At 42.0% G+C, this 143,048-nt stretch overlaps 2 protein-coding genes across 4 annotated transcripts; one reads left to right on the forward strand and one right to left on the reverse strand.

Annotated features, from left to right (window-relative positions):
* The first annotated feature begins 386 nt into the window (after positions 1–386).
* SPATA16 (spermatogenesis associated 16) lies at positions 387–100,270 on the forward strand. The gene is given in 14 exon segments (XM_054205274.1): positions 387–577; positions 663–756; positions 758–821; positions 824–903; positions 17,991–18,659; positions 33,162–33,307; positions 45,126–45,215; positions 56,495–56,579; positions 69,702–69,849; positions 73,013–73,159; positions 73,393–73,505; positions 80,668–80,832; positions 85,317–85,400; positions 99,177–100,270. Coding segments are annotated over 14 exon segments (2,199 nt in total). The 3' UTR covers positions 99,300–100,270.
* A 9,673-nt stretch (positions 100,271–109,943) lies between these two features.
* ECT2 (epithelial cell transforming 2) lies at positions 109,944–141,103 on the reverse strand. 3 transcript variants are annotated; one of them, XM_054207251.1, is made up of 25 exons: positions 141,030–141,103; positions 138,926–139,083; positions 137,792–137,871; positions 137,598–137,690; positions 136,479–136,661; positions 135,839–135,928; positions 134,690–134,797; positions 133,425–133,498; positions 133,170–133,300; positions 132,074–132,189; positions 131,792–131,854; positions 131,162–131,384; positions 129,392–129,528; positions 128,598–128,717; positions 126,849–126,917; positions 125,826–125,936; positions 124,599–124,695; positions 123,808–123,889; positions 122,789–122,867; positions 122,485–122,604; positions 120,991–121,129; positions 119,274–119,428; positions 115,805–115,912; positions 114,907–115,053; positions 109,944–111,527 (listed from the first exon to the last, which is right to left on the reverse strand). In XM_054207251.1, the coding sequence occupies exons 2-25, from the start codon at positions 139,053–139,055 to the stop codon at positions 111,438–111,440; spliced, it is 2,745 nt and encodes a 914-aa protein (XP_054063226.1). In that variant the 5' UTR covers positions 139,056–139,083; positions 141,030–141,103; the 3' UTR covers positions 109,944–111,437. The 3 variants fall into 3 exon arrangements, with proteins under 3 accessions (XP_054063226.1, XP_054063227.1, XP_054063228.1); XM_054207252.1 differs by having other exon boundaries at positions 140,987–141,081; XM_054207253.1 differs by lacking the exon at positions 137,598–137,690.
* Between the last annotated feature and the right edge of the window lie 1,945 nt (positions 141,104–143,048).

Consider the following 143,048-nt stretch of genomic DNA (forward strand, 5'->3'; position numbering starts at 1 on the left):
TCACACAACTATACGAACTAATCGCATCCATAAAAAGCATTCGGTTCAAACATTGCTGTATAGGGAATGCTTAGCCTTAAAAATTATGCTGTTTGGACTAGCAACTTTGAATACATCTTATGAGCAATCCATCTGCACTAATACTTTTTTTTTTCTTTTTTTAACTTAAATCAGGGGACTTGAGCAGCCTGACAGTGTCTATAATAAGCCTGCTGATTACTTCACCTTCTGTAATTCTTACTTCTTTTTTTGTTTTAAATTTCTGTTATATGAAGATGCACATTGTTAAAATGTTTTAAAAAATTGATCAGATCCTGATTGCCAAGTAGGAAGCTGAGTAGTAACCTCAACCAAGTTTATAATGAACTTCAAATTTATTGCCCCGAATGGAGCCATCACTCATCATAACTAAATGCAAGTTGGGTGGGATGGACTTCCTACTTAGCCTGGGAGGACTCATTTACAACACAGGTTTGCCACCTTTGTTTTTAGCCACTGAGTCATGGCCAAGCCTGGCGTCTCACGATGCAGGTGGAGGAATGGTGGCAGGCAGCGTGGTGGCTGGGGATGACAGTTGGTGGGCACATGGGGGCGTGGGGGGCAGTGGGTGGTGGCAATATGTGGAGTGCCAGGGATGTAGGGGACACCAGGTGATGGTGCAGGGGGCACAAGGTGAGGGAGACACAGACATTGGGTGGTAAGGGTGTGGGGAACACCAGGGATATGGGGGGACATGGAGTGGTGAAGATGCAGGGTTTGCTGGGGACAGCAGGCAGTTAGGATGTGGGGAGGTGTGGGACACCAGGTGGTGGGGTCTCCAAGGACACCTGGAATGTTGTCTTTCAAACCTCGAAACATTCCGCCTGGCACCGCAGCTGCCAACAGCAGACGGAAGCCTAGCCGGTAAGTGAGAAAGCTGCCAGTCTCTATGTTATGCTCAGAAGGGGTCTAGGTGGAGCCTGGGTTATCACATCCGGAAGGTTTCCCTTTGAGGAATAACAGGGTATTAATATCTTGCTTTTCCTGAGCTGGCTGTAGCTTTGGTGCTCGCAGTGGGGATAGTCCTGTGAGGGAACGGAGGGCTCCTGGCCATCACAGAGGAAACCCACATCTCCTCCTCTATTACCTTCGTGTTTAATGGGGTGGGGACTGATGAGGGAGGAGCTTTTCATTTTTTTCACCTCACCCAAATTTATGGTCTAGCCTCAGCACTTTCCAGAGACCACAATGGGTTTCTTCCAATCACCTCCCACCTACCCGAAATGCCTTGTTTCTTTCTGTCACCTAAAATCAACCTCTTTACATCTCAGCCATCTCCATTCGGGGAGCTCATGTGGAAATATGGAGCTTTTTAGGCACTTGTCTCAACCGCTCTCCAGTCGCTCTCCATCCAGAGGTTTTTTTCCTCTCCCATTAGTCATTTAAATTTAAAAAACAAAACATCCTTGAAGATTTAGGTGGAGAAGGGTCTTCTCCTTTTTTATTTCACTTTTGTTTCCATTTTGCACCTTTCCTCAAGTCCCATTTCATTCTAACTACAGCATTAATTTTTTTTTTTTTTTTTGAGACAAACAGTTTAATTATTGTTTACGTGGATGTCCCTGGATCCTATCTCCAAATTACTGCCTCATGAACAACCCCCTAAACAGACACTAGGAAAATTCACACGAGGGAGAGACACTGTGAATACTCCAACCACGGGGAAATCTTTGCTCAGTGCTTGCATGCTGTTAGACACCAGAGAGCCCAGCCACAAAGACCCAGGAAACTCAGTTTCATTAGTTCTGCTCATCACCCAACCATGTTTCACACTCCTATTGTCTTCCCTTATTTCTCTATTCCCTCCTGAGATCTTCCTTGCTTCTCCCCTCTTACTGAATTCCCGGGCTTTTCTGTTTTATTTCATTCCCCCTTTTGCTGCTTTAGCCCTGCTGCGCTTTTCCCTACATTTGTTTTGTTCTGCTCTGCACTTTTGAGCCAGCAGATTAGAAAGTGTGGACAGGATGCAATGATTCTCTCCTCTTGGTTTCACCTCAACTGCATAGCTAAAGTAGGAAAATTTAGAGGCCGTTTCTAAGCTGCACCTGGGGAAGCCAATGTGCAGAGGAAGCAATAGGGCTGAAGCTACTGGAAAAAAAAAAAAAAAAGCCTGGCTTGAAAGTAAATTTATTCATGTATCTGCAAAACAACATTTTTTAGCAATATGGCACATTTGTTCTGCTTTGAGATTTTGTATCTTAGTTACTTGCTTAATTGTGCTGATTTTGTTTTGTGTTTCTTATTTGCTTGTCTCCCTCTGTTCATGGGATTCTTTAGTCCTTGGCACCTAAGGATAGCTTGGCACTGGGACGGGACTGATGCCTCTGAGGTTTATGCCATTTTCTACTCTGTTCTCAAATGCTTGTTGAACCTTTGCAGCGTTCCAAGTTGTGACGATAACTCTGATGTGCCTTCCTCCAGCAGCTCTGTTTCGTGGCCTGCAGTTACAGGGGTTTTTTATTTGGGTTAGAAGCAGAGACTCCATATTTTACTGCATTTTTTAAATGCATTTGCAGAATTTCTTTAGAAAGTAAGGTTAACAAGTTGCTCTGATTTAAATGTGTTCAGCAATTTAGTCTCTTGACAAATTAATAAGGACCTTACTTAAAACCCTTTTCTAAACCTATTTTAGAACATTTTTTTTTTTATCATGTACATCAGTGGAGCTCAGGTCCTGATAAGAATGAATATACCTCCTCCAGTGGTCCAAGGTGGGAAGAAACTCAATGGCCAGAGGCGCAAGTGGCAGAAGTCAGGCTGTGGGGATATAGATTTCCCATTATATACAGGTACGACACCTTCCAGCAGGTTCCGTTTCTTCCGTTTTCAAAACCTTGGGCAAAAAGCATTGACAAGGAGGTGAGGACGAGCTAAACTGGAATGACTAAGCTGGGACATGCTGTTAAAGCACTTGGGACCGACTGCATTAGGGACAGCCATGCAGTCCCCTGGTGTGCTCGTACTCGTGTGCTCCAGCAAGCTCCGGGGCTTGGGCTGAGCCAGGCCTTCATTTCCCCAATGGGGATGTTCCTCCACAGCCCCTGAGGCGAGTACAAGGGTGCTGAGCTGGCTCAGTACCATTTTTAAATGGGACTTCGGGAAGGCAACCGCCGGAACCCTAAAAGCGAGAAGCTGATCCGTCATGGGTCTCCTATACGCCTCTGAGTGGGATTCATTTCTCTGTGCCTCATTTCTGTACCCCATTTTGCCCCAAAGAATACTTCTTTCCTCCACTTGTTCTGTTGAAAAACATCTTTTACAATGAGTATGTAGAAGTATAATAGGAACCTGATCTCAGATGGCACCATTTAATTTTATTGCAATAATAGTAATAAATGTACGAAGCACAAACAATGTGCTCAATGTAGAAATAGATTTAATCCATTTAACTGGATTTTGAATTGGTTCTCCATGAATGGAAACCCGTTCTTGTTCAGATCGGAAGTGGCATCTCAGATGGTACTTTGGAAGATGATAGAATACCTGTCATCCTCATACTAGGATAAAGTAGAGAAGGAACATTAGATTTCCACTCCAGGCCTGTGAAAAGAATTCTTTTTTTTCAGATACTTGGATTTTATTTCATTATGTTCCCTTTTCTTCATTTAATTTAATAATACGTTCCAAATCTATTTATCCAAATGCATCTGTTTTATACTTGGGGAAATACAATCTGAAAAGAAAATGTTACTTTTTTCCAGTAAAGTTGAAAGAATGGAAGGCAACTAATTTTAACATATTGCCACTTAATGTCATCTTGTTTGCTGATAAAATACATGGTAAAGCGTTTTCACTAATCACTTCTTGAAACGAAACAGAGCTTTCCTGGCTAATAATGGAGATACATTTATTTATTTATAGGACGTTCATCATTCTAATTCCTTTGTGTTTCACAAATATTAGCAAGTTGATCCATGCGGCACTGAAAAGAAGTGAAGTCTTATTAGCTCCATAAGGCACAGAAATCACATGATTGCCCACACTTACCAGAAGGATGTATGTAAAGTATAATTAGAATGTAAAAAAAAAAAAAAAAAAAGTTGCTCTTAGTACAGTACGTAACCAATAAAAACATCCCTCTGCCATTCAGTATTGTTAACCTTAAACACTAAATATCCTCAGGCAGGCAAGCAGGAACATCTATCTAGATAAAAATGGTGTGGGGTTTTTTTTAACAAATACATTCTTTGATTTCTTTCCTTTTATTTCCTGAGCCTTTACATGATACTTGAGTTATATTTCCAAGCTTTTTCCTCCAGCCAGGAGAGCTAGAGAAATTATTTAAAAAAAACCATTGAGATTGTCATCTAATTGCATACTTTCTTGAAGCCGAGTTGTAAGCAGCCTGCTGAATAAGAGGAGGTGTGCTGTATTTCAGGGTGGCCATACTGCTCATTCTGCACTTACCCTGTTTTCAGGAATTATAATACCCAACGCATTACGTTAGAATCAATACAGTAAGTATTTTACTATATACATTCCCTTTATAGTGCCTAATCCTTAAATGGTCATTAGGTATATCTGCGCGAATTAGTGGTATCACCAGGCTATCCATACGTAAGCTTGAAAAACTATTTAGGAAATATAGATGAAATACCGTGGTAATAGTATCCAAATGTGACCATGGACAAACTTTTCTGGGCAATCTCCGGACACATGTAAAAGGGAGTCCTTTAAAGTGTTTTGCATTGGTTTATCTTTGCTCTGACAAAGTCATCAGGGCTTTTACCAGCTGATTGAGATGGCGAGTAAGGCCAACAATGAGAAAACTCCGCGTAGCATTGCTGTTTTGAAAGAATATGCAGACAATTCAATGTAAAATGTTGTGCTGCATTCCACGTTTCTTCATTATAAAAGGAAGCCCCAGCTCTGTAGCTGCTTCTTTGCATGTCTAATGTTATGCGACTCTGCGAGACTACTCACTCCTATAAAATTAAGATGCTGCATGTGTGTGTTTGCAGGACCGTGACCGCGAGGAATACTTGCTCAATGTAATAACTACCAGTTGAAAAACAAAATAAAAATCAACTCTAATTGTGCCCATTTAAATTCAAACATTGAAAAATAGCTTAAATATGGTATTTCGGAATGTAAATTTTATAGAAAGTCGGAAGATTTTAGGATTCTGTTAGCTCTTTAGTCCCTCTGTTAACGAGGCTATTACATAGCATCACTCAGATTGATGTTGAAAATAATGCAGCTGCAAGAGCAGCTGCAGCAAGAATTCACAGAAGCCGGGATGCAAAGCAGGCCCTGCTCAAAGTCCTTGCCTTTAGCTTTCTGGTGTGTTTTTCCCGCCCCCCCCTTAGTTATTTATTAGCTTAATTCCAGCATCCTCTGAAGTGATGCCTTGCTGGGAATAGCTGAGAGTTAAAGCTTTAATGGCTTTACTTAGCCTCACAAATGAAAAACGTGGAATTTACTGTCTTCTGCAAACCGGAGTCACTCTGACAGCAGCAAGTGCTGGTTTGTGGGTTTAGGTTTTTTTTAAAATGAACAGTCCAGGGTTGGTCAGCATTAGACAGTAACAGTCAAGAAGAAAATACAGCACCAAACAGGAGGAAAGATACTTCACAGTTAGATTTACAGGTGTGCGAGAGCATCTTTGTGCTACTGGAATTTAAAAAGACATTTTATGCCCCTGGGCAGGAGCTGATGAACTCGTGGGCTGCCACCTCAAAATGTTTCGTCTGTTGCAGGAACGTTTGGAGGAAGGTGCAATTCCAATACCCACCTTTATGCTTCCCTTTTCGTGACACGCAGAGGGTGACAGGAATGAATTGCAGCAGCAAAGTGCTGGGCTCTGGCTAAACCCAGGTTTTGGTCATCCCAAAGGGATTTGCCACCATCCTCACCCCGGTTCCTAACCCTCAAGCCCGTAGAGGGTAACTGACACTTTGATTCTTGTTAGTTCTTTCATGAACACGTTGATGTTAGGTAAAAATAATTTTAAATAATGTTGAAACAAGCTTGACGCGTAACTTAAAACCAACGTGAATATGTCACATCCCTCAGTCTTTCATAGCCACCTTGTAAGACCTTCAGAAAAACAGTTCCCCAGATTTAGAGTAACAGATGTTACAAAGGAGCAAAGCACCATCATTCACCCCCCAGATCCAAATGTACGATAGCCTGTCAATTCAACAGATTCGGTTACTGGCCAAAAGTGACCTGTACTCAGGGCACAAAAGCAATTGCAAACCCCTGCTCATCTTTAAATCTAAATTTCAGAGCTACGAGAACACCTTGAAAGATCTCTACTAATGGCAAAGTTCGTAACATGAGGTTTGCATCCCAGGTGTAGCCATACCAAACACTTCAACTTTCTCCAGGCAAAATCAACTGGACAAAAGGAACCGATATAGTTCTCTTTCAACTGATGTAACATGTGCGGTCGCCTTATTACGAGTTAATATTCAGGTTGCGATATCTTGCGTCCATTGGAGCTTTGCAGAATTTTCTCAGGAAGGTCATAAAATAAAACATTAGAGTAGTATAACTTAAAGGTTACAAAAGCATGGGCTACAGAATCAGCATTAGTCTGTGACAGCACTGGCTGCAGTCCCGGTGTAGTTTATAGGAAATAAAGGCAGGAACCAACCACACATTTAATAAAATGAACAAAACCGTGTTAGAATCAACTGCCAGATCAGATTTTTTTTGTTGTTTTTTTCAGTGGCTCACAACCGCCACTGGATTTCCCTTGGCTGTCACTGCTCTTACAAATTTGTGTTGCTGCATAAAAGCACATCAAAGACCAGGTTGGCTCGCACATCCTGAATGGGAAATTCGTACCTATAGAACTTGTGCCACGTACCTTTCTATTCATCGAGGGAAGGAAGAAAAATTTCCCTACCGTTCTCGTAGTACTTCAAGGTCAAAATTCATATTGACAAAAATAATGCAACAGAGATAATAAACATTCACGGAGATTAAAATAAATGCACAAAAGGCAATCTCTTCACTGAAAAAGGAAGACACCGAGGTAAAAGAAAAAATTAAAATGAGAAGCCATACTAAGAAACTCAAAGCTGTCACAGAACTGCCTTGAATGTTAATCTGAGCTATTTCAGCCGGTCCTTTTCCCCAACCTTTTCTTTCCTGCTAACTTTTATGTTACAGCTCCATTACCTGTACAAAGTTGCTGAATTGAAGCTCTGCCCATCAGGAGCTCTCATCTGTGCATGCTTTAGCTCTCAGTTGCTACTGCATTTGCTTCAGCTGCCACTATTAAATCCTTGCACGTCAAATTACAAAGCAATTAAGGGTGAAATGCATAGCTGTAATACATGGGTTAAAAAAAACCTTCCAGAAACCCTAACTCGAAATTTTCTAGGTTTGTAATGATGACTTTGGAAAGTATTAAAATATCTTTTTAATTAATATAATTCTCAAACTACTCACATGTCCATCACCTGGTGTCACATAAGTTTTTTATCTTTCCGCCTTTCTCTTTTCCCTTCCTCCCAGGCTTTTCTTTTTCTTTTTTTTTTTTTTTTTTTTGACTAGGAATATTTAAAATTCATTATTTCACACTGTGAGAAATGGAATGAGCATAACTTGAGCATTTGCTAAAGCAGCTAGTGAAGTAAGGAGGTGGAGAGATAAACTGTCTAAATGCTTTATCATGTATTCTGACCCCTGAATTTTGCCTCATCCTGTCTAGCATTACTGCAGAAATACTGTATCAAAGATGAAATCCCTTGGAGGTATACCATTAGTGTAAGGCAGCTGCAGTGGCATGAAGGAGTCTAGCGGATGGGTCAATGATATCTGCCACCATTGTGCTCTGAATCGGGAGCCGAGGGGACCAACGCGCAGCTATGGCTAACTCATTTAATATCTCTGCTTAACATCGCTGCGTTCCAGTGGGACTCATAATATTTAATTACATATCTAATGGGAAATTCAGCCTCACCCTGTGAGTTATTGTGCTTCCTCAATTTCTCTAACATTGTAGAAGCACAGCACTTCACAGGACTGGTCCTGCCATGAAAATTAATTAGTTTATGCCTGAACAGGGCTTTCAACATACAGATCATTCTGTATGACAAAGTAGTATTAGATAACAAACCAAGTTATTCAATTGAATTATGGAGCCATAAGAAAATTATTGTCTCTTATTTTTAATCAAGCAGACTCCAAGCCAGATTAGTGCCTGATAATGATGCTTTGGCTGTTTCAACAGGTATTACTGCCACCAGAGAAGTTTCTCCCTCTTTTTGCTCCTGTGCACCCTACAGTTTTCACTACCAATAATCCACTCAATAAAGCCAGCTCTAGGTTCCAGGTTAGCCCTTACCTTCAGTGAACAGTAATCGTTAAGACAGCTTGTTGAAGGTAAATAAAAAGCCTTGTTGGTTTGGAAACAAACCTCTCCACCTTGTTTGGTTTGGGGTTTTTTGGTAAGCATCCTGTATAACTATCACTCCCTGCAGGGATACTTGAATCTAGAAACCGCTCTGAAAGTTTGAGACAATTAAGCACCAGGACTTCTGCGTTTCTTTTCATGGCATCAGGCAAATCTCAGGTTATAGATGTGCATATGATTTCATATGCATGAATGCTTCAGTGCCCTCCCACCAGTTACCGACTCTTTATTAGCCTCCATAACCCAAGCAGAGGAATTTCAATACCGCCTTTAAGGGTGACTTGAGCAGAAGCTTCAAGGCAAATTGTACTGCTGGGGTTATAGAAATTCAGTAGCTAAATTGGCAAAAGAGAACTTAGAGGTTTTTTCTGAGGTATATTGTTTGCATTGTCTTCTTTACAAAGATGAATTTCTGATCATAGGAACGCATTTGTAGCCAAAAGGTTCATCAGCTTCCATCTATCCAGACTTGCTAAAATCTTTGGGACAGATCAGTGTTGATTTATACCAGTGGAAGATCTGGATTAGGTCTTTAAGATTTCCCATTTCTCATTTAGGCTGTGGTCTCCATGCACCCCTGCTGCAAGAGCATCCTTATTACGAGAAGAGCCGGAGGGACTTGCCAGCACCCGCTGATGGGTCCTTGTTCCCTCACCCTGCATTGTGTACTGGTTTTACACCTTTTCTTTCATTTATTGCTCTTACCTTGGAAATCAGATACAACCATCATAAAGAACAGCAGTACCAAAGAAATAAAAGCCACAACAACAAAAGACGAGAAAAAGGAATTCCAGTTAATGACATCTATCTAGGGAGATTCCTCCTACGAGGAAGCAGAGCAATATGGAAGGACATTCAGAAGGAATCCAGGCCCTCAAACCACTAAAATTCACTTTGCATCTTGAGATTATGACCTTTTTAAACCTTTTCTTAGTTTCTCCCTACTTGGTGACTTCCTTTTCTTCTTTTTCCCATTCTCATGCCTTCCTTTTCTCCCTGTTGCTCCTTTCGGTTGACTTTGATTTGGGGAGCTTTCTTGTGTTAGTACTAGAGCAAAGAATTAGGCACACAAAGATACTAGATTATTTACTAAATGTCCAATAAAACTGATGACCTGTGAAGTTCCAGCACTGATTTGCCAAGTTTCTGTACACCCCAGCTGCATTCTACTTACATAGTTAGTGCCAGCGAAAGGCAGGATCGCTACCAAAGTTGTTCAAGTGGGGTGGTCCTCGTAAGGAGCCTGGGTGCTGCAGCTAACGTTTTACCGTATAAAACATCACAAGAGGTAGTGGTGGAGTTTTGCATTTGGTGAACAGAAACACCAACAGCTAAGATGTAGATATCATCCAATATATTTCTTTTCAATGAACGTGAGCTAATGAGCAGAACTGAGGTGACAATAAAGGGACACCCATCCTGGGATGCTGACCAGGAGCTAGGGTTGGGTTTGATCACAGTAACCTGTCTGTCTGGTATAGCTACAGCAAGAAAGGGATCTGTATCCACAGCTCTCTTGCTGTGTGTTTTGATCTCAGTGCCAGGGCGAGGTGTCAGGCACCTTCTTTGCTGCGGATCTGATGGCTGATATGTTTTGTGTACCGCACAATAGCTAATGGAAGTCGTTATAGGTCTGCAAACGTCTCCTTTAGGTTTGGGCTTTCCTAGGGCCTGGTCCCATAGGAATGTGATTATTTTGTAAAGTGAAAGAGAGCTCTCTTTGTACTCTGAGCTCTCATTGAATTCCTGCCTCATCCTGGAAGCCCGGCTGCCCAGAGCAGTTTGGAGATGCAGACCTCTTAATAGCACGTTGGCAGATCTAATCAAGCCCACAGCACAGTCTGCGGCAGCCCTCCTAAACCAAACTTTGCCCCTCTGCACTCATCCTTTAGAAGTACTCAGCTCCCATCATTTCAAAGCAATCTTTTCAGAAAATCAATAGTTCTTCATCTCCTCCAGAGTGAGAGCAAGTAGGACACTTGGACGTTTGCTTTGTAATCTCTTCAAAAATTGCTTTCTTGTCTTCCCAACAGAATTAGGAAATATTGCAGTACAATAAAAATAAATAAATAAATAAATAAATAAAATCTCAAGCTTTTTCAGCACAACGTCTCAGTTGTAGGACCAATCTTTGCATTCCTTTTCATTTAGGGATTACCCTAAGCTCACTGGTCTGTTATACCTTAGGCACACACATACATCCTTGTTCCTCGCACAGAAGAATTGCTTGTTCTCACAAGTCCACTTTTCGGGAGCCTACTGTAGAAACCTTTGCCATTTCAAAATTTCTGTTTTCTCTCCCTCTTTCCTCTCGGTGGCCCTTTAGCTATGAAAATGAACTGCTCTGCTCCCGCAGTGCTGAGCTGCTGAATCCAATCAAGGAAGGCTGGCCAGGCTTCACATCCCCGTCAGACACAGCGTTGACCTTTTTTTCCTAATTGACAATGCAGGGCTTTGTGCTAATAGGATGACATCATTACGCAGAGCTGAAATGCTTTCCCTGCTGTCTCTTTTGTCTCTCAGTATTTTTCTCCCACACTTTTAGAGGAAGCATTTCACTAGGAGGGAGTGCAAGGAAGACAGTTACACCCTGCCTAAAAAAAACATACATAGAAAACATCCTCAGTTTCTCTCTCTTCATTTTTCCTTAGTCGCACTAGTTACCAACCACGTATCCCGAGCCCTTGCCATGTAGTGAATCTTCCTTTTCCTTCTTCCAGGTTCTAATCACCGATGCTTCCTTTCTGTATTTGCTTTGCCTCGCTGTCCTGAGATATGCTGCTGGGGGCAATTCTGGTTCCTTCTTGGTTTTGATTTATAATTGTATTTTTTAGCCTACTGTCCTTTTACAGCTCTAATTTTATTGAAATAACTTGTCAATAGGATCCTTGTGCGTCTCTACAGCAATAAACAGTTAATTGAGGCCCCTAATTTTGTGTTAAATTGTTGGCAGTTAACTTTTGCTGCGATACGCAATAATATAAAGTTTTAAAACAGTACTTTAAAGAATACATGGAGGGGGAGAAGCCCCAAAGAAACGGAAAATATTAAGAGCTTTGTTTTAGCTGCCTTGTGAGATTGGCTCGCCCAATTCAGTGACTACTATAATCCTTTAAGACGCTGCCTCAAAGCTTAAAAAAATTGCCTTAATGCTGGTTATAGCTTGGCAGCCATGTGCCAAAGCACGTAGTCTCGGCTAAACCAGCAAACCAAAGAAATACATATGATGGGCTTTCGCTGGAGAAGACAGACAGAGCAGAAATTCTCCCGTTCTGCCTATGGCCCTCTCTTTCTCTCCTCTCCCGTGGCTGCCATACTGGGTACTCCTGGCTCACGGTGTGTATTTCCAGCCTGCTTCAGTGCCTAATCGAACGGATTAGCTCAGATTCCAGGTACTCCTGTGAATCTGTTTGCCCTAAACCGGTTTGATTTGCACAGAAATGCACTAGGAGCTGCAGCAGTAGAAGAGAAGGGTAGTATTGACCAGCCGGGAGAAGCAGCCTCTTAAATCACTCAAGCTCGCTCTACAGGCCCGTGGCTGTCTATAGCCTTACCGCAAGAAAGGCCGGCATGAAAGATAGGACAGACAAAACATAGAGTGAAGAAGGGAAAAGATTCAGGAAAGGGAGGAAGCAGATCCCATTACTATCCAAGACTATCCAAAGCTGCTGGGAATAGGGATTTATCTCTTTTCCTTTTTTTCCCCAATCAATGCCCAACTATTTCACAGAAGGCGCTTGGATTCCTGGACACGTGACAGTGATCTTCACGCCACCCTTTCCTTTCCGCATTTAAGGACTGCTCCAGAAGGCAACGACAACCACATTATTAACGTGCCTTGTGAAAAACTTCTCTTGGTTATTTTAATTGTACTTCCTATTTCTTTTCGCACATTATCCTTAAAGGCACGTTACGGATTTTAACCAGGATTTGTTTCTTACATTCTGTTTCTGTCATATTTACCTTCAACTTTAGTTAAGTTCCATAAGCTATTGTGAGTAACAGAAGGAATTGGATTTGTGGTACTTTGAACAACGGTAAGCCTAAGCTTACTTCTTTGCATAAGAGTGTCTAGTGAACTAGCTATCTGATAGCTGTGAACCGTAATTATAATACAGCTTAATATTTCTCTTATGTCTATAGCCCAAGGAGATTAGTGCTTTGTTGTACTCAGCACCACATAAACAATTAATATGTGAGTTTCAGCTTCAAAGAGCAATTAGGATAATATGGTTAAAACCCTGCAAACTACTATGAAAAAACCCACGATTACCCTTGCCAAATTTCAGCCCAGAGCCCAATTTATTATTATTATTATTTTTTATAAACAGGTGAAATACGATGAGTGAAAACAGTATTTAGAGTGGAAGTGCTGACAAAACCTTTACTGCAGCAATGTGGACAATGCAGCTGTAATAATGGCAAGTGTGCCCTTATCACAGCAAGAAAAATGTAAGGAGTTCTGATTTTGCACTGAATGAGCCATTACTTATGTCTATCACAAAGAAATAAGAGTACTGAACAAAAAAAGATACATTAAGGTGTTTTTTTTTTTTCTTTCCCCCCAAAAGGAAACTAAAAATAAAAAAGATCAGATGTGACTCAGGCTTTCAAACAATAAAAATAGCAAGATAAAAGAACTAGGTTGCTTCATTGCCTAAAGAAATGGCTAGAATCTTAAAAAGTCTGAATCCTGATTGTGAGAGACTCACTTTATGGGCTGCTAAGAAGGTGCTGACCTTCGTCATCAATAGATTGTCTGAGCCTTTGTGGTATTCAGCAGTAAAGGAAGTGCTTAAAAAGTCATCCCGCTGAAAGATGGACTGGAAAAATCTCCAGTTCAGATCTCAGCATAGCTGTCGTCGGTGCACATGCTCATTCAGAAAGTCCGTCTGTAAATCTAATACAGATAAATCTTGCTTCATTTTTAAGTGATAAAACTGGAGCATCTTCACCTTAGAGATGGATCAGGATATCTGGAATTCAATATAAGTGAAATTATTATAGAGGAGGGCAGCTAATGACCTGTCTGTTGTGGGGCTTTGGATGTGTTTTTTATAGTACTATATTTCTCTGTCTGTACTAGAGGACATTGAAGGAGTGGGATAACACTTGTACAAGTACCAGTGGTATAATTTTCTTAGACTTGCTCCATAGTTTTGGATGCAGTTTCGCCTGTTCCAACATTTGCACTGAAATGAACTGTAACAGATGACTGCCCTGTGATTTCAAATGGCCTTCTGGGAGAAAAAGACTATTATAGATGAAAGAGTTCGGTTCCTATAACTTTCTGGAAAAGTCCCATCACTGCCTGAGTAGTATACCAATACGGCCGTTGTCATTATATGTATCTTCTAGCAGGGTGAATTAGCCGTGGTGGGGTACCAGGCTAACACAACGATGCGGCTGCTGGTACCCAAGTGAGCTCACTGAAAGACAGATGGGGTATCTTTGCACAAAATGCGTGCGTGTTGCAGATACAGTCATGCTCTGGCTGAAAAATGTTGTGATGTTATCCTCGAGAAACCGTGCAGCGTTGAACATTCACAGCAGAGAGCACAAAATACAGATGGACCACTAATGACTAGAGCTTCTGGGACAGCAGATGAGGTACAGCCAGAGCATCCTGAACGAGGCAGCTTGTACCTTATGCTGCAGAGGAAGTGGAAATAAAACAAAACAGCGACAACAGAAATCTCTGCCAGTTCTGATGGGGGTGGGGAGGGACAGAATTATTTCTCTCTCCAAATCTGATGCCTAATTTGTCTCTGAGTTTTAGCAAGGCGTTCGTGGGGCACATACGTTATCAGAGCATGGGTCCACTTGGACCGCCGTCGCATGGTCAGTGTAAGGGACCTGGCTCAGAGTAAGAAAAATGATCACCAAGTCCCCTTTCTGCTTCCTAGCTGCCGTACTGTCCCCCTAGACCTCCAAACCGTGAAAGCCTACGATCCAGCAGGCCAGCCCTGAGGAACCGCTCCTCGGTTTTGCTTCTTTCTCCACAGCCTCTGCCATAAAAGGCAGCTGTGATCCTCAGAAACGGCGACTTGTGCTGTCTGCTGACAGATTTTGACCGAAATTGGGAGACAGACCTTTCCCTGAAGCGCAGCCCCACAGAATTCATGTCTCAAAGAGCGTGTAATGATGATGTGATGGTTCAGTTTCAAGGCAGCTTAATCCCCTCTGAGAACTACTAGAAGAAATTTCTCTCTCCTGTCCCTCCACTTAAATCGGTGTTGAATGTAGCCCAGTGGTTCTGCCTTGCTATATGCAGATGCGGGGGGATAGCACTGCAGTCTTTGGTGTTTAGAAAGGTTTTACTTCACAACCGTAAGGGCAGAAGCTTTCTTGGTTGAAATCAAAGTTTAGATTCTGAAGAAAAAAGGGCTCATCAAAGAACTGGCAAGGAATTTAACAACTAGGTGCCAGCTGAAGTGCCAGTGGGATTTATCAGCAGGTTCTTCTCTAATCTGATGTGAGATAATAGGGGAAGGTGTTGAAAGCAGAATCAAACTAGATACAGAACAAAAGCGTAAGTAATAGGGTTCATAAGATCATGCACATAAGGAAGGTTACGTTATCCAGTAGGCAGGCCACTCTCCCCAAGAAGGATTACCTTGGGAAATCAACAGACAAAAACTGGAAGATTTTAAAAGATAAATGATCTTATGTTTCTTTGCATTTATATTTTTTTCATGTAACCCTCTCCATGTGGAAAGATGTGGTTTCCTTACCAACAGATCCAACAAAATACTTCGCTGTAGTGGCTGGCAGTGCCACGGGCAGAGGTCTCTTGGCAAAGCTTAACCCTCAAATATGCAGAAAGCTGAACTTGCTTATGACTAATCAGGAAGATCATTCCTGAGAGCTCACAAATTTAGAGTAGTTTCCTTCTGACTATAGCGCTAAATTGTCTATCTATATTCCCCTGCATAGTGATTCATTAGAAGCATTTTACAGTAAACGCTTCCAAAATAAAAAACAGTCATTTTAACCAAAGTCTCAGGAAAACACTTAACTGACAAAGATAGTGATTTTCTAAAAGCTCTTCCCTAGAAGTGTTTTTTTATTGAGGCAGTGATTAAAGTGAGCCTGCCTGAGTTATAACGTGCTTCCATTGCACAACCCAAAGTCATGTTAATCAGCTTGAATACCTAAAAATACAATAGGAGCAGTATAAATCCACTTGATACAGCAAAGATCATTTCAGGTGCTGGTCCACCAGAAAAATGTCTGTAAGTGATTAAAGAATTATTGGTCCGTATTTCACAGTTTATGCTCTGCTTTCTTTTTATTCCATGGCAAATTATTTTATATTTCTTAAGACAGTCTCATAGCAAACAGTTTGGTCCAGCCAATTTCCCATTCAGGCTGATATCAACCCCCCATCAGATACAGGGCTTTGCCTTTGTGAGTTTTCTGGTGAGGAGAAGAGTCCATCGATTTTCATTGAGGGCTCCTCGGTATTATATGGCTGCTCAGAGGAAGATTCCTGCAAACTTGTATCTGATGTAGGCACTTAAATCTTGTTTTCTGGAGTTCTACAGGACCTTCAGTGAACAGACCACCCACAAGGCTGTGAGACCCCTGTGTTCCCCCCCTCCAGAATCTCAGATAGCCGTTAACTGCGGAACCATGTGGAGGTCCATCACAGGTCCCACATGTGACCATTATGTTGGCATGACACGGCACCGGGATGATCAGGCTCATCCCCTCAGCTGGGGCTGGCTGGAGCATCTCTGCTCTGCTGCAGAGCGAAGATAAATCGTAATTTCCTAAATTACCTAGTGCTGAAGCCAGCACTGAAAAACGCGGCTTCCAATCTTTAGACTATGCTATGGTTTGTTTTAAAAAGGGATTGAATGTCTTATAAACAGGTAAAATTGCTGCCAGATGCAAGTACATTAGCCTTTTCCAGCTGCTTTACTGCTGCCATTCAAAATAGCTTGCTATAAATATGATTCCTCTGAGCTCTATTCTGACAAGTGCGGAGCACTATCTGGGAAGGGCCAGTGGTTTTCCATCCTCATTGAACTCAGTAGGAGTTGTGATTGCTCAGCACATTGCTGAAAAAAGTCTGCTGAAATTACTTTAAATCACACAATTATCCCCTCACCTCTCGCTCCTTCTCCTGCAGTCATGGAAGGAGGAATAAGTTTCTCCACAGGCAGTTCTGCTACAGTAAAGTTTTCAGCGAGGAGGTTGCGAGCAAATGTCAAAAATCAACAGGTTCCCTGCGTCAGGGCTGGTGACAGCCCTGGCTGCAATCTGGCTTAGCCAGGGGAGGCGGGGGGGAACCTGACAAAGATCTGAAAACCTATTTACATTAACATTCCATATCAGCTTCTCATATGGCCTAAAATGCCGTCACCTCTTCCCTTGATCCCTTTCTATGAACTCCTGCCCGTTGCCTGATGCCCATTGCGCTAAACAGTAAACGTTCATGGTACCACAGCACCCAGGACGCATTCCAGCAGCTTTTACCAGCGCAGCAGTGCGCACCGTAGAGCCCTCACTAAAACTCAACAAGCTGCTTATTGTTTGAAATCCGTTTCTGGCCAAACAGAAATGCATTTATTATGTATCTTTCCTCTGTACAATCTGTACCTGTAAGTTGCGTACGTTATACTGGCACTAAACGTGTGGAGGTCTGTTAAACAATAGCGCGAGGTTTAAGGCTGAGTGTTTATGCTTAACAAGCCATTCTGAAAGACAGTCATCATTACAGCTATTTACAATTAAACTTTTCATAATTGACGGAAAACCTGAGAAGAAAATTACCTGTGCCTTCCACCTTTTCACTGTGAAGTCAGCAGGGGCAGATGAAAAAAAAATAATCAACATTTCCATTGAATCTGAGCACAATTATCGGTTGACAATGCAGCTCAAGTCACCGTTGCTGTTGTACAGGAACTGGTATTGAGAGGAGGCTTATGAACTTGATTCTGCGCCTTCTTGTACCAGTTTGGATCCACTAGCGGCTCCCTGAACTGAGAATTAGGCTGTTAACTACCAGGGGAGGGTTAACTCATGTCATTGACAGATGGTTCAATAGACAATGGCTTTGAGACCCAAATCTGTATCTGAATTTTGCTCAAATGCAGCTGGAGCTAGGACCCCACTTGGAGCTTGTGCCCCTCGGGGAAACATCCACTCGGCCTGATTTTTGAACACCCCTCTCTGACCTCACTCACTGTACTTACCACCTCTCAAAAATCAGGCCACGGTGATTTTTTTGCACCCCGTAACAGCACACAATGCGAGTCAATCAGTCACAGGGCTTGGGTTGTTTTTCTTTTGATTAAGAGCCAGATTTTTCCCTTCTTGGTGCAGATATAACAAACTGGCATTACTTCACATGAACAAACATCCGTTACCAAGAGCTATCAAAAATATTTAAGGTGCCTTAAACTTTTACACAGGCAAGTAATCACAGCCAGTCTGATATTCTGTGTACTGACTATTGAAGAGCTTTCTCTCATAATGGTGCCTATAACACGCCTGGTGGAGAAAGCTTGCACGTGCTTTTTTTGGCTTTGCAACATTTGAGTATTCTTAACTTTTCTACATTTTCTCCTAGGACTCTTTCTTTGCTCAAGTCGTGGCACCAGAGAGCAACGTGAAATTCCAAAAAGATCTCACGAGCATGGATGGCAAGAATGGAACCTCTCGGCAAATGCATAATAGGAAAAAGACAAAGGTAGCAGCAAGCAAGTTGAATGGTATTCCAGAAGCCAGGCAAGAGGTCAAAAAACACCTTGGGGATGGAGCAGCAAAAAATAAAATGAAGAGAATAAAAATGGCAGAGAACAAGGAGGAAAAAAAGGGAAAACAAAGTAATGACGTAAACAGAAAAAGCCGTAAGCGGAAATCAGAAAACAATGAAAAACTAGTTGTGGAAAAAGAAGAAACAACGTTAGAGACTGACAATCAGCTAATAGAGACTGACAATCAGCTAATCCCGACACCTCCGGCGCATATTCCTCTGAAAAGCCTAATGGACATAGAAACGGAGTTGGTCTACACGGATGAGGAGGACATTCCCTTCGAGTTTGCTGGGCCTGTGCTGTCCACAAGCAAACATTCAGCGCTCCGTCGGTCTAAAAAAGCAGCTGCCCTGAGAGCAGCCGATGGCAGCGCTTTGCCCTGGGTTGACAAAGAGCTTCAGAGGACGCTGTGGGAAGCCAGCACGTGCTACAGGCAGAAGAACTACGAGGCGGCAGCGGAGCAGTTCTCAGCAGCACTGGAGGTAGGGGGGTTAAAGAAGTACGATCACCGTAGCAAAGTAAATGAAAGGCTGTCATTGTACCGACTGGGTGTAATAATATCTAAGTGAGCAAAGAGCACAAGCCTGGGATGCGTATGGTTTAATAAAAATCCTCAGAGGCCATTTCACGTGAAATCTGAAAATTAAGAGCTATAAATAATTCCTAGAAGGAGGGAGGCACTGGACTGAAGCAGAAAAATCTCAGGTGATCTTGTATTTTTCTCCAGGTCTTCAACAGTATTTACATATGGAAGAAATTTAAGTTCCATAGAGTGAAAAAAAAAAAAAATGCTCCTCTTTTTAATCGCAGCTCTATCAGGGACAAATAACATCTCAATAATCCGTGGAGTTCCCACCCTACCCCAGCTGTCCATGCACTACTGGGTGAAATGTTTAATCCTTTCTTTAAACAGCAGGTCCATTTAGTCTCTTTTTTTTCCCCCCTACGGCAGTTCCATCATGCGCTCTGTTTCCCTTTTGGACTCTGAAGCCAGAAGATGGCCACCAGATTTGTGTAGAAATCCCTTTTTTTTTTTTTTTTTTTTTTTACATGAGAAAGGAAAGGTCCAGTAGTGACCAACCCCCTCTGGACACTTTCTCTTCAGCAGCTGAGACCTGGGGTTTTTTTGTGGAAAGAAAGACTTTTTGCCTGCCTGAGATACTAAAGAAATAATATGACCTTGGCTATGATCTTTGAAACTAATCTGTGATTTTCATGACTCTCTGCCTTTAAGTGCTCAAAATTGAGCTGTCTTCAACGGATATGCTCTTCAGTAATATTTCTGTGTTTTCAAACCCAGAGCCCTTTCCAGTTTCAGACTGAGCCCCCCACAAAGGAGGTATCTAAAGACCTTTGACGTTTTTGAAAACCTTGGCCAGCCTCGAGTTTTATCAGTATAATGTGAGAAGAAAAGAGTAAAAGAGGGAGTTCCTAACACTCTGGCAAGGTTGCAATTAATTCCACGGGGGCAGGGAAGAGAAAGGAGGTGTAGGAAACCCCAGCAGGTAGGTCACGGTTACGTCCACCAGCCTCTCGGTTCCTGGAAGCCAGAGCTAGCAGCATTTACAGTAAAACTGATTGTTCAAAGTTGTATCATTATTCCCAGATTTCTCTAGTGCTGCTAATCTCGGTTAATTATATTGGAAATCCCTTGTATTATGACCATGTAATTCATAATGTGCCAGTAGAAGTCATGGTTCATAATAATCACATAATGGGCAAGGACTTAGACGTAATCAGATTTTAGTTACCCTGTCGTGTTTCCATAATGCTGCTGTAAAACCGACATAATCACAAAAAAGCACCAGTTATTTAAATATTTTTATCAGATTGATGTACAGTATCTTTCTCTCTCTCTCTCTCTTTTTTAAAGAACGTAAGATAACAAAAATTGGATTACAATTGCTGGGAACAGACTATGATAAACTGTTTGCTTGTGTGCAGAATGAAATTTAATAATGGCATCAGCATCTCAATTTTTAGTAATGTTAAACCTGTCAAATAGTAGCACTCCACGGCCAAAGGCTGCTTTCAAAGAGGTAGCATTAGGGCTACGGTAACAGATAAAACAGTATCTCCAAGAGCATAGCTGTCTTATAAACCTTAAAAGATGCCCTGTATCCTCACAATTAACCCGCCTGCTAACATTTACAGTGCAGATGAGGCCTTGACTTCTTCCGTGATACATGATGCAAAAAAAAAAAAAACTCTTCATAGCCGTAAGGATTTTAAAGGCCAGTGTCTGCTTCTCAAATAAAATAAAATAAAACAAATAAAAAGTGATGCACTTGTCACTTCACAGGAATATGGTTGGTGATCAGAATAGAGGACTTCAAGCTGGACTCTCTGGACTCTCCCTAATGTCTTGTCTCCACTCTGACCCCAATCACTTCAGCTGGGCACTTGACATCCTGAAAAAGGGAGAAGGGTCCAACTACACTTGTTTCGGTGCGCTGCTGCCAAACTTCATTCAAAAGCATTTGTAAAACCTCAGAGGTTTGCAGTTGACAAGCAAATATCCTCTTCCTATATTTTTTTTCCTATGATACTGAAGGCATTTTATTTTAAAACAATAAATATTATAGCAACGAGCGAGTACAATTAGAAAGTGCCATCCTTTTTAGGCTTATTTTTTTCCCTACTTTTAGAGACGAACTGTGATGGGGACAAAAACATTTGTCACTTGAGAAGAAAGGAGTACTTATTTCCTCCTAAGAGGCAAGGGAAAGGCTAGCTCGTAGACATCCTAGTGAAAGAATAAGTAGAGATTAAAGAATTCTTTCCTGGAATTGTGGACAGACTGATTGGGAAATCACGGAGTTGTAGGGCTGGGGCTTCTCGGCACTCTCTCGATCCAGCTCTCCTCGAAAGCAAAAACCAGAATATCCTTGACAGACACTTCTGCACTCTGCTTCTAAAAATCTCCAGCGAGACAGACTTCTCATCTATATCAGCAAGCTGATAGAAAGTTTTTCCCAATCTTCCATGGTGCAAAATAGCCCATAATGTTTTTTGGATCCTTACTTGACATGAAGAGCAGTTACCCACCTTATTCTCTCTGTACTTGCAACCTCTTGGCATATCTCTCTTCAATTTTCTCTGAATTAAATAAATTCAATCATCGTCGTATTTCCTCTCAGGTCATGTTTTCTGAACCTCTGTATCATTTTTGTTGCTTTTCTCTGCATCGTCTCCAATTTGTCTATTTGTTCAGATATAGGCAAACTGGAGACGATGCAGGGAAAACCAGAGAACCCAAGCTGCTGAGATCGGAACTGTGGTTGTTCCCCCCGTTGCTTTTTGAAGAAATAAAGACTCCTCTGCATGGGTGAAGAGATGTGCGATTTGCAAGAAGCTCAAAGGTCAGAAAATTCAAAGTTATGGTGTCTGGTGCAAAATGTTTACAGACATTTTTCAGACTGAAGGAAATTAAGCCTTTAGTCTGACATTACAACATTTTGAGTTAGAGACCGTGATCCAGAAAACCCTGTGCATAGAGTTAGTTTTCAATAGTATCACTAAAGTTACTGCTACCTGACACATTGCAAATACCAAACATTTCCTGGCTCCTCTCTAAGCCAAAATGTCTTTTCTAGACCCATCTATATATTCACGTGGTATTATCATTCTTTAGACCATGTTGTTTTTCAGATACGCAAATAATAGGCAGTTCTGAATGTCTAGCACTGGATTTGAGATTTCAAAAAAGGAAGTTATTAGTCAGAAAGGAAAACTGAAATGCTTGTTTAATTTAAAGACTTTTATATGTTGGATGGCATGCTGCTGATTACCGCAGACATCGGGAAGGCAGTGTTATCACGAGAAGAATCGGTGGCTTCTCACTATTTCTGCACTATTTAGCTACCATTAAATTAATCAGGAGGGACTTAATGTTAGTCAGCTGCATTATAGTTGGCCTGGGAGAGAAAAAAAATAATGCTCCCTTGGAGAACTCTCACCATTAGAGCTTAAGAATTAAGTACTTTCCGTTGCTAGAGAGGAAAACAGCTGAAGAAATTGGGGCAATAGTCTTCACTCTTCTACATTCTAGCTCAAAAATACGCTATATTATATATACTACATTGAGAAACACTGTAAATTTCCCTAAATTTTTGGCATCCATCTGCTAGAACGTAACAAAATAAGACTTGAACATCTGGGCTGGGATATGGAGGGTATGAGAAATCATCCTTTAGCTTAAAACCTCAGTGGAAACCATATAAGTATATCTACAAAATCTCTAGCCAATTATTAACAGCTTAGCTACAAAATAACATTAAACCTTTATGAGGATCAAAAGACCTTGTCTCAAACTAATCTCCTAATATCAGAGAGCGTAAAAGACTTCAGAAACATCATCCTGTTTAAAACCTGCACAAATTTAAATTTCAGACCCTGTTGTTCTGAAAATAATCCTCCCCTATGATTAAAAAATAAATGAGAAAGGTTCATGACTGCTGTGCACAGAAAGAAGTCCATGGTATCTCGGCACACAGCTTTCGGTGTAGAATATCTCAGAGACCCGAAATGCATCCCGCGTGTGAGGTGAAGGCCTCAAACAGCGTGTGATTAATTCACCAGAGTGCTGTTGTGGTGCCTTCCACAAGCTGGAATATCTCCATTTTCCACAGATGGCTATTGTGGGCACCGTTCCTATGGCAGGGAGACAAACATTAGTGCCATCTTTTTTGCGCACCTTCAGTTTTTAGATTAACCTTTCCTGCGGCTCATTGCCTTGTGATTCACGGCTTGCAGAGAAGGCTTTGTCGAGACCACGCTCCCTCTTCCAGGCAACGACATCCGCAAAAACCTAATATTTTGAAAGCGGCTGTGGCATTAGCGCCTCGTGGACAAAACTGCATATCAATACAGAGTTGGGCAACATGGTTCAACCAAGCCTTCCATCAGCTTCATAACATGAGAAGCAAAAAATGAGTATTTCCTATATAAATACCTACGTGAAAAGAGGTTCATCTTAAGTAGTCTATCCACTGGTAGAGCACGGTAGAAAAGCACGGGCAACTTTCTGAGAGGCATTGCTGCAAGGGCAGCCCTGGGAACACGGCAGGAGAAGGGTATTTGGATGCCCTCCTTTATTGTGACCGTTGGATCAGTGCTAGCTGCTGCAGAAAGACTAGGGCACGGCCATGTTTCTGCCCACCCTTCCTCTCCCAACACTGTCTCTTTTTGCAAGCGTCTTGAGGTCCAAGAAGCCATCGCTGTATATCCCCTTGCTTTATGGAACACGGAGACTGTAATTCCTGGTCGTCCAGGGGAATGCAAGGGGTAGAGAGCGGGACTTTATTATCGAGTTTTCCCTGTCCCCTCTCACCAAGAAGAGCTGTGCAAGGACTGCATACAGTTTAACACCATGAAAGTCCTCAAGGGAGAGCATGTGAAATGCTAAATATTTATTTTTAGCAGCAAATTTCTGGAGCTAAAACATTAGACTCATAAATTACCTAACCTTATCATCAGCGCCGGTCTTCTAGAAACTTCCTGGGAGTACAGTAGGTCTTGGACAGAGAACATCAAAGAGGGCAGTCACTGATCCCCCAAAGCCTGAGCGAGCCCGAGATGCTGACTTTACTCTCTAGAAATATTCTTTTCACCTCTAACAACAAAGTAGTTTCCTAAATACGGCCTACTCATTTAACTTGCCTAAAAAAGAAAAAAAAAAAAAAGGAGAGAAAAAAAAAGCCCTGATAATCAGCAGTTTTTCTCTCCCTGTAGTCCCATCACTATATTTTTAGGCTGCAAAGTCAAGAAATTGATTTTTTTCTTTTTCTACTGATACTTATTGTCTTTTATGGCTGCAGAAGATTTTAGACCAGGAATGTGAAGCTTACAGATGGCTCAAATTTGGCTTGTGGGATAGGATGGGAATCTGTTATAATGATCCATTTGGACATGCTCCCATTTTTTGATCACTGAATTTGAATCTGTTAATCTTCTAGACATTTCCAGCATGCCCATCACCATGAAATAAAGCTGAGGAACTGCACGGCTACTTGTCTGTAAGGATTCATGCCCCTGTTCTTCTTGCCTGGACTGCTGTTACATGCCTGGCTTATCAAATACTTTTTTCCTCAAAGGAATAGTACATATATAGACCATAAAACAATATATTTCCTCACTCATGTATGTGTACGAGAGCAAAATCCCTGTTCCAGAAAGGACAGGCCATATTTTCCAATCATTTTGGTGCCAAAGCAGATCAGTCAATTTCTAATTAACTCTAATTGGCTCCTCACATGCTATTAAATTATTTACCTGGAGGTGACAGGTGCTCAGAAGCACCAAATATTTTCTCCATACTTTGTAAATGTTAAGCAGTATATTTGATTAAAAATAATTATCGCCCACCACTTGTCACTTACAATCAAAAGCCTCGTTGACCTAAACACATGCAAACCACATGTTTTACAATCACTGATAAACGGAGATAAGGTCCATGGAGTAGATTCCTCAGTAGGTAACGCAGGAAAAAAATAAAAAGAGGAAAAAAGAAAAAAGACTTGGGACAAGACTTGGGACAGCCTTGGAGGAGGCACTAGACCATCTTGAAAGACATGGGCTCAGCCTTCTGCTCAACAGTCAACATCAGGCATGGCTCAGGGCAGGATTCATAAAGGGTTTCTATGAAAGCTGGGCATCCCAAAAATCTTTAGGTGCCGGAGCCCCCCAGCTCCCCGCACGTATCGTAGGCATTGTGATACCCAACAACAGACAAACCCAAGTGTATGATGCTACCTCACCTCTCTTGATGCAAAGCAGCGCCTTAGAGCCCATTTCGAAGCAGAGTTTCTTTTATGTTCAGGGCCCTAAGAAATTGGAGGTATTTATCCTCCCAGGTGCCATCTGCTCCTGGAAGGTATCGCACAGGAACAGGGAGGGCAGAGCAATTCATGCTTAATTTGTGGCTCTGGGTGCTTCCTGGCTAGAGCCAAGGCAGCGCAAAAAACACAGTGGACAAGCAGCTTAATTTATAGCAAGAATATTAGGCAAGTCAGGAGAAGGTTCAAACGCCAAAAGCAGCTAATGCAGGCAAGCGGCAGCCACAGAAGGTGTGCTGTTAAAGTATTTTCTGTCTGAAACGTCTTTAAATCATACTGCTGCATACCTACCTAGGCTCTGCAGAGGAGAGGCAGAGATGCAGCCTGAAGTGGGCACCGAATTGGAAAGCGTTCATGGACTGATTTGAGAGTAACTTTATCCGTGAGGACAGTTTAGAGAAAATGTGTTATTAAAGTACTTTATTTCCATTTAGAGATTCACACAGGCATACACAGACAGTAGGTGGTGACAGCTGCTACCAGAACCATTTGTTATCTTACTCCTGTTCAGCTTTTGACAGTGTAAAATGAATATAAATGCTGAAAAGCTTTACAGAGGTGAACCAAACAATAAAAAGTAGGGGGGAATGAATTCTGGTTAGGTTACTTTAGGGAAGAGCTCTATTTCTGTTTATTCCTGAGGCATGGATGTGTGCTGTGTTTCTAATGCTGACAATACTGCTGAGAGGGTTCTTGGTGGAGTTTACCAAATCCACACCATCCTGAGGTGGGGAGAGAGGGGAGAGCCGGCCTCACGGCTAACTTTAACGTCAAATCCAGAAGTGGCATGAAAATAAGGCTTCAGCAAAGTATTGCTTTTCCCTAATAATCCTGTCCATCAAAACAGAGCGAACCTTTCACATAGCGCTTAATAAAAGCGCTAGTGAGATATCTCTGTGTTTGGACTTAGCAGTAGCAAATCTCTTGGCATCAAAGGGAATAAATTAGTTGGCCTGAAATTATATTGCTTTTTCCAAGCAATCATGACAGTTCTCAAAATCTTGCTACAATATAGTAACATCACACCAGCTGACAGTTGCCTCCAAAAAAAAAACATTCATTTTTGGCCAGCTCCTCCTGTGAACACTCTCAACAGACTGATGCTCCTGCTTCAAAGTCCAATGGGCATGTTGAACTACAGTCCTGTCAAGAGGAGGTACTGGTAACAGCTTTGACTTTTGTCTGGTTGTTTGGTTTTCACGTGGAATATTTACACCGTCCTCGGTTTGGCTTGATCTTGGGTGGACTCAGAGTGGAGGACTGACAAATTTCGTGTTACAAAAGGCTATCTATAAAGGAGATTTCAGTATGCGGTACAGAATATAAAGTTCCTCAGAACCTATTGTAGTATATTGATTCCACAATATATGTTTCATTACAGAGCTTTTGGGTTGTTGTATTTTTTTTTGGTTTGCTTCTGTGACTACTCCTCTCGCCCTGGCAGTACTGATAACGGGAACACTCCATAAAATAGGGATTGGTAATGAGAGGCATAGATTTATAGCACAGCACACAGATTAAGCTGAAGTTAAATGGATGATATTTTCCTAAAACCTTTGTTCCTGATTTAATGCTGCTAAAGCAAATTTACTGTATGAGAAAGATCCCTAAGTTTGTGCTGGATGGAGGTAAAGCCTTTGTCTGAAGCTGGGCCAATAAACAGGAATGACTGAGGCTTAGGAGTGCTGCAGGGAACATCGTTATCTTCTGTGGGAGGGAAAGATTCACGTCAAGTTTATTTTTACAAAGCAGCATCCACCTAGAAGTGAGCACAAACTAAAAAGCTATATCCTCCAAATCTGGTGGGCACTTGGAATCGGAGTTTTGCAGAGAGCTCTTGTCTCCAAAAAGGGCCAAACCAGTGACAGATATGCAAAACCAGTCAGCCTTTGGGGAGCATAAAATTTAGGTTTGGACTTCTCTAACGTTCTGCCCCACCTGGTCACCAGGTCCCTTCCACGTACCTCTGTGTTCCTGCAAAAAGGCTGGTTGCTTGTAGCCAAAGGAGGAATTTAAGCCTAGACATAGACAGAGCTTAAGACAAACCCAAGGGAACTATGGGGAGAGCAGACTGAGTCCCACCCCACCAGACCCCATGGCGAGGGCAAGCAGCCCGGGAAATCCAACTGGTGAAGTCAATGTTCACCAGATCCCTGATTTTCTGGCAAATAGCGGTTTTCTGAATAGGAACAGGGATCGTTTCTCATAACTTGGCATACCCGAGGTGTATTTGGCGCTCAGCCAGCACTGTGTAACCAATAATATCCCCCAGACAGCAAATATGTGCTGCGCACACGTTACTGTTACAGAATCCAGTGCTAACTCTGCATACAGCAGCTAATATGCCAAAAATACCATCCGTACATATTATTTGAATTACCCATTGCAGAGCACCTTGCAGGAAGCCTAGTAAATTTTGTTCTTCTTACCTGACGCCTGCGTTCATATTTAGTAGTGAATTATATATTTTCGATATGTTTTCTAGCAAGTTATTTACACAAATCTCATTAACAATAAAGACAAGGGGTTTATATACAATTCCTGCTCTGCTGACTGAAATTGCATACTAAGATGTCAGTATGACTTTGAACAGAAGCTGGAAAGTTATGCTGCATGAAATAATATCATTGAGAGAAAACCCTTTCCCTTTTATTCTCCATCCTGACTTTTTTTTTCCCCTCTCCACTGAGACAAAACCGCCATTAACTTGTTCTTTGTGATGCTGGTTTCCTGCAGTATTTTTGATAGCGCCTAATAATTGTAAAGGCTGGATTACAGTGCAATATGCAAAGAGCGGTTTGTTTTCAGCCCTGTGTGAGGCTCACTATCAGGTTTTGAAAGTTATTTTCAGAAGTAGCCTTCCTTAGCAGACATTTTCTGGGATGCAGTTAGCGTTCAACTTGCCAGGTGCCTGATGTGCGATGCAGTGACGCTACCAGGCTGATGACTTGGATGGCTCTGAAGTGAAGGCATCTGGTTAGGACTGTTGGCTAGTCAGAAGAAAAGGCACTAATTAAGTATTTCTTGCCTTTTCGGGTTTGTCCCTCTGATTAGCCACTCTAAAAATCACTCCGGGGAAAACCGCAAATTTATCTTTAAAACGGAAAGGCATGATTAAACATTCCTCTGCTAAGGGGAAAAAAAAAAAAAAAAAAAAGCAAAGCAAAGCAATCGGCTCCAGCAAGGCAAGGAGGTTATTGCTGTATTCAAACCAACTCTTAACCCTTCAGTCGGGCAGAAGAAAGCACGGGTGATCTCATGGAATTTGGCAAAGAAACTCATTGCCACACACCGTTTGACCAAGTTTCCTTGTTTTCCCAAGCTAAATTTGCTATCAGATATATATCTGTATCCACACACCTAGATGGATATCTATTGGGCACCACCTTCTTTACGGCAAACTGTATTCCTGAATTTAACATAAACCAAACCCATAGTAGTGATTAGTAAAACTGTGACCATTGCCAGTTTCTTACACCTGAATCTTTCACCTTGCTTTCAGTGAAAACAGTTCCAACATGCCAAAGTACGGATCACCACAGCTCTAATTTTATTCTTCCAAATTACGCACACGCTAACTAGGAAGCTGCCTTAACGATCAGAATTTCCATTGGTCTTTACCAAAGCCATGAGGGGTTTGGGGGGGATCTTTTCTTCTCTTCCTTATTAGCTAATGCCCGGGAGGTCTTTACTCATAAAATTTCCGTGCTTGCTACTGCCAAAATTAAAGCCTTAATACCACAACAAGATCTACGCCAAGTTCACAGTGTCACAGACTTGTTCTGTGACCTCTGCCGAAGTATTTTATCACAAGCCTTTATGCGACTGTGGTTTCAGCCGTGTATTTATAGGGTCCTACATGTTCCAAGAGAAACCTCCTTTATCAGTGAAAGCATAACATAACTAGCATCAGTTCACCACTAACACAAAAATTGCAGGTAATGCTTTCATTTCTTACCTTTCATTTATATACTTAGTAACTCTGCGGCCGGGATAACTCAGCAGTCTTCTAAAGGAGGCACGTACACAAACCTGCACGATGGCCTCCAGTTGTAACAAGGGCGCCTACGAAAGTCTAAATATCCTTTGGCAGGATTTTTTTTTAACATTGTCTCTGGAAAAATATTCCTATCTACTAACAGGGGTACTCTCAGGTAGACTATGTTTGAAAGTAAAAAATACTGTTCGATTTGCTTGTAAAGGACATAAAATGGTACATTGTGGGTTTTTTAACCCCAGATTGGCTGCAAAGCTTCAAATGTTTAAGTTGTTTGCTTCAATTTCATAGCCCTTGTAACCTTTAAGGCATTGGCAAGATTTCTGCAGACCAAAAGCTCACCAAAGCCTTAGGTAAGATGTTACCGCAAATTTGCCAGTTTGGAATGAAAATATAATTGTATAACATAGCTCTGGGAAAAGAAACTCTCAATGGTACAAAAATGTAACTGCCTTTCCAAGCCCACATCTATATTTGAATGGTGGCAAGACCTTAAGGTATTCAGAAGAGTGAGCTGGAGCTGCTTTTACCTTTTACTTAAAGCACTCCAAAACACACCAACAGCCCTTTTGATCTTCAAAGGTAGCGTCATTGGGCTGCAGACTACGGCAAGATAAAGCAAACTCGGTTCTGCTGGGCGAAACATGAAAATTGCAAACAAATCTCCTCCCTGCTCATTATGTCTGTGCATGACACAGACTTTCTTCTTCCCTTGCTCTCAGTCCAGCAGGGTTTCCCAAAGTTACGACAATCTGTAGCTACAGAGGCTCCTTTGGATCCCTAGGAAGTTTTCCTTTTTCTTTTCCCCTTTGAAACTCAGATGTGAGTCTTTCTACGACTCCTCCACGTCCCCATCTGTGCTGCAAAATCCCAGCTCTCTGCCTCCTTCCTGCCTGACTCCTCCCCTGGGAACTTCCCCCATTGAGCTCTCTCGGGTGCTTTCTGGCACTCTACTTGCCTCACCCCCACCAAAAACGCTCAGTCAGACTCCATATTCAGCGGCAAACAGGACAACAGTGGCAAGGAAACAGTCCTTCTCCAGCTGCGTGGCTAAGTCCTTTTATCAGAGTCATAGAATTGTCTAGGTTGGAAGGGACCTTTCAGATCATTGAGCCCAGCCATCAACCCAACAATGACAAAAACCACCACTAAACCATGTCCCTCAGCACCACGTCTGCCCATCTTAAATACCTCCAGGGATGATGATTCCACCACTTCCCTGAGCAGCCTGTTCCAATGCTTGGTAACCCTCTTGGTGCAAAAACTTTTCCTAATCTCTAATCTAATCCTCCCCTGGCACAACTTGAGGCCATTTCCTCTTGTCCTATTACCTGTTACTTGGGAGAAAAGACTGACCTCCACCTTTTTACAACCTCCTTTCAAAGGAAATTCCAGCAAAATACAGTAAAGGGTGAAGAACCACACAAAAAATGGTATCATCTCCATCAGAGCTTGAAAAACAGTGATGTGCTTGGCAGGCTGCACTGAGAGGGTTCACCCAACACAAACCTTCCCAGTGGTGTCCATAATGGTACCAAAAGAGTCCCCCATACCAGTGAGTGCATTTAATTGTGCATCTCACTAATACCAGACACTAGGGGTATTTTGTATATTCATAACCTTTCTGCTTAGTACAGAAGCAGCCATTTCTGTAAAATTCATTTGGCTCTTCCTTTTGGTGCATGTTGTTGTTGTTTGTATGGAACAAGTGTGGAGTGGTCTATCTCAAGACGCATTGATCCGCTGCAGAAATGCTACACAAAAATCAGGAGAGAGTTTGGGACATAAAAAGTATGCAACCTAGATGGTCAAACACGCAGGCAAAACCCTTTAAAATATTAGTCTGATTTTGGGAGATTAAAGGTTGAGTTATTATTCGTTTCCTTGAACTCTTACTCTGAAGTGTCTTAGAGAAGACCTGGCAGAACCCAATCTTCACTGTGCTTAAACATATTTTCTGAATCCTTATCTGCTCAGGTATGGTTTACAGAGACTCATGTCTTGGTTTTTGTCAAAGATAACTGAGGGGTTATGCAGGTCTAAACATAACTCTTCATATCAGCAGTAAGACTCGAGGAAACTGAATTGCAGCACTTTATACTGGAGGGATGCCTAAATGATTCTTTTCTTCTCACAATCCTTCAAGAACTTGAAAGTCCGAGGAGTAGCCTCAAATCTCTCATTCCCATAAATTTAACAGAGGTCACAGCATGGCCAATTCAGCTGAAAAGTGTTATTACAGAAAAACTTGATGATACTTTTATGTTCACTGATGTGAACATAATTCTCTGGGTCTTTTAGCTACATATAGCATGTCTTATCCATAGAGACACTTCAGCAGAGATATACGGTACCATGAGCAAAGTTAAGAGTGATGAATTCTCTGATTTATAACTTCTACTGATAACTAGATGATAGAAAATCTTAAATGTATGGGTGTTATTACATACACTGTGTAACTTCACTCAGCAGAGAAGGGATGTGAAAGAAAAAGAAAAAGAACAAACCAACTTATCACACCTGAAGTAGGGGGACACTTCCTTGAATGACCCTTGTTGCCTGTAAAGAATTGAGCTGATCTCTAATCAACGCACAAAAATCTTAAAGAGAGGGTTAGCTTTGTAGGTGTTAAGTGTGGATGCGGGTCTATAATCCTTGCTTTTAAGGTTCACATGCAGGAAGAAAGATACATACACAGAAGAGCTTTTTTTCTTGACAGATTTCATCTTCTAAAGAGATCTCAAGCTGCTGAGTTGACATTGCACCTCCTAAAGGTCAACCACTGGATTTCAACTATGTAGGCACAAGAAACTCGTTATTATAACTGAACTCATTAGTGATGAGGAGACAGACAAACAGGCCAAATCCTCCTCCTTCCGTTTTAAAGCTTGGGTGACTGGCAAAACTGGACTCAAGTGAGAGTCCCTTGGTTATGCCCCATCCAAAACAGAGGCTGCGTTCACCCGCGTTAGACTGCGGTTGCCTATCAGTGCCGTAAGGATCCTCAGCTCTGGTCTCTTTGTGATCCGAGAGTTTAAGCACACAGCCTAGATAAATATTAATTTGTCAGTCTTTATTAGAAATCTACTTTTAAAGCTGATTCGCAGCGAAGTCACTTAGTCAGATGAAATCATTGCACACTAAACAATCCTGTTAGGGGTGTTTATCCAAGCAAAGGACGTTCAATTGCATTTTCATTAGTAGCACTATATGGTTATTGTCCTTAAAGACAAGGCTCTCAGGCTTAATCTGTTTACCGCTGTATTTAGTTGCTTACAGTTGAATTTTCTTAAGAACTAAAAGCTAATTTTTACTACTCTATGGCATACAAAAATCAGGTTGCCCGTAGATTAATGAAACAAAGATTTGAGGACCGAAGGTGGTCCTGCCCAGTATCGCAGCTCTACCAGTGCTGAGGACTCTGAAACTTTAAGGAGTTGTGGGTTAACATGCTTCCTTAGAATTAGGTATGAAATAGAACATTATTTAATGAGAAAGTCACCGGCTGTGGTGAACAGCAGGCAATTTATCTATCAGTATTTTTTTTTTTAAAACAGAAAATACGATGTTTGTCTCTGCTAAATTCTACATGGCTCATGAAGATGGGAAAGGTGGTTGATCTCATCCTTTTTACTTTCTATAGCAGTTTTCTGGAAGGATAAGTCCTCCCCATTAAATGAGGGGGAGAGTTTCTGGTTTCCTTGCCTTGTATCACCCTCTGCTGTCCTACCCGTGGGACAGGGGCAGCAGAGCCTACAGCAGAGTTCACCACTGGCTTACTGAAACGAGTAAATGGCTACCTGAGACTCCTCCTTCAACCTCCATCTCACAATAGCCATCGATTTTGGGAGCCTGAAGTTAAGCCTTCATTTTTGAAACTGGGAAAAAATACAGCTTCTTTCCTAACAGTGCTATTTAGTTTTTAGCTTATTGTCTACTCTCTTGACTATCCATTCCGGGAAGATGACACTGCGTTTTAGATTATGTTCACATGTATTTGTACTGATTTTTGTAGCACTAACTCTAGTTAAAGTACAGGGTATATTTCACTTACAAGTCAGTTTTCTCCATTTATCAGTTACAAAAAATATTTCTATCTAACAAAAGGTGTATTATAACATTAGTAAATAATGTTTTTGTTTCTTGTACAGCTTTGCAGTAAAGGTGCTGCTATAGACAGTGCCTTTGAGCCATCTCCAGAAAATATTTCCAGTATCGCCGGTTTTATTGAGACAAAGCTTGTAACCTGCTACTTAAAACTGAAGAAGCCTGATGATGCTCTGAATCATTCGCACAGGTGAAAATAAATATTGATTAGGAACGCTGCTAAGACTGGAATCAAAAATGAAACAAAGACTATGAAAAAATCCTGTGTAGGAAGAATCAAGCTAATAACGAGAAAAGGGGAATCAATAAAACACAACTTACACATAGCACTGATGTCTAGATTGGGCTAATTATCAAAGCTTGGGATATTAACCCGCAATAGCCATTAGGAAATAGCATCTACTGCTTTGATAATGCAGTAGGTGAGGATATCACGGGTGAGTCATGTACATAGTTCAGGGCACCCGTAACTTTGAAGCTAGACAAATATAAACAGGCTCAACCTTATGGGACAGTAATGATATTATGAGCTCTTGGTCTTTTTGAAGCCAGATTAGATCAAGGATGATTCCAAATTATTTTCATTACATAATTCCTTCATGGGCTTACTTTTGATCCTCAAAGACCAGCACCACCAGCAATGTGCAAGGAAGCCAGAAACAAAACTTGCGCATGGTGGAGATGAAATTCCCGTTAGTTTCAGATAAGTTAGGATTTTGCTGGGTTAGTTCTGCCTTTAATTAGCATTCAGGTGTAATGACGGTTTCTGTTAAGTGAGTGCATGTCCTACCAACAACACGTCATTGTTGAGGTCTCTTCAGTTTTCCCCTCGTATGAGATGTATTAGGATGGACACTGCAATTAGTGCAGGGTGAGGATTTTTTCATACAACCATCTCAAATCAATGCAACTACAGAAGAGTGGTTACAACAGAAGAAGCGGCACGTGCTTATGCCTAAATACACAGGAGACAGTGGTGAGGAATGGTGTGTTGGTATAGAAACGCAATGCCATCATGGCAGCAGGTTTATTTAGCTACATGCAACGTCATAGGAAGTCTGAGAACCCTGACTTAATTACAAGGTCTTTATCTCCCCTCCCCACTCGTCCCCACCCCTTTCCCAAGCACTTTTTGTCTGTAAAGCTATGCCTACCTGGAGACTGTTCACAATGGGGGGGGGTTCATCCTTTAGGCTGGGGGTCTGGATGCTCATGAGTGGTTAGAGAACATGGGGTGCGCTCCCAGGGCACGTCTAACAGGCATACAAACTGTATTCCTTTCAGGTAAGGTATTCTGTTAGGGGAGCCAGAGCATAGGAAGTGGGGAAGACTGAGATTCATTTATAAAAAAAAAAAAAAAAAAAAAGACTAAAAAAAACCACACCAAACCGAAACAAACAAAAAACCAACACCAACAACCAAAAAAAAACCAACACTCCACAGAAACAACCCAACAACCAAAAAAAACCAAGAAAAACCCACCCAAAATGTGCACTCCTCATGCAAACTAAAAACCAGCCACGTTTTTTCATGGCTTCTCAAAGACCACGTTCGGAGCTGGGGGGGGGACGGGGGGGAAGGTTGACTGGGATCCCAACTTCTGGACAAATGGTAATAATCTCTCTCTTATTCTAACTGTGATTTCCAAGAACGCTAAAGGAAGGTATTTGGACAGTATAAATACAAAAAAGACAGGAAAGACTTTTCTTTACCTCCTTTAAACTATCATGATTTCAAAATAGTAAGATGTATTGACCCCAGTGCTACAGAAACTAAAGCCTATTCAGAATGCTTTGGTTTCAATTGTATTAAAACAGAAACCCATGACCTACAGAGAAAATAAATGCCGTCAGATTAAGATCACTGGAAAACTGAAGTAGGGAAAAAAGTCTACACTCTTCTTTCTTATATATAATTATAACAATTTACTCTTAACTCTAGTTGCATATCACAAAAAGTGGCATTCAGTAATGCCTATTTTCAATATAATTCATTTAATGACTTGCAGAATGAGAATAAGTCTACTGACCGTGGTTGTCACATTGTAAAATACAAGAAAGGAAAGGATACAATAGTATACCAGTAAAAAAATATTGTAAGACATAATTAACATAAAGACAAAACTTGAAATATAATCAATAGCTATATTTTTCAAAAAAGAACAAATAAATTACTCTGAGCTCTCCTACTAAAAATAGCTTACTGCCATCAGCTAACTAGTGCATATAGAATTTTTATTCCCATTGAGTTTTTATGTCATCACCACATTGTAATGGTTTGCTGGTAATCCTTTGGCATTAATCATGAATCCAAATTAAAATATTCGTTTCTGCATTTATTTGCATTTACTGAACTATTCTTTCTTTAATTTCATGTAAATTTCACAGCTCCTGCATTCATTTCTGAAACCTTATTAACCAAAAATCAGCTTTAACATTCTCACTCATAGTTTTATCAAATGCATAGAAGTGGGTTTTGCTATGAAAGAGTCTTACGAAATATCACAACTAGAGAAACAGAGAAAATAAAGAAAAATTCCAGCAGCTCGGTTTTAAAATGTTCAAGAAGAGGCATCTGTAGGGGAATAGCTTTCCCATTCTTAAGAAAGGAAAAGGAGTACAATTTATATCATTGGCTTTAGATCCTGTATGAGAAGCTAAACCTGGGTCCTCCTGAAAAGTGGAAGTTGTATTCTCTGGTCTCTTAATATCAAAATTTAAGGCCACCTTTAGCATCACTGGCACAATTGAGGACACCGGCTGGGTTCCAATCATTTGTCAGGCTGATACAAAAGATTTACCCTTTGCAATCAAACACTATTAAAGCCACTCCTCATCTGTCACAGCTCTGAACAAGCACGCCATGGACTGACCTCACCAAGGAACATCTGCAGTAAGCTACTTGACCACCACTTTTCATCATAAGATAGCCATCAAAATAATTCCTAACTTGCAATCTGAAGCTATAAAATGAATCACACAATATTTACATGCCCTGTGGTCCTTTTGGCCCAGGCATTATGGCATACCAGGGTTTAATGATCTTAATAACCCCATATGGCTTGCTGAGAAATTAGATTTTCCCTTTGGTTGCAGAAGGCAATTTTCAATTATAGCAGATGGCAAAACAGTGAAGGTCTGAGAAGTCAAGAACTGACTAAGAAACCTCAGATTAGTACTTCGGCCTTATGTTGCCTAGCCTAATAGTGTCAGTGGTTGAATTTTTGCCCCAGAAGAAAACAATCTTGAAGCAAGGCATAGCATTTCAGCAGAGCAGTCCCCCAATTATGCCCGCACTTCAGAGGGCCAGGCCCAACAGAGAAATCCATAAAGCTGTGGCCGCATGTGGAAAAACAACCTATGGTGCATCACATACGCAGCTCTGCAACTGATAAGATTCAATTTTGTTTGAAATTGGAGAGCGCGATGCTGAACTCCGTGGCAATTGAAGATGAAGAATCCTTCAAAACATGACACACAGGGCTTTCTCCATGACACTCTGTATCCCCTTGCAGTTTCTTTGTTTATTTTGCTTTTTTCCTCCAAGCAAGCTGAAATAAACCTGCACTGACACCATGTGACTTGCCGTTTGCACGTGGGAAAAGAAGACAGAACCTTTCTATCGGAAATATGCTTTTTGCTGCTGCACTTACGCTTCCTCAGCCACTCTGGTCCTCACGGCACACAAGATTTGAAGAATGACAGAAACGTGGCTTGAGCCTAAACAGAGTGGATCAAGCAGTAGAAAGTGTGGAAGAGGTTAGCATAGAATCATAGAGTGGTTTGGGTTGGAAGGGACCTTAAATATCATCTCATTCCAGCCCCCCTGCCATGGGCAGGGACACCTCCCACTAGATCAGGTTGCTCAGAGCCCCGTCCAGCCTGGCCTTAAAAACTTCCAGGGATGGGGCTTCCACCACCTCTCTGGGCAACCTGGGCCAGTGTCTCACCACATCATCTACCCGGCAGCAAGCGACAAAAAGCATTTTATTTTTTTAAGATTTCTGCCTACTTTGGATCACTCCCTGCCCAGCTGCAGTGGGGCTGCTGGTGCCACGGGACTCCTCTGGAAATGAGTTCCTCAGCAGGGGAAAAGTCACACCTCTTCCCAATGGGATTGCCATCGTGCCATAGGAAGCCCATAGCTAGTGGTGAGGTGCATTGGGAAGTGCCATCTGGAAGGATGTTTGTCACCTGCCTCCTCCCAGAGCATCCCCAGGCTTCGCTCCCTGCCCTCCTTCCCTCAATCTGGAAATTACGGACTTAAGGGCTGCGAGGAAGAAGAGGAATCAGACACTGTGGCACGTTTCTTTAACATTATCTCCAAGTAATGCCTGAAAAATATGTTCATGACAATGAGGACTGCTGTACGGAGCTATTGAAAATCCTTGGGGGTTAGCAAAGATTTTCCTGTGTCCTTGCAGGCTTTGCTCCGCAGCATGACCCGCTGCCAATTCTCTCCCTCCCTCCCAGAAAGGCAATGCATAGAGAACGTAATAAATCTGTAAAGCTTTTTCTGCTATGCCTTTTTATGTGTTCGGTGGAAGGCAGGGCTCTCTAATGCCTCTTGCACAATTCACAGGGAGACACATGGAGTAGAAAATAGCGCCTCTGTTAAGTAGTACACGATTGCTTTAGTGATGACTTAACAGAGGGAATCTCTTATGGAGGCACAGTGGGGGGAAAAAAAAAAAAGAAAGAAATCTAAAACAGCTGAAGCCTCATCGATTTGATTCTAAATCCTCTGCGTTTTTCCCAGTGACTTTCCACACACTTACAAAAGTTTTAAAATAATTATTAGTGATCAATCTTTATGCACTATCTGTCAGGAAAAAAAAAGAGGCATCTCAAAACTTGGTCAGTGTATTATACACTTGATAAATCAGGACTCTCTAATTCAGATTAATTCAGAACTTTCCAACTAAAAATTCAGTATTCAGCTACTTCTTCATTCCCCAGCTTCCTTATTTTGCACCTTTTAAATAGGAATATATTAAAGTAAACTGGAGAATGGAATTCTAGTGAAATATTAAATAATAAAAAATAAATAATGCAATGATGCTATGATACAGTGCAGTCATCAGGCATTAAAATAGAGACAGACTAGAAGAAGAGCTCAGAGAGAGCACAGATTTTTTACGTGGAAGGAGAAAAATTAGAAACATAATGGCTGATGCTGCTAATCTGTGGGAAGTCCGTAGCATAACGTATACTTTGCTCTGAACTACTCTCCTAATCACTTTACCTCCTCAGAAAAGGGAAGAAAAAGAAAGGGAAGAATTAGCAGCACCTAATTACTTTCGCAATTGTGTTAGGCATATTGCAATATACATAATAGATGAGATATTATTAATACAAAGCTATTCCATTGAGATGCTCTGGATAATATAAACCAGAAGTACTCTTAAAAAATAATTCCTTCTCATGCAGCATTTCAAACACCTCTATGTACTCCAACTTTTTATTATTTTTTAAATGAGAAGTGTTTTCTCTAGATTCTGAGCTCTGAATCATGTGTTATTTCCAGGTTGGTGTATCAGTGGCATAGTTGCTATTTGATGTGCTGAGAACTCCTCCATTGAGGTCAAAGGCTATATTCCCCTTGACTCTGATGATGCTATATTGCAAAAAACTTTATCTACAGAACATGTGGTGGGATCATAATAAGGAAAGGCATATATGGTGGGGGGGAAGCCCTGGAAGCCCTTCCTCATAGAAGGAAAAGTCTAGAAACATTGAACTGGCTTATAAGAGTTGAGATACGTGACAGCAGTCCTAATGGCATCAGAAAATTTGGTCAAGAAAGCCGTACTTTCTGGAAGGTGAGTGGGTGGTACATTATGCAAACAAGACAGGGAAGGCAGAGCATCTCCGTTTGTGTTAAGATGTTTTGGGAGCTTTGAAACAAGATCTTTCTAAATATCTTTTTGTTCTGGACTGGAGAACATTCTCCTTTTTACCACCTTCACAGCTGAGGAATCGAGACTGGTATAGCACATTTATCTTATGCTTGCAATTCAAAGCAAATTGCTGCTGCAAAACCTTTTAGCATGGCAGTTATATTTCACTTTACTGACAGAGAAAAGGCGTTGTGTGAAACCTTTTTTGGGAACCCACACTTCCTCCCTTCCTTTCTGTTGAGATATGAAAACTTCATGAGATGGTTTCTTCTGTGCACTGAAGGTCCTCGCCCGTAGATGCCATAACTGCATTTATTTCCGATTGGTTGTACAAAAAAATCCAACTGCACAAAGACAAGTCAGGCCTCCTCCTGCAGTGTAAGAGGATTTGATCCTTTTTCTTGATCCACCGGTTTAGTAGAAGCTTTTCTGTCTTTGCTCGCAGCTGTTTGTTTGGTTCAGTGATGATAACTATATTAGAAGGGATTCCTAATGACTTATCAGACTACCAGGGAGACCCATTCTGGGCTCTGCCAGGTTTTCAGTGATCAGCACAGCTACTTTTGTGCATCTATCAAGTGGTCCTGGCCTCTTTGTCCTCCAGCTTTTTTCTCTATAACACAGACGTTATCTAGTTTTTCATGTCACTTCTTTAAAAAGAGCAGCCAGGGCAGGATGGGAAGCGTGCTCCTTCCTTCAGGGACCAGAGCACTCACACAGGGGGAGAAAGGTCCCCCAGTGCAGGGCAGGCTGGGCACAGTCGCAGCCAGGCATTTGGTGACAACAGAAGGAAAACTCCCCATGGACTCATGGGTCTGAACCCAAGCTCAGGAGGAAGGCCCTACCTCCATCAGATGTCCCTTCAGGTGGCTCTCCTCTCCACAGACACCCTCCTTCTCCCTTTAATTATTAATGCCCACTAGCACCGAAGCCCCCGCGCTCTTGTCCTCTGGGAGAAAGTGCTTCTGCATGGCTGCTTTCACAAGCCTACCAAATATTTCCACCAGCTTGTTGCAACAGGGAAGGGATTATTTTTTTTTTTCCCCCCTCTTCAGGATGTCAGCTTCGGTAAACTCTCACATAGAGCAAGGAAGCCCAGAGGCTTTTCTGTATCCAAGGCACATCCCTCTTAGTTCCCTACAACAGCACCGGCAGGAGAAGTGGTTTAGAATACAAAGTTGGCTGCAAGCAAATGTACCACCATGAGGTCCTCAAACACAACTTAAATAAAGCCATAACATTGCCGTACATGCAAGTTGCAGGAAAACACTATGAGGTTGATTCCTGGCTACCAAAGAGTTCAGAAATTTGAGTTTCAGGAATTTGACTGCCTCTAGTAGAGCTGAACTCTTAAACCAGCCCTTGGGATCACAGAACGGAGCATGGCAGACTGAAAACAGATGTAAGACTAGTACTACACTGCAGATAATAAGCTGCCTGCCATATAGATGAAACAAGTTAAAAAGAAGAAAGTTGAGGTTCGATGAGATTGTACAGGATTTGTCAGGTTCATTTGTAAGTATATTGGGGCTGGATCATCAGCCGCACCGATTGGCAGTGTTCACTGAAGGCGAAAGCATTGTATTTGTCTACAGCAACTGAATACACGCTTCTGCTGACTGCCGGTTGACACTCTACCTGTACTGACATCGCATTTAACGTTGCGGTGAAGAACAGCGCTGCGATGACATTGGTACAGTCTCCCCGTCCCAGCGACGCGTGGACGTGGCAGGGCAGCACCGACCCCTGCCAGCCCGCACCTCTCCGCGCAGGCGCATATTGCTTCCGCACGGAGTTTTTACTTCTGATAAATCACCCACTTCCTCTCTAACGGTCAATTCTAATTGACTATTAAAATGCGTTTGTACATAAGACCACACTGTATCACAGGAAAGCATGGACAAATAAGAAAAAGAAAAAGCTTCTGCCACTCCAAATAAAGAAATACTGCATGAACCTCTGCAAACAACTTTATTCACAGTACTAGCGAGAAAAATGAGTTTATCTGCTTTAAGTGGTGGTGAAGTGTATTTTTTTCCCCCCACTTGTTTCATCTGCAGAATCACCTCATTGACTTTTTCTTGGCCTATAAAGGCCACACACAAAAGATGTGGCGGGTAGTAGCAGCGGCCCTTTTTCAAGTCAGTCAGATTAGAGTTTAAATCCCCGTTACACTTGGGAAGGACTCTGACGGAGCACGTGCACCTTAAAGAAAAGGCAATGCGATATCTAGCAGCCGGGTTTGATGTCGCAGTCCTGGTTTCTTGCCTCACCTGTTTTCTTAACACCGGGCAGTAAGATTGACAGAAAAACTTGGAGAGAAAAACCAGAGGCTAACGCGCGCGTCTTTGGCTCGCGCACTCCGATCGCCGTGACAGGGAGAGGCTTGATGCCTTCTTGCCCCCTCCTCAGAGTTTGAAAGAAGATAATAGGACAAACACTGTATTATTTTTAAGAGAAGATGTCAAGATGAAAAAATGAAAGTGTCAAAAAAGAGGCTGATATACGGCGTTACTTAAGGACTGCTTTGTTGAGGAAAAACTGACCAAATGATTTACGAAAGGCTTTTAACAGGGCAGTCTTTGGATTACAGTGCAGATGAAAAATAAATGAAAATCTATTTCAAGTTTACTTTAGCCTAGTCATTTGACAGATGAGGGCAAAACCTGGCAAGAATACAAGTTTTAATCTTCGGATGTAGTGACTTTATTTGCGGTTTTGCGGATTAGAAATTTTCTCCGTGCAAAATAAGAGCTACCCATTTTCAAGCATTTCCTGAGGAAACTTTTTCTACCTGAGGCTCCCCGGAGAGGCACAGGAGTAAAAAGGCCAAAGGGATGATGCTTCTGCTCAGGGCACAAATCACCCCGCACAGAGATTGTCCCGGTTGTGTTGTAGCCGGTGTGTCCACCACCTTCTTTCCTTCCCAATTCCTTTTTTCAAGCCTCCCTCTTGAAACACATCCCTCCTAATTAATTACTGGATTAACCAGCCTAGAATTAAGACTGCTCATGGCTGGAGGTGGATCTTGGAGCATGGTCTTGTTCTCAGTATGCACAGCCTGGCACATTCCTGCCTGGCCAGATGGGTCCCCCATCTGCTCCTATTTGAAGGAGAACTTCCTGGAATTAGGGTTTTCCTCTTAACCTTTGTTTGTATAATTCCTTTGCTTCCTGTTTGCATTCAGTTGTGGGGGTTTTGTTTTTGTTTTTATTCCCCCTTTTCACCAAAATCACCTGAAACGCATCAGAGTCAGATTTAAAAGCCAAAGAGGCCGCCCTGCACAGTTTTAGGGCACACTTGGCGTTAAATTAGCCCTGCTCTGCACAAAGGTTACTAAACTGAAGCTGCATCAGTACAGCAGAGGGCCACTTTGGGGTAGAGTAGAAATACAGCAGAAATTATTTCTAGCGTATAGGCTACGGAGAGCCTAGCAACATCAAACCAAACTGCCAGGAGTCAAAGGTAGCCTTCTGGTGTTTGCTCAAGCTATTAGGGCATGCTATAATATTTTTCAGTATTGAATTTATAGATCAAGAGAAGCAGTTGATCTTTTTGAGACTAGTACAAAAAAAAAAAAAAACAAACCACACACAAGATGGAAACCAGAGAGCTGATATCTAATTCTATGAAAGTCTGCCACAGTTCTATATTTATTATAAGCCTATCACAGCACATCCTGCTCAAAGACTTACAGAAAATGTGTTGCTAACTAACAGGGAATTATTGATTTTTTAATTTTTTTCTCCTCATAGTGCTATCGCTTGGCTGTGGTAGAACCGATAACTTTGGGGGGTGGAGGGGGAAAAAAAAAAGTCAATATTACTATTATCAACTGTTGACTACAGTTTACAGCAGCAATAATCTCCTTTAAAATAGCTTGCAGAAGTACCAGTTGTCATCTACCTAAGGTATTACTGTTTTGGTCAAATCATTGAATGCTGATAGCATCTAATGGTTTGATGATTTTGCTTTGGTTAAATTAAGTTTTGGTGACCCTAAGTACTGTCTAGGCTTCAGAACTGAACCATGTTTGGCTGAGAACTGTGGTGTTTGCTGGTGGCATTATCTTTTCTTTACGCGTACAAGCAATTCATTCCCCTCATTAAGAGCAACTAACTTCTAACGTCCCGTGCTGCTTCTTACATTGTATTTTAGTTCAGTATTTAGAGCTGTCCCCAGTCACTACGGTCTGTGCTCCCCCCAGTAATGCCTTAAGTGACATAGTATCATTTGTCACTGGTTTTCCCCCCACACCTTCTTCCCAGAGCGGTAGTTCCTGCAGGGTAATGCTTTCTCTCAATCCAGTTTTCTGAACATTTTCTCAAATGTTGGACTGAGAAAGCAGAGTTCTGAGATGCTTCCCAGTTCCTATACCACTTTGGAATACAGAGTAAAGCTCTACTGTGCCAGAACAGAAACGTCACTGGTTACATCTACCTTAGCATTTTAGTTTGGCGCAATAGTAGGATTGTGATGCGCTTTACCCAATTTTCTCCATTTTCTGCACACTAGATTATTCACAGAGCAAATTTGGCACTCACAAACTAGATTAATTTCAGAGAAAACTGCCTGCACGTTCTTCATGAGCTGGGCACAAAATACAAGTAGCACCTAATGAAGGCCCAGGAATCCAAACCAACGGCTGACCTTCAAGACAGCTTTGAGCAACACGCACGGGGGAATTTTGTTCAAGGGAACAGACTAAGTCTGGTCTGAAATAAAAGCCCCAGCTGCCTCGGATATAGGTGTAGCAGCCTCAACACTAGCTTACCTGATCTACTGATCCCCTCCTTATATATCCAACACCTTGCAAATGTAGATGTAACCATTCAGAGCTTTAGGCCGCCTTCTGCATGCCTTGGAGAAAGCGCCTGCGGAGTTAATTTGATTCCCAAGTCTACAGCACCTTGGAGATACTTTTAGGTTTTACCTTATTTTTGAAATATGTGGACATACAGTCCACCAGTGCTGAATACATAGAGAAAAGGCAGTTATGGGTCTTCTAAAAATGCACTGAGTGTTTCCATAAATGTGAATTTAAAGATGAATGTGTTTACATATATATATTATGTCATAGTTTCAAGACTATGAATAAACTTTAATAAATGATTTGGTTATGAAAAGGATCGGTTCTGTGGTTGTTAATAGAACGAAATCACAAGAGCAGTAGTTTTTAGTGCTAACGTGCTATTCAAAACTTTCAATGAGGAAACAAAAGCCAGCTTGCAAGTTTGCTTTGTAATAGAATGTAGTGTTAATTTACCTGTTGATGTCATAAGCTACCGTTAATTACTTTATAAAACACAAATGTAATGATAAACGTTAAACTTGGCGTCCTAGAACACACTATGCATGCCTTTTCTCCAAACAGCGTGAGAAGTGCTGACCAGAGAAGCCAGTCACTTGTTGAAGATCTCACAAGTGGAACTAATGAGATGTAGAAGGAGCTGTCACTCTTGCCCTCCTCCTGCTTACACCACAAGGCTACCCTGCCTGCCAGTCTAACTCCTTAGCTTATGCTATTTTTACCCTTCCATCTTCATCTGATATTGACTTAAAGGCTGTAATTTGTTACACCTGGAATTACATCTGTTAAAGCTAAGGGTCTAAGAAACATGCCAAGGTCCAGCCACATAGAACCTATCACATGTACAGAAAGTATTTGAAAGATCTTCCAAGTTAATATTAAAACACATTCTAGATGCACGGCTTTTCCAGGCAGATGCGTCAGACAACTGTCACTCATGTTTGTGGAGCTGGCGGTTAATAAGAAGTTGTACTGTAGCATTTTTGCTTATGTTATCTACAAGCTAAAGGCAATACAGAATATTACCACAGGAACTCTTTTTCTAGAGCAATACACAAAACCCTAACGAAACTGCATTTATGATGTAACCTCAATAAAAGTTTTAATAATGCTTGTTCATATATCACAGCCGTCAAAAGAGAGAAAATGACAGTTCGTATTACAGTTGAGACACACTGTGTTGAGTTGTATAGAATAAATGTATACAGTATGTGTCTTAGTTATAGTTAGATTATTAGTAGCTTTTAAGGATTTAAGAAATAGAAATCTAAACTTGTCCATATCTCTTATCTTTTTAAGGAGCATTATTCTGAACCCAGCATATTTCCGGAATCACCTGCGCCAAGCTGCTGTGTTTAGGTGCTTAGAGAGATACTCCGAAGCTGCAAGGTACCCCACCGCTCGTGGATGTCAAATGGTTTCTCGACATCTCTTTCATTCCAGCTCTCAGTAGTAAGGATATCATCCTATACCCAGGCTTTTCCAAAATCAGTGGGAGCCTTGCACTGGCTTTGTGTATACGATCTCACATGCAGCAGAGCTCCAATCCTCCCAGTTGGCGTAACATGAATAATCCCAATTACGTCCCTAGTTGAAGTTAGGCTAATGCTTGTAGGAGCGTTTGCTCATTCTTGGGCACAGGGGTGAGCCCTGATGGGGTCCCAGGGCTGCACTGGCACAAAGCACACAAGCATCTTCCACTCCCCAGTTTCCCCATAACCCCAGGCAGAAGCTCAAGTGTGCTCTGAGTGGATGAGGAGAAAAAAAAAAAAATTAAAAAATAAAATAAAAATCAAGATCTCATGGTACACTGTGGTATGCTGCAAAATTTAGCCTGCGTGCAGCTGATGAGATTGCTGGTGTGAACGGGAACTGCTGGCAGGAGGAAAGCCTGCAAGAGGAAGCTCTGCTTGTATGCTTGCAATAACACTGCCAAAAACTAAAAGTTTCAACACGCAGCAGCAGTTTTTAGCCACTTAACACGCTTAAATGAAAGAAACGCATGGGGAAATGCAATGGTGACTTGCTACGTATCGTCACTACTACTAACATCAGACACTTACAGAGGACAGTTCAGCTGAAGACCACAAGGTATATCACAAAATATTTCACAAATCATTAGCTAACTAATGGCAGAACAGCCAGCGTGAATTAGGCATGGAGACTGAAAGGGTCACTTTGCTCATCGTTTAAGATGGATGCCAGTGGTAGAGCTCCGAAGCTATTAAAACAGCAGCAAAACAGTCTGTACAGGGAGCGGAAGAAGACGTTATCCGAGCAGAGTTACAGAGAGGATTTGGGAAGATGAACTTCAATTTTCTGCGCTGGACTTCAGCCAAAGACTCCAGGACAAACACTTTTCCTTCTGCAGGACACACATTGAGATGTGTCAAAGTTATCTCACTAGCTTTCACGCATCAGGACAGGGGGAAGAAATCAGTTCCCCAAGACAAGGAAGCAGTTTTTCCACATTTCTTTAGAAACACGATTTCAGATAAGCCTGGAATATTTCACTTGAGCTTAAACTTTTTTAAACTAAGGAAGTGAACCATCTTGTTGGGGTGCTGATTCAGAAAGAAATTGTTATCTACTGAATTCTCTATAATTGAGCTCCATTGATCAGCCTGACATATTAGAGTTGTGTTAGGAGAGTATGTTGCTTTGTGACAGACGAGAAATCCTGGCCAGGACACTTTCAAAGCCAAAAATTCACTAGTATCCCAATAGGTGAAATAATACAAGAGGAAAATGTCTGGGGTGTTGGGGGGGAAGGTTTTCGCCTTGAAGAAGTCACACTGAAGATTTGAAAAAATGGTAACAATAATAAAAGGTTGGTTTTTTTTAAAAAAATAACCTTTCAGAAACTGATCTTTCCTAAGAAGCAATACATATAAATGCCCATATTTGCGAAGACAGTACGAACCAAGAAGGTGTTCATAAATATGTTTTCAAAAATAAAAAAGAAAAAGGTGGTTGGCGTTACTGCAGATAAGCAATCAGCAAGTTTACTACATCAGCAGGCAAGAGGGAACTGTGTCAGCCTTTTTTCCCCACATTGAGTAGCTTTCAGGCAACTAGATGATTTTAAATGAGATTATGTATTTTGTAAAGGAGAAGAACATTCTGACAGACTGAATCCAGAGCGGTTCCAAAAGCAGTGACTATAGCAGTATTCAGAGTTTAGCCTAGTTTAACATAGTGTTATAGCAACTGTGCAGAGCTGCTTCTGCAGATTGTGTTAAACTGAGCTTAGCGCTACTTCTGTCATCTCCCTGGAGTCACTGGTCTCAGTCGAACCCCACTAATGGTGCAGAATCTACTCTGCTCCTCACAGACAGACCACGGCATGCAGATACTCGGTTGCAGCTCCGGGAAATACAGACTTGGTTTTTTCTTAGCATAAGCTGTCATTTATTTCTGCCTTCTCTATGCACAAGAGCAAGGCCACCATATTCCTTTCTCTGCTTTTAAGTATCCCTTGCCTTCCCACTCCTTCATTTGCTTTTTAAGTTATTGCGTAGTCCATTAAATACACCCAGAAGGCCCTATGGGTACGTGCGCTGGAGTGGCTGGTTGCGACCAGGACTGCTTGGCACAAACAGCATGCGTAATCACATTTAACTCAGCCTACCCATCTGAGACCCCCTGAGATTTTGTCTCTGAGGACGTACCAGACCAAATTTTTCAGTTCAGAGAAAGTCATAGGTTAGAGTGGGGTCAACTGTAATATAAGCATCTCTCAAGTTCCTCTGTGTGTAATTTCTAGTACTGCCCAGTATCGGGAGAATAAGCATATGAAGCAGTCTAAATGTAAGCACCTCTGAATTAACGTAGGGTATCTGATATGTCCCTATCTGCATCACTTCTGAATTTTGTCGGCTGCATAGCGATTCCTTCGGGATGGCTCTGTGATAGGATGCCACCATGTCGAGTGCAGCCTCAGGCCGTTTGGCATTCTAAAGCAATCCTAGAAACACCGCTGTGGGGTCACAGCATCTCCAAACAATGAATTCCGAAGTGCTGCAGCCACTTTCACTAAGATGTCAGCTAGTAAATATATTCCTCCTCTATTGGTATCCCTGATGTTAGGAGACTGCTCTTGACATACACAGAAAAGATTTAAACCTCAGAAGGGAGAAAACCTATTTCAGTTGAAAGACCATCTTGGCCCTTGAACAAATGGGCATAAATGCATTATATACAAATTTAACCTGGAATTTACCAGGAAGTTTTAGGCATTAGGAGGCATTTAGGCTTAGGATCAGCCGCCAATAGCAGCTACTGGAAGTACCGTGTCAACGGACACATGGTAACAGCTGATCAAAAGATCACTCAATAACCAGGACGGAAAGTTCAGGAAAGGGTCCTGGGCTCACTTCTGTCACAAAACTGAGGAAAATGCTCTTGGAGAAGGCTGAGGAGAACCCAACCTTCCAAGCAATACAAGGACTGCTGCCTCGGGGAAGGATGAGATAAGGGACATGTATGTGCAAGGGGGTGCGTAAGCCACAGAAGAACCTTGGAGGTCCATACTATCTCTAAGGACAGAGCAGCCAAAGCATCACCCCCTGCCTTCAAGGACAAGAGTGCCAGGAAGGGAACACGCACCCAAGGGCGAGCCTCAAAGCTCCTGAAGGAAGAGGTATCACAGCCTGAGCGGCCTTCAAGCCACCAAGCCCACAGGCTGCGACCCCACAGCAGCTGTTACATGGCCACAGCAGAAGGTCTAACCAGAAGAGCAATAAGGCATGAAAGCCTTTCTTTTTTTTCTTTACTTCTTTAGCACAGGCTATTGCTGACGCTGAATCGCCTTGAATCAGTAGCAAGGTGAAAACTTGTAGCTTACAGAAAAATACAGCCACCTATTTGCTTTGAAACTGGAGTTTTAAGTACAGAAGGGATTTTGCCCCTTTTTGTCATTAAGCTGTATGTATAGCGCTCATCTTTCTGCTAATCAAAATGCTGTGCTGATTTAACAGTGTCACTGTGTTCCGCGAAAAGCTTAAGATAGCTCTTTTATCACCAGCTAGAACACTACTGACTTGAAATTAGTTGTATACATGTAGGGGAAAACAGACTGTCTGTCCCTCTGCCAGAACAAACAACTCACATTCATCTGACTGCAGAGAGTAGGGGTAAGCAATACTTAAGGAGGAAGAAGTTTTAGCATCTTAATTGCTGTGATATGGCTGACTCAGCTTTTTGACATTCCCATTTGAAAAAAAAAAAAAATAATAATAATCTAGATGATCCCATCAGCTGAAAAGCAAACTAGGTCTGCGAGTGGTAAACCTCAGCCCTCTGTATGAGTTCAGGCCTGCATCCCATTTTAGTCAGACTTCAGGATGCAGTGGCTGAAAGCTAGGTGAATAATTTGGGTTAGTTTGTATGCCCGGTTTTGTTTTACAAAGCCTAGAGTTGCACTAAGGGAAGATGTAGAAGCAATCGGGGTTGGGGACAGAAGCTGGAGGAGTCACCCGCTGTCGGCCTCTTGCACACGCCTGCATCTGTGCTACCTGCCTCTTGGAAGAACGGAAGAAAGCTTATATTCTTTTGCTATCCTAATTGTTGCAGTTTTCCTAAACTGAAATAAACAAAAAAAAAATCCAATGTTATGCCAAAGGAAAAAAAAAAAAAAGAAAGCCTGTTGTCATAGCAACAGACCCCCCCACCCCAGCTGTCACCACTGTGAGCAAGCACATTGCAAGGGGAGCACACCTTGCCCAAGACTAGGAAAGAAATGGGATCTGTTTTTTCTACCCCCCCCCCCCCCGACGAAGGGATCTGAGGATCCGAGAGCTTCTGCTGGTTTGGTGACCCCCGTCCTCCCCAGAGCAATGCTACGGAAGGAGCACTTCATAAATCGGGTCCAGGAAAGCAGCTCTGACAAGCACTGGGATCAGTCAAAGCCCAAAGGAAAGCCCACGCGGCCTATTATTTAATTTGCCACCAACAGATGATGTTAGTCTGCGTCTAAAATTACCAGCCGTTATTTCTGCACCACACACATCATTCTTTATCACTTGAGACTGTCCAAGCATCAAACAACAGCCGCTCAGGCTGGGTTCACATCAGGGGCCAGAGGCAGCCTTCCAGGCTGGTTTTTCCATACCCCCTGCCAGAAGTAAATCCAAACATTGACAGCACAAGGTATGTCCCTCACCCAGGGAGCATGAGGTACAAAGAGATACGAGAGAGCAGAGCAAGCCACCGGCTAGAGACCACAGCAAGCATGGACCATGTCCCTCTAACAGTCTTGTTGCATCTCTGTTACAAACAGCTCATCCCAGTTATCCCGTCCCTTCTCCAAACAGCTGGACTGTGAATTTAACACAGGCACTGGGACTCCCCGCACCTCCTGGAATCTGTACATCACAGAATGGTAGGGTGGGAAGGGCCCTCTGGAGATCGTCTAGTCCAAGCCCCCGCCAGAGCAGGGTCACCCAGAGCAGGCGGCACAGGAACGCGTCCAGGTGGGGTTTGGAATGTCTCCAGAGACGGAGACTCCACCACCTCTCTGGGCAGCCTGTGCCAGGGCTCTGCCACCCTCACAGCAAAGAAGTTCCTCCTCGTGTTTAGGTGGAACTTCCTATGCTCAAGTTTGTGCCTGTTACCTCTTGTCCTGTCACTGGGCACCACTGAGAAGAGCCTGGCCCCATCCTCCTGACACCCACCCTTTCAGTATTGGTAAGTGTTGATAAGGTCCCCCCTCAGTTGTCTTTTTTCCAGACTAAAAAGACCCAAATCCCTCAGCCTTTCCTCATAAGAGAGGTGTTTCAGTCCCCTCATCATCTTGGTAGCCCTTTGCTGCACCCTCCCCAGCAGTTCCCTGTCCCTCTGGAACCGGGCAGCCCAGAACTGGACACAGATACGGCTTCACCAAGGCAGCGTTGAGGGGGAGGATGACCTCCCTTGACCTGCTGGACACACTCTTCTTGATTCATGCAAGGATGCCATTGGATTTCTTGGCCACAAGAGCACATTTCTGGCTCATGGTCATCCTGTTGTCCACCATGCTGACCACTGCTTGTTTCATCCCAGGTCACGGAGAGCCCAAGACCTCACTGGGCTTAGTGACCTGTTTTCTCAAACACCCCCTGTCATCTTAAAAGACTTGTCATTTCCCTGTGCATTGCTCAGCTCAGTTTTGGAAAGCAATTTCTACGTCCTTACACGGCAGTTGCCATTAAATGAGAAACATTTGTTATCACTGCAAAGCAATCTCAATACAACGCAGAAGGTTGTTACCTGCACGCAACCATGGGACAGGTAATAATAAATATAATAAATGCATTCTAAATACAGGCCCTTACAGGAAACTTATTTCTGCTTTCTAACAATGGGCTAATGACCCAGAAACTTCAATAAAGACAGCAAGTATACCCCTTCACCAACCCTGAAGGATCTGGCTGAACAGAAGAGTTTTATAGCAGCTTCCCGGTACATATAAGTTTCACTGGTGAAATGTTAAAAAGGAAGTTTTAGCCAGTCCTCTGCTGGAATTAGCAACACCAAGGTGTTATTGTGTAGATAACAGGGATTCTCAGAATGCTTTTTGCCCCATTTTGGGGCCAGTGTACATATAGGTAAATCCTGTCATCAGTAATTTCATTCCTGCTCAGTATTCTGCAGTTCTGTTTATCTCTCATCATCTAATAGTTTCCAAGTGCCTCCATAAACTCAAAGTATAAGTTTACATTTATTTAGGATATATGGAGATGTTTAAAAATCAACTGTTACTACTTTGTTCACTTTTCAAATAGGATGATTACATTGAAATGACTACCTGCTACTTATTCCAGTTGTAAACATCATTTTCCTTTTCTAATCTCAGAAGAAAATAAGAAAGGTCATCCAAAAAAGAGCAGCAGTTTGGTTTGCATCTTGCATCTCAGACTCCGTCCTATTGTGTTAGAGATCTCAAATGCCCAGGTGTCTGCATCAGGAATATTAAAGTCGCTGCTAAACTAAAAAAAAATCAAGATACACTTACCCTTTCCAAACAGTAGATCTGCACAGGACTAACATCACATGGCAGTGGCTGAGGCCTTCCTTTAGTACCACTTACTGCAGATCCAGGTGAGATCACTTGAGGTAGGGAGCAAAGGTAATTTTCTGCCACTTATCAGCCTCCTGATCTTAGCAGCAATTGGGGCTGAATAGTGTGGAAGAGTGAAAGTTACTCTAATGTGCATAGGCTGTGATTATTCCTAAGGCTCTGCCATCTGCAGAGAAATCCTCCTCTCCCCTCCAGGGCTTCTCTCCTCTCTGTGCAGCTCAAGGGGAGCAGGCAGGGCTGAAGGAGACGACCTTGAGTCTTGCCCTTATGGTTTTTTCTAGTAGTCACAGTGGTAAATGAACACACAAGCATTTAGCGACAACGCTAATTTCTTGTCTCCTTTGGCAATGTAACACTTTGGTGTGTTCCAGAAAACTCTGTGTGTTTCTTACACCCGTACCATCCATTTTCTTGTCACCGACTTGCGCGGCTGCTGTGAAGGATTTGGCTGTACGGTGGCTGTTAGTGTCAGCAGCTGTCATGCAGCAAAAGCTGCCTTCCACTCTTTTATTACAAGTCGTGTGCATGTCTGGAGGTGGGCTGAGGGAGACAGCTTAGGATCTGCTCTTCGCTTGCATGTATAGAAATATATCTTATAGTTCTGCACCACCAAGTGGCCAGATGGAGCAGATATTGCCAGGCACCTTTGGATTTAGGCTTACTACATTAACACAGATGTGTTTTCTATGTTTCTATGTTATAGAAGTTCATACTAGCCCATATTAGCCCATACTGGCCCAAACTAGCAACTAGGAAAAAAAAACATTTGAGTATATAGCCTCATGTTTTGAGAAGGAAAGGTCACATTTTCTCCAAATTCCCCTCCGGTGTATCATCGGAGCTACTTCAGTTCTCATGGCAAAGAGAGCGCTTTGGTGGGCCGCACACCTGAAGCTCAGGCATGTTTTAAGTGTTTCAAATTAGTAACTCAAAATTGGCAGATGGTTCTGTAAATGCGAGGACAATATTTCTGCGTATCACCTGAAGCGATTGTGTCAGAAGCAGGAAGAGAATGCACGTGCCTTTGTTCTTTACCATTGGAGTTCAATCCCAATGGCGTTAAAAACTGTAAAACTAAAACATGGCATTTCATCCAGAAAAGTGCATTACATGGTCTAAATGGGAGCTATTTTCACATTCTTTTGTACCATATGTTCCTTATGCTCAGGAAAGTTCCAAGTTGAACTCTTAAGTAGTCACTCTAGGGGTACACATAAGAGCTGGCCAACATCACCCGTCCAGCATCTCCACATGACGTAACCGCGGATCCCAACTGACCTCTACTGAAACCTCTTCCACCCAGCTCTTCACAAGCTCCCGCTTCCCCAGGACCTGTGATTGCAGGAGGTGGGAAGAAGGACCTACTCTGGCCCTTACGTCCTGCTGAAATGCTAATATGGTTGTGCATATACTATCCTAAGTCATATATAGTATATATAACATGCTAAGATGATATACTTGATACATCAGCCGTGTTGATAACATGATGAGAGAAAGAGATGTTAATGAGTTTGGTCACTGGCCGAAGATCTTAAATAATAATTTCATAAGTCAGATTATTTTCAATAATATTTTACCGAAGTCTCACTTCAGAATGGCTCACGGGCTCATCAGTCTCTAAATGAAAGTCTTTGTTATCTGGATTTTTGCAGGCTACATCGCTAGGTACTCACTGGCACTCAGGACCCTGGCTCGGTGCTTTATGTCTTCATGTATTTCAATGGGAGCCAGGCTTTTAACTCGCCTAAGTATCTCAATTTTTCCTTTGGATTCTGAGTGTTTAGGTCTCTAAATGGTTTTTTTCATGCCCAGCCCTGTAACCATAATCAGACAGTGTAACTTCACCTGTGTCCCTGCGTCTGGAAATTCATAGTTCCCTCTTGCATGTGTCACTTCGGTTCTGTGAACTGAGCCTTGGAGGCCTTCAAAGAAAACTCTCTGACTTGGGCACATTTGGGGCTGGACATAGGCCATCCACGTAGAGCCTTAATGTTTGTGTTTCTTTTGAAAGCGGAATTTTTTAAGTCCCTCGTAAGCCCCGAGGTCACAGTAGCAAGCGTGGGTCCTGACCTGTGTGTGCTCTGCAATGGCTGAGGAACTCAGAAGAAAACTTGTGATGGAGGCACTTGAAAGGCTCGGAGGGGTTTTATGGATGTGCCTCGCCATTCCTGATGTAGCGCACGGCAGTACGGCAGAAATCTAGCAGGGATAAAAGCAGATGTTGAAAAACTAAACACGAATGCTTGAAATGTAAGTGTGCTTCTGATTATTTAAATAAGAACAAATTAAGAAGGAAGAATAAAGAGGAAAGTAGTTTGTCTGGCGTGCGGCGATGCCTGGAGACCTCTGCCACGATCAGAGCGACGTTGTGCTGAGAGCGCAGCGAAGAATTAGCAAAAGATTGTGCCAGGAGGACTCACACACCGAATAAGAAAAATCAGTCGAATATGATCATCCGCATTTTACAGCTGATGCTGAGAAACAGAGAAAGATGCAGCAAATTGTCTGAGAATCGATTCCAGATTTGTCCAGGGCTCTGAGCACATCCCTGCCTTTGAAAGCAGTGCCACGCTGGGAGAAGAAAACATTGGCTCCAACCGAGGAGTGGGGGGGTCACAAATTGGAGGTCGTGTTGTGCTGCCAGTGGGACGGAGCCTCCCTTTGCCAGTCCGCAGCTGGCAGTAGGGCTGGCACAGCACGCTGAGGCTGTCTCTCTGTCATCTGATGGCGTTCGACCCATGGCAGCGCTCCCACAGCGGGGGCACCGACAGGGTGACGCTCGGTGTTAAGGATTTGCCAGTTTTAATCTTGGAAATGACAGTGGTTGAGGGGTGATACATCTATAGGAGCCCAAATTGTAAATGACCACTTGCAAATGTCCTTTGACTCCAAAAACAAAAAGGCTTTAGAGCTCGAGAATTGCTCTAAATTTAGATTGAAAGTCCCTTTCTGATGAGGTGGCCACAGGAGGCCACCACTGTTTGCGTACGCTGCGAGGGACCAGCTATTGCCATTGTCACGGGAGCTGGAAGCTTTGTAGACCACCTCTAGTAGACCAAAGGTACAGAATAAGGCGATGGATTTGTCTTCCCTCAGTTTTACGCCATGTGGTTATTTCCCCTTCGCACCTCAGGACACCGTGAACGTCTTTCCCCAAAATTATCGCCAACAGTGGGTCAAGCAGGTACTGCTGGATGCTTTGCTCACCTCCTCGGCTTCATCCACAGGATCCGTATGTCATTCCTGGGATTAAACCCTGACACCGTTTGGAGTCAATGCAAATTTTGCCAACAATTTTCAGGGCAATGAGAATTTCATCCTTTGTTCCTCCTGTGCCGGCTGGGCTAACGATGTTCAATTAGAAACTGTTCTTTGTTCTAGTGCAGTCAAGAGGATTTTTGCCAATGATTTAAATGAGCATTGGATAAAGCTTATGGCTAAATCCAATCCTTACGCAGAAATCCATGGATCCTACTGAATTGCTTTCCTCCCAGTGAAATTAGTGGGAGCTGTATGAGAACAACTAAGGGAAGATTTAGTTCCCGTTTGTAACAATATGTTACCCCCTGATACTGGGCCTGTTTTGAAATGTTTATTGTTAAATCCGTGTATTTTTGGTTATATCTCATTAAGAACATAATACCGCCTGGGAAAGTACATTCTGAAAGGGTATTACAACAGGATTGGGATTACTGTTTGTGAGACACTTTTAACTAGGGGGAAATTTCAAATTCAATTTACAGTAATGTCAAAGCACAATTAATATATAGGCGATGATAAGGAGAACATGCAGAAGTACACATTGATAGCACTCCATCAACAAATAAACTTTTGGTGCTAGTAATTAGGTACACAAGATTATTATATGTTTAATTGACTAAAGTGACAATTTGGAATTACATCTAGTCACATTTAATTGGATTTGGAATCTCTAGAGGAAAGGAAACGGAGAGCAGTGTGGAGAGGCAGCCATAAAAGCAAACTGATTTTCTAAAGTCTGTTAAGAGTCTGCATTAATATCCATTGCACAATAGTTTCTTAATATCCTTCAGTCTAGAAGGAGTAATGCAATGATTGCCACAGACAGTGGGAGTACTAAAGCATACTCGATTAAGTAGCAAGATGGCTGATTACTTTTGGTTTAGGGTGGGTTTTTTTAAGATATAGTTTAATCAAAGGTTGACTACGTCCGAGGTTGCCATAGACAAGTGATATTCTCAGACTGCCAAGCAACAGGGTCTTGATCCTGTCCTAGAAGAAATGTACTTACATATAAGGTATTTCACTGACAAATACTTCAAAGGAAAAAAAAAACAAAAAAAAAGCCAGACTAAAATATTGTATAGGTCATTAAATATTTGCTCAGAGTAAAATATGGAAAAGCTATTAAAAGAAAACGCAGGGCTTTTCGCTTTTTCGCTTGCAGATAGTTTGGTTAGCTAACACATGTTTACTAATGCTTGTCTTAAAGTTGGACAAAGACTGAGAGTTAAGTGTAATCCTTTGATACAAAACCTCATGTTACACTCTTTTAATATTACCCCCTTTAAATATTGCTATATACACCCTTCTCTCCCTGTACGCTCATTTATTCTGCTTTTGTCATCAGGAGCGCCATGATTGCTGACTATCTGTACTGGCTGACAGGAGGCACCGAGCGGCATACAAGCAAGCTCATCAAACTGTATTGGCAGGTAAAAATTGATAGCCCGATGAGGAAGGAGGTGCCCATCTCACTATTAAGACGAAAATGAAGGATTACTGCTTAAAAGACTGCCGACAAAGGTAGCTCTTGGGCATATCAATCAAGAGGACACTATATAGTACTACCGTATTTATAATGAAGTAGATTTTCTTGGACTAATTTTAAGGGCAAAATTCAAGGTTGTTAACCCTTGGCTCATACTTCAATTTTATGGACTGCTATAAAATTTAATTCTGGATACTGTGTAGTCCCCCAAGCAATTTTTTGTGAAGTCTTCCTACCTTAGCGACACTTTCTTCTTGCAATTTGCATGATACTAATCCTCTGACACCTTTCCGAACTCTTCAACCGGAAGGGGAGGAAAAAAAATGACTCTAACGAATGGTCTCAGAGGAACCTAAAGTGCTCTGTGAAGGATGGCTGGGTAAGACCCCAGTCTACAAAGAATACTTCTGTGGGGACTAGACCATTGACTTCAATGAGACTCGTCTCTTGAGTGATACTTATTTGAGACGGCTGTTCAGCCGCATCAGCACAAATTTAAGTTTAAGGGTACCCCCTTGTGCTCTGAGGAGAGCTCTTGCACAGACTTGGAGGTGAACAGATCCTTTGCTAGAGAAGGCTTGTTGCTGCTGGAGCTTATCACTCCCGGTGGTGTCCCAGCCCTCACCCCCCTGGTTTCAAGGCAACCAAAGTGCATTTCAGAGGGAGCGCAGCATTTGGGCCTCAGGCGGTGGAAGACCCTTCTGCCTCCCAGAGTGGACCTGGCCCTCAGGTCCCCCTTGACCATACGAGGAATTTAATGATACTAGGAACAATATACATCCCTTGTGATAAAATTTCAGAGTCTGATTCTGTTCGCATTTATTTTGGGTTTATTCTGTGAGAACATCTGTGACGTCTGTATTTTACGTGAAGCGGCGCAAAACACGTCTGATGTAAGCCAGCGTAATAGCGATCGGAATCTGGTCTTCTACCTTCCCTCACACGGTAAATTCTTCTTTTTAAAAACTATTATTAGTTGCATTCTCATAGGTAAAATGGAATAAATCTCAGTCCTGGGAGCTGCTGAATTTCAGTACTGCTGTGAGTGCAAAGTGCATCTCATTCAGAGAATTACCCACTGGGCTAGTGTTTGCAGTGCCTGTGAACTTTCTTATATGCTTTCCAGCAGAGAATTTCTTCTGTACAGAACAGTTTGATTTTTTTCCCCACTGGGTCAGACTCGTTTAAAATCTTGAGTTCACAAACAGGTTTTATGAAGGGGTCATTTCTTCGAATGGAATGTCTTTTTTTGTCTTTTAACACTGGTATCCATTGACTTCCCTTCTTGATGTCAGGGACATGAAGCTTCAAAGAATAAACCTTTAAAGGAGGAGCTGTCATAGCTGTCCTCTCCCCCGGCAGTGCAGGCTGCCCTGCTATGTAAGAGGGATGAAATATGGCATGAAGGACGAGATTCATCACAGTGCCTCTTCATGGGCTCTAAATCGGAAGCTGTGGTTGGGCTAAGGTGGGAATGAACCAGACCAGAAGCGGGGCTACTGAATCGCCTCCAGCCATTAATGTCATCATACAATATTAGCGTCATCATCATAAAAATTATTTCAGCCGTGGTAGGACTCTGGTTCATCTCTGCTTCAGTCCGGAGCTCAGAGCTCATTTCTTTTCCTGATGGAGAGTTCGCGCGTGGGCCTCCCTGGGCCCCCATGGTACCAAGAGGCACCGCCATGCTGTTTGTGCCCCATTCCCACTCCTCCTCTGCCTCCCGCCTCAACCTGAGCTGCTGTCATCTTTGTCTGCAGCAGCTTTGAAATGTCAGTAGAGATCTCGCCATTTGTTTGATCCCCCACCGTGCTTGATTTTCGCTGGGAGACAGAGATTGCTCTGCAATTTTGTGCCTTTTGTGCATATGCCTTAGCGTGGGCTAGGCTAAGGATTCAGCGGTATCTATATGCTGACACACAGGCAGCAGAGGCAGCTGGGTGCCCGGTACCGCTCCCACTCAAGTTAATAGCTAGCACTTAAGAAACGCCGCTCGCGAAGATATATCCCCAGCACCAGTAACAACCTTTTCCTCCCCGAGCTGATGAGTTCTTGCTCTCAGCATCAGGGGTGACTTCAATGTCATTAGAGCACACAGCAACAATTATGCAGGATGATGTAGCATGTGACACTGCACTGGGACTTTCCGCCACAGGGCAACCAAGCAGAGGTAACATTATCTTTTTTTTTTATTAATATTCCCTCTATTTCACGGTGTAAAGCTGAAAATAACTTGTCACGACTATACATGCTCATGTGCCTTTGTAACCAAAGCAACAGCTATTGATGCACGCTTTTCTTGCTAACTACTCCTCTGGCCCAGAACGCGCTAGCGTTGGCTCACAACCGTGAGCAAAATTTTCTGAGGAGGAAGGGAATAGATGGCGAACAGAAAGGTTTGGGTTTTACTTCTGTGAAGAAAGATTTTTAGATTAGATGTGTCACCCTTTGCTTTGATCAGTGGGTCATGTATATAATCTTACGGTGTGTCGTTGACTACTTTTGTTTCTTCTTTTCGTAATTCTTCTAACTGCTGGAAACTTCCTCCTCACAGCCTATCTTCTGCTTCTCTCATGGCTTCAAAACGTTGTACAGACCACTCGAATCCTTCAGCTGATGTCTTTACTGCAAAAAATTCAGGCCCTAAATTCACATCTGCAAAGCTCTTTATTATTTATCCTACTTCTAATTCACTGTTTTTTCTCTCCTGACCTATTCCTCATGCTCAGAGCACTCTTTATCTTGTATCTCCTTTGGTTTTCTTCTCCTGATTTTGGTTTCATATTTTCCTTTGAACTTCTTCTGTCCCTGACATCAACTGCCAGGAGTTCTCTTTCCTCAAAACTCTTCTTAAAACATCCCCAAATCGTTCCCCTCCTCATTATTAGCTTTTACATATTTCCTCTTCTTGAGCAGTAATCCATTCCACGTGACTGTACCTCCTCTTAGGCACACTGCAAGGTTTGTACTGTCAGGTTTTTAAGGCAAGAAGGGCTCATATTGATGAATTATCTGACTTGCTGCATAAAAACACCACAGAATTGTACCTTTACCTTCCCGCGCTGGGGCCAAAAGAGGCAAGCAGAGACTGGCTTTGAGAAAATTACCTGATCCCCATTTAAACCATTTAATAAGAGAATATTTACCATAACCCACCTAATAGACCATTTGTTGCATGGTTGTCCCCTTTTTCTCCCCCAACTTACAGACTGGGATCTTACTTGTCCGGTCCAAACTTCCAGCAATTTACATTATGCATTCACCTCCGGAAGCTTAAAGATCCTTTGGTACTTGCTATCTTCTCCCTGTGTATGTACCTATGGATCATGATCAAGGCAACTTTAAATATTCTTTTTGATTAGCTTTTTGATTAGCTTTCTTTGATTATCCCCTTTAAAGTAAATCATCTATTTCTGGATCTTCTGTACAGTGATATGTAATACCTAATGCCCTGTGTTGGTTTTGAATATTAATACCCGCCTTCCATTACACTCCGAGATAAAGGTATAATGCTGATGAGAGGTGAAAAAGTAATTTGCAATGGATAATATTATTCAGTAAGTTGGGCCTTTTTCTCTGTTCAAATATTTTATTCCATGGATTGAAAATACACTTTCCAAGTTAACACATAATCAAATGGACGGGATTTTTTCTCAGAACCCACTACAGAATATGCGCTGGATGATTTGTGTATCGGCTCTTAGATTAAAAATAGATGAGTTAAATGGAGTTCATCACAATAAATAATAATGTGAAAGTTATTAAATGCATTGTGGTAGATACCTTCGGAGAAGTAGCAGCAGGACAAAGTTTAAACTTAGTTATTACTATAGTCGGGAAAGCTCCCCAGCATTTCTTGTCAGTAACGCAGTTTCTCAGCTGGTAATAGCAAAACCAACAACAGACTTGAGATATTTCATCCCACAGAAAGAGTCCCTCTCCAAACCGTCCGGTTTTACTCACACCTTTGTTAACTATTTCCACTGGCTGAAAACTGGGCAATATAAACTGGACGTTTCATTCCATGAGTAAAAACACGTCACACCCATACTACAACGTCAAAAATGCCCAACGTTGTCAAACAGGAACTTTGCAAATATCTTGAAAGTCACAGCCTGGTTTCAGCAAGATCTGTCACAGACATCTTAGTATAAAGGGCCTTTATTACCTAATTTATAAACATCTCAGGCTGAACTCATTAGCACACTACAAAATTAATTGCTTTTATTATTCCATTGTGAAAACCATGTGGCCTACTTTATACTAAAGGCTCGAGTGCATCCATTATGCACTTACGTCCAAAGTCATTCCCATCTAGCCAAAGTCTTACCCTAAGTGCCATTGCACCGGCAACACGCAGGTTGCAGAAACTAACGGAACCCTGGGAGGGCATTTCAAAGCTTGTAGGTTCGTATCTGTAGGCTTCCATAACCATCTGTACTAAAAGCCTGAATTCCATAACGTAGCCAAAGTTTATTTGCCACAGCTCAAATGAAGACCTTTAATTTGCATCGGAGCAAACCGGGCTTTTAGCTTTAGTTCCAGTTCAACCCCAGTGTTCTGGCCAAGGTTGCAGCCGTCACGGAGCTGCTCTTAGCGCATTGAAAACCCCGGCTCTGTGATTGCTGCACACGGAGCTCGCGAACTTGCGTTTCTGAGAATATTTCTGTCAGCTAACCTCAAAGTCAGGGAGAAAGCTTCCAGCAGCACGTGCACTGGCTGACACGGAGGTTTGGGGATTCTCACACTTGTTTTGCTCTCTCGTTGCTGTTACGAGCATCAGGTGCTTCCATTTCAAAAATCTGAGCTGTTGCGAGCGCAGAGCAATACACGCATCGCACATTAAAGCAAACGATAACCCGGCCCTGCAAGGTGGCTGAGCACCCACGGTGCGGCGACGAACGCTGTCAACTCCTTTAGAGCTCAGCTTTATCTCACACCTTGAGGGGTGACGACCCAAGGCGAGAAAGTTAAAAGACAAAATGCTTTTGGTAGCCAAAACCCCCTCTGCAGTCCCAGCCGGTGACCAGGCCCGTCAGCAGTCTTGCGTGCTCAAGCTTGACCCGTGTCCTGCTCTGGAGCGGGAGGTTTCCAAGCTGGCAACGGCAGGGATGTTTTGCAATCCTCCTAATGCAATGACCGATAGGAGCTGACAGGCAGCCTCTCTGGGCAGCCCGGCCATCATATCACCGAGAAAATGTCTTTCTCATTAATTCTTGCGGCTGTTTTAGCAGATCACGCTGCGCCACATTTCACTGCAGAAAAGTCCCTTCTTCAATCAAATCTGGGGGAAAATCCCAATGAGATCAATGACTGTTGTGTGTACAGGCAGACATAAGTGCCGAATGTCTGTAAATCTACGTTGTCTCAGAGGTCTGCGGAGCCCGTTGCTGCTTTCAGTATTAATTACTGAATTCTCTCGTGTCAGAAAAGACAAAACATTTCGCTCACCCCTCTTCATAATCCTCCTTTTTCTGGATCTATGACCATTTTGAAGGACAACACTTGCCTCGAAGCACTGAGCTTTTCATTTTCTGGGGGAAAGTTGGGATGTAATGATTTTCCTCATCCCGCACTTTAGAAGAACAAGAAGAATTTGGCCCATAAGCAGGAAGATCAGTTCGTTCTGAAGACACTGGTATCCAGGTGATCTCAGTGCAGCTTCTGACCAGTTCGTGGGTTTCCTATGTTCTCATTGCATCGTGGCTGAAGCAACTTGTTAAAATTAAAATTATTAACATTTTTTCAGGGCAGAATGGGCCCCTTTCCTATGTATGCCATTTCAGGGATTCAGACCAGGCTGGCTTAGGAGCACGCTATTTCTAAGCCATAACTCTCAGCTGCAAAAATCAGCTTCATTCTGCTGTCAGGTACGCTGGTAAAAATATGGAGTAATTGAAAACCGGATCGAGAAGGCAAATAAAATAACATAACAGAGAGTTTCTATCATGTTGATACTGATTTGGGAGCTTTTTATTGCTGTTGTTATTGCTGATATTTCCATTCCAGAAACAATTCTACATGTACAAAACCAAGGAATTTAACATTTTTCTTGTATTCTTTCTTCTTTAATAATATCTACCTCCACATATTTTCTACCTACTTCTATTATTCTGGTACCAGATCATTCGTGGTAGAATAACCGTTGCTTGAATCATATTTGCATGCTAAGAGAAGTTATTAATTTAAATGTCACAATTATTAAAACAGATGGATTAATTGTCTCTAATTTCAGGAGAGATGGATTTACTTAATACTGGCTGAATGTAATAGGCAACACATACCTTGCTGCAGTCAGTAGCTGTTGAAATCCCAATATGAAGCAAAATACCAACCCAATTAGGGTTTTAACTGTTAACAGAGGCTCATAAATCATGTCTCAAAGATGCTCAATGGGAACAACCTGGCCAGCAAAGCTCCAGACCATTTTAAAAACCTTACAGGGCAGCTCAAAAGTAATGTGCATGTTTCCCAAGGAGAATTTTCAATTCATTCTGGCTTTTACTGGGTTGCGAAGCAGAGACTTAAGATTTACAAAGGAAACCTGAGAAATCAGCGTAGAAAAGCAGCCATTTTGTGCTTTTTTCAGGCCCTTATTGTTCCCTCAAGTTGCAAAGGTCCTTAAGAAGTTACACATTCGTTATCGTCTTCCCTTTCTTTGTATACCATTTCCTTTCTTCGGGGAGATGAAGCTACAGGCCGAGGTTTGTGCTGTTCCCAGGATCATTACTGGTTATGTGGCTTCCCATCTGCACATCTGCTCTTGAAGAACTACAGAGGACATCGCACACACAAAAAAAGAGAAAAAGTCACTTTTCAGAAACATCTCTATATACAGTCGACTTGTCTTCTACTAAATTAGCCGCCATTCAGCCTCATAAAGTTGTTTGCTGTTGCAATGACTCAGGCATGATTTTTCGCTGCCCCTTTGAACAGTGCTGTCCATTTTACAGGCTAACCACATCAGTCACCATCGCTGGCTGGCTGATTCATCTCATCACATTTAAGTCAAGTTCCCAAAAGCTGTTGAGCTCAGCGCTAGGAAGGACTGACATCTCCTTCAGTTAGTTTCTGCACTTCAGCCTCCTTTTCTTTTTCTTTTTTCCCCCCTTTTTTGGGCTAAAAGCCCTGAAAAGCCCCTACAGCACGTATCCCACATTTCTCCCAGGTGTCTTTCCTTGCCAGGGTCACTCTCTCAAGAATTTGTCTGAATCACCCGACTGATGCAGCATCCAGATGTCAACTGGGGCGTCTGACTACGCTCAAGTAAAGCACTCAGTGATGCTCAACCTTTAGCCCTGCCTCTCGGAGTTAAGATGTCTCTCTCAGCCCAGGCTACCAAACCTGTTCAACTGAGCACAGTTTATAATCCCTGTTCACAAAAAAAAAAGCCCATGCTGTTTAAACCGTGACCCATTCCTGACACAGCAGGAGCTGCGCGGAGCTGACCCAACACCCACCGAGGGCTTGTGCTGGCGAAAGGCTTCTCCCGGCACTGGAAGGGCAGTCCTGCTGCTCAGAGCAGTCACGGTATTGGAATGAGGGTACTTCTCACCGTGAAAACCCTCTTGTCCTTAAAAAAGGGGCAATATTAACGAAACTGGTTAAAATCTGTGGGTTTGGCCAATAGCTTCACTTCGAATTATTGACCAATCCTTCATTTAGAGGATAATTGGCCCCTCCACGGGGCAGTTCTTTGATGTTTGCATCCTCTCCCTCACTGCCCCATTGCGGATTTGTCTCTGCCTCTGTTACCAGGCCAAGGAAGTGTCTGCACCGCAGCTAGCCGGGTGGCCAAAGGCCACGGCAGTCACACTGACTATCCACGGGAGCTCGGCTCGCTCTGCTGGACTGGCCCTGTTGGCATCACAGCGTCCCGGGGAGTCACGAGGCCCCAGCTGGTACAAGGGTACGTGGCCCAGGCCAGGAACCACCTCTGCAGGGAGGATTGGAGCTAGAGCTACCTCCTTGTAGACACACACACGGTAGATATTGGTAGATATTGGTGGCACACGGTAGATATTGGTGGCAACAAACCGCCGTTCAAGCGGTGACAGCGGCTCACTTTGTCGATGCTCTGGATCGGCCTTGCAAAGCAAAGCTAACCTCTGCTTCATTGGTCTCAGGGTTGCTCCACCATAGCAAAGAAACACTGAAATCCTTCACATTTACCCCTGTGCTGGGACGAAACTGTAAGATTCTTGGTTGGCAGCAAGTGATACAAGAGCTGAGGACTCCCGCGGCACTCTCCAGGCACCTGAGTTTGTGAGGCCGGAGGACGGGCTTGTGGGCAGAGAGCTTTCCTGAACCAGAGCTCTGTTGGCACATTCCTGCTCATTCCCTCCTTTCCCACCTGCCGGCTTCACGGACAGGGATTTTCAAGCACAGCCTCCATCCTTTTCCATACTCTCTGTATTCCGGGGGTTTTCTTTAATGAGCAGTGATCTTGTTGGAAGGATATAAAGCACGGATTTCTTTTCTTCCAAAACATAAAGAGATACTTATTGGAGTATCACACAGATATTTGAAGCCTAAGGTAACCCATCTGCAATACGCCGGCCTCTGCCTTTCGGAAGTCGGCGGAACACACGGATCTATCGCTGTGACGCTCTGCAAATCCCCTTTCAAAACAGACCGCTTACAAAATAACTCGCAGAGCCTTAAATACGTTAATAACTTAAGAACCTAAATAAGCTGATATTTGATGTGACCTACATTAATGGGGAGGCATTACATGGCAGATAAGCAGAAAGTTCTTCTCTATTGTATAGTACATGATTTATTCATACCATAAACATATTGAGAGAAGGATATGCTCTGGCATTCTGTCTACTTATTTTTCCCCGCAGAAAAAAAAAATAAATAAAAATGATGTAAGAAGATCACGCTGGCGAGAAGATATTCATATCACAACAGCAGCAGACTTAGTGGCAGGGCTGCCAGATACTTCTTTATGGTTGGAAAGATATAGAGAAAAGCACATAGGTCGCACGGCAGTGCACCCATAATTCCAGCTACCAGCCTAAGAGTGGAAGCAGTTCGTAGAAGAGGCTAACGGCTTTACCCTGACTGATATCTTTGCATTAATAAAAATCATCAATAAAAGCATCAATTCCCGCTGTACTGTAAATGAGACAGTGGCGGAGTGTGTACTGCAGCTGCGAGATAAGGCACTAGAAAGATATCTAAATTTTTGGCTAATTCTAGATGTCAAGATAATTGGATTTTCCAAATTAAACCTTTCTGTAGTTAAAGAGGATTAAGGTTAGGGACTGTAGCAGGGAAAACTGCTGTCACTGTTGCTGATACAGTGCCATTTTTCTTCTTCTATGTCTGCTCCAAGCAGGCAAAATGGCAAGAGCTTCATAAAAATATTGAAGTAGTTATAGTATTCGCCATCAAAAGTTGGCACGGGAAAACTTTGTTTCTTGTGCATCTACCTATTCGTTTTATGAGCTCTTGACAGAATTTTAGTACATATCGAAGGGACAATATAAGCTCGTTTAGGCTAAAAAGTTTTATTAAAAGGTCTGTGAAATGCAACATTGCTAGATATGGTAGAATTTAAGGATGTTGCAGAGCCAAGGTGCTCAGAGCAGAGGAGTGTGTGGTGTTAGATCAAATATACGTTTAAACCTTTGATCAAAACAAAGTTTGTTGTTTAGGAACGCCTTTTGGCTTTTTAGTTTCCGTGATAGCAATGTACACCCCTCAAACCTTGTGAACGCTTGTGTTTCATGGAAGGATTAACTGCTATTTTAATAGAAGTGCTGACAACACAAATACTTCTTGAGACACTTCATCTCCAGATGGTTTCTCTACAGACTTTCTCTGATTCCCCACACTTCCAAAACAGAGATATAAACCTCCTGACACAGCAGAGCGTGAGTCAGTCCCAGAACTACAAAAAGATCTTCCTTATCATCAGATTACCCTGCAGTCTCATCTTGAGTGAGCTCTTGCATCTTTGCTGAAGCGATAGATTTTTGTCCACTGCTGAGGTAAACCACCACATTCAATGGACTTAAGTCAATTGTAGTCCTTATGTTACTCTACGTTGTTAGAGGAGCTCTTTCTTATGGTTTAAGGTCATCTCAAGGACTTCACTTTTTCTAACTCTGATAAAATTGAAGGCTGGAGTGTAGCACCATGTGATGAGATATTGCTGCAGAGCTCACTTGCAAGATATGCAAAAAAAATCATCTTTCTCTATCATCTTTATCAGTTTATCTGCTACCTCCATACTCTGATGCTTCTTCCACTCTGAGGCCAGAACAGCACCATCCTCCCTGATGTCTCTGAGAGAACATTGCAGAGAAGACCCTTCAGACGGAAAGACACCAAAGCTCATGCAAATGGGAAAAAACAGTTGTCCTGTCCTCTCTGCGACAACTGTCTTGACATTCTGTTGAAGCCCTTGCAATCCTCTCCACAGTGTGACCATATCTTGAGTAGCAGCACGACAAATGATGTCCTGTAGGCAACCCTGTTTGCTGGACACGTTGCCAGGTATTCATCCACGGGCATGGACTTCAGTGCATGAAGGCTTAAGCAGAAAAATCCTTAGGGATTTCGTCGTATGAAGTTTTCTCCTCCAAAGTTTTTATAGGCTGAAGTTTTATATCCTTAAAGGCTTTACCCCATAAAAATCCAAGAGGATAATAAAACAAATAGTATCTATGTCCAGGGTCAGTAGCTTGGGGAAAAAAAAAAATGCTCTTGGGTAATAATAATACCTTCAGCAGCTGTACTGACCAGAAACTACGGGTCTATGTTTTTCCCTGTTGGTTGACATTTTACCGTTATTGCCCCCTGAGCTAGTCGCGGTTTGCATGCTGTGAGGGGTAGCCATGGGATCATGGCCATGCAGAGATATTATAGGCGTGACTTTGAACTGTTCTTGAGGATGATAAAGCCAAAAGCAAACTTTGCAGGCAGAATACAGAGCTTGTCCGGCCCGGCCTCTCACGTTTTCATCCTGCCGCTTCGTATGCTGCATATATGTTAAATCTGAAGTTTATGGATACACCCAAAACCACGTTCATATGCTCATATTAATCCACATTAGGAATGCCTCCCAAGATGTAGAAAATCAGCAGAACACCCAACAGCTCACACAAAATTAGGCTGACCTAATTCTGTGCCTATATTTACACATGAAATTCAGTAAAACTTGAGCAAGTAGGCCTCTGCTTTTTGAAAAATGTACCTTGGAAAGCTAGGTTGGTACCATTGTTTTGCTACTGATCCTCTAAGGGGCCTGAATGACAAGATAATTAAAGTGCATAGAAATATGAAATCCTAAAATCACTTTTCTATAAGTCAGCGCAGACTGGTAAGTATTCCCGCAGGGAGGAACGGGCACAGATCCATTCACAGGCCCCCGAGATCTTGGCAGGAGGACACACTTGCTATTTTCTGGTCTGATACCTCCAGATCTGTGGCATTAACCACGGATAACACGGCTGTCCCCGTGGAAAGCTGGAACTCCTCCTCACGGGGATGGGGGAGGACATTATTATTGCCCCAGGGGGTCATGCTACTATTACACACATCTCAAGATTGTTAATTTTCCAGGGCTAAATACTGCCCACTCCAGACTACTTCCATTCCAGTAAATGCAGGATAATGGGCTGACTAAATATAGTCATCTAAAATATAAACAAATCCCCAGTGATACCCTCGACATCCGGGCAGAGCGCTCACTGTACGGGCACTCAGGGCGCAGGGATGGCAGCCTATCCCGATATCTGCTCAAAACAATTATGGCATTTCTATGGTATTTCTCCACGCCAATAAACAGGATGGAAAAAAAAATGGCATAAAACCATATCAGAGGACCCGTTGTCTAAAGCCATTAAGGAGAAGGATGTAGATACTTAATTGATTGGCACTCTCAGCCTTCCATTCGGGGTTGGTGGGAGCAGTTGTCAGCTAAATGACTCACAGAGGCACACTATGTCTTGGATAATTTTACATAGGTGGAGGCTAGACTGGAGAACAAAAGCGAGGGCTTGTCAATAAAACACCGAGCTAGTCCCATAATGACACTTTCTGTGAATCACTTCAGTGTATAAGGTGATCTGGAAGATTCATGCACCCTGTTAAAAAATATATATCTTTTCTTCTCGTGCTTTTCTGACCTCCTCTATTAACCTTGTGTTGGTATTATCACTATTAACCGCGTTTACGCTTTTGCCAAGATACATTAATGAAGCCTTGCACTTCCCCCAGTTTCCAGAAAGGACCGTCCACATCAGGAAGGCAAAAATCTGTGTTAACAACAGATGCAGCCGAAGCAGCGCTGAACCTGGTCTTACCCAAACCCCACGCCAGGAGGAACCGCGGCTAAACCCCCCTGGCCCTGGTCGATAAGAGTGCCACGCGCGGCCGTTCCCAGGCTGGCAGCTCCTCCTGGCAGTTCCAGCGCCAGCTCATCGGGGTCCACCGAGTGTGAAATCCACCTCTCCGCGTGAGACCACCACGATGCATCACTTGAGTCATTTTTAAGGGATGAGAAGGTTCATAAGCTTCGTGTCGCCCTCTGCCCAGGAGTGAATTTTACTCTTAATGCAAATGGTGTTTAAATGCAATATTTTAAGGCTAATATTCCGTATAGAGACAGTGTCTGATTCATGCCAACCCAAGGGGTAATATGAATGCTTAGTATTGTTTAACCAGCTCCCAAGGACTGAATAAAACCCTTGGATGAAAGATGTGACCTTCAGAGAGCATGGAATCACTTTTTCTTTTCATCTAAAAGATAATTTATCTAATGCTTCTCTCCTCATTGAAGACATAGGCTCGCTGCACTGAAAACTGTTTACAAATATTCTTTCTCCATTAAATTGATTTTCTGAGTGTAGATAGGCAGTGTTTTCTGGAACTAATTTAAATTCCCCTCTAATTAATATTCAAAACCAAAATATGTTATCTTTGCATGACTGTGCAATTATTAAAGGGAAAATATCATCTGTGAAAGTAATTATTTTTCTTTTTTCTTTTTTTTTTTTTTTTGACTAGCCGTTAACCTACATGAGATGTATCGTTTCTTTGCCTTTTTTAGGCTATGATTGAAGAAGCCATGACTAGAGAAGAATCTTTTTCGGTTATGTACACACCATTTGTGACAGAAGTCAAGGCTGGCCAAAAAAACAAGATAAAGGAGGTGTTTGCTGAAAAGCACCCCGATTACGTGGGGCACATATATACAGGTAACAGTAAGCGCTGTATATTGTTTATGTGTGTGTGTGTGTGTGTGTGTGTGTTTGACTTAAAGAGCTTGAGAGAGTCTGGAGCATGAGCCTGCACATTTCTATACTTCTGCGGGGGGGAAATTAATTTCTGGTATTTGCTCTACGATTGTACATGATTTAGGTAATCAAATCAGTACTTAGCGAAGCACAAGACTTTACACTGCAAATCCCGATCAAGATGATTTTTATCCATGAAACCTCCTGTTTCAGTTGTTGAATTTCATTATTGCAACTAATCTTTTGTTCAAAGGTAGACGTGCAGCGTGTTGTGGTGACAGCGAGTCCCAGGTTCATTCCCATCTCCACGGATTTCTGTCGGTCACGGATGGTCACCCCTGCAACGGGGTCTTCACTTTCCAAAAATATCCTCCCTTCTATGAGCACTAATGAATTGACCACCACCTTTGAGAGCATCTTGGCTGCAGGGGTGGGAATAGAGAGCCAGGTTTCCTTTAGCCTGGCGAAGACAAGTAGGATCCAGAGTGAACAAGGGCTTTGCAGAGCCCACTGTCATCTCCTGGCAGAGTGAACTCAAGTAGCATCTCCCGGAGTAAACAGACACTTAAATTCTAGTGACCACAGCCATATTTCAAGAGAAATGGGCATGGCGTTTTGGCAAAAGAGAGGCAGGGGGATAAAAGGCATTTCTTACTATCATTAACCTGGTGACTTGGAACATACTTGACCCTGATAACGCTTGGCTTTGAGTTGGCGATTGAGAAACGTAAAGGGAAAAGTACTTTTCTCAGGTCAAATTCTGGAAAGCCTCTATCACACAAACGAAACGTGTAGCTTACCTCTCACTGCCGCTTCCAGCAGGGTGGTCCGAAAGGCCGAGATTCACGCCCAGGTCAGAGATGACGGCTTAGTCCTCGCCGCAGCGCTGAGCCCCGTCGCTTTGCAGATACATGAGGCTTCCAAAAGAGTACACATTGTGCCTTTGGGGAGGAAAAGAAAACCTATTTGGAAAACACAAACAGGGATTAGGAAACCAAGTATTTACCACAAAACTGTGCAAATATTTAGCACAAGTAAACTTGTTTTGCTTTGGGAAAACAGTATAAAACTAGGTCATGTTCTGCAAGTTGCAGACCACCCGTGTATTGCGTTTCTGGCAGTAACTTTGGGGTTGTCCAAAGAGGGAAAATGGTGACTTATCTATCACGGAGGTTGTAAAAATCCCTTTCTACCGTTTACTTGCTGATGTGACTTTGTGGAGAATTTCCAGGGACAAAACTGTTGACATTAAAAGGAGCGTAAAATAAAACTCCCTGAATCTAATTTTTAAAAAGATGTGTTCATATTTCACATAATCCCCTCAATATACAGCAAGGGTGAGACTTCCAGGAGCGCATAAGCAGTGGAAGTGTGCAAGCGATGCACTGAAACTCAGTTTGTGTTCAGAAATCCCTGAATGACTCTGAAAGTGTCACCAGTCGTTTTCTTACTCCTCCCAATAAGGAAAAGGAAGAAGGAAAAAAAAAAAGGCGGGGTGCGGTGGTACAAGTCCTATGGTACTTTAGTCAAGTATAAACCAGATCGAATAGAGACAGTTCTGCCCTCCAATGTGCTGCTTTACAAAAATCCATTCGTTAAAAGACTTACTTCAGTTTTACACAAATTTCTCTTTCTGGGATCACTGAAGCTTTTAGGAATTAAGTGGGATAGATAGCCAAGAGAAAACAGAATGGGTATCGGGGTTTGTGAGAGGTCTCCGGCAGGCGGGACCTCTCCCGACCTTCTCCTTTCTGTCCTGGAAACCCTCCCGGAGCCGATGCAGCTCCTTTTCCTAAACTCGATGCTGAGATAACTCACAACAGTGTTAGCTGAAGTCAACCGAAGCAGTGGGGTTTTCTCAACTTATCCATTCAGATCTGACCTCAAATCCCACTGCTCACTAAAAAAAAAAAAAAAAAAAAAAGAACCAAAAAACATCACAAGCAACAAGTTTAGCTCATTGTTGGTGTGGTACCACCGAGAGTTCGACCTGCAGGTCTGTACCCACATAGGTGAAATTCAAAATATGAGATAAACCCCATTTTAACAGTGGGTGTGAAATGCCAGACGTCTCACGAACATGTTATTTTAAATAACCTTCCTATTCCGTAACAATCATCCGTCCTATTTTAGTCCAAGTTCTGCTAGAGTGTAAGGACTGAATTGATTTCAAAGTTTTCCTTATTGCCAAGGAAAAGGAGCCGATAGGCATTTAAATCCAAGTGCACAATGCAGTTTGTCGCGAAATTGAGAATCCGTCAGAAGCAGAACATGCTGCAAGGGAAATATCAGGTCCACTCGCTTTGATTTATATCGGGGTACGTCCGGAGAGCTCGGAGTGGGGTTCTCCATTTGTCACCGTGACCGCACAGCCTGGCATCTTAAAAGCAGAGCTGAGGGAAAACAGAGCGCTCCTTTGTGAGGAGTGACACTGACATTCAATCTGGGTTTATTTTTTGCAAGGGAAGGGGAGGGAGGGAAGGACCGGTCTGGTTCCCTACGCAAAGGTGGGTTGTACAATTGCCCTGAGCATCCTTCCCCGCCGAGGTCAGGGCAGACCGACCCAGCCCATACACGGGTTTTTTGGCAGCGGCGGTGACAAAGTCTGGACAGGCCACAGCACCGGCTGTCACCTGCCAGCTGGGTGGATGGGAAAGGACATGCAGGAAGCCTGGGATTGCGGTGGTAGTGGTGGTAAAAGCACAAATCTGTAGGAAACCAAAGCTCATAAATTCAGGGGACGACAAAAAGGCTTCTTTTGCAGTTAAAAGATCAGGATGTTACATTAGTGAAGTGTTGAGTTATTAATGCTTTGGATGATCAGCACTGAAAAGTGCGTGAATGAGAAGAACACGTCTTGTCTTGTGCATCAGCAGAATTTAAGCTGTTGATGCAAGAGGTTGCAAAGTCTGGAATTTCAAAACCCAGCTGTAGCTGGATGGGTTGGTCTGGCCACCTTTGTTTTGGCAAGCTTTCTGGATTACATTTCACTCCATCTTAGGTTTCCTATTTTTAATTCAAAAAAAAAAAAAAAAAAGGGGGAGGGGGCAAAAAACCCAAAAAACTTCTCTTGCGACTGAAAAGAAACGTGACAGCGGAAATTATTTTCACTTCCATATTGCAGACCCTCATGGACTTCACGTCCTGCCGCAGACGGCGGAGTGGCCGACCCTGCCTCCCCAGCAGTACTTACTGACGCTGGGTTTCAGGAACAAACATATCGGAAAAACCTTGGAAAGGTGGTCAAGTAGAAAACTGCCAATCTTTTCAGGTACGCCAACTTGCTTGATAGCTGAGGGGTGACCTCCATCATCCTTGCTAAATGAGGGGGGGTCGCGGGGTTTCTCGGCACCCATTTCTCTGTGCCGGCAGCCCTGACTGTCCGAGACAGCTCTCCCCATCCTCCTCTCTCCTCCTCCAGTTTGCCCATCGTCTTGCTCGACCCTCTATGGGAAAATGTATATGAATAAACACAGTATCCGGTTTTGTGATTTCATTTCCTAGACCAGAAAGTGCCTTTCAGTCCTCTCACGGCAGAAGAAACACAAAGATATTGGGATAACACTGGGAAAAAGATGGTGCCAGTAATGGATTTTATAAGAAGCACCAGATTAACTGTGAGTATAAAATTCACTTTCTGGCGTGTAGTGCGTGCGGCAGCAGAAGCCGGGGAGTGTGTGAACAACGTGTGCTTTTTGGTGGGTAATTCGTCCTGCATGTGCTCCTCCTGTGTCCAGAAACGCTCAGTGAATCGCAGTACGAATAAAGTTCAATTGGGGTTTAGGTGCTTTTAAAAAGTAGCCCTAACTACCTGACAGTGCACCCAGTTTATTTGAAATCACTTTGCATGCAATTTTCTCAAGTCTTTATGGCCTATTATGTGATATCCCTACTTCACATAACCACCAAAACTACTCGCTACGTTTAATACCCATAGTGTACTGCACGTACCACCAGGCTCTCCGTCAAGAGTTAATAATTGCTACTTGAAGCATTTCTAGTGATTTAGATCCTGATCCCCATGTAGTGAAGTATGAGAAACAACCTTCAAATCTGTTACAACCATATTGAAGGTATATTAGTTAATTCTACTCCATACTTTTCTGCAATAATGTACACAGCTTTTTAGCACCATGGCTTCTGATTAGCACAAAAGGTCAAAAATCAAATTTGCATGTAGACTAGACTGTTTTAATGCAATTCTTAAATTATTCTCCTGAAAATAAGTGGAAGAAGCCTCTCCTCCCCAGATTGTAAATGCTAATGTTAACGCTTTTTTCCCTAGCAATAACAGTTTTTTGGTTTTCTGTATGTTGAAGGGATCAGAGCCATTTCCTCGTCAGGGGTGTCTTAGCAAATCACAGGATTTATATTCTTAGGTTTTGATACCAGATAGGAGGTTGACAAAAACTGCTACTTAGCAACCCCGAGCAAGGAAGAAGCATTAGCTAGATATTTGGGGAAGCTCTGTCTCCTTCGCTCTCAGAGAGCAGCCGCTGAAACACCAGTAAGTGCGTGAACTCGCATGCTTAGTGGGAGGTAAAGGTGCTTATTGCTTCGCCAAAAGGGGTGCTCATAAAGCATCTGCGTCGGCGTGAGGCAGGTGGAGCAGGCTGAGAGCAGACACCCCCAAGGAGAAACACAGCTGCTTCTTTCCAGCCCTTTCCCGAAGCCATGCGCAGCCAGCTTCGGATGACCGAAAGCCCAAGTTATTGATGTGCGGGCTAACAGAAGTGGCATCTCTGGGAAAGTGGAATAGCTGTTATTGCTGTGCGCGTTGCACCTCCAACGTTTAAGAAGCTACAAGTATAAACAGACAGTGGGTTGGGTACTGGATACCGAATAAAACCGTGATCCTTCTGAAAGCTCTAAGTAAAACTCCAATTTTAAAAAAAAATTTTGACCCCACAATTCTCTCTTTGGATATATCATCGAGCTTTTGGAGGTGAGATTCCCCTATCGCAGTTATTCAGTCTCTAAAGAGTATCGGGAAGTGAAGAAACTTTGAAATCAGGTCTCTCTTGGATTGCCCGTAACTACCCTGTTCTGTAAATGAACTTGGAGGAAGAGGACCGCGTGGTTCAAGCAGAGATAGGCGGTATCTGGTATCCAGGGTATAGGGACAAGAAGCCAAATTGCTCCTGTAAGAGATGCGAGCAGCGTGGTGTGTTAGGGTTGCCCAAGCCAGTCCCCACCACCTGCATGAATTTACACTGCTCCTACGCAGTATTATTTTCTACCAGCTCTAGACCTCACCTATATAAAGAATATTTAAACATTCTTGCTGAAACAGAAGGCTCCCAAAACTACAGGATGAAATCCCAGCACCACCGAAAGTCAGCAGCAAACTTACCTTTTTTCCCAAGGAGGTCAGCACAGCATCCCCGTGGTTCAGGCAAGGTCTACCCAAGTGCCACCTCCAGCAGCAGCAGCGAGAATGGGATAACCGGTCTGAACCACAGTCCCACAGATTCCTAACCAGGCACCAGGGGGTCAGCGTGGGAGATGTAGTGGTGAGGACAAAAGCCCAAAGATAGAAGAAATTATCACTGAGTTCAAACAATCAGGTGCCAATTCTGCATCCATTTCCATCCATATCGGTGGAAACATATTCACTTTCCCTTCAGTTCTCAAAGCACTGAATGATCCGGGCAAGACAGGACCTCCGACCCTAAGAGCAAATGACAAAGCTAATTATACTTGATAGTGCAGATAGGCACAGAGCCAGAACTTCTCTACTACTGGTGATCAAAATCTCTTTATGGGCCTGGCAGAGTTTTGGCCACTTTTGCTTCCTTGAAATTATTCCAAAATTTTCCTCAAGCTGGAAATATGATTTCATCGCATTTCCATCACACACAAATTAAGAACTTCTGGAAGACAACCTTCAGATGCAGACTCTAGCTTTACAACTTTCTTTAAGAAGCCCAAAGAACGTGCATTTTTTTAATGCATTGAACATTCCTTTCTGCCACCTTCTTCATTTGCAGACACAAACGTATAATATATAATGCCTGTCCTAATCACATTCTTTTTCGATGAAAACATCTCGGTGCTAAAGCAGAGCTATTTAAGCCCTGGCAACACTTAATATAAGTCAATTCTGCCATACCAGTTTTGCAGCTATGCAACCCAGAGTTAAATACGTGATTTATACACACACCACTGTTGGCCAGATGTGAAGTTAAAGGTCAAAAAAAAAGCAGAGCATTTTCTATTGCCCTCCTCGCCCCCCCCCCCCCCCCCAACCCTTCTTCATAAAGAACAGGCAGCCCTGTTTAAATCAAGGGCACATTTGTGTGTTGTAAAGCAAGAGGCGTTTGAGAGAGGATGTCACGCTCCGGTCCCCACGCGGCATCATCTGCCGCTGATGGGTAAATGCTACAAACCTCATCCACACCGTGACACAAAGGTTATTGTCAGTGCCCTAAAAGATTTACATCACTCAGACCTTCAGCTAGTCCAACCGAGACTACCACCGCGGACAGGCGCTTGTTCTATCAAGTGGTTTCACCGGGGTAATCGCTGCTGCTTTGTACACCCCAGGTTTGCCTTTCTCCGGCTGTAGGCCCACGTCAATGGCACACAACGGTACTTAACAGGAGAAACAGTGGCCAGAGGGGCTTATTAGCCCCTCTTATTATAAAGGCGAACAAAACCTACCATATGATTCACAGCATGATGCGCACATTTACAGATCTCACTGTTTTGTTGTCTGTTTTTTAAGTAGAGGGAAAGTGTTTACTACATACAGATTTCAGCATACGCATTTTCTGGAGGATACCAAGGGCATTAAAGAAACATTATGATGGATTTTTTCCGCTTGTTATTGCAATACACTACAGAGCTGCTTGCAAGGCATAACTTCATTCAGATTTTGAGCTGAAAAATAGCAGTAAAGAATCCACAGTAGAAAAGAACTACCGGGGGGCATTCCAGACTTTTGCAAAGTGGTGCTCTTAAAGCCGGTGGTTAACCATGTTACACGTATTAGATATGACAGATCCTGCTTTAAATCCAGGCTGACCAGCCACTTTGCTTTTCTTTTTCTTTAGCACTCCTAGCACTCAGTAATTAAACTTTATTTATAAATAGAAGTGGCATAAGGGATGACTCCTTTCCTGAGTATAGAGAAAAGCAAAAAGTGGGGGTATCATCCCAAAATTCTCGACGCATGAAAGGACACATGAGTCACTCCTCTCACATGCTCTCCAGCTCCTTTTTGCAATGAGAACCTGTCCTATCTTTGCTCCGGCTGTTAGTGCTGGGTACTCAGCACTAGCAGGTAAGCGCCATCCAGAACAGGCTGATCTGCTTTTCGCAGTTGCTTTTCCATCCCAAAGTCACGGGAATGAAAATATCCCAGGGCTGATCCTCAGGCATCAGGACCTTATTTTTCTCCTAGGAGGAAGGTCTTCAAAGATGCCTCTGGGGATAAAAACTTTTTTTTCTTTTTAGTTCAAAGGAAATTCGTGCAGCAAAAAGTTTCCTGGGGAAAGCTCTCTCTGGGGGAAGGATGCCCACGTCAGGTGAGGCTCCCCATTAAGAATAAAGTCCTCAAGAATAAAGTCCATCAATTGCTCATTTTTTACTTTTTTCTTCAAACTCTCCTTGGAATGCCAGACAGTAGGGGTGAGGCTCATCTAGAAAGTAACAGCATCATCATTTAATCATTTCTTTTCTTAATACGTTACTGCATTGTCTAACCAGGATGCGACTGTGACTCCATATACTGCGTTTGTTGGTTCCTTTGCTACCTGATTCCTCAAACGTCTCTCTCTTCTCTTTGTTAAAGGAGCCAACTCTTTTCCACCTAAGTCTCCAGTTAAGTTTGCTCTTTACTTAACCTTCCCTGTGCCTACCTGGGCTGGTTCATCTTCACCTGATTGCTTGGCCACTTTACTATGTTTTTTACTGCAGTTTAGTCGCCCCTTGAATTCTGCTCTAGTTCACGTAATTCTCATCCCGTGGTTCAGCTCCCCGTGGAATTTTTTTCTCCTGCCAGCAGCCGTTTATTTACTTTCTCTTTCCGCATTTTTCATTGTCACTGAAATGCCACCTCTGACAATGTTCAACCTCCGCTAATCCCTTCCAAAAAATACCCCCCGCTGTCGGTTATTTATTTATTTTACTTCCAACCTACCATAAACTTAAATAGCATTGCTACGTCCACAGAGTCCGTGTTGGCACAGATGCCCAGTTTGTTTCCCATAGCTACGTGGCATGCTCTCGCATTTTTCTGGAGAGTCAAGCAGAGAAAAAATTGTTTTCTTTTTGCCTTTACTTTCTTAATCGTTGGAGAAGCCCCCAACAGACACAGCATGATGAGAGAGGATTTTTACCTGCTTTCTTAGCTGATGACTCAATATACTCATTTCTCAGTGCTTACACAAAGAGGTTTTGGGCGGATTTCAAAAATAGTAGGGAAAAACCTTTAACTGCATCTAAAATGTTGCAAGACCGTTTCATGTTGATAAAAGCTCTCTTTCTCTCTCATTAACTGATTGCTTCTCCTTATTTTAATGCACGCAGTTCTACCTGGGGACGCAGCGCTCTGGCTTTCAAACACCCATGATCAGGTGGAGATGGGGCTCCACTTCGCTCCTTGATTTAACGCCACGCTGACCAGACTGTGTCACACTTACGATTTCACATATCAGAGATCACGGAAATCTTTTCTCTTGCTGGTGTCTCCTACTAATACTAGGTCCGGTCCTCGGAAAAAGACTCTTCAAGTGATAAAAATAGTTCGTAACAAGGTTGTCCTGGTCTCCCTTCTTAGAGGTGGGTCAACAGAAGTCCATGAGAAGGTAGGCCTGGAAGGGTTCTTCTGACTCCCCAGGTCAAATCACCTGCTATTTCACACCTTTGTGTCATATAATATCCTATTCACAAATTGAGTAAAATCCACCTTCAAACTAGTTAGGCTTTCTGCCTTTTCTACTCTTGCTGAAACACGCTGCAGACCTTCAACCTGAATTATGAGCTTAATTGCCACCCCAGTCTTATTTGAACCTATTTATACACAATGGTCCTTCTGTTATCATTGTCTTTTATCTCTCCTTCCCTTTTCAGATGTTTGCTCTCTTCGGAATTTAGCCCCGCATTATGTTTATTGAGAAGAATAATAACCTCTTGGCACTTTCATTAATAGACTAATCAAACCCCGCTTCTCTCAAAAGAGGTGTCTCCTACCGTGCTGGCTTCTCTGCTCCACGATGCTTGGGTTTAAATTAACCTCTCCAAACACAGCTGACTGGAGCTATCTGCGATGATACTCCAGAGAACTGCTGACCAGGGCTCCTCTTCCCTGTGCAGCGCCTGATTCTCTCCTCCTGCTGATGGAAATACCAGTTCGTTGGCTCAGCTCCTTCTTTTTCAGTTGCTTTCCTGTCTGGAGCTCCCTGGTTACGGCTGCATTCCCGCCATTGGTCTCCAATGCATCGTCTTTCGTTTTGTACTATTTTACAATTATATTGGGTATTGTATTAGAAACGGTGAAATTAATTAACTACACCAGGATTTGTATTAAAAGGGGTGAATTTAACTATACCAGGATTGTTTGCATTTTTCTAGAGCTGAAAGAAAACCAATCTTTTTTCCATTATTATTATTATTGTAAGACACACAGAAAGCAGTAACAGCATTGTTATTAAATTCTTAGACTTGATACAAGGACTATTTTGATAGTGATTTTGATAACACTTGATGTTTGCCTAGTGCAAATTCCTGCAAAACCAAGATGAAGATCAAACCAAAAGACCAAGATTCTTTGCCAAGAGAAATTAATTTTAAAATTAATTGCAGGACACCATTTACGGAAAAATAAATGTCAGTCAAAACTTTCCTCTCACCCTTTTGTATTGGATTTAAAATCACCTACCTGGAAGCATACGTAAATGGCAGCATCAGCGTGCAACTGCCAGAACAAAGGTCTGCTAAAAATACTGGAAGTGGTTTTGAAAACTGATGCCAATTCTTGGAATTTCAGGCACTTAAATACATGCAAAACCCTGATTAGATGAATGGAAATTTCACTCGGAAAGGCTGAGCATTCAGATATGCAATGGCTACATCTCGTCGAGAATCTGGGCCAAATCGCTTTTGAAAATCTCAGCAGGGTGCTTATTTGCATTTTTGGCATCGGAATACTTTTGAAAATATGGTGGTAAGGCTGCCATCCATCAAACACTTCAGCAGGTGCTGAGATTTTATGCAAGCACTTGGCTGAGTTTCTGTATTCACATGCTTAAAATTTCCCACGTGTCTTGCTGCCCGGAGGATCAGAGACCACCTCGGCAGGTTTTAGTCCCTCAAGGTTATATATTTGAAAACTCGGGATTTGCCCAGTCTGCAAACAAACCATAAGCTGACACACCGCATGGTTTTCTCAGCCTCTTCACTGAAACTTTAAAAGCAATCCATAAAAGTCAGATAATATTTAACAGAGGGGATTACGGAAAAGCCATTTCCAAATGAGAAGATTGCATTCATGTTTGTTATCTCCCGTCTCCCGTTCACATACATTATGACTACATATTTATTTTTCTAGTACTACTAGAGAGATTGTGGGAAGAAAGTCTTTTTTTTTTTTTTTTTTGCCTCCTCTATAAAGATTGTCAGCAGCATTATCTTAAAGGTGCTGGATGCCATATTGCTTATGGTACCGCCGGCACAAATATACACGATGATAAGCCTCAAGGCACGGGATTTGAAGGGTAAGTAAGTGTTTTTTCTGTCACTCTCCTGTAACCTGCTTTGCTTTTCCTGGGAAAACAGGACAGACTCTGCGCGTGTTCACGTGGGATAGAGAAGTTGCACTACGCCAGCCTCCTCGGCCGTTTGCAGAGAGGCGAGGAACGGTCCCAAGTGATTAATCAAGCCATGGCTGAGCTAGCAACCGTTCCCTACCTGCAGGACATCAGTAAGAAGGATGCCAAACTGGTGAGTATTTATTCCTAATACTTACTTTGGCCTTCAGAGGCAGGGAGCCAGGGAGGGAAGGGCTGGGGCCGAGCGCCGCGCTGCAATTTGCTCTGGAAGTAATTTATTTTTTTTTCCCCGAATGTGCAGACCTGAAGTAGTTTTAAAATCCTGCTGCAGTGCCTTTGTCAGAGGAGGTGCTAATCACCTGCAAGGATGACTTTTATAGAACCAGCATGACTCATCTGCAGGCATATTTTTAAAACCTCTTCTTTTCCCCCAAACCTCCCCAAATCAGTCTGGGAAAATGATTGCAATTATTCAGATCGTGCTACTTTAAGATATCTAACATCAGGAGCCACCTGCAGCAAAAAATCAGGCCGAATCTAGTTAAAGCTGAGGAGAGGGGGAAAGCAGAGAAAGGATTTTTCTTGCCTGGCTCCATCTACGACTCGTTCCCTGTCTCGGAATAAACCCGTCTACCTGCTTTGCTTTTGTTTTCCCTTTATAAAATGAGGGCAGTGATGCTAGCAGGGCCGTTGCAAGACTAGAGTCATTAATAGCTTGATGGTACATTGATTAAGCTGCAATCAGAGAGTGCCGTACGGTTATTCTTCCACGAGGCTGTCAGGTATTCTGCTGGGGGAGGCAGGGAGGGAGGGAGCTCACGTACATGCAAATTTTAAGCGTTTTCATTCTAGAAGAAGAAAAAAAAAAAAAAAAAAAAAAAAAAGTCCTTCCACAGTCCCTGCATTTCAACGCAGCCCGATTTTGCTGATCCAACTTCAGTTCACTAAAAACTCTTGGTTTTCCCAAAGCCAGTCCCTTGACATTTGTTTGCAGCCCTGCAAAGCTCCTAAGCTCTGTAGAATTAAAGCTTCACAGCGGCTCGCTTTAGGGAAGACGAGCAGCGGCCCGCGACTGCGGGAGGTGGCTGCCAGACTTTGAAGTCTGGGCGCGAGATAAGGGGAAACGACATTGCAAAGAAACTGTGTTATTAAAAGACATTCTCCTTTTGATGCAAGGTTCCTCGTATTAAACTGCAGCGGGCCCGCATTTCAAGGCTGACTAAAGGGTCCTGAGTTATTGGTACATATTTCAGTGACGGGTTTTTCTCCAGGGGACAGTATTTTCGGTACATCACACGTCAGGCACAGGCTATTACGCTGCTGCCTGTATCTTCTCATGGAGTAATCATAAGCCTGACCTCCCTGGAAAGCTTTTTTGAGGAGGCTCTAGGCCACCCAAGACAAAGGTCCTCAGTCTCTCAGGGGCAGGACTGGGCAGAACGCGGGTCCATGCTGGCAGATTTAAGTGGCGGATTGTAAATCTTTCAACAAAACACATATGCTTTGTTTTCTGAGCCCAAGGTAAAAATGATTTTTAAAAGAATAAAGGCGGAAAAATCCCTACCAGCTACCCTGTCCAGGGCATTAAAATGTATTAATTCAGCATTCATTTATTTTTCTTTGTCCCGTCATCCTGCTGTAAAATACATCTGTAGTCTGCGTGTGCAAACGGAGGATGGGGTGCTTTGTAGCTTGAGGATTTTAGTAAACTTCAGGCACCACAGCGTTAAGGCACAAGATCGCAAGCAACGACTTGCCGAGTGGCTCCACCAGGGAGTGATTAATGGGCTTTACCTTTCCTGGTGGCACGGGCTCCTCACGCCAGCAGGGACCGCTTCCCTACCCCATGGAGCAGAGAACATCGCTGCCCGGCGTTGGCTCTGCACGCCCAAACCACCCGGTGAAAGATCCTCACTTTCTCAGCCTGCCTGTCACCCTCCTCGTGTCACTGGGGTCCAGGCAGGACGAAACCTTCGCTGGTTTCAGACTGGGCTGTACTAGTGTAATTCAGCAGCTCTCAATGGATGCTCCAGAGCCAGCCCTTCCATGCCCACGGGGTCAGAATAACAGCACCCATCCTGACTCCACGTGCTTCAGCAACATTGCTAAGAGATATCTAAATTTTTCCATGAAGAAAACTGAGCTGGCCAAATTCTAATCTCACTGGAACTAATAAAAACGTAAAGTAACTCCTCGTGAGGTCATTCTGACTTTACGTTGGTAAAACCGAGATAAGGGCTTATGACCAAGCAAGGCAGTTAAACGCGTGAGTTAGAAAATGCTAAAGATGCCAAAGATGTTTATTGTCACATACAGCATGAGTTGTACAAAATTTAAAACACACGGAATTTATAATAGTGCAATTTGCACTGCTACAGCCAGGATCCCATAGGCTTTTTCAGTTATAAAGTCTTCTGTGTAAATGCCTTCCCGTAACTACGTAAATAGACTCCTAATCCACGGAAGGGAGACCCTCAACTGAGGCCTTTTTAGATCAGCATTTATTTATAGGCCTTGGGAAAATAAAGATTTCAGTTAGCTGGAATAGTTGAATATAAGCGGGGAAAAACCCTGAAGAAAGCCTTTCCAAGGTTTTTGATTTCAATATCACCATATTTGTACATCATAGATCAAGATGAAAGCTTGTTAAAAAAGCAGAAATCCATTTCAATTTAGAACCAAATGAGGACAAGTTCTTTTTAAAAAGGCAGCATTTTTCCTTGGGGAGGGGATTTTCCAAAAAAGATCAGCTTTGGGAGAATTACCGCGGTTGGCCAACTGTCTGCTCTTGCAGCGTGCACCTTTTGTCTGCCGGTAGAGCCAGTGAGAGACTGCGGGTGGCAAAAATCAAGAAAAACTTTGGGTGGCAAAAATCAAAACCAGAGCTCGCACTGGATGCTTTTCACTGGGCTGCATCGATATCGGTGAAACTTTAATTGGCGAGTTTTCTTGTTTCAACTTCTTGCCCAAAGCAGCGAAGTCTCCAGCCCGCTTGGGCTGTTGGAGCAGGCCCCTGGGGGCGGCAGAGCGATGTCCTGGTCCCTGCTCCAAGAAAAGCGATGGAGAAATCCTCCCCTTCCCCTGACCGGTTCCCCCTCTGCCTGGTTTGACGCAGGATCTGCGCTTTGCCCCTTCTGCCCTTAATACCCTTAATCTCTGGGCTGTGTCTATTCCGGATTCATAGAAGGAGATTATCTGTCATAAAAGTATTCTGATGGAAAATTTCTGACAGGTTCTCGACTCTTTTTGCATTAAAGTCAGAGGCAGAAATTTGCAGTTTTGTTTTTCATGAATACTGATGCATGACTTTTAAAAAAAAAAAAAATTTTCATCAAAAGTTTGGACCAATAAGGTTCAACTTAACGGCTGCACCAGCACAGAGAAAGCAGGCTGGAACCGACCGTAGCAAATTTATTTCGAGATTCAAAAAAAGATTCCTGCATCCTTTTTCCAGTGGCGGGACACAAAGAATATTAACTTCAAAAACCTGAATGGGAAGGTGAACTTGAGGGAATACAGATCTGCTCCTCCAATATCAAGGCAGCATTTTTATACCTTGCACAGACGAGTGTAAACACTGGAGTTTTAAGTTCCAGCACCTCATGTACTCCTATTAGACTGCTGCCTGGCCAGGCACAGAAAGAAGAGACGATTTCTCTACAAATGCTTATGCTTATACCGACCCGTCTGTACAGACTCCTAACGAGTAATGGATTTGGGGAAAGACACCGCAGACTATTGTTGGAGTTCACTTTAACCAGCTGAACATTTTTTTAACAGACCTAATAGAGCGCAACGATATCACAGGAATTAAACACAGGTTTCTCCCAGTTTGCTCCTAAAAACCCATGCTCATGGCCGCTGACGGGAGGACACCCTGGATCCAAACCTTGTCCCTCGGTCACTGAATTAAGAGCAATTGAAACATTTTCAAGCGTTCGGGAAGGGCGCAGGGTGAGGCAATACTATGACGGACCTGGAAACGTACCGCGTTGAGGCAATGCTACAACTAACCTGGAATTTTAGCCTTCCCTCTAACACTAAGGACTGATTAGCGAGTATTTTCCTACAGCTTCTTTTTATAGTTTACACTAGAAATTGTCAGCCTTGTTTTTATGCTCCGTTATGCTGAATGATGGGGAGAAGGGAGAGCTTGCCAGAGAAAAGGGATAGTAAAAGCAGGGAAAATGAGCTAGATACTTCCAGCTTCAGTAAAAGCATCTCGGCTTTATTGTTGTCCTCTTGTGAGGTTTTACATGCTGCCCTAAATTATGATACATTAGCCTTGGGAGAAAATACTAAAAAGCATTCATGTACGACAGAATATCCCAGACAGCTAAAGAATGAAATATGGAGCCTTTATTCTTTACAACCCAAGTCTTCCTTTACTAAGTATAAACATTTACTGCATTAAAACGTATAGGCTTAAATACAAATTTTCCAAAGGATTTTTTCCCCATTGTTAAGCATTTTATGCCCACAATAATACAATGTAATGGCTGAAGCAAAGATGAGGTGGCAGTGCTCATTGTGTGAAAGATGAGTAATAAAATCATCAGCGTACAAATGATTTTTTAATTAGGTTTTAATCTGTGTATTTAGAGAAGTTATTTCTGTGTGAATTCCACCCTGATAATTTTTATCTTGGTGCCACAGCTGCAGTCGCTAATGGCAGATGCCATGGACACCCTTGAAGGAAGAAGTAGTGATAAAGGACGTGTGTGGAATGAAATTGAGAAGGTAAAAACCTGCAGCAAAGGGCAGGAGAGTATATTGTTCCTTGGGGAGTAAATGTCCACCTGAGTCACATCTGTTCAAAAGGTAGAAAAGAAAGTAGGTGCCATTTGTGTGCCTCGAGCTCCGCTAGTGCTCAGGCACTAGCCACAATTACATATTTATTATTTGCTTTACCTCCTATGGTTGATCTTTGTCCATGTTAACAGCCTCATGTGGTTATCTAATGCAAAAAAAAAAAAAAAAACCAAACCCAAAAAACAACTGAATAGCTTATTTTTAGCCGATAATTATACTTCTCTTCCATCTTTGTCATATGGGGTACTGTGCTAATTGGGTTGGGGCGGGGTGAGGGGGGAGTTGTTAGGGAGTAAAATTCAACCCAACAAATTAGGTCCCTCAGCGAGGCTCAAATGAGGCTTTGGTGATGCGAGAGGTAAAAAGACATGTAAATGCCTTTCTGGAGTCTCTGCACAGCAACCGGTCAATTTAATTCTTAAAGGATTTGTGAAATGCCAGGAGTTTTGCGTTGGTTCTCTGTACAGATGAACCTGACCCGACACAACGAATAATAGGTCAGGCTGGGATGTAACAGGAGTCTTTTACATTTTTACAAAGTCTTTCAAACCAGAGCAAATCACAGCTCTGGGCATTCAATACCGCTGACATCCAGCCACTTCCGAGGAAAAGGCTGGCGACACATCACCAGGAAGGGAAAATGTTGTCAATGGTTCGGAGCATCGGTCTTAGCCTACGTCTCAGGGCTCCGTCAGATCCCAGACAGACACACGCTCGCTCTGGGTTGCCACTGCGGTGGGAGGCTGGAGAACAAAGGGGTTGAATTTCTGTACTGGTGGGATTTGAAGTTGTCCCTCTTTGGGATGTAGGGTTTATCACAGAATGGCTTGGGTTGGAAGGGACCTTTCAGGTCACTGAGTCCAACCATCAACCTGACTGACAAAAACCATCACTCAGCCATGTCTCCAAGCACCACGTCTGTCCGGCTTTTAAATACCTCCAGGGATGGTGCCTCAGCCCCTTCCCCAGGCAGCCTGTTCCAATGCTTAATAATCCTTTCAGTGTAAAAATGTTTCCTAAAAATCTAGAACTGTTTACGGATATATCTCAGGGAAGATACTGAAAACCCAAACCCTGGCTGCACAGAGCCAGTGTGACCAGGAGAAGCAAACAGGACAGACATCTCCGACACAAACCACCGGGGTGGGGGGTCAAGGTATTTCCAGAGTGCATATTTCCAAGTGATTTGAATTAAAATTTCAGAAGGCGCCTCCTCCGAGAGAAAGCCTGTGTAGGTGTATTGCCTCGGTTGGCTGTCAGATCACTGGCTCATAATAAAGTTTTCCAAGTGCAGAAAGTTTTCAGAAAGTAACCAAAGCCGAAATGCCCGAAATTATAGCCAGACTGGGGTTCATCTCTTTCAAACGTTCGTGATGCAAAACACAGGACAAATATTCATACTGCTTTTACATCGCATCAGGATAGTCTCTACCTACAGATCGCACAAGAATCTTTTGCAACTCAAACGCCACATATAACATGCAGTTATTATATATTTACACAATTACATACATAGTTCCTGCCAAATATAATAACCATTGATAAAGAGATGAATGTAAAGAGTCAATGATATGTTCACAAAGAGCCTAGTCCCTGTACCTCCCTAGCACTTACCCTTCCCATTAGCAGACAATAGGCTTAAATACCAAAGAGAGTTTTCCAAAGTTTTTCCAAAAGTCAGGATTTTAATCCACAGTTAGCTGTTTGAACATCCAGCCTGATTTTCCCAACTCTGAACAAAAACAGTTCAGAGAGTGTTGGGAAAGGACCACGGCTGAAAGTCAGGCCAAGTACACAGGTATCTAAATATTTATTAAAGGCTCATTAAAAGTTCGATTTCCACATATTTCAACAGACACTGGCTATTGTAAAATTCAGTAAAACACAGTATTTTCTTTCAGTGCATTCCTACATATGTACGTACATCCTTTATATTTCTCTGGATACTTTTACTTTCAGCATAGTCTTAATGGAAATCAGGCTAACATTTAAAAATGGACTGGTATCCCATATTGTGCCACATCAATCTGTGCATAATTCAATATTCGTGAATAAAATGTACCGAACCCCTGAAACTCCGCTCTCTGCCATTTTAAAATTTGTCGCTTCAAAATTTGTTTGCATTCTGAACATAGTTTCACAACAATTCGTTTTTGACAACCCAAATAACTATTTGATTCGAGGCGTCTGGTTCCAAGCGGAACCTGAAGTTATTTGTTTCATAATACAAAAATATTTGTCTATATTATAGGAGAACGAAGACGTGAAAAACATCTTCAAATATTTCTTTTCTACTTTACTTTTTCCCAAAATTTAATTTCAGCGTATTCAGCATGTTCTTGGGGGAAGAAAAAAAAAAAAAAAAAATCACTTTTAGTAGAGGAGACGGGAAAACACTCAGGGAGCTTAGAAGGTTTTTTTGTTGGTTTGTTTTTGTTGCCTTTTTTCAAATCAGCTCTCATGAAGAATGTTACACTAGGTTAAAGAACTCTGATACATTACTAAGAAGGAGGATTAAATCTGCTGATTAAAAATTGCTGTGGTGTGGATTACGGCACGTCACTTGTGCTAGAACCATTCCGAAAAGTTCAGTATTCCTCTGTTCGCTCGTTGCGTGACGCTGGTTGTAGAAGCCTACAAAGAACCTCCACGTAGATCTAGTTACGAGGTAGTTATTTGTATTTTTGCTATTGAATTAATTTACATATATTGGAAAGCGAAAAGGAACATAAAAGGAGTTTATACAATCGGCTATAAATGCCAAACTCTGGAAAGCTGACAGCTCCGCTACCACCAGAAGTTCGGCTTTTGCAATAGAAACAGCTGTTGCACCTAATGAAAGCACTCAACGTTTTTCTGTAATGCAGGGGAATTATAGCCGTGCCTATTTTCCAAACGGTTAAAGGGTCTGTCAGAATTGCCATTACAAACCACTGTTTTCAGAGTTTTATATTCTGGAGTCGGCCATAAAAAAAAAAAAATTCATTCAGGCTGAAACCTAACGTAGGAGGGCACAAAGCCTGACACCCAAACACTTCTCCTTTTGTCACAGTGGAGGGCTTATCAAATTAGTCTGAAATTAATCTGGGCAATTTTGAATTTACAGGACTGACAAAGAGGTAATATATGTGCCGCTTCAAGTGTTTTTCGGTGCTGCGCTGCTCATCCAATTCACTTACAAATGTATGTTTTTAAGGGAACTAATTCATCAAATGGGCTAATTATTTTTGGAAGCTTTAAATACAAAGAAATGAAAAATGACCTTGTAATTAGCTAGAGAAAGGAAAACATCAGTGCGCGGAAGACGCCTTTCTCGGTACCACCAGGCTACAGACTCTCCATCCACAAGCAGAGCTGACCCGGGAGAGCCCAGAGTTGGACTCAATGATCTTAAAGGTCTCTTCCAACCTCAACAATTCTATGATTCTACAATTCTACCTTGGGAGATTAAGAAACATCCTCCTACGGAGGCTTTACCCACGTACTAGATATCCCTAAAGAATGCCTCGGGAGGCAGGAAAAATGGGCTGGGTCAGTCTCACAAAATCCCTATTCTCCAGGATTTTACCGACACTTTTTCCTTGCAGTCCCCCGAATAAAATGTGAGCTTTTTATTAGCGATTTGGGGAACCAGACACCTGGGTCTACGACCTTTCAAGCAATTAACGAGGGACTGAGTCCCAGTCTGCTTCTGGAACGTGGGCATTCCTGAAAATATTTTTACCGCCCTCCTTCTTTTTATAGTCATCAGAAATTCCCAAACTGAACTTGCTGGTGGCCAGACTGCTGGGCTTACAGAGGCCTCGAGGCACCTTACGAGGGTCTAGGAATATTTTTTGTAGTTATTGGATCTGTCCAAATTGTGTTATAGGATGAGTCGTGAAGGTACTTCAATAGAACACCATCAGCATTTCACAAGAACAGACTTTTCTGAAGCCCCCCTTAGGAAGGGGAAGCCTTCCTAAAGTAGTCAATAGGAAATGCCAAGGGAAAGAGCATCAAAGCCCCTCTTTTAAAGAGCCTTGACTCTTCACCGGCAAACAGAGGTAGAAATGTATTTTTCTTACTGGACTTCAAAGTGTAAATTCACCTCGTAATTCAAATTATTATTTTAAGACGACTGACAGCCCAGCGGGTTGAGCGATGACCTCTGAAGGAAACTTTCAAGAGAGATTGAGGGGAACTAACCTGGTAATTTGACTCAGCCCCACGAGACTCGGTCCAGCCACTGGGTCTTAAGCAAATGGAGGCACCACCATAATAGCCAGGTCTGGCCATCCTTGACTAGTTTCTTTGCTGACAACATTACATGTGACATAAGTGGCATCTGCTGTGAATGTCAATGCTGGGACGAGGGGTAAAGCTTGGCCCTTAGTAACTCAAGGATCCAGGTGTCTGCATGGCCACGGCAGGACTCCAGAGCAGATAGAGACAGGCAGAGAGCGATTTAGAGTATCTCAGATACATCAAACAGCAGGAGGGCTCCTCCTTTCCTCTACAGAGCCCTTGTTTCTCTGCAGTCTTGTAAGAGGAAAAAAATAAAGAAATTACAAGAGATTACTTTCCTATCTCACAAGAATAAAGTCATTAATAAAGCCTCACAACATTGTTACAGCGAGAGGCATTTCATTAAATAAATAGATACTTTAAAGTCTATCAACCAGAAACTTTTGACATCCAAAGAGAGGAGAGCCAAATAAGCGCGAGTGCCAGTACAGCTCTGCTTCCCCTATGAAGATAATAATGTAGTTCTGCTTCTCCATTTAGCCCCTAGGCTTTCATAGCAGTTTCATAGGATCCTCTTGCCATCTCTTGAACAGCCAAAGGATAGACAGGAGTTGGCAAATAAACACTTTCCTGCACTTCCACATGTGAGACACTTCATAAAACCTTCACATCTGAGTTTACCTCAAGGGCATCACATACTTTGCAATTTAGATAAGTTATTATGCCCATCATTTGCTGAGCTCAGTGGAATGCCTGTTTCATAAATCTGAAAGCAGAGAAAACATGGATGAGTGAATAAAAGAACAGATGTAACTTACATAAGGATAAGCATATAACAAAAGCTGCACTAATATATGTGAATGTGAAATGAAGTAAAATTAGCCTAACGTATTATATAATCTTTCAGCCAGGCACACAGATTTTTTTCAGTAGTTGACCTCTGCTTACTACATCTCTGCCTTCTGCAACATCAGGGGAACGCTATCTGATGAACTGTGCTCTTCCACTGACATTATCTCTTAATTGAAAATCAAGCCATGGAAAAGGGCCATAGACTTCTGAGGTTTTGGTCAGCCAGAGGAGCAAGGAGGGAGATTCATAGTATGTCAATGGCAAGTGGACGTGTTGCTGAATACTATTATGTTGGCCACTACGACAGTTATTTGATGTATATGACTTTGTAACGTCTCGTAAAGTCATCCAAGCCCACGACGCAGCCACCGGGAGCCGCGCTCGCTCTCAGAGCATGCGGGCTTCAAAAGTTGTTGCGTTTTCGTGCACTCTCTTGAGTCAGCTTGGCTACTCCTGAACTAAGAGAAGTGGTTCCTGGTCTGTTCTCACCTCAGGGCCGTGACGCAGCCGCGTCTTTCACGAATGCATGGATCCATCGCGTAAAGGGAGCAGGAAGCAAAGGATGGGAAAGGGTAGGAAAAGCACGTTTTCTGGAACAGGAGTGGAAGTTCTAATGTGTAATGAAGTCAGAAAAGTGCAAATGCAAAAGGAAAATAGCGTTAGTGGCACTGATTCAGGTAGAATAAGAGTGAAGGAAACGAAGAGCAAAGCAACCAGGTAGAAAGGCAAAAATTTTTGTTAAGAGTTGACCAACAATTGGCTTCATGGTAAGATTAGAGAAAACATATCAAGACATTCAGGAAAGGATTCACTCAGAATCAGCAACAGCCTTGAGCAGAACAAGCAGCAGCTACGGCAGAGGTTTCTAACCTGACACCGAGTGAATTTTTCAGTCCAGGCAGAGGAAGCGTGTGAGCAGCAAATGGGATCTGCCCCACTGAATCTGAGGTGGTACAAAAGAAATGTAGACAACCAAAGAGTCCCATTAGTAAATTCAGCCTCGCTATTAGGACAATAAAGGCGTGACAGCATTCGCGGAGCTCTTTGTGTGAGAGAGAGGTGACAATGGGATTTCAGGAGTTATCAATACTTCTAGTTCCTAAAAATCAGTTCCTGCCCTTGTGAGTCTCCGGTTCTTTGTGTCTCTCACACAAGAGAAGAAAAGATGCCCCAGCAAGATGCCTACATGGCCCTCAGCTACACTGGAAGACGCGATTGCATCCTGCCCATTTCCCATCCTCCAAACACCAGTATCTAATATAAAGCTGAGCTATTTAGTGACCCCACACTGAACAACTATACCTCTTGATCACAGCTAGACCAGCACTACAGTATAAAAAAGAGGCCATGACTCTAAGAAACAGCAAGCTTTTGGGCATAGGTGGTTTTTTTCAAGTCTGAAGCAGATGCGGGAAGTTTCAAGTTGGCTGTTCCACACCAGAAGGAAAGTTTCTGTACATAAAAGCATGGCTTTTCCGAGCTAAATCAGTTGGTCTAATAACAGATATGATCTAGACCCATCATTCTTAGACCATCACAGCTGCAGCAAAACACTGCTAATGCTATTGGGAAAGAGTATTTTGTTATGAGAAAGGCTGTGGTCTATTCCACCAAGCTATAAGGTGCAATAAGTCACTGGAATAATTTTAAATAACAGCAAATCTAGCAACCGAGCAGTAAATGTCCTAAACATTGGAATAATGTAGCTGCTTGTGGCTGCCTGGCAGTTAAATCACGGGCAATTCTGGGCATTAACAATCCCCACGTAAGGATTTAGATAAACATTTCGCCAGCCCTTGCTAATCATGCTGTCAGTCATGAACGAGCAGCCTGTTTACCCGCTGCCCTCCACCAGAGAAGGTCTCCAGCCCCATAAACACTTACTACCAGGTATTGTTACAGCTGTGAATAATAGCACGAGTCAACAAGACTGCTCATAGTAAACACTGCGCCGGACAGTGATTTCAGGAGGGCCTACGAAGTACAAAAGGACCATCTGAGTTGCGAGGTAGTTAATAAATGTAATTCATTACCAGCATCAATATTATTTTTTATTCAGCTCCTCATCAGCAAGTACTCTTCCCTCCACCTGCTTTTAGCATTGGAGCTTTGCTGGTGCGCTAAGAACCTACTGGCCAACACTGGTTTTCCGTCTTTCACTGAAATCGTTCCTTTATGATGGAAACGCACAGCGGTGCCGTCTGTCAGACTTCTTCCTTTAAAGACAGGCAGCGCGTACAAAAGAGGCACGGAAAACACAGAAATGGAGCATGAGGGACAACATATTTATCTTTGGCATCGGCATCTGAAGCTATGAACATTTCTAGAAGCAGGTCCAAGGCAAGAGTTGTGCAGTCAGTTGGGCTCCATCGCCAAACAAATGTAGGGAAATGACTTTGGCCTGCCCACGGCGGTTCGGATCATGAGCTGCTGTGCAACCCGCTCCCTTCCAAAAGCAACCAGAGCAGCTCAAATGCACTTCACTTAACACACAAACAGTAAAATCATGGTTTTCTTTTTTTCCAGATGCCGAGCAACCTTGGTTCTAACAAACCTTAACGGAAGGTATAGATTGGGGTTTTGTTTTTATTCAAATATCACTAGCTTTTCTCAAGCACTTGTTCAGCTTTTCCTCCTTCCTCTATATAGCCATCCCTACTTTCTCGTAGGCCCTTCAAGTACTGCTCCTTTGGTTATACTCAATCCAAAGAGTGCTTTAGCAAGTAGCTCTAAGAGACAAAGGAAAATGTTGAGAGGCACTTCATGTTTAAAGGCGGCTTATTTGCCTCCTGTTACTAATAGCTCCCAAGCAATAAAAAAATAGATCCTGTGTGCCAGAAGACCCTTTTAGCTCTTACATGTTATTTATAGCTCCTGCAAATATTTTCAAAAGCACCTGTTTGCTATTTGAGGCTGACTCCCCCCATTTGCATTGGGATTTAGGAAGTTTGAATTTTTAGGCATTATAGAGAATGCGTACACATGGATCCATGAGATCCACATACTCTTGCGATTTTACAGTATACAGAGTCTGCTTGCTGCCTATCCATCTACATTTTTTTCCTAGACAAAGTCATTTTCCTACCTGATATTTTCCTTGTGGGATCCTGGCTCTCTCTCATTTCAGTCTTAACTCTTCAGCAGATACTATAACCGATATTTTGCATTTCTACTCAGATTCAGGCCATTCTTCTAAAAATGACGTGTGCTTTCAAGTTAGTTTGTGATGAGAATAGCTCCCCCATTTTTGGATAAGCCACAAAGCTTCCTTTGGACCATCAGTAAGCCATCGGACACGGACATCTGTTCCTTGGAACGGCCCCCTTGCAGCAAAGGTTGACAAGTTTCATGACATCTGTGGCCCATCAGGACTTGGACAAAACCAGGCTGAATGATGGATAGTATCGCAGTGTTCCCTCATCCTAGCTGGTACACATCACGCAATTAGGAACCGTATGTGGGATGTCTTATCCCGATGAGCGCATAGGAAGGGCAAAGAATATACTTGCATTGTGCTATTCCAGGGCAAAACGAGATGCATCCAGGCAAGTTCAGCAGTGACTGATAGGGCATTACCAGAAATGCAGTACGTGCTTCAGAAAAGGAGATATGAGCTTCCCATAAAGCCCTGCTTTGAGGAGGGGGTTGGTCTAGATGACCTCCAGAGGTCCCTTACACTGAAATCTTTCGGTGATTGTAATTCAGCTGCAGCCAGCAAGTGGTGCGTATATATCCCTCCACACTGCCAGCGAATCCATCAGGATGGCATCCGAGAGCCGGACTCGGCGCTCACAGCAGCGAGTCTCTCCCCTTTATCCATCACTGGACAACACGTACAAAAGGGCAGGGTTAGAAATATTTTTATATGCTCCAAGCGAGGCCTGCAGTGTTCCTTATCTTCGCGTGGATCCATGTCATGTCATTTCAAAAACTCCTGGAGGTCTGAAGCAAATCCTAAGCCAAAGGGAAACCATATTTTTCCTCACCTGATGAGACCCTCTGCAGCCCATCCCTCCAGCTAATCCTGTTGCGCTGCCTGTTACCCAAAGAGCGCTGTGTTTTCATTGCAGACACAAACCTCGTTACATCAGTGTACCAAAAGCATAAGTATTTACAGATTCTGCCCAACCTTAGAGAACGATGTAAAACCATTTTGGTTAAGAACGAGCTGATCGCCCCAGTATCCACACGGACCACAGATCATTTTCTTCTCCCAGCAAAGTCAGAACTAGAATTCAGAGCAGACTAATTGACTTATAGTCCATCCCGGTACTTCTGGTGCACTAATGATGCTTTTCACCTTCTCGCTCCGTGTCAGAATGAAAACGCCTGGGTGCGTGGCACTGAGGAAAGGCACGCACAACCTCACTCCTTCAGCTGATTTTCCCCGCGAATAAAAGAACAGAAATACTTTTGCAACCCAGCCTCCGGTGCTGCAGCTCTCTGCTGGTGTCTCAGCAGCACAGCAAAGGCTGTGCCGTCGAGGCCGGCAGATTCTCGGTCCAAGGGCACACGCGGAGGTTTTGTCCTTTCCATTCATCCCTCCGGCTTAAAATATACGATCATTTCCTTCACATGGGCCAAACAAATTTGCTTGTCTTGTCCTGTTTCTCATTTTCATTCAGTCACGAGCCTAGAGGTTTCTCTCTCCTAATCTAATTCCCCTAAGCCTCAGGCATCAGGCCCAGCATTAGCCCTTGCTTTGATTCCCCAGGTGCCTCCTTGGTTGTAAAACCGAAGGCGGACAGCTGAAACGCCAGCACTATATGCCTCTACTCTTGTAGAAAGCCCACGTGTTTTCTCGGTCTTAAAACCCTTGTTTTTTGTTCTGCCTCTCCCCAAATGGACAGTTTCCACCATGGATATCTGCACAAGACATTATGAATGCAAGACTTTGAAGCACAAAGGAGAGTTTGGGGGCAATTTAAAATAAATGCAATATCAAAGAAAAAAAGCACAAAATAAACTCTACTGAGCACATGGTTCATTTTCAAATTTCAGTCCACAGACCCCTACGCTTCTCTGCTTAGCTGGATCCCAGAGCACCGACAGGTACCACATGGATGTGCTGTGGACTGAACACGTAATTTGCTTTAAAGGCATCTTTTTTTAATCCCCCTATTTCTTCCCTCTTTCCATCTGATTTTCATTCTGTCATTCTCTCCATTCCCTTTTTTTTTTTTCCCCTCTGCTCCCTCCAACTGATCACAGGGGCCAGACTGGAGACAGAGAGAAAAATCCGGGGAAAGAAATAGGGTGAGGAACAGCCTGAAATCAGGAGTTAATGATGAACAAATGGGAGGCACTTGAATAGATGGGCAGTCGTGCGCTGAGGATCCTCCAGCGGGGCCAGGGCTGTAGACACTGATCCAAAGTAGAAATGCTGCCACTGCACTGCTGGGAGTAACTGGGGCGGGGGGGAAATATTTGGGAAATCTTGAGAGTAAGATGTCATAGCAGGGGAGGAGTAGGAGTAGGATGAAGTCCAATTTGTCTTCCTAAGTTCTCAGGTCACGAGGCACTTGAGAAAAAGACCATAAAGACACTATATATCTGGGTAGATGGGAGAAGAGTTGTTTCACGTGATCAGGAGAGTATTTAAGGGACTTCGCTCCAGGGACGACAAACAGCAAGTTCAGCTGCGGCGAGCTGAGCACGGCCCCTGCAGATGAGATGCCATGCCGCCAACCCGCTCCCAGCACCGACTGTGGCACGGGTGGACACCACATGGATCAGGGGATTAGAGGTGGGGAAACGCAATCCAAATAGTGCAAAGGAGTGACCCGACAATGTCGATCTCTGTGCGGGTTGGGATCAGACCCAAAATGAGCCTCATGTGAGCCACTGGCACCACCAGTAGTGAATTCTCCTCTGTGAACTGGTCCTGCAGAGCTCTTAATTGGGCTTCAGTGGCCGCAGGGTTTGGCTATATAACCTGGGATTCGGTCTCAACATCACCCTGTGGCCAGTTATTGCTCTGCTTGGGAATAAGTCAGAAGTCTTTTCCAAAATCCACGTTCCTACAGCAGCTGCGGCTCTAACATGAATCACTTTCGGGCTGGCTACAAACTACGTCCTTCTACCTACCCCCATCCGCTCGCATTCCTGTTTTAACAGTTATTGAGGGGGGGAGAGGATAGAAAAAGAGTGGAAAAAAGAAAGTGAAGCTATTGATTTGAAAAATTTGCATTTCCCAATAAGAGCCCCGAAGGCGGCTCACCGCAGCCAGACGGCAGAAGAGCGGGCACAGGGAGGTTTTAAATCAAGGCAAAAAAGGCAGAACATAATGCTTCCAATTTACTTTCTTAAAATGAAATGTGCAAGCTAAAAAGCCATGAATAAGCACTACTGAACACTGCAGCCACCGAAAAGAGATTTTTAAGCCATTGCTGCCCCCCACCCCACACTTTATCTTGTCAAGAGACTGTGTTTTCATTGTGTTCGTATGGTAATTTAAATCATGCTAGGGCTCAGAGCATACAGTGTAATTGTAAGTCGGCGAGGGTTTGAATGCCATCACTGCTGTGCAAATAACATCATCAGCTCATCAGCTGTGTCAGTAACATTGCAATTATGTAAGCAACTATTATTTCCACCCCTGATATGCCATATTAGAACTTATTTGGGGGGCTGGAGCTGACAGGTATTCTATAAATATGAAAAGCACACAACAGCAGCCGAGCCGTGGTTCGAGATAGGAACATTGTTCCACCAGGGTTTTCTGGTGGCATCACCAGCCGTGCAGGTACCACTGGATGGTCCTAAAGGAGCTGCTGGAAAAATTCCTGCTCTCCTGGAGCCCCTTTTGCCCTCACCCCACACCCTACCCATCACCCAGGACCCATTTCCCTTCCTCTTATCGCCTTTTTGCTCACCCAAACACCAGCACTACCCTCAAAATAGCAAGGCTTACTTTTAACCGTGAAGAAAGTCACGTAGACATTTTCATTTGGTCCATTGCAGAAGAGTCTTGGGGGTTTGGTTGTTGGTTTTAATATGGCTAAGCCATATTAATGAAGCTTGGCACTAAGTGATTAGTTTTTCCTCAGACTTCCTGTGTGCTTTTGGCCAGATCAATGATTTCCTAAGCTTTTATTTCTGCTTCTTAAAAATGAGGCTAGCATAACGATTCCCTTCTCTAATCCTCTGCGTGTTTATATGGTGAGCACGTCGGAGCAGAGCCAGCCTGCAAGGCTGTCTTCAGAGAGCCCCAACCTCCCCATGCTCCGGTTGCAAGGGATCTCTTGGCAACGGAGGGGCAAAAGCCCACGAGCAAGGGCCAGCCCACCAAGATTCACCACCGTGGTAGAAAACTCTTCTCCATGGCATCGTGCCTGGTGCTACACAACGCCAACCCACTGAAAATGTCACCCCTACCAGCTCCGTGGGGAGGAGGAGGCAGAGCTCCTCTCCCAAATGCGTTCCGTGTGCCCTCAGCACCCCGGGGAGGCAGATGTAATTGTCCATAAACTTCTCTTCTTGCCTCGCTTGCTCTCGCTCACACACGCACACCCCCCACCGACACAAACCCTGGCCAGAGCTGATGGCACGGCTTCAAGTTCAGGGTTGGGGAGCCCATCAGTAACAGCTCAATATACGAATAAATACAATAGGAAGCCACGCTCAGATTAATTCTCAGTCAGCTGTTCTGCGTTGTGCCTAAAGAAGCAACGCTCCACCGAGTGCATGTCAGGATGATAGAGTAGGACTTTTTTTTTTTGTCCTTTTTTTTTTTTTTAAAAAGAAAAAAAAAGATTTCAGCTTAAAATGCAATTGGAAGATTGATTCTTTAGATCCTCACATTATATAGGGTCTAGGTCCTGAGTATAACTCAGTGTGAAGGGAGATGATTCTCATCTTCTCCTCACAGAAACGCTGCCTATCACAAAAGCTGACAAAGGGTATGAATAAAGGTAAGGTATGGGGAGAGATAGCCGTAACATTATGAATGCCTGGTATTTACAGAATACCCGTACACAGTACTATTCATCTATATTTTTAGTTGTTTTGAAATCACCCCTGTAAGGAAGATGTGTCTATCTGAATGTACTCTTTATTAGAATAATTACATTTTTATTACGGGGGGACACTGAGGTCATCTACTCTTTTACTGTATTCTCTAGTGTATTATATTCATGGGAAAACACATTTATTCAGAACTTCATTTTGATTTAATAGAAAAATGGTTCTTGCCACAGCAATGTGGAATACTCATTTTTCTCCCTGTGTTGATTTTTGGCATATAAATGCCAGAAGCCTCTGTTCTCTTTCCTTATCAAGAAAAACTTGCTTGAGATTAATTTCCTCATCATCCCTTCCTTTTAAAGTGGCTGTTTTTCAATGCCATTTAAAGACAGAGTTGTGATAAATTCCTGTTTTCAATGTACAAATTTCAATGAAAGAGTCTATTCCACAGCAGTAAAGTAATTGAATCCAAATGGAAAGGGACAAAAAAAACCATTATGAAATCAGGTACCGCTACTCCAGCCAGTTGCATGAGAGGTGCCTTCATGTAGTTTTCTTTATAATGACAATTAGTTTTGAAATAAACTAATTACAAAAGTTTTTAAAGTTTTTATAGAGGGGAAGGGAAATGCTTCTGACATGACTTCTTTATAATTGCAGATTGGACTAATTGAAGACTATTTATACCAAGTGGAAGACAATTACTTAAGGAACAAAAGGCTGAGAACAGCTAGGATGGCAAAAATGAACATGAAGAAGATCCAAAGTACACAGCAACATTAGAGCTTAGGAAATACAAAACTGTGCCTGACCAGCCCTAAAGACACGGCCACACAGCGAACAAGACGACCAACACTGTAGATATTCGATATTTAGTTCGACAAAAGCCACCTTTCCACTTAATGAGCCTTCCCCTCGCTCTGGGGTACTTTAGCAAGACGCTCCTGCACTTCATTAGTCTTAGCTGGTTGGAATAAATGTCTGTGAAAGGCTTATTTTAAATTGTCTTGTTTATTTAAACTATAGCACCCAGCCAAATAGGGGCCTGTATTTTCTGCTCCGAGAATATTCTGTGTCCAAACTCTATAAAATCCTGCTGGCTTGATTATTGCCCAAGAAGGACTGAAAAGAGGGATCCCTCCATCCTTGGCTAAGAAGAATTCAGCCTCACATTGTCTTCTTTCGTGGCTAATGCTTTATGATACAGATATTGATACGATCTAGTGGTGAAAAGTGGCATCCTGAATCTTCTGGCTGCAGCAAGTTCAAGAAACACAACACTACGAAAAGAGAAAGAATACTTAAAAAGAAGCTCAGCTTTGCCCTGCGCTTAAGAATGTGAAGTCCTTTGCTCTTGTCTGTGTCCTAAGGATGATATTTCCCCGGTTAGATGGTAATTGTGGGCTTTTCTAAATGCACAAAGCTCCAGGGAAGAGAATAACTGCACCTGCCTTCTACAGAGCAAACCTCTTGGTGAAGGCTCTGCACTACGTCTCGCGCTCCCACGGCAGCTGTCTGTCGCGTGGGCACATCTTACATCGCTTTGGTCTTCAAGGCAGCACAGGTTCCCAAATCCCCTGAGACCCGTCGTCAGTGAGCAAAGCAACCCACCGACTTTTCCCGTAGAGATCACCTCATCAGCCCATGTTTGACAGGCATCCCCAGCTGACGCGTGCAGCCTCTTCTAAGGCTGGCATTTCCTTTTGGTTCCCTGTGTTTACTTGGTAAGAAAATAACCTCACCTCATAAAAACAGCACTCCTTTCATTACATTTTCTCATTCACGGATGACTTTAAAACAAAAACATAGCAAGAAAGGAAAAATCCACCCCCCAGCCCTAAGATTTAATTAAAAATCCAGGACCTCAAAGGCACTTAATTCCCATTATCTATTTATCACAGACAGAAGTCTAAATCCTACAGATTTTTAGCTGCTAGAGATTGTCTTCCTAGGCTCTCATAAAAGATTTTTGAGAACTTAAGAAAGAACTGGCAAAAGCTTTGATGGTCCTTTGTTCACTGTGAACAGAGCAAGTATAAAGAAATCTTTTTGAGAAAATCAGAGCTAGCATGAGCTCCTTAAACGTGTGGGACAGAGAAACGAAGAATTATTGCCCTTTGGAGACGGCATTATTTTGCTATGGGGTTGGTTTTGTCAGATGAAGTTTTATGACACATGGTGGCAATCATCCATCTTTGATGAGCAGACACACACTAAATCAGAAAGACTGCTCCCCACGGATCACCAAGTCAACACACAGTTCGGGAAATCACGAGGCTCTTAAGCAAATACTCTTAATTTGATGCAAGCTGGCTTACAGTTCTACAATATTAATGCAAAAATCAGGTATTTCTACCTGGAATGATGAAACAGAATAAAGTGCACTGAAAACAGGTGATCTTTTGGGAACAAAAAAGCAACACTGACAGCAAAAAATGGTTGTGCGCGCAACATGGACAAGCCGACCCGAGCGCCGTGAAAAAGATGTACCAGTCTCATCGTGGAGCTTTGCGAGAGCCCCAGATCCAAGACGAGAGGTGACATTTCACTTTTCACATGCCAGGTAGGGCGGAAAACCTGTCTTACGCTGCAGATCAATACATCACTGAGAGAGAGAGGCCATAGCCCAAATCAATCTGTTAGGTGTCGGAAACATCTAGGCCAACACTTGGCTACAGAGCCCTTTGGCCTCCAGAAAGCCGGAGACTAAAGTAGTTGTCAGGAGATGAAGTCAGCTCTGAAACAACACAAAGCAAACGTGAAAGGAGCCTCTGTCGTGAAGGAGGGCATTGCTGTTTTCCAAAAATAACCAGCTGCAATGCACAGATTCCCAGGCTTGAATCTGCATGGTATTTTATTCAGGACTCGTGGAGAGTCATACTCCATGAATATATAACTCCATTTTGGCTGGACAACGGGGAAGAAGCCAGGAGGGGAGTATTTCTGATGCTTGCTGCACACAGTAGAATTTCTAAAGCACGAGATTCACTAGGATCACCTACAAAAATTTAAACACATCCTAATAATTAACCTGCCTTCTAAAGGAATTGCAGACTGTCATAACGATTCTCTGGCCTCTTAGCTGGTGATTTCTATAGGGTGATGAGATATACCAGGGCTCCTCTCATTCAGGAAACATTATTACCAGTTGGACTTCATTCCTCATCCTCCTTTTTGTTAAGGGGACATTAAAAACAGCCCGGCCTATGGTTGCTGTGGCTATTTTAGTCCCATACACAAGGACACATCTGAGACCACTCCCCAAGAGTCCCACTTTCAGGTCACTTCTCTTTGAAAGACTAGTTTCCGAATGAATGATGGAGTTTTGTTTCCCTCCATCACCGAAATTTTTAGTCAGAGAAATGATTTATCTGTTGACAGCTTGGTTCACTGGCCCCAAGCAAGTGATGTCAGCTGAAACCACTCAATGAAAGCAAAGAACGCTATACCAATTTAAAGAAAGGGGGACAAAATAAAAGGTATAAATACCCTCTCCCCTAAGACTGCCTCATAACTCTTCTGCTTGTTGTTGCAGTCCTTGTTTCCTTGTAAATGCCAGAACCTCTGTACTAAGCCCTGGAAGGGACAATGAGCACAAGCAGAGTCAGCTCCTTCAGGTGTTAGGTAGATGTTTACTGTTGGGTTACAACACTAATTGCCACTCAGAGAAGGTAAGACCAAACACTGTCTGGTCTAAAAAATGTCTTTCACTTTCACTATTTGGGAGGTCTCTTCTGTCAAAGGGGTATGGTAAAAAACACTGGAAAAATACAAGGTTGTGATGCAAAGCGATGGAGAATGGGTCTACAGCTGAAGTATTACATACATCACCAGAGGAAGAAGATGAGATGCACTCGTGACATCCAATGCTAGGGACTAACGCACTAATGGCACCCCCTTAACTAAATCAGTAGTCTGCTGTTGCTAATCTCCCTCTGTAGTCAACAAGAGGGATAGTACTCAGAAAATATTTTGGAGTACCTCAGTCTCACTCCTCCCTCTGCAAGTATCTCCCTCTACCTCTGTTTCACATCAAAGGTGAAGGAGAAAAGAATGGGTACAGCAAGCTTTCAAATACGACTACACAGATTCCCAGCTCCCGAGAACAAGGGTTGCCTTACAGTCCACTCTAGGTGGCCTCTTAGCAATTAGCGTATTAATACTTCTAAACAAAACACCACTTAAAAAGGAGCTTCATAGCAAGAAATCTATAAACTAATCATGAGTTTATTGACGACACAGAAGACATAGGAGGGATATTAGGCACCACGCAGTACTTCCAAAACAAAGGCCATGGCTGATATTAGAAGAATCTATATTCGTATAGACTGCATTATACCCACAACCTGGCGAAGAGGTCATATAAACATAACCTGTTGCTTATTCAGTGGCTAGACGGGATCACCCATCTTTAATCTCAACAAACAGAACAACAGCAGGCCACAGCTTTACACTTTTCCATTTGAACTACAAGCATTGTCACAAAAGCCAGTTTCACGTTGGGCTGTTTCTTGTTCTTGTTGCAATTCATCATGAGAAGACATGAGATCTAAGATACCTCAGCAAGGCATAGTCCATGAATAATACAGCACGTTACTTTGACCTTTTCGGTTTGCTTTGTAGTGTGATTGGCCAACCATTCCTGTCCTCCCCTGTTAACCACCCCATTAACCTGGGAGGAGAAGGTGGAACGGACAGACAATTAGCCAGCAGAATACTAAAAAGGTTAACACAGGAGCGCACAGCCCTGGCTTTCTTGAGCTTTAATGGGTATTAAGATTCTGCAATCTCTTTCCTCTTTCGAAGTCTGCAGGGAAAAAATAAGAAATAGCACAAAGTGAACTTTGTTCTCATTTCAGATTATAATCATGTAGTTCCTTTCAGATGTCACACTTGGATGATTCTAGTTTATGCGTGAATAAACCGAGAAGAATGTTTATTTTTACCCCTCTCAATATGGAGAATATTCAATTAGAGCGGTGAACTTTTTCTTTGAAGCTGGTCATTCTTGAGCAAAGGAAAATTGGAGAAAGTAGAGGCGAAAAAGCTCCATACGGCAGTCTTCTTTAAAAAGGTCACGCTTGCTACACTAACTACGCGAGCTGAGTCATTCCAGTCATTTCCTAGTCAAAGAGAGGAAATGGTGGAACTTTTCCATCCTGTGGGCTGTCAGCTGCAAAAAGCTTTATCTCGGCATTCACCAGGGCAGGCGGATCTCACATGTCTCAGGCACATGCAGAAAAGAAGGCACAGTAGGGCTTGGTGGAGTTTCAGACGTGCCTGGTGAAAGCAGCTGCCCCGTTTCTCTGGGCTTTCATACATCTTCGTAAAATCTTGCAACTTTTTGGAAAGATCACATCATCGTAAATGACACAGGTATATAGGCAGGTATCAGGAAATGTTTTATGAAGTCTTGTAGTCAAAAGACCTAATTTGAAGACTTTACATGAGCTTCTTTTGCTCATAAACATTTTCTAAGCATTGCTCTGGTGGTTCAGTGGCGATGACCTGGGATAGTTTGGTTTTCGGACGCTGCCATATTCTTGTGTTTGTACCAACGCGTTACTCTGAGTTGCTATTAATAGCAATGATATGAAATACTTACTTTAGATGGAAGAAGTGGGGGCAAAGAGAATGGGACCTTTCTGCTACCCATTAGAACGTCAAATTTTACATTTATTACAGGTATTGACCGCAGTAACGCAGAGGCTTTTTTATTATCTCACAGTGATAATATAATCTCTATTTTGTTTAAGGTGAACGGTGATATCCAGACAGGAAGAATTACTAACAGAGAAAAGATAAAGCTTTAAATTAGAAAAATGGCTTCGTGGTTTCTCTCTGTAATACATTTTAAGTCCAGAAGGGACCATTAAGATCACCTATATGCCAAGGATTTTTACACTCTGCTTTTTGATATATGGGATCCCAAGTAACATACCATTTCTTCTGACCCTTGCTCTTGAGCATTATCTTTGATGGATTTTTACAAACTATGTATTGAAATAATCACACACTTAGGGGCAGGCTCACAAACCGAAAGAGATTAGAGAAACCTAATTTTCTTTCAGAGGGGCAGTTGTTCTTTTGGGGACAAAAGTTTTACTGTGTTTTTGCGACACTTTCAGTGACGGAAATCATCACGAAGAAAAGTTTATCAGCCTGCACTAGCTTTAATGTGCTGATTTGAAAAGATCTGGAGCAATTTTGATCTAAAGTCTGGAATAGAACTGAATATTTCTGGCCGTTTAGTGAGAAAAGTTATAGCAGAGCTAAACCATTTACCAGCTCTCCATAACTCTACCCACTGCCGTTCAGGACTAGAGGGACACCATCATCGCGAGAACTTCCAACCTCAACAACTCATTTCTACAGATCATTAGCACAAATTAAAACGTATCACAGATTAGGGGAGCAGTAATCCTGTCAAGCACAGGTTAAATCCTGGGTATGTTGAACAGAAAAGGCAAATGAAGGGGGGGGGAAGAGAGACAGACATTCCATTCTTGCATTTGTTCTAGTATCTGGGTGACCTAGGGAGTACCTGCGGCAGTGAATGAATTGTCCCCTCCCGCAGATAAAGAACTAAAAATTTCATTGTTCTTTGTGCTCACTAAATGAGGGCTGAGGCGATCCGTAAGAGAATAAGAGTGCCAGGAAACACGCTGAGTTGTTATACTGCCTTGAACAGTTTGTCTCCAAAGCCTCTTTTATAAGCGACACAGCAGTAACTTTATTTTTGAAATATATTTATCCACCACTATTGTTAAACGTGCCCTAAGAATTTTTGTTTTCCAGAGCGATGAGACCATCAGCTTTTACATATCAACAAACAAGCAGAGAAAAAGCTTTTTTTTTTGTTAAGATATGGAGCGTCACTTTTTGCGGGGGGAAAAGCTGGAGGTGCATAAAACCGAATTCTGCCATTTAATTAGTAATCAGCAATGATCTGTCAGTCAGAGTTACTGTAATTCATGAACTGTTAAGTCAAAGCAAAAATGGCAAGTAATTAGACTGTATCCATTAGAGCTTCACTAGCACTCACTCATACAGCCAGGGTTTCAATCTGAGGAAGAAATGGAAGTGTGAAACTCCTTAATATATTCAGCTTTTTAATTAGCAATCACTGCTGATTTGTCAGCCATACCAAGGCTAATGCACGAGCCGTTGAAACACAGAAAAAAAGGCACATTTTCAAAGTCATTTATGCTTATATTTACATTCCCTCCAGGCTGAAACATTGGAGAAACCACTGAACTATCATCCTTGCCATCACAGAGCAGCAGAAAGCATGTAGGAGCTTACAATCCAACATAGCCAACGCATTACTGACTGCTTGGGTAAAGGCAGAAGTTGAATATTTATGAGAGGTAGTTAGCATCTCCAAACACTGACAAATAAACATTACCATTTTTAACCGTACACGAAACAAAATCTCCAAGAGCTTGGCTAATACAATTTATATTCCAGTCAATCCCATTTTAAAGAATTCGTTAATAAATGGATAGCGGGCTTACCAGGCTGTCGTGCTTTCCTGCATCTCTGGATGGAGAAGGCGGTGGTGGAAGAGAATTGGAAAAACTCCTCCTTTACCCCATCTTCACAGGTGCCGGGGAAACCCGCGCTGGCGAGGCAGAGCACAGCCCGCTTCTGGGCTTCGGTAGGTGCAAGATTTTCTCTCCTCTGAAACAGGATGGGCTCTACAGCGCTCCTGGTAAGTGAGCAGCAAAATTGGGCTCTCCAGCATTCAGCCAAAATACTTCCTTCTTCCTCAGCCCTCAAAGAAATGGAGGGGCTGGACGAGAGGGGGAACAAGAGGTACAAAGGTTCTCCTCTTTCTAACGACACTAATATAAACGTTAGAACCTTAATTGCTTCATTTCACTAATACAAAGTACCACACTAGGCCTCCCTACACAGGGTAAAAATAAAAGGATGTTTCGCATCTCTTTGCAAGCATCTTTTTTTTGCTACTTCATCCATATACGTATTTATATATATATAAAATAACTTGCTTCAACAACAGAAGGTAGCTCCCGCTACAGTCTGACTCTACACTTTTAAGTCAGTGTATGGATCAGCTGATAAAGGCACCAAGACAGCTTAAACTAATTACAATTTGCAGGTAGGGTGGTAATTGCGCTTCTAACTGCCTAAATTAGGCACACATATGCATGGCTGCATTAGTATAGAGGCTGACGGAATACTCTGTGCCAGCTGAAAATTCAGCCCTAAAGAGCGGTAATGTTCTTATCTAAAAATGACTTTTCTTTGCCTAACGTCTGACAGCGTTACATCTATTTCACTAGATGTTTAATTACTTTGTTTTCATGGCGTTCTCATTTCCATTTTAGCTTTTGTTACTGATGGGACAGAGCAGGTTTCTGGCTCCGTGCTTAAAACCGGTCCCAAGGCAAAGAACACAGCACCAGTTTGCCTTTGCCCTTCCAACGTCAGCTGCGTAGAGCACTCAGCCAACATTTTAAGCTCTCAACAGCTTTTGTGTTTTTAAAGTACGTTTTAGCTCGCCCCTGGTTTGTCTCTGATGGCTGGCTTTCAGAGGTTGTAAACATCCATCTCACAGTGGAGTTTTCAGTTCCTATTTTTGAAACAGCAACTATTTTTCTGCAAAATACAGGTCAAGCCGTCCTGTTGAATCTACAACACATTCACAAGCAGGTGCTCTCAAGCAGCTGTAATGTCTCCACCTTTTCTCTTTGAACAAAAACCTATAAAAGATTAATCATCTTAGTGCAGAAATGCTTTAATAGCTTGCGGTGTGTGATTATGAATTCTAGGTACAGGCTTGCGAATGGCTGGGCTGCTCGAGCCCAGACTAAGCTATGCAACGTTCAGAGGTTTTAGATGATTTAGCTATCAACATAGGTATCAACAGTTCAGATGATTTAGATATCAACAAAAGGAGAAGAGTTCAGCTCTAACCTGTGGTCCAGAGTGCCTCTGGTCTCTTGGCCAACTGCTTGCTCCTTTAATACCTCAGTGGGTTTTTTTCTAATTTATTTAAGCAAACAAATAAACTATTGCTTCCTTACATATCACTCTGCCTCAGTACAAGCTTTAGTCTACGCGCACCATCCAAACTACCACCCAAGAGCTGTACAGGATTCTCGAACACCATTCATAGTATAAACTTCTGAGCACTGTTCCGTATTTCAACTAGTAAGAAAGATAGGTTGATAACACAATACATCGTTTTCTCAAAATGCTGAAGGGCATACTTAGATAAACTCCACGGCAACCTACATAGAGCAAACCTACTCAAAGAAATTATCCTCTTGGAGCACTACTACCCAGAACTTCAAGATACACATGCTAAGAAGGGAAGCGAGCAAGCATGCTGCTAGAAAACCCCGTTCTCCTTGAAAGCGCGGCTCAGAACAGCGAGCCGTCCCCACCTAACACCCGCCCAACAGAAGACCCTTTCCTTTCAGAGCTCTTCTTCAATTTTCAGAGGTGCCGATTTAGAACACTGGTTAAGAGTGAGGAGCCTTGTAGCAACGAGCATGAGCTCGTTGACCTGTTTGATTTTGTAGAGAAGGTTGTGTCTTAAACAAAGACCATCTTTTGACCTCCTCTTCAGAGAGTTCCAGTCTCTCTTTAAAAAGCAATTCTTCTGTATGCTGAACGTGGGCTGGCTAACTCGTTAGCAGAGTGGTAAGTGAATGAGAGCCAGGTTAGAAAGAAACATCCTTTCTATCCCAAAGTTTGTTCCTTTAAGAGTCCCAGAAAAGATCCCATAGTTTTTCTGACACAGAAATCCCAGCATAAAGACTTAAGAAATTATGCTTAATTCAACTAAACTCTCTGAATTGAAGTTTAAGAAATTTCTCAGGAGATTCGAATTGTCATGATTGAAGCGAGGTATCGTACAAAACCAGAAGACTACTGTTACTCAACAAGGCACATCCCACAGCAGCTAGACTGTAGTAGTAGTATTGCTTAAAATTCTGGTTTTGAGAACCAGTCTCACCTAAAATTTAAAATACCAACCAAAATACTCCCCAAAATTACATACTTGTGCTGACGTTGCAACATGCGTATGTATTACTGGAAACAGAGAAGGTGGTGACAAACTTCTCATTTGTAAAAAATTCTTATTTTTGCTTGTTTCTTACTTGGAGCACCTCTCAAACTTCGGAAGCTCACTGCCACCTCTAATCCTGTTCGGTCACGTACTTGAGTTTCTTGCTGCTGTGTGACAGCTGTAAAGCTAATAAGCACACTGTCCCACACCATTATCCACTCAGGCAATAGCAATAACTGACCAGACCCCCACAGAGCCCTACTCAGTGTGACCACGGTGGATACTAAGAAGATTTGTTGTCCAACAGGTAGAGATCAGCCACTTTTGTATTTGCTCAGTTTCCTCTCTGCTAGCAAACTTGTAATACTGTCATGCAAGACAATGCTGTATGAAAACTGGGTCAGATGGTTCCTGCTTTTTTCCCGCTGGTATCCAAAAGACACATTAGACTGGTAATTAGATTGAGAACAAGTTGTCAAATCAGCCAATCAGTGTTAATTATTACCTATCACCTTGTTATTTTAACCCAAACTCTCACTGTTTTCACTTCTCTCTGCCTCACTGAACAACTTCTGGTCCTCTGACAGTCAATATCCAAAGAGCAGTTAAGGGCTTCGGTACAATCCTAAAATACAGGGTGGTGGGGTATCCTCTCACTGATTCGGGACCAAGCGTGCCTTCAGTTAACTGTGCTAGAGTACATCACCTTGGAGGGTAGGCAAAGAGCAGTAGACAAAGTAATGAATACGGTGTCTGTTTTAAATCATCTCATTTAATGACAAGGAGACTGAGATGCCATTTTTCCCTCTTAGTCCTAATGTAAGATTTTATTTTTAACAGTACACCTGTTTTTTAAATTAAAAAAAAAACCAGAGGCACCTCATGCTGAGACTTGACACAACAGGTTAAGATAGTAATGCATTGAGAAGGCAGGAGAGGGTAAAGTCACCCTGGAGGCAGGCATAGTCTTCCTTGTTTTCCTTCTTCAAGGCTTAACAAGGCTGAACAGAACTAGTTCCTCCATTAGAAATTTATATGTAAGAAATAAAGAGCAGTAGGACTCAGCATTCCCAACAATCATTTTCCCTTCATTTAGCAACAAGAGAGGCGCGCAGTAGTGGTAATGACAAGAGTAGGCAATGCGGTAAGCACTAGAGGTTCAAGTGGTTTTGACTGCAAGTGAACTTCAAAGAGAAGCTAAATACAAATAATCTGGAAATTAAAGATGGCCAGAGGAATAATGACAAGCTGATATTATCATAAGTGTCCTGGCTTGAGGTAAAACAGAACCACAACAGTAAGTCGAGGTTGAAGATGCCCTTCCCAAATAACAAAAAAGAAACCCAAAAACTGTTGTTGATTTTTTAGCATAGTATTTATTGAATAATTTATTTCCTAGAGCCACTATATTATGTGTCAGTGCATATTTAGCTCAGAAGTTTATTTTGAATGAATAAGGACAAAAAACCCGTGGATACATATTTCCAGGGGAAAAGGGGAGAATGGTGAATATATTAAGTAAAAAAAAAAAAAAGGTGTGGTTCTGGAAGCTTCAGGGCTCCCAAGTTGTATACCTTATTGGGAATAGCTATACAGCTAATCGGAGTACGTTTGTAGGCCGGAGCCCGACACAACACTTCTATGTGAAAAGACAAAGTGGACTCTGGTAAAAGCCTGTTTAGCAATGCCATAAGCAGAGTTATTTTAAACAGTTTATTTACATTGTTTGGATCGGCAAAAAGAGATATAAAAACCAGTGAAGTCCAACACGTTCAGAAGCATCACTAATTACATATAGACATAAGATGAGATACCAGTGGCTAAAAAGAAACCAGAAGTTGAGAATTCCTGCTAATACAGACAGTTAAACCATTAATGAAATGCATAAATATACATATTTAGATAGTTCCTGAGATAGGATTGCATCATACTAACTGTTCAGAGGAGATGAAAGGAGTGAATGGATAGCTTTGAAGGAAGACACAAATACATGAGAAAGCCAGGGAAAAGCCTTAGGAGTACTGCCCCTGAAATTTGACACACCAAAATTGGGCCCTCAAGTTATGATGTCGCACCAATAATCCCATGCGTTAAATAACAATTCATTAACCAAGTCTGTGGAAGGTGTGAGGTTTGGGTGATTTGTTTAGTAGCCCTACTAAAAGGGAATGCAATTATTTTCCTCAGGCTTCCACTTCAAAGAAATTCAAAGAATTCAAGTGATCATTTTTGGTTGTCAAACCTAGTCATAGCCATTAAGCTTCCTGCTCAAATAAAGCCATGTAACATACCACTGCGTTACAGCGAGGCTGCAGAAGGCCATAATCACAGAAACTCAATACTTTTTTTTTAATAACAACTACATTTATAAAATATCTGGAATAAGCAGCTGTACAACAGGTTAACTGTCATACTTGTCACGTCAGGTACTTCATACTGCATCTCCATTTAAGAAATCAACAATTCAGACATTAGAGTGCTCTGCCAATTGATGAAGTCAGGCAAGCATGGGAGTCATCCAAACTAGCGGTAAGTTATATGAACGTCCTCTTCATTTCCAAGTCGGACAGACGAGCTTATTGCCTAGAGGGGACAATTTCCCTAGAAGAAAATGCTTCCATTATATTGGTGAGCAAAATAAATTTCTGCAAGGGAATACTGTGTCTTAAATGAAGACCGAGTTACTTATTCCACTGATTGGCTGATCTGCTTCAATACAACTAAAAACCTCTTGTGATTAACTTAGTGTTATCTAACATTTCGCTAATCATTGCTAAGTGCTAATGACTAAGGTACCATTCATGTCAGTAACAGGTCATTTGAACAGCCAGCTGCTTGTCAGTTGCCACAATACAGCATCGTATTTTAAGCCTGCTTCATATCAAGTGGGTTGTTGATCGACTTAATGTATGACTCCTTTTTTCAAAGATTGAGGGAAGGCTGACCAAGGAAGGAGAAGGAATACCCTGTGGGGGAAGGAAAAAAAAAAAAAGAGTTAGTTGATCATTTCATTAGCCAAGGGCAATAGTGCAGTAGTCATTCTCAACCTCGATACGTAGTATGAGGAATGTAACAGTACAGAAGATATTTAAGGTTGGCAGCTTTTAAAATTTATGGTTCAGCATTTCTAGATTTTGAGCAGCAAAGTTAAAGAGCACCAAACGAGAAGAATGCGTATATTTAAAAAAAATGCAGAAGAAAGATTTTTTTTCCTTGTTCCCAGCCTTGAGAGATTCAGAATGCAAGAACATGTTTTTGAAGAATAGCTGTTAACCCAGCACTAGAGTACGTCTTGCATGACACTTTTTGCAATAATAATCTCCCTCCAAATTGAAGGCAAGGTATGATAATATCTTAGAGAAACAGAGCTCCCCTCAAACCCTACAACTTTCTATATTCTTAACAGCTTTGAGCCCCAAATTAGATGCTGAACACATGCCTTCTTGGCTACAGAGGGCAACAGGCATCACAATTTGTCAGAGCTTGCTTTAGCTGCACCTGGATGGGCACAAACTAGGCAAAAAGCTGACTCTTCTGGTGCTAGGAGCACAGGCTGCTTCTGGGACTTAAAATCACAGTGAGAGCAGCGCATCAATATGTAGCACTAAAAGTTAACCTCATTGGATCAGCTGAGATTTTATATTCTTTTTCCATTAGACCTCAAGATACTGTCACAAGCAATCTTCTGTTGCTCTTTATAGCACAGCCACGCTTTTCAGCGTACAACCGGGTCGTGGTAGCTCGGCAGCTTGCTGCACCTGCGTGCTTCAGGAGTCTTTTAAATGGGGATATTTTGAGCAGGTAAGGATATACCACCTCACTACAAAGTCTAATGCCTGTTTATGGCACGTATTCTATTTGCACTCATAGGCGATATTTGAGAATTAAATCCTAAACTCCTCTTTATATAGCAGCTCTTATTAGATTCTAAAGTATTTTATACAGGATATTTTTTCTATTTACAGATAGGGGAACAAGAAACTTAACACCATAGGTAAAATTAGTTGCTCAAGGACTTCCCTGCAACCAAATTAGAAGTCCTCAGAAGTCTGGCCAGTGAGCTACACTGCCACTTGGACAACTGAACCGAAACAAGAAATAATTCAGTTGTATAGAAATAAATTAAGAACAAAAACTCAGAAAAATTAAAGTTAAAAGGATGTGTGAAAGAATTAACTTTGCACCCAGAACTAGAAATAGAACTAGACCACGTGTGAGTGTCGACTCCAACCCCATGCATTAGAAGTCGTCAAAGAACACCCCAACACCATTTCACACACTTTGTGGATTCTAGGGTTTTATATAGTTGTACCGTGCTGTCTTAGTTTAGAGGAATGAAGATTTTTTTTGCTCACTTCCTGTAAGATGGGCATTAACAGTCAGGATTTGATGTACAGAATCTTTCAGCACCACACTCGTTATTATCTCCAGCATCATCACAAGTGGTAATAATAATAGGCACAGGACATGATCTGTCCAGGGCATGACCATTTAGGCTTTCCGAGTTGGAAGAGGTTTTTTCTTCTACAACATTTGAAAGACGAACATTTGGAGAGCCAGGACACAGCACAGGTCGAGGCCCGGAATTTTGAGAGCTCCAATCAACAGAATTGGAGCGATGCACATTAACAACACATTTGACAGTTCCCTTCAGGCTGCACGAAGATGATGAACGAGCAATCTACAATTAGGAAGGGGTTCAAGAGTTACTGCAAACAAGAAAACGCCCAAGCATCCAAGCTTTACTGATATTTTTACTCTAGAGTTTTTCTACACCAAAAAATACCCACATAAGCACAGGCCAGGATTTTATTTAATTAAAACATGTCTGAATAACAGCTTTGACTCTCTCAATAGACTCAGACAGGTTTCCTGCAGCTTTAGTTTCCTACTCCAGAACTGCACTGGTATCCCAACTTGAGGAGCTGGAATCCAAACCTCTCCTTTCCCCTTAACCTTACGATTCAACCAAAAAGGCTTTATCCAAGGTCAGTGATGCGTGGGATTGGTTAAAGAAAAACCACACACATCACCACATATAACATCTGACCTGCTGCCAAGCTGCAGCTTACTACCTCAGAGGTGCGAGAACTCTGGGAAGAATTTGAAATAGGAAAATAGGTTTTACTACTATGGGTTCCTATCATTTTGTGGAAAAAAGTATTTTTGCATGGGGTAGACACACAAAGAGAAAAGCGCATGACTCGCATTTTCATGAGAAGTGAGATACAGTTCTGTATCAAACCCAAGACAGAATATTAGAATTCAAAAACTATGGCTGAAGCAATCATAGTTGAAGGAAGAAAAATCTCTACAGAGAACTGAGGTTCTCTGAGATTTCTACCAGCCACACTGGTACATTTTAATGTTTTTTATTATTTCCTCTAAAGCAAGGGAGTCCACGGTGATACTTCCTCCCTTATTAATTCATCTTTTCTCATTCCTATCTCATGTGGCAGAGCAGGGCAATATCTTTATGCTGTACAATTTAACAGCCCCTCAAACATACTGAAATATCTCTATATTAAGGTACTGACATATCAGGCAGCAGTAGAAAGATACACAAGAAATTCTATTCTTGGCCTTCTGTCCTACAAACTACAGACTTTAAAGTAGACGTTTATTCAGCATACAGATGTACTCAAACAGTAGAATAAGAGCAAAGATGATGAAAAAATCCCTCCAAATCTAGTCTGCTTTACCAGGTTGCACAAGGAAACTGAGTTTGACTTAATGTAGCAGAAGAAAGCTGCAATAGGTAGCCAGGCATAGCAAAAGAGTTGCAGTACATAGAACAATATATTGCTTTACCAAATTTTATAAGGAGTTAATTCCCTTGCCTTTTTAAAAAACTCTCAGGCTGCAGCACCTGTATTTCTCTATCCTTCCTTCCCAGGTTGTTTCATAGGATGTCTATCATCTCACTACTTTCACTGGTACCGTCAGCCATACTCTTCAGGGTTGTACACTACATTTTTATATATTGTCCAAAAATCAAAAGCATGAACCAAAATAAGACTGTGTTGGAAGTTTCTCACTCTCAGAAGAGGATACGTTTTCCAATCTCCGGCAAAAGGGGGTGGAATTTTTTTTGTTTTCCAACTTAACTGTACAAGGCAACTCCCAGTTTCCAGTACATACAGCAGATTTTTCTGCGTTTTCAGCAAGTAAGCCTTCTCATTAAACAACTCTTGCTCAGAAAAATAACACGTCTATGAATGTAGTTAAAAATAAATTTTTCCACTGTGGATCTTGAAATTGTTAAAGTAAGATCATCACCAGACATTAAAATAACTGTGATCTTAAAAAGGTTACTTATTTGGCCTGCACAGCCAAATCACTTACCGCTAATGATGATGTACTAGTGAGTCGGCTGCCTATATAACTCTCATTAGCTGAACTGGGACTTCTTCCTTCTGTTGCACTATGTGACATCAAAGCCCTTCGAAGAGCTCTCTTTGGTGTTTTGGAGAAAGAAAATGCTCTTGTAACCTGAAAAGTTTGACAAACAGTTATACACTGACCAAAAAAATATCAGGCTGTAATTACTACTACAATACAGGCTACCATTCAAGTTTTGAACATCTGTAGGACATGTATCAACGTGAATATGACTGAATATGTGTCTAGCCAAACACATACACTCACAAGGTGATCTGACTTTTAAGGCTCCCCATCACCTTGGGGAGGTTCTTCTCTTCTGAGAGGCTCTTCTCCCTTTGTCCAAGAATGAGGACAACACAAGGGGGAGCAGTTAAGCCACACACAAAGGAAGCCATACACAGGTAGACACTAGCATTCAGCACCTACTTCCTTGCTATTTTGGTCTCTTTTACTCCCAGGACATGCACACTCTACACCCATACTATTTTTGAAGGTACTTGAATTTAGATAATTGCATGCAGCTTTAAAACTCTATTCGATATGCTAAAAATGGTTACAGCTGAGGGTTGTGAGGGGTTTTTTTGTAATATATTTAAAAGATTTAAAATATTAAACTAAGAATAATTTCCATAACAGACTCAAAAATGACCACATAATACTTACGACTGTACACAGACACTCCAAAACTACTCAGTCAAAACCTCAAAACACTCCCCCACCTTCTTTCTTTAAGGAGCTTATACTTAAGAGTTTTAGTTCAGATTAAGATTTTCCTGTCACTACTGTTAACAGGAATACTAGCACAATCCCCTGACTAAAGCAGGTTTTACTGTCAAGCGTTATCTTTGTAGCATCTTACCTTTTTTGATGTTTTCTTTATTGCCCTGGATGCTCTGCCTAAAGTACTGTCCATATCTTTAGTATTTACTTCAACTGAATCAGGATCAGCAGTATAAATGAGATTTTCCTACAGACAAAAATAGCCTTAATTATGGTCGACAAACATCACCACTTGTCAAAATATCATTCTCTAGTTCAATTAGATGAGATTTAGAGGTTTTAATTGCCATATTCCTCCATATTTAACTCTTAACATATACTTAAGCAGCTATTTGCTTTCATGCCATTTCATGAGATTAACTGCTGGTGCGACCAGTTTATGAAACCCCTTCATCAGTAGATTTATGTTCGGTTTGATTCAGTTTCAAGTTCAGGGTTGATCACAGTAAAGTCCTGAAGTCTACCTAGAGAGTTTCACAGCATATATACCCCTTTGTTTCACTGACATATCTCGCACTCTTCTGAAATCAGCTCCAGCTGTCTATCAGTGAGACTAAACCTTTCAGCTTGAGCCAAATAGATGTTTCAGAAGAGCCATAAGGGGTTTTTTTTTTAATTTTTTTTTTCCATGCCCCATTCTTCAACTCTAGCATATGCAAAGCAATCTCTGGTGAGCTACTTATAAAACATGAGGATGGTGAGGAGGGGCACACGTGGGAGTGGGAAGTTGCTGGGGTGGGGATTTTTTTGTTGTTGGTTAGGTTTTTATTTTGAGAAGACAGTTTACCTAAAAAAAAGTTTGGGAAAAAAAAAAAAAAAACGAACACCAGACAGCAAGCTGTATGGCTATTCCTAGTGTCCGACAGAGTAGTAATCAAAGCCTTTACTGCCACCATGTGGCAAAGTCAACACTACCTGTCTCACATGACGCTACAGAGTTGTTGAAGACCAGGGAAAAGGTAAGTGTGCTTAAATTGCTCAATTTGACATTTAAATCAGCAAGAAAAAAGTATTATATAATTGGTACAAAGCAGCAGTTACAGAAACTATAACTAATGGGAATCAACATAGTAGATTACAATTTGTCAGCATATGGGAGGCAATTTGTCAGCATAACAGGAGGTTGTTCAAGACAAGCAGCATGGCTTCAACAAGGGCAAGTCCTGCCTGACCAACCTAGTGGCCTTCTCTTGTCCGCTGATGTTGTCACTCCATCATAGAAGAGCTAGGGATGTTGTCTATCTGGACTTCTCTAAGGTCTTTGACATGATCCCCCACAACATCCTTCTCTCTAAGTTGGAGAGGTATAGATTTGATGGGTAGACTGTTCAGCAGATGAGGAATTGGTTGGATAGTCGCATCCAGAGGGTAGTGGTCAACAGCTCAATGTCCAGACGGAGACTGGTGACAAGTGGTGTCCCTCAGGGGTCCATATTGGGACCAGTACAGTTCAATATCTTTATCAGCAACAGACAGTGGGATTGAGTGCACCCTCAGCAAGTTTGCAGACAATGCCAAGCTGAGTGGTGCAGCTGACATGCCTGAGGGAGAGGATACCATCCAGAAGGACCTGGACAAGCTCAGGAAGTGAGGCTGTGTGAACCTCATGAAAGGTCCTGCACCTGGGCTGGGGCAGCCCCCAGTATCAACACGGGCTGGGGCATGAAGGGATTGAGAGCAGCTCTGCCAAGGAGGACTTGAGGGTGCTGGTGGATGAAAAGCTGGGCACGAGCCAGCACCACGTACTTGCAGCCCAGAAAGCCAACCATATCCTGGGCTGCACCCAAGGCAGCAAGGCCAGCAGGGCAAGGGAGGCAATTCTGCCCCTCTGGGGAGATCCCACCTGGAGCACTGTGTCCAGCTCTGGAGCCCCCAACATAAGGGCATGGACCTCTTGGAACGAGTCCAGAGGAGGGCCACAAAGATGATCAGAGGGCTGGAGCTACAGTGGGGGTTGTTCAGCCCGGAGAAGAGAAGGCTCCAGGGAGACCTTATAGCAGCCTTTCAGTACTTGACAGGGGACCTACAGGAAAGATGGGGACAAACATTTTAGCAGGGCCTGTTGCAACAGGACAAGGGGTAATGGCTTTAAACTAAAAGTGGGAAGATTTAGACTAGATATTAGGAAGAAGTTTGGTTGGGTGTTGGTGGGTTGCTGGGTGGTTTTTTTTTTTGTTTGTTTTTGTTTTTTCCAATGAGGCTGGTGAAACCCTGGCCCAGGTTGCCCAGAAAGGTGGTAGATGCCCCACCACTGGAGACATTCAAGGTCAGGCTGGACGGGGCTCTGAGCAACCCAATCTAGTTGAAGACGTCCCTGCTCATGGCAGGGGGGTTGGACTAGATGGCCTTTAAAGGTCCCTTACAACCCAAACTATTCTACGACACGATTATGAATGTCCTGGGGAAAGAGGGAGTAATAAGTGTATTACACAAAGATTTAATTTCTATTAAAAAACCCAACATTTTTCCATCTCTGTGTGTTATACGTAACACAAACAGGAGACTGAAGATAGGTGACAGACAGATTAAAGTAAGTTAACATTTCTGAATCAGTACTTTTCCTCCTCAGTACCTAAAAAGGAAGGAAAAGCACAAAGCCAAGTTTCTTATTCATAAGTCCCTAGATGACAAGCCAAACAAAGTAAAACTAAGATGCTATTTTGATTACTTAACTACCTCTCCTGAAACAAGCAACTCTAACCATTCTGTAATTCTAAGCATGTCTTTAGAAGTTACAGACAACCAAACATTGTACAGTAAGAGTCCAAGGCAGAACCCAAGACTTGCTAGCCTAAACCCAAATTGTTTCAACTATACATACTACACATATTTTCAGCATATTTGAATGCCTGATCTGTACACACTCTTACATAACTAAAACATTAGCTTAGCCCTTACATAACGAAAACATTAGCCTCTTGCCCTAATTGGAGAGGATCTACGCTTCAAATTAGTAGTTTTCTGGCTGTGGAAAGCCCATACACTGAGCTTCTAGAAATAGGAGGCCAGTGCCTCCTTTATTTCGTTGTTTTCTTCATTGCCATTTTTTAAGGTTGTAGGCTTCTGTCTATAGGAGGAAGATGCTTCATGTCTCTTACATTATGACGCCCATGCAGATAAGGGGTAGAACAAAGAATTCAACCTAACACAGAATTAAATCAGAACACACAATTCATAATGCTGGGACTGTAAATTGAAACAAAGCTGTGAAAGAAGCAAGCTGAAGACAATTCTGTTTAGACCTGCCCTACTGAAGATCTGCAGTGCAGAGTTTAAATTATTTATAATTAATTTGTGGTGGGGGAAGGGTGTGATTCTTGATTTTTAAGTACTTATTAGCTTCTGTAGAAGCTAACTTCCAGGCTGCTTCCTTTTCCATCTTTTAACCACTTGCAGACATGCTAGCACAAATATTTTCTGCTCTACTTCACCTCAAGCATGTCCACTATTAAGTTCTTTAGCTTCATGTGCTTCAAGCAAAGAAAAAAAAACACAAGCGAAAAACAGAGAAATATTTCCAATCAGCAACATGGTTCCAGAGCACTTACTGCATCTGCTTTACAAATAGTGTTAGCCACGTGCCGACACAACATCTTCAGCCAGTCTTCTTTAGGAGGTTCTTCAGTTGTCATCTGGAAACTGAGTAGCTTGTTGTTGAGTTCTGTAGGTGGCCGCACAACTAAAGCGAAAGCTTTACGGCAATCTGCAGTTTATAAAAGAGGTAAAGATTAAGACGAAGAATAACAACTTTTCATATAATTCAGGGGGGAACCTTCAGAAGAGTTAACCCTCCATCTGCCAGGAGCCAGAATTAGAAAGAATATGATTTGATTCAAGGATTTTGTCCTTATTTACACGATAACTGTTGTACCACTCACAAGAGCACTGAGCTCTACCTGCATCCTTCATCAAGAGGCTGCAGTCAGCTGTTCACACAAAAGTTGTTTATTCACCAACTGATCTGCATACTGTAGCCTGCAGACTAGTCAGTGTTACTGGATATAGCAGTAAATATCAATTTCATTCTCCAACTCATGAACTGTTGGACACATCATTTCTTTATCAACAGAGAACAAGGAAAACAATGTTTACCCTATTTTCCGAAGCAGGAAAAAGCAACAAAGACATCAGTACTAAATATGACACATTAAAATAATCAAGTTACAATGGTTTTACTGCTTAAAATTTGACAAACATTGCTCACTTGATAGCAGAAAATTAATCCATCACTGATACTCCTTTATAGCAGATGCAGCTGAAACATACTAAACACAGTTGAGAGACAAAGAAAGAAAAAAAAAAACAAACTATCGCCAATCAGAAAAGCAGCCCTACAAGACAGCATATATAAGAGAGAGTAGGTGACCTCTCCCAAGATTTGTTTACCAAAGTTCTTGGCAAACACTGAACAGTATGCTTACAAATGGATCTCTTCGTCCAAGCCCCAAAGTAAACTTAAGGGTTACACAGTACTTCAAAGAGAATTCTTAAAAAAGAAACCCTAAAGTACCTTTTAAAAATGCAGGTAGGCATCACATTTACTATCTATTGTCTTTGCCATTACTATTTCTTATCAGGTTTCTACATTCAGGTGCTTCAGAGAACATAAAGCAGAACAAGTATGATGTGCATACCATCACCTACAGTGAAATATCAAATCTAATTTTCTAGGGTATAGAACTAGAAACTAGTCTGACTAGACTTCTTCAGAAGTCACTATCAAGAACACTTGGTAGCATGAGTTCTGCTGCTGTAGCAATGCATTACTTAGTGAAACCCTACAGACTCAGTATGGCAAAGCAGCCGCAGAACTTAAGTCATCTAAATCTTTCTTCTAAGATGCTAAGTTCCTCCTGAGCATCGTTATCACCAGTTAAATGAGGATGTGGTTTCACAGAAACAGCACTTGTCTTTAGTCAGTCTAATGCTCTGGACTGAAGTTTGGTTTTTCAGTTTTGTTTTGTAAATCCAGAGCTGTCAAGTGTGCTCCTCTGTAAGTCACACTGCCATGTGGCTGGCTTATGCTAAGGCCATCTAGTAGTTCTGCCAAATTCATCATTCTGCAGTGATTCTTGAAAAGACAAAAGGTATCAGTGCAAGGAATTCTCCAGCTCATACAGAGCTTCAAACAGAAGCTTATACTAAAGTCACATACCATACAACAAATATACCTTAAGCATTCTATCCCACAACAGCAGACCTTCATCCTTTATACTCTGAACCACAGCTTTCATTAGCTATTACAGCACTTCAAAACATACAGACCTTCTGTCTCCCTGATGTCTAAGACTTTCTTGATCTGGGAGAGAGGCATGAGAACGACATGCTTGAGAGATGCAGGAGGCCTTGTGTGGCCATGCGGACTCTTGAAAGCACCAATAACTTTATGCCGTTTCCTCGCAATCTGCAGTTCAATAAAAGACAAAGATTAAAGTTAGAAGGTCTCTTGCCATTGTTTTGTTTCTCTTTTTTACCTTCTAGTATACACAAAGGCATAGAAAGCCTTGCTACAGAAAAATACTCAAAGAGTATTTTACTCTACTACATAAATCTTTAAGGAACTCACTTATCTCATTATTCACTGTCTATAGTTCACAGCCCAGCAATAGTTGTTACTTAGCATTGATGCACTCACCTCAAAAAGTGAAAAATAAAAAAATCAAGAGGGGAAGTAATTTTGTATTACAGACCTCAATTCTACCCTGCATAGAGGTAGGATAGAGCTGGGGCAAGGGCCCTACGAAACCTACCACAAGACAGCCTAAATTTAAACAGAAAAAACGTTGTCTATATGCATGAAGCAACTTAGGCTGTGGCGTGTTATGTCCTAGATATATCACTTGCTGTTGCTTGTGCGTGCAGTCATCAAGTGGGTCTTGCAGTGGAGGTTTTTACTTTACATAAACACATAGGTATCTTGCTTGTTTTCTAAGAAAGGTATCTTCAGTTGCTTGTATCTTGTAAAAGAGATAAGCCAAGAAGCTTTATTAAGAGTGTTTTCTTTTTTCTTTCCTTCCTTGACAAGACGCAATGAAGCTGAGCTAACTTGACTCCCAGGAAAAAATTCATCATTAGTCACAACAATAGGCTTTTGTCTCTAAGGGCTGCTTAAGACAGTACTAGTTTTGGATTATTTTAGAGTTGGTCTTCTATAAAGGCAGTGTTCTTTACTGCTGTTGGCAGTAACAGCTACTTTCATAAAGTGTCCTTTACACCCTCAGTTTCTCCACATAAGACTGCAAAACCCAGCTAGATTACTTTTCCCTCCTAATTCTTCCTAACATACTGTTAAGTGTAAGGCCTTTAATACATGAATTTTTTTTTTTTGTAGCCTAAGCACAGACAGACCTACCCCAGAGGCCCACTATTTACTCACATTAAATATGACTAAACATTAGAGAGACAGACATCCTGCTGAGCCAAGGACTCCAGCACTCTTTTATCCATCGGTACTACTCAAAAGTGCTATTCAGATAAGCATTTCTTTCTTAACATATTAAGCTGCTTTTAAATTTTTATCTAGCTGCAAGACATTAAAAGCTACATTAACACCTCTCAACCATCCCAGAATCAACTAGCTACTTGTGCTGGCTTATACAATAGCTAATGAAAAGGCAACATCAGCATGTGTTGAGCTATTAGCTGTCTGTGACTTAGACTTCTGCTTCAAAGTTTTTGAATTTTACTTGTTTATATTCATAAGTAGTGTTAAGCCTTTTATAATTCAGTTCATGAGATGTACCTGTGTAGTCATCTTACCTCTAGGCAATCATTGAACAGAAAGAGTGTGACCTGTTCTCCCCTGTCACAGAGGTCATCGCCAAGCGCTACGGTTTCCAAACGCTGAACTAAGCTTCGGTGAGAAGACAAGAGATTGGCCTAAGTGATAGAAGCAAAAAAGCTCATTAAGCATTTAGTTCAAGGGCTGGATTACTGCTTGCACTTAACATTGGAAATCTTTTTAAACCGGCACCATTGCATTTTAACCCCGCTTACTTTGGCAAAAGGAGCAAACTAGTGCACAGTTATTTTACAGGTCTGCAGCTTCAGAGAAATTACTTACTGGACATCCATCAACTTCATAGACAACATCAAAGAACTGCCTTTGTGCCTCTGTTTTTCTTTTGTCTTCATTAATATGGCTGAGGGAAGCATATTATAATCATCTTCAATATCAAGCAACAGTAAATAAATGCACTGCATTTAAGACACACAAAATAATGAAGCTAAACATTCAGAGCTATAGTTTACACAGCAGCACTGGAAAATACAAGATCAACCACACTTGCTCACTGAAGTATCCAAATACCATATGCTAAGCACATAGGAAACTTCAGACCTAGAACAATATTCTTGTCATGTTATCAGTAGTTGACACACCATTCGGTTAATATATAATTCCCCTCCCCTGCCCCATAAGATTTTGGGCTAGGGACCAACCCAATGCAGTTCTTTACAGCCTGCATTTTATCCCCCTAAGTCAGGGCTGCAGCTCACCAAAACGCAAATGCAAGAATAATTACAATTTAAAAGTAGTTGTTGTCAAAAATCAGACAAACATTTACCCAATTAATACAGGAGGTCTCATTGCTGGAGACATACACTACACTTCAGAAGAGCTGAGACTTACAATATCAACAGCTCAGCTTTAAGCTAATTAACTCATGGAACGGTGCCAAGAATAGCTAATACAGGACAAGAGAAACTAATCTTCCACCAATAGCATGTCCTGTCAGTTGATAGGCGCACGGAAATAAGATTTAAAGACAAAACACATTCCTTCCATTCTGGAGGGAACAGATAGAAATAAGAGTTAGAACAGAACAGAGGAAAGTTCAGAACAGAGGAAGTTCCGCTTCGTGCTGAGACAGGAACTCAGCAGACATTCAGGTAGAAGTACTGGGTAACAACATCGCAGGCTCCTTCGAGAGCCCTGGCACAGAATGCCAAAGTGACAACAGTGGCAAAAGGGAGAACACATACGTGGAGACTAAAGTTATGGCAACACCACACTAAGAGCAATTGAGAAGGAATAGACAGATATAAATGTATAACAGTATGTTTCATATCTTCATCACTTACGTCATCACTTCCTTTAATGATTCAATGGCTCTCTCTAGGGTTATTTTATCTGGGTTCTCTTCTGCTGTATGCTTCTTAATATCTACAATTAAAAAAAAAATCCCACACAAGTGCTGAAAAAAAAATACGAAAAATTCAAATTTAAACTGTAAGTCAAATAAGGTGATTGAAGAAATTACAGTCATCCTGGAGTCCAAATAGCCTTGATTAAGTGGGGAAGTAGGCTGAATAGCAATTGGCTAAAGAAAAACCCACCTCCAATACAAAACCAAATCCTCAAACTATTTGAAAAAAAAAAAATCAATAAGACCACATGCTGGTTTTGTTGAAGTGCAGAAACAAGCATAAAACTCTTTCTAACAAGCAAAGGGTAGTGATATGGGGTTTTTTATTATTATTTTTATTAATGTAATCATTATTACCGCAAGTGGTTGATACCAGGTGGAACACATGAAGCTGTAAGCCTCGTGAATACGAATTGCTGTCTAGCTTATGCTAGCTGCATTTGAATCTCAATTATATTTGCATTTGAAGAGACAAAACTGTTGTCAGAGCAAACTTTTCCTCTACCTGTATCCCACAGACAAATATATGAACAAGTGAAATTTAGCCAAAAGTACGCTTTCTTCAGTAATTGGTCTTGCTGACTGCCATTAAGCATGATTAAATCCCAGAATCAGGCACGTTTTATATAAGAAAAGCTGTTGCTAATTATGACAAAAGGAGACATTACCTTGGTTTTAACACCTTCACAGACAAACTAATAAAAAAATAAAACATCACTAGATTACCATTCAGTAGCAGAGCAACACTAGGCAGCCTTTGAACAGGACGGATAAGGAGTTCAGCTAAGCTTTGGCGGCCACATTCAGGTTTAGCTTGGTTTATCTGGGAAAGAGAAAGGGGAGAAATAACTCTTAGTTTTTCCACTTACGTACACCCCAAAAAAAAAAACAAACTAGGAGAAAAATTGTCTTCCTTGAAAATAGCATTGCAGTATAAGTTTGAGAATCATTTACCACAGATGCTCAGTCCTTAACAGATTGTGTTAAAAAACTCATTATATTCAAATCTGCGCAGTATTTATCATGTGATTTATGTTCTCAGAATATTTAGTTTTAAACTGTCTGTATTACCAACCCCTCAGTCCTTGCTTCAGATGCTAATGCTGAATGGGAATGGCCTATTCTCTTACCCATTTCCCCATCTTTTAGATATCAATACTTGGAAATAATTGCTGGTACCTCAGAAAACATGGGCTGAAATCTGGCAGTTTGATTACTCGACTATTTGATAGACATTTGTGGGATACGGTAGAGGACTTAAAGCTACGCTGCACTATTAATCAACTGTATACCTTTATCTGAAAGCTCAAGAGTCCTAAGACTCATCTTCAGATAACTCTTTCTTTGAAGATGATCTTCCTGTTAGATCTCCACTGTTATGCTCCTATTCATTAGTCACAAGAATGTTGAGAGATTCTACCTCCCTGGAACTTCACAGCTGCCGAAAGCAAGTTAAAAGCTATTTCAGAAATACAAGTCTTTTAAACACAGGGAGGGGGATCAATAAAAAGCAGCAGCTCTAGTTATCTTTACAGATAACTAGAGAGAGTACCTCTCTAGTTACTTTGGGAGAAAGTAATCAGAATGCACTTTTTCCAGCAATAAACAGATATAATCAGATGTGGTGCTTAGAGACGTGATTTAGCAGTGGTTTTGTCAGTGTTAGGTTGATGGTTGGACTTGATCTTAAAAGGTCCCTTCCAACATAGACAGTTCTATGGTTCTACCCTGAAAGCTGTGTAACAGAGGAGAAACTTGGACCTCTTATGAAAGAGCCTTATGAGGAGCTTGAGGGATTGGAGTTCAAGTCCTTCCTATTTCTGTCTCACCAAAGGATGTTCACATTCCTCCAAGCTTCCAAAATTCCACATACTTCCACCTACTGCATTAAGAAGTTCACTTAGTAATGGTCTCCATGTTGTACTCAAAAGATTTAGTTCTGCAGACACTTACCTTTAGGAAGGCATGAAACCTTGGCTTCTGCTTTTCACATCTAGTAATAGTCTCCTTGCTCATTTCGAAGAAATTCACAAACGGAGGGTATGTTTTCAACAAGTCTTTTGACTGAAAGAAACAACTGTTATGGCTCTGCTTTACATATTATGCAGCATTGTACATATGTTCATATGCCCTGAGCCACACAAAGCTGCTCAAAGACACATTTCAGTAAAGAATAATAAGAAATGTGTTGTAAACCCATGTGTGTTTTCAGAACAAGTTGACATTTTTGCATGCCAGATGCCCAAGATTCAATGCTGCTGATTAAATGCAGACTGCTCTCAGAAACATCGAGTACACACGTGACAGTCTTAGAAGCTGCTGAGCAGCTCAAGTAGGAGGCAGATTCTCACTTAGCAACATACTTTTGGTGAGAATTTTGGAAATTTCAGACAGGTATTTTCTCCAGTTACTGCAATCACCATTAAAAGGCATTAAACCACTAGAAGCAATACCTTAGACTGAATTTTTGAATGCCAAACACTATTTGCCTCAAAAGCAAAGCACAAGATACCTAGCAGACTACTTATGTTAAAATGCACTGCAGTCCCAGACCCAGCTTTTCTGTTCTGCACGTTCTGTACTTGTAAAAACAAGGAGTCCTTAGTTCACTTACACATTGCAAGTCTTGAAGGAAGACCAAAAGAAGTTTCCATGAAAAGTTATTTTCCCAGTAATTTACTATTGATCAGAGGCAGCAGATAGCTAGGATTACAGGAAGAGCCCCTTTTAATGTCTGAGTAAAAAGCACGTCTGTAGTGTTGCAAATTACAGTTCTCAAGCCATATCAGAGTTTTACCCCTTCACGCAAGTGGACAAACACATAAACTTGACATGGATTACCTATACAAAGTATAGCATCTAGCTCAACTGAAAAGTCTAAACAGAAAATACATTGATAAAAGTTAGCGTTCCTCTCAGTAGTGCTATAGAGCAAGATAATAGCTCTAATGCATAAGAAAAGAAACAGAGACTTACGTATTTAAGAATGATATCACCAATACTTTTGCTTTCAGTCCAATTCATCATAAGATCTTCCAGGTCTTCCTAGAATACATGCAGAGATGGTGCGGGGGGCGGGGGTGGTGGTGAAAATAAGAGGAAAAAATGAAATGCATAAAGCCGTAAGATGGGACCGATGTTCTGTCAAACACATATAATTAGCCGTATGTTTCCATGCTGACATAACAGGCAATCCTAAAAGCTGTACAATTTCACATTTAACCTTTTCAGTCTACTGAGAGCCAAACGCAAGAGACCTCTGGCTTACTGAATATGTAGTTTTTGAATCAATGCAGAGTATCGGCACTAGCCAACTCTGCAACAAGGTAACAGCGCTGCGTCCAACACACTGCGGAACAGATCCCAAATGATTATGAAAAGAGTATATGCAGAAGACAGTTGAACCAAGTCTAATTAGGAGTGCACAACTAATATAGGACTTTTAAGTCCATTAGATAGGATTGAAATAGAACAAGGATAGATTTCCTTCACTTGCTGCACCAGGGTGCCAAGGAAAGTGAGACCAAGCTGTTAAGCCCGTATCAGCTTGACAAGGATCAAGCTTATTCACTGTCAGCTAATAACAGGGACAGGAGGGCACAGCTGAAGGTTCAGGATTCACCTCCAGTGGAAAGGATTCACCATTAATATTGGTTTGTTGCTGCCACTTCTCTTATCTTTATTACACCAAAGATGAAGGAAAACACAACCACTACATATAAGCAACTTTGTCTACATGGACACACATGCTCTGCTTTCATCTCAGTGGACATGTATCAATACCTATGGTGATTAACTAGGCTGGATACCAACAGTTAAAGAAACAAGCCCCAAAACACCACAAAAACACCAAACCGCTGAGTTACAGGCAGTCAACAAGTCCCTCTATTTTAAAAGCCTACTATGAAATGCAGAGAGGAACAAATGCAGACCTATGCCATTATGAGAAGGAGATTCTATGACCTCCTAGTCAAGAAAGGCTTGCATCATAATCTATTGAGAGACCCAGAGACAGCCTCAGGGAGTGCTTGCAATCTAGATCAAAACATACAATAAAGCAAGCCTCAAGAAAACAAGCTGCTAAGGGATTCTAGGGAGCGCTTATTAGGCCTTAGTACCAGGTCAACTGCTTCAGAGGTTGAAGGGTTTCTGTGAGATGGTAGTTTCTGACAATTGGTTCAAAGCCATTTAAAGAGGGATCAGTTTTTCCTACCAAATGATATAAGTCTCTTTGACATAAAGACTCCTTATACGAACATACCTAAAGCCCAGAAAAATACCCATTTTTTGGTGGTTTTTGTTTGTTTGGTTTAATTCCATAGCTTTAGCTATCCTTCCAAGAGTTCTTGCTTACTGCTTTAATAGAGGCACATGTTACAAGCACTTGTGAAACTACCATTTGATACCACTGGCCCTTTTGACCACTTTTGTATCAGTTACAGAAAACCTTCTATAAGGAAGAGGTATTAAAATTGGAAGATGACAAGACAGCTCACGAATGACAGTATTAGTTAAATACACAATAATCAGACTTCAGATATTTATAAGTCAGTGTTAAATCTCAAAGAGTACTTTGGATTTGCACGTAATTCCACAGATTGAACAGCATGTAACAATACTAGTTTGAATCTACACCCATCCAGCAGATACAACTTAAAAGCATGCAGAAAAAGACTCAAAGTGTGTACTAAAGCTTCCCCTGCAAGGGGAGAGGTTGCAGCTTGCCTTGATTTTAGTGTGCACATCAAGAATATCCGGAATGCTGCCAAATATGGTCTTAATTTCTTCCTGTGCAAGAATTGGTCCTCCAAGTTGTCCTTCCTTCTCCAGCGGAACTTGAAATAACTGATGAATTAGACAAAGTAAGTTAATGCTCTCCCAATCTCCACGTATTGTGTTAGAAACAGTCATAAAAAACAGTGTTTTCCTTCCACATCATATTTCCCTGCAGTCACAATCTTGAGACATTCTGCTCCCGTTTAGCAAAAGTGGGTTATGGAGGAGTGGTTAAGATACAAACACTCAGTTTAATATGTTTCTACAGCATAACCCCCTTTCATCTACTTTTCTACTCACACACGTCACAGCTCATTAAGTAATCAGATGCATTGGAAACAAGCTTTCTAAAAATTAAGCTCTTCCTGTAAGCTGTTTGCTGTTCTGCTCTTCTTGGAAAGATTTTAAAAAATCCCCTGCCGTCTCTCTCTGTTCACTAATATCTTAAAAATCTGAGTCACGAAGATCATATTTTCCTGAAGCTTAGAATTTCCATACAAACTGCAATTCCACTGGAGATCCCAGATTAGAAATTTTATTTCCCAGCTTTTATTATTAACAGATACTAAATATTTTCACATGCCAATTAAATCACATGAGACTGTTTACATTGCCACCTTTTTATGAACCTTTGATGCACCGAAGCCCTAAAAGCCTGCAGATCACATGCTGAAAGCAATTATTGATGTAAACACTAGATGTCTTATTACAGTTGACCTGTACTTGCTTTAAGACCAGCTTACCTGAATAATTGTTGTCAGTATGTCAACATAGTTACTCTCTGTTTGATACAATTCCTTTGCAACCTGCCACCTTGCAGACTGCTTTACTGGAAGAGGAGTTGAGTTTTTGGAAGGCCTTGCGCAGGATTTTGGTGTTTCTGATGAAGAGATATTCCCAAAAGGAAATAAGAGCTCTATTACAATAGAGTCCCTAAAAAAGCTCACCATCAAAGCAGAAAAAAAAGCTTCCTAATTTTTAAGGGAAGGTAGTTGGTGGTGGTTTTTGGGTTTTTTTTTGTTTGTTTGTTTTTTTAAGGCTATTATGTAGGTTGTTCTATAGTTATGAGAGCTCTTTCTAGAAAATGGCTTTCTTCATTACACCTTCATCATAGAACAACAATAGTAATATCATTCCCCAAAATTAGTCTGAAACTAGTAAGCCATTTATGGGCAGGTCAATAACTTAACCCTATTACGTTTAGGAGAAACTAAGGATTAGGTGCTGAACATTATTTATATATATACGCTATGTATAAAAGTACTTTTCTACTCTTACTTTGCCACATAAACAATTATCTTTCAGCTGCCTGCCATCCTTGCATTAAGTATGTAGCTGAATATATATTAAATATATATTAATATATATCAATATATATGAATATATATTAAAATCAGTTCTTACATGCAACACTTACTTTTTTCTCCTCCCTCCCCCAATAGGATAAAATGTAAGACACAAGAAGGTTCATTTCTTTTAAAGCTAAAGCCCAGGTGGACCTGGAGCAGTCTGTTAGTTTTAAATACTTGCACATGTATTGGACAGCAAAGATCAGCGCTCACTCATTCTGATGTCAAAGTTCATTACTGTCGCAGTTATTGTGAAACACATACCTTACCCGTTCTCTTTAAAATAGCACATTCTCTGAGACTGATGTTGTATTAGAAGAAACTTCCATACCAGGGGTTATGACAGTGCCAGCATGATCTAAGAAAGCTGGTCTTTTGACTATAACGTGATCTTTCCTGTATAACTTCTGAATTATCACTTACAGGTTGTGCCTCACTAAGATTACTTGACTTATATACAGAGGCATTTTTAAAGCAGTACTAACTCCAAATATCTTGTCTATGTGATGAAACTAGGGCTTTTTTTTTTTTTTAAATTCTCAGGTTTTGATTAATCCACAATTTTGCTGTTTCCTCTCTTCCATGAGAGCCACGCGCAGAGACATTTGAAGTTCTTTGCCAATTAACCAATCAAAACCAGGTGGCAATTTATATTCTTGTCAAGTTTGACACAACAGTTTGCTGCCACAAATAGTGTTACCTCAACAGAACTTTACAGAGACATTGGAGGAGTGGGCTTTGCAGGAATTTTCCCTTTAATTCCCTTATAAAAGAATCTTTGTCCTCCTTTCTCCAAGTAACCTACTGGAGAGGCTTTTAGATTATTTACTGTTAACTGTGTTGGTTTTTTGCTGCAGATTAGCAGCAGAATATTTGAAGCACTTTACAGTAACACTGTACTGTACTTCATATTTATCATCCCTATATCTTTCCCTTGTTTTCCTTTGGGTATGAACATGCTTACTGCAATAACAAGAGGCAGCCTGGCCTCTGTCTGCGTTTGAGCTCTTCACTCCAATTCTGCCTTCTGCACATCCTTTGAAAAGGATGAAGCCTGGAATTACTTAGGAAACCTGTAAGGCTTCCCCACCACTACCATTACCACTTGGATGCGGAGAGCTCTTAAACATTGCAAGTGTGTCTGAATGAAGGTTTTGGCTCTACCTCCATTGGTAGTGCTCGACTCTGGAGTGTTAGAAATATCCAGCAAGGACCCAATAGAAAGCGAATGTTCAGCTGATGGACGTTTCCGAGGAGGGAATGGTGACATGTCCGTTTCTCTGGTCAGTTGTGCAAGGGTCTCTTTCAAACGACGTCTTTTGCGATTGCTGTTTGGAGTACTCAGAGAAAGTAGTGATACAGACTTCTTGAGGCCAGGACTCTCTGACTGTAGTAAAAGAAAGTTTAGTTTAGCGTTTTTACCCACTGTGTCCAGCTCAACTCCGTGCAAAGGTTTGATTGTAGAGATCAGTACACTACACAAATCTTCCTAGGGAAGCCAGGGTACGATGGGCAAAGCTCTTTTTTTAAAAAAAAAAATCCCCAAAAAACAACCCCCACACACACAACTGGAAAGCACACTAGTATTTTGTTTAACTAAAAATAAGTTCAACCTTCAGGAAGCAGAAAAAAGTTTTTTCCAAATTAGCATTCTATGTATAAAACCTATAATGGATTATCTGGAACTTAAATGCTGCTTTAAAACAGTTGATCTCTGGCCCCACACATACTATTGCGCATACTAATTTTACCACCAAATACATGCAGGGTATTATGTGAGAGAGTACAACGTACCTTCTCAAATAAATACATGGACTCTCCAGCTCTGGCATCCATTTGAATGCTCCCCCAGAACCACTAAAGGAAAAAAGAAAACACATATTAAAAACAATTACCAGGCTTCATCCAAAGTCAAAAATACTCAAAATTACATATACAAACACACACACACATATATATATTAGTAAGGCAGTTTGCATACTAAATGTGAACGTATGGCTTATTCTGGGGAAAAAAAAAATCTCACGTACCAAGTATTATATAGCGATAGTCTTTCAAGAATTTGTCTGCACTAACCTCTTGCTTTACAACATAAAGCTTTTTTAAAGGTTCGAATGGGAGATCTTTTACTGTACTTTCTTCAACCACTAAGTGCGTACACCTTTCATCACCGACTGGTAAATAATGCCCTCCTAGATTAAAAAAAAAAAAAGGCAAGTTAGCAAGACTGAAGAACATTATTGCTAGAAATCTGTAGCTCACTTGATAGTTCTGTGACACCTATCATTAATGAGAGATAAACTTGATTGATCCAATCAGTTGTTGGGCTTACATAACACCCCAGATATTATCATCAGAGACAGCTTTTAGGAAATAGCATGTAGCATGCAGTAGCAAATTACATATTGAAAAGACAGGGGTACATGGAGTTCAGAGGGCATTTAAACCTGTCTAACAATAAATCCAATACTCTTTTGGAAAGCTTTTCTTGTTTCTTAGAAGAACAAGCCAGGAATACTCACCCTAAAGACATTCACAAGCTACAACCTGTGCATGTCACAATCTTATAAGTAGCTTTAGGTAAACAGGCCTGGGGGGAGCAAACCCAGCCAACTTGCATCTCTTTTGACGCGGCTTTTCTGTTAGAAGCTTGCTCCATTCCCATTTCTATAGTTCTGTTACCTGCAACTCTAGCAATAAAAGGCTGGAGACTTGTGCATTATCTGTTAAAACATTACTGTCAATGTGATCATTAATTTGTACTACACAGCAAAAAGTGGAACACTTCCAATCAAGTGTGTTACCAGCGACGATTCATATCAAAGTTGGAAACATTGTAGATGCTTTCTGTGAATTATGTAAAGATGCATACCACAAAACTGATTATGAGAACTGAAGCAGAATATACATATCAAGTACCAAGTTCTCCAAGTTATCTTCAAGCACCCTATAATTACTTCTTTTTAAATTGTCTAGTTTCAACCAGCCTAGGAAGTCTTCAACAGCTACCAGAACTTTGGCATACACCAACATCTAAAAATTAATTTATAGCTCTCCAAGTTGAAGAGTCTTCATTAACACTTCAGGATTCACAATTCAGCATTTCGGCTTCAGTAAAGTATTTATCAGCTATGAAGCCCATTCTTTCCACAGGTCAATAATAAACAATAACCTTGCATTTCCGTCATTTCTTCCATGTTAGCTTTCTCATCATCAGAGAATCCAAGGAAACTTAACATGCAATCCTGGAAGGGAGGAACCTTGAACTGATTTCTAAAGTCATCATCAGCTGCACAGAAATCACTGGGAAAAGAAAAAAAGATGTGCAAAACGGTCACTGAATCATTGCTACATTATTAAACAGAAACTCACAACACTACAAGTGAACAGGGTGCAAGGTAAAGGCTGAAGGAAAATAAACACCTACATTTCATTCCTTTTCTCCCAAGCCTTATAAATCCACTCAGCTTTCACGATAGGAGTACCAAGACTTACAGCAATCTACAAAACAGGAAAAGCACAAGTGGTACAAAGTATTTTCATTTAAGTCTTTCCCATTCCAAGAAAAATTAGTAACCTTGCCTTTACTTTTCAAGACAGATACTGCAAAAAGTGAACATATTCCTTCAAGAATCATGTCCAGCTGTAACTCCCAAGATTTACAATGTATTAATTTTTCATCCACTAGGAGATCACATCAATAGCTATTTTGACACTTACTTAGAAGTGTACCCTTTTGTTAGTCTGATAACCTTCATCACTTACAAAAAACTCAAAACCAAATCTCTGTTCCAGTGGAATATGGGATCTTTTTTCTGCTTTTGATACTTTGTATGAAGACAAACATCCCAGTCTGCTTTTACCAAAGAGAAAGCAACTATTCCAAAGGTAACTGCCATGACTGCTTGAGAGAGATTCTGAAGTTTTCCTACTTTTTCCCTTTGAGTTGGCAGAAAGGAGTGTTTAAACAGTCTTCTCTTCCAACTGGAAGATCAGAAAGACAGATTACGAAAAAAGCAATAGCCTACTAGCAATTCAAACAAGGGATAGTCAAGGGATATAGGCATTGCTGTGTCATATTCCACGGTACGAGAGCCTAAACTTGTATTTACTTTTCAACTGGATGTACGTGTCCTGAAGGATTCCCTTTTGGTGTTGCCAAAAAAACCCAACACACAACACACCACACATATATTTACACATAAAAGAAGATCTGAACAATTATACATAGCAAGCTAAAAATAATTTCTAAGAGACAACGTACACAAATTGAGTACAAAAGTTTTCTGCAAGTTACCTCAAAGTTTATTGTTTGGACAGACAAAGTAGGCATGTTGATAGGTAAGCACTTTTTCCATTGACAAAGAAATACTCACTGTCTTCAGTACTGATAACATCAGTACTTAAGAACTTAAGAACCATTTTGTTTCTTGTTATTTACTATACTTGTCTATTTCAAGATCTCTGCATTCAGGTAGCTTATATTATTTAGATCTCTAACAGAAACAAAAACATGTCAAAGCTCAACACCAGAGGGAGATGAACTCACCATTAGAAGTCAGTCTTATTAGTACAGGGGGAAAAAAAAAAACCAAACAAACTTACAAGCTGAAGTATAATTTACAGATTTAGTCTACAAGAACCAAATTCTGAAAGTTTCCACTTCTGAAGTACCAACTCAAGCTTACATACTCTGAATTTGTCTCCATGTGTTGAGTTAGCCACCAGATGTGTAACTTTGGAGCTAAAGTCCCTTCGAATAATTCCACCCATATGATGAACCAAGGTCACTAGCTTAACCTGGAAAACACAGATGACAGTTTTCAGTATATCATTTGAAGCATACAGTGCAGAGTGAGAACGGTACAAAAATATTTTACAAAGCAAGCTACCGAAGGGTATATTAAATGTCTAGAATAGAAATGGTACAATTTGTTCTTAAAACAACTTCACATCTACAGGAGAAGATATAGCTGATATATCAGAAGAGCTATTAACTTTTCTTCTTTTTTTTTTTTTAAACATTTAATGCAGCCTTGCTGTGTAGCTTGAGGAAGACTACCCAAGCCACCAGTTCTCTCGTGATCATCAACATAATGCCTTCACCTTTTCACACACAATAGACTTGAACCACGTTAAACTCATTGATTTAGTCAATTCTACCTGAAGGTGCAGTTGCCAGAATTTATATAAGATTGCAGCTTGTCCAATTTGAATCTAGCAGATAAAACCTAACTATCCCTAACACTGGGCAAAGGCTTTTGGTTTGAGTTTGCTTTCTTTTCCCCCCATATGAAGATGGGAAGCCACACTGCCAGTTCCCAGGTGTCCAATAGGGAAATTAAGTGCCAACTGCACCACTGAAGTGGAAAAGCAAAGTGCTAGAGTACCAAACCACTTCATACCTAGATATGCCAAGACTAAAAGTCCTGATAGCAAGATAGCATGGCAGCAAGATAAAATGCTGCAAAAGCTCTGAACAGGACTACAAAGCTTTATTTGACCACACCATTACATACAAATAAGAGGACACTATTGGGTAAACATCATCTTGCCTGAAGCTTAAGTCCAAAAATCTTTAAGACCTACTGAATTTGAGCTGTTTAATGTCACTCAGCAAAAGAGTGACCAAAAATGGCATCACAGGACTTGCATAAGGAAACGGTTTTGTTCCCATCCTGAAATATCACTGCCTCTGGAGATGCAGCAAAACAAAACAAAACATGCATTCCCCCCATATGAGCTCTAGTCATAGTTAAATCCCCCAGGTGACAGAACAGAATAGCATTCTGAAAGTAAACTTAACATAGCTTTACCCATCCAAAGGAAAAAATGTCTTACTAATTCGTCTTTCTTTCTGAATCCTGTAAAGCATAGTACCAAGTTCAACATACTTGCACAGTACAGTGGACGACAGGAGAAAGGTAAAGGCTGAAAGTAAGAATAAGCTTTTTAGTCAAAAGCATACTGCTCCCATTAAAGTTTTAACGTTATCTTCAATACAGTAATATTGTTACTAGTATTAAAATGCTTCAGATACTAGTCCAAGTCTGCGTATTCAGTCATATCTCAGTCCAGACCTGCCAGTGTTCTGATAAAGTAACTAGAGCATCCCTAAGGTAGCACTCCACCTTTTTTTCTCCTCCCCAAACCATCCCCTCTACATGACAACCTTTGGAAATACAAAGAGTCTGCTGAAGCTTCATTTGTATGCTACCTCTCCTAAAGGCACAGTCCCAACTCCTGGGTCAACAACTCCCACAGCTTCTGCAGTAGTTGTAGCCTTAACTACTGTCTGCCTGTGCTTTCTTGCTACATGCAATACTCTAACATAGTATTAGGAACTTGCTTTTCTTAAATTCGATGCTAAGAATATTTATGATTGATTAACAAAGCAAAACAGACTTTATTTTAAACACTTAATATTTAGAAGTCGCTGCCCCAGAGAACTACTCAGTTGATTTCAACAGAAAGCACATACCTCTCCTTTTTGTGCACAGTGCAGTACTACTGGAGGTCCAATGACACGGCAATCTGCTTTGCAGAGGTTGTTAAAGATAGAATCCTGGAAGTCTGACACAACGAAGATAGTCTCAAATTCTGGGGAATCAGAATCTCCAAGCTCTTCTATCGTCTCTGTCTTTATGTAGGGCACTTTAATTTCCTTGATTTATGGGGATAAAGGGGGAAAGCATTATTAAGGCAACATAGTATCAAAATTCAACTGATTTTTATCTTGGACCATTAGAAAAATGTATGATTCAGATTCAACAGAGACAGACTCTTAGAAGGATTGGTGAAAGCTGAATGAGATGCACTGTTCTCTAGCATAAGAATAGCTATGAACTGCACCTAAAAAAAGAACTATATGAAAGCAATTCCTGCTTCTGAAGAATAAGGATTCTAGTTACTTTAGTAGTTTACATATCAGTTCACACTGATAATATAGTATTGGAAATATCTACAGATAGGAGAAAAACAACTAAGCACAAAAGATAAGTGAAATTTCAGACTGTCAGAACAGCTTAAGGTACTTCTGGATGCTAGTAAAAAGTAGTATCCAGCTTGAAAGAGCAAGCTCCACGCTGCATAAGGTCTAAAGAACAGAAGTTAATTTAGTTCATTGCTGATATTTTTAAGGGGTCTAAAAGTTTTATCCATTTCAATTTCAATCAGCAGTTCCAAATTTTATTTCCTAGGTTTTTAATGTCAAGAAATGGACGACCACTTCTTACACTGAAGTTTAAATGTAGCTTTCAATTGGAAGAGAAGCCAAATAACCAATTTTGAAGTCAGTTCATAGCAAAGACTTATGTGTTGACTGAATATAAGCATGCAGTTGAGTGTCTCCATTGATATTTCTACCCCCCTGTTAGAAAGCACCGCTAATTAAGAGCTGCAGGTATTATTTCCATGTTTGAGAAACAAGTGTTGTAAAAAAGTGCCAATTTTGACAAGCTTTAAGTGACACAATCAGAAACATTAGCATATATTGTGACCATTATGCCCAATTAATATAAATTAAAGCGTGTGCACATTTCTGTCCCAGTGAAGTACAACATGCTGCATGCAATCACATGTGCTTAATTGCATGACATACCATATCAATAATACTTTTTATTAGTTTTTCTTCTGATTTACCAGGACTAGTTTCCTTTATCTTTATAACTGGTACTTCCATTATCTTAATGGTCTGTGGAAGAGGAAAACTTTAGTACAGAACCAAACTGGTTTCTAGAAGCCTAAAAGCATACCATCTCATTCCAGTGACTGTTTTATCTGAGGCCCACATACCTCCAAGGCTTTCAGAAGCTCCTCATGTTTCCCTGCTTCCTGAACCAAAACCACTCTTGTTTCTATTTGAGGCATTTCTTCTGTTTATAGAGAAACAAGGATAATATTCATATTTTAATAGAAAAATACATGTTAGGTCTAAATCAAGCAATAATGCATAGAAGAATACAAGCAGACGGCATCCTTTCAAGACACCTTGTTTATCAGGAAAAAGTCTGAAAATAAATGTTGCCTAAAGAAGCCTGTCCTTTAATTAAGCATACCTAATTGACCATAGAGCCTAATCTTTCTAGTATATGGTAAAACAAGATCCTGCAATTCATGACCTTACAGTCAAAGCGAGAAGAGTCAGCAAGGTAAGAAAGAAAAACAACACACTGATGGACATAATCCTTCTAGCAGAATTAGATACCAAGACTTACGGGAAAACAGATTCTGGTATCTTCTCTAGTTTCTGTGTTCCTGGCTGACAAGGTTCATTGCTTCCCAGTAACTGCTCAGTTTCACCAAAGAATATCAGAACTGAAGTTAGATATCTTGTTCTTTTTCTCCATGTATAAATAATCTTGCAAAAATCTTCGGAGGAAGGAACAAGTGTTGCCTCCATGTCATTTGCACCAAAAAGGCTGCCATTTGATTTTGGCTGCTGCCATTTGATTTTGACTACTGCATTGCAGGAAAACAAAAATACCTTTTTTGTTGGTGGGTTTGTTTTTTTTTAATTTGAAAATTTGTTCTTGAATTAATTTCAAGCTCAAGACCATTCATGTAAGGACTACCTGTAATTCTATACATCAGAGCAGCGGTAGTTTCCAAACACTAGTGTCAAAATATCACCTGGGATAATTTATCCACAGAAAAGGCATCAAATGAAACTAACAGCAGTCTATACATCATCCAGAAAACTTGCTTGATTTCATGGCTGTAACCCCAATGTTTTATAACAAGGCAAGATAAAAATTGAGACAGTCCCTTTGTTGGGGAAAGGGTACTAAATCAACACGCTTTTGGCTACCCCTCATACAATTCTGTAGTTAGGCAAATTACTTTTGGTTTTTCGAAACTACTAGATACCTATAAAGTAATCAGTCATTAAAAAAACATAGTACTCTTAAAATAAGCTTCTCCCATTACCTTCAACATCTAAAACAGATCCAGGAAGTACATTCTCTTTGGAGGTTTCTATAATTTTTGAATCAAGAACAGAAGAATCAGCCAAGAGGCTCCTCCCGGTTTCGGACACCAGCATACTGTTGTCAGCCATGATTATGTCTCGTTTCTTTCTTCAACAGCTAGAAGACAGATGTGCTGAACTAAGTTACAGTTGCAAAAAAGCTCATTAGTAAGAGTTCTGTGACTAAGGCAGTCAGAAGTAACTTCAGACTTCTGAAGACAAAACATTTGGACTCTTATTAAAATCCCACTCACACAGATAGGGTAGTTCTGAAAGAGCATTAGGAATCACAGAATTGGTAGAAAGGACTGACAACAAAGCTATTACAGAAATGGTTCCAAGCAGGCTGCTTATCATTGAAATAATTCATTTGCACAGAAAACTGCAGAGAGGGTACTTCAACTCTGAGCAGCAGGGGAGCACTAACTCTGCACCAAAAATTTATTCTAAGACACCTGCCAAACACGTAGCACTTTTTCTTTTGCGCATGAGGCAAGATGCATGCGTTTCATGTGATTCATCATTCACGCAAATTTAAATATTTGCAGAATGATATCAGAAGTTACCTAGACTAGCCACTGTATCTGAACTGTGGTATAATAACCCTCTGTATCACTTCAACTGAAGTTGTTCTCCTCATGACTATAAACGTCCCTTTAAAACCTGTCCACTTACATAGCAAAGTAGAAATCAGTGGGGGTTTTGGCATAACAGTAATATAGAAGAGAGTTTATCTTCTAGAGTTTAGGAGATCACATTTGAGACTCTTGGACAGGATTCTTATCTTCAGAGTACATCAGGCAAGTTCCTCATATAGTGATGAGCAATAAGTCAACACTAAAAATTTATCATAATTCTAGACATATTCAGTTATCAAAGTTTGTTGCAATTTTAACATCACACACAGCTGGGCAGGCTCCACAGAATTAGGTCTCCTAGCAATAAGCCCTGATCACCCAGCTAGTTTATCTCAGAATAGCACGAGACCCAGCAGGTAGAGAAAGTAACTTTAACCCAAAAGAGTCTTTAGGGATCAGCTGCCCAGAAAGTTATAAAGATACCATTTGGAACTGTTATACTGTTACCTCTTCTTTGGCAGTGAGGGTGGAGGGAAGCTTAACCTTGGAAGATTCAAACCATATAATTAATAATGATTACCACACAGACAGTTATATGTAAAATCAGATCCAAAATACCCTCCAGTTAAGGGTACTGTTAAATTTAAATCCTACAGATTTTTTTTTTAGATACATCAATAAGATTCCTGTCATGCTGCTGTTCTTATACCTGATAACATGTATGAAAATGCACTTATAGAGAACTTCATAGTATATTTTGGAGAAGCCCATACTTTGGGTTGGGCACTGATTTTCTTTATGGCTTTTCCATTCTATTTATTCAGGGGGCTCCATTCTGGGAGTATTGAAATATTCCCTGTTTTAATGCTCACATGTTAATTGATAACACAATACTAGTCACTAGACTTACACACTGAAAGCGCCAAGATACAGAAGTGAACAAACACCCCCACATTAAAAACAACCCAAAAGGCAGAACTCCATCACTACAGGGTCCAGGCAAACCTGAACGCCCTTAGAGCATTACACTTACAAACGACCTCCCAAAAGCTTGCAGAAAGCCTGAAGGTCATGAAATACCCACACGCTAAAACATGTATGTAAAGCAAGGAGATAACACTAAAAGAAAACTTCCCATATTGCCTGCTATCCCCCCGAGGCCACACCCAGCAGCGTGACCAAGCGCTGGGAAGTGGCCGGAGGCAAGATGAGCTACCGCCAGCTGCTCCCACCTTAGAGCCAGCAGGTGCCAGCGGGGCCGGGCCCCCGCACTGCCCAGAGGAGACCGCTGAAGGCCCAAAGAGGGCGGCGGGGCCGCCCCGGGAGCCCCCAGGCCTCACAGGTACCCCAGGCCCACATCAGCCGGCCCCGCTCTAGGCCGCCCGCACCCACTGCTCTCCACCTCGGCCTCCCCCAGCCCGGCCGCACCGCTCCACGCCACACCTGCCGGCTCCCGGAGCCTCGGGCCGGCCGGTTCCCCACTCACCGCCGATGCCACCTGCCACTAACCACAGAGACAACCTCCGCCATCAGCGGCCGCCGCCACCGATTCAAAAAGCGAGCCGCCGCACTCAGCGCGGCGCCCATTGGCTGCCGACCCCGCCGCTCCTCTGTAAGCCGCCACCTCATTCGGCATCGCTCCAAGTTGTCCCGCCCCTTTCCCGTCCTTTTTGGACAGCGCTTTCCCTCCTTCCCTCTCTGATTGGATGCTGCACCTGCCGCTCAGAGCTAGGCTGTCTCCCATTGGCGGTGGGGCGTTTCCTGGGCAGGCGCACAGGCAGGAGCGCAGGTTGGGGGGCGCCCTGCGCTGATTGGCCGCCGGCGGGTTTCGAACGCTGCCAACGGCCGGGGCGGAAGGGCCCGGATGGAGCGGTGGGGGTCACCGGCGCCGCCCGCCGGGCTGAGGCGCGTCCTGGCTCCGGCCAGGGCAGGCCCCGCGGCGGGGAGCCGCTCTTACAGCTGCCGGGGGGCCGCACGGAGACGGCGGGTAACGGCCCGCGGCCTGTGCGGGGGGGCTCCTCCCGCGGCTCGGCTCCCCTCAGCCCGCCGGGCCTGCCTGCCCGCGCCGCGTCCCCATGCAGAGCGTCTGCCTTGCCGAGGACGTTAGTGTGCATAATAATTCCGTTTATAGGGAAGGAGGGAAAAGAGGTGACAGGAGAAAATGTGACTGGTCAAGATGAAAGTCAGTCAGCCGACTCGGCAGCCCCAACCCCAACACAAATTAATTACAACAAATGCTTTACCATCCTGTCCTTGACCATTTTCTCTAAAACTTTCTGATCTGGGAAGGAATTCTGTCATAGGGGCTCAGCATCTCTGAAAATGGATTTAGCGTAACGTCTCACTGGCTCCATGTAAAAAACAATGAGAGATGTATTTTCTATTTCTAGAATCTTCCATTATATGCTAAATTCTTATATGCCAAATTGAGGTCTTAGATTTTACTTGCCATTTTTTAATATCACAGATTTCTATTAGTTCAGGCACTTTCATGACCAATCCAGCAGCCGTTAGCGCCAGTAAGAGTCCATTGACTTTTTATGATTTGGAAGAAAATCGCAATAGGAAAAAGCAGCAGAAGATGATAGCAGGTGTTGCTTACGTGAATGTAAAGATTTGCTGGTGAGGGACACATAAGTTAGGATTACTTCCTTGACGAAAAGATTTCAGAATAACAGCTTGGAAATCAAGGAGGTCATTTCAATTTTGACACTTCAGTCAGCCAGTTATTATGCAGTCATACAATTATTTCATGTAGAGTAATTGCAACAATGACTTAAGGTCAAAATATAGCCTCACCTGAGGTCCTTTCGTCACCCTGAAGTAACAGTTTGGGCCATCGTTTTGCAGTTCCAAGCCACCCTTCACCAGCTTTTCCCCTTCTCGCCTTTCTTTGCGCTCTTACAAAGTCCTTTTCAGCCAGGTCTTCAGATCCCTCATGGCCTGAACCAGGGTTTCTCCTAGGTTTGGAACAAGTTCTGCAGTATGCTTTCTGGAAAAGACACTGATGATTGTACATTAATTTCAACTTAACCTCTAGATCCTCAAAAAAAAGCTATATAAAATGTTGTGCCTGCAAAGAGAGGAGAAGTATTTTTACTGGGGCTGACGATTAACAGGTGATATATGCATCACTTCTCAGTTAAAGGTTTAAAAAGAACAGAAGTTATACCTAAACGTTCAGTACGTAAATACAGGCTCACTATGCATATGAAGGATGGCTTGGACATTGGCCATTTTTTAAATATACTTGAAAATGTAGAATTACAATCTCATAAAGCAACTAGGGTATTCTGATGAACTGTCTTAAGCTTTCCTTCCTGGGACTGACAGAACGTAGCCAAACGTTAGGTAGTAATCACTTGAGAAAAGTGGATAAGATTTTTTTTTAATCAAGCGCATTTATTCTGACTAAACTTTAGATGAGGACTGATGACAAAAATAATTACTATTCTTTATACATCTGACATTTAAAAGTCGTAATTGCTTTTCTTAGAAAAGGCTC

Source organism: Rissa tridactyla, chromosome 6 (genome assembly GCF_028500815.1).
Source record: "Rissa tridactyla isolate bRisTri1 chromosome 6, bRisTri1.patW.cur.20221130, whole genome shotgun sequence".
NCBI lineage: Eukaryota > Metazoa > Chordata > Aves > Charadriiformes > Laridae > Rissa > Rissa tridactyla.

Coding starts and splice junctions, on each gene's coding strand:
- ECT2 (XM_054207251.1), bottom strand. CDS start 139,055: ATGGCTGACAACAGTATGCTGGTGTCCGAAACCGGGAGGAGCCTCTTG. Junction 136,662..137,597: donor TAAAAAGTATTATTGATATG/GTATGTCATGCA, acceptor CCATAAATCAAG/GAAATTAAAGTGCCCTACAT. Junction 115,913..119,273: donor CTATTTGTAAAGCAGATGCA/GTAAGTGCTCTG, acceptor TTTTGTCTGTAG/GAAAATCTCATTTATACTGC.